The 116,020-nt window shown below is 39.0% G+C and overlaps 4 protein-coding genes across 9 annotated transcripts; 3 read left to right on the forward strand and 1 right to left on the reverse strand.

The window, feature by feature from the left end:
• The first annotated feature begins 13,535 nt into the window (after positions 1-13,535).
• si:ch211-245h14.1 (uncharacterized protein LOC563420 homolog) lies at positions 13,536-17,712 on the forward strand. 4 transcript variants are annotated; one of them, XM_044377086.1, is made up of 11 exons: positions 13,589-13,607; positions 13,699-13,773; positions 13,928-13,995; positions 14,223-14,344; positions 14,566-14,626; positions 14,757-14,906; positions 15,126-15,215; positions 15,344-15,370; positions 16,048-16,089; positions 16,274-16,486; positions 16,793-17,712. In XM_044377086.1, the coding sequence occupies exons 3-11, from the start codon at positions 13,935-13,937 to the stop codon at positions 17,113-17,115; spliced, it is 1,089 nt and encodes a 362-aa protein (XP_044233021.1). In that variant the 5' UTR covers positions 13,589-13,607; positions 13,699-13,773; positions 13,928-13,934; the 3' UTR covers positions 17,116-17,712. The 4 variants fall into 4 exon arrangements, with proteins under 4 accessions (XP_044233022.1, XP_044233021.1, XP_044233020.1 ...); XM_044377087.1 differs by lacking the exon at positions 13,699-13,773 and having other exon boundaries at positions 13,536-13,607; XM_044377085.1 differs by lacking the exon at positions 13,589-13,607 and having other exon boundaries at positions 13,614-13,773.
• Positions 17,713-18,145: 433 nt separating this feature from the next.
• On the forward strand, positions 18,146-62,157 carry LOC122999849 (A-kinase anchor protein 7-like). Of its 2 annotated transcripts, XM_044377160.1 has the most exons (11): positions 18,146-18,775; positions 18,896-19,163; positions 20,521-20,670; positions 20,950-21,104; positions 22,297-22,433; positions 24,397-24,557; positions 27,293-27,402; positions 28,632-28,678; positions 29,207-29,307; positions 53,989-54,021; positions 58,869-62,157. In XM_044377160.1, exons 1-11 carry the CDS (start codon positions 18,605-18,607, stop codon positions 59,081-59,083), a joined length of 1,548 nt encoding a protein of 515 aa, XP_044233095.1. In that variant the 5' UTR covers positions 18,146-18,604; the 3' UTR covers positions 59,084-62,157. The 2 variants fall into 2 exon arrangements, with proteins under 2 accessions (XP_044233095.1, XP_044233096.1); XM_044377161.1 differs by lacking the exon at positions 53,989-54,021 and having other exon boundaries at positions 18,147-18,775.
• Positions 62,158-76,142: 13,985 nt separating this feature from the next.
• On the reverse strand, positions 76,143-94,969 carry med23 (mediator complex subunit 23). 2 transcript variants are annotated; one of them, XM_044377414.1, is made up of 31 exons: positions 94,779-94,969; positions 94,022-94,053; positions 93,692-93,779; positions 93,453-93,577; positions 92,957-93,068; positions 92,515-92,613; positions 92,262-92,363; positions 92,090-92,159; positions 91,730-91,842; positions 91,543-91,638; positions 90,780-90,797; positions 86,034-86,240; positions 85,099-85,242; positions 84,711-84,856; positions 84,355-84,600; positions 84,076-84,218; positions 82,610-82,784; positions 81,238-81,401; positions 80,941-81,065; positions 80,630-80,835; positions 80,353-80,533; positions 80,080-80,250; positions 79,632-79,848; positions 79,388-79,497; positions 79,144-79,270; positions 78,634-78,799; positions 78,378-78,450; positions 78,049-78,263; positions 77,792-77,912; positions 77,558-77,689; positions 76,143-76,750 (listed from the first exon to the last, which is right to left on the reverse strand). In XM_044377414.1, exons 1-31 carry the CDS (start codon positions 94,827-94,829, stop codon positions 76,478-76,480), a joined length of 4,248 nt encoding a protein of 1,415 aa, XP_044233349.1. In that variant the 5' UTR covers positions 94,830-94,969; the 3' UTR covers positions 76,143-76,477. The 2 variants fall into 2 exon arrangements, with proteins under 2 accessions (XP_044233349.1, XP_044233350.1); XM_044377415.1 differs by lacking the exon at positions 90,780-90,797.
• A 3,226-nt stretch (positions 94,970-98,195) lies between these two features.
• On the forward strand, positions 98,196-105,973 carry il20ra (interleukin 20 receptor, alpha). Its single transcript, XM_044376201.1, has 7 exons — positions 98,196-98,575; positions 99,890-100,013; positions 100,364-100,569; positions 100,740-100,915; positions 101,049-101,193; positions 102,003-102,139; positions 103,025-105,973. The coding sequence occupies exons 1-7, from the start codon at positions 98,527-98,529 to the stop codon at positions 104,216-104,218; spliced, it is 2,031 nt and encodes a 676-aa protein (XP_044232136.1). The 5' UTR covers positions 98,196-98,526; the 3' UTR covers positions 104,219-105,973.
• The last annotated feature ends 10,047 nt before the right edge of the window (positions 105,974-116,020 follow it).

A 116,020-nucleotide genomic window follows, 5' to 3' on the forward strand; every position in this document is an offset into this window, starting at 1 on the left:
AACACATGCATGGTGTTTCATGTGTGGATTGATGGATTGATGCTGACTGGGGACGCCAGGAGGACTTCCTCAGCATCAGATACATCAGACTCGATGTAGATGGCCTCTCTATACACCACACAGAATAGACAAAAATTACAAGAAATTACAAACAGAAAAGGAACTGTTGTTGCATGTAAAGGGACATATTTCACTGTACATACAATAGCAGACATGAATTTACATCAGTGTAATATAATGTGCAGGGATGGCATTGAAATCTTTAAAGAGAAGGAGAGCTTTCACATATTCACACAAAGAAATGTTTATAAAACCTGGATTTTCCTGGAATTTCTAAAGCATTGTAAGAAAGGATGTCCAATAAAGGCAACCAGAGAACTTTTATCAAACTTGTTGATAATTACATAGAAACTCATGATGTGGAGCTATATGACTCGTCTTTCCTCTTGGGAAATTCATACAAATAAATAATAAAAAAATACATTTATCTTAATGTAAGGTATCAATTTGATCTGTCAAACTAATGTGACAATGACAGTGTGTTTAAGGTTTTGTATACAGTCTTTCAGAACAGTATCAGGTTATTCAAAATCCCAACAGTTTCAATTAAGTGTAAATTCCAAAGGCAGAGTTGAGAGATAAAGAATAAACATCACTTGCCTTATCACCTCAGGCTGCTGGACTACTTGCACGTCAGGATGGCTGTCTGCTTCTGGTCTCACCATTCCAGTAGGATTACTCCAGTACAAAAATGATGACTCTGTTTATAACAATATTCATGCTGCCAACAACAGAAATTGCCTCTAATACATCTGCTAGGTGTACAATCCAAATGTAGACTCAAGCATCTAAACTACTAGAATAAACACCACTTACTTTATCACCTCATGCTGCTGGATTTCTGGCTCATCTTGGTGGTTGGCTGCAGAAATGTAAAAGAAATACATGTCTATTATTAACAGTGGCTTGCAGAAGTTAAAGACTACATTTTGTAGAACCTTATTACCATTGTTTTATTGAATATCCTTCCTGATATTATAACTCACTCAGTGACCTTTAAACTAAATATATATTCAAGCATATTTTACAACTGTAATGTGTGTCCAGAATAACAATGTTGTGGTGCAGTATTATAGTATATTGTGATATATATGTCAGTCTTTATGTCTCTTTTTCCTAGTTTTTTTAAGATCTAAATAACTTTTTTCCATGTTTTCACATTTGGATGGTTTATTTTTTTTTTTGAAGTGGGGTTTTTGTGTGTAATACAGCATTATAGGAGTGGGCAACCGCATGACCTTATATCGTGATCAATCTAAAAGTTGTTCACAAATTCCTTTTCAGTTGAATTGTAGAGATCCTGCCATTTTGTGTCATCCTGCAACCTCCAGTTTACAAACTCACTCCTATGGGACTGTGTCACATATTTGCATACTTTTGGGTCTTGTTACAGCGCAGAGTGACATAAAGCATTTCAAGTATGAACGTCCCTTGGGCACTGCTCCTCCAGTGGTACAACAATTGGTTGTCCATTGACTCTACAGAGTTTAAATTCCTCTGGCAATTCAGGTATATTATCCTGAAGTGCCTGAAGAAATCCTTGGGCATTAAGGTACCAAAGGCACGACCACCCAACAGGCAGGAGTGGCATCTGTGAACAGATGTAAACAAAGATATGTTACGAGTAGTTTTACCATCATGATAGAGGTGTTATTAATAAAACAAGCAAGATGAAATGTCATGAACCACTACTATAAGGACAAACAATATTAATGTTAATAATAATAAGTCAAAACTCCATTTATCAAAGGATGATAAGCATTTTTCATAAGATTTAATGTTATCGGTGTGAAACATGGTGAAACAATAAATGAATTTTACAATAAGTCTTCCTATGATATTACTATACACAAAGATCTATCCCTGAAAATGAGCAAACAAATAAAAAGACAGATTACCCCTATTAGACCTGTAACATGTCACCAAGTTACTCCTCAGCACAGACACCTTAAACGTCATCTGGCAAGGCTTTTGTCTGCAAACTGGTCCGGCACCCTCTTCTTGTCTGAACATTTAAAATCTACATCAGAATATTAAGACAAATCAGAATTGGTTTCACTTGTATGGTAAAAAACACACCGATATTTGAAAATGTGATGAAAGATAACAATAGACAAACACCTAGACATTAAACATTTATTTATCATGTTGTCCTGGTGAGCTGTAGGCCTACTGTATTTCAGACTAAAGACTGACTGTGCCACAAGTACACTGTGGCACATCCAGTCTCAGTCCAGTGTAATGATAGCCAGTAGACTATATAATATCTACAAAAATAGCTCACCTTTGAAGAACTGAAGGCTCCTCTTCTGGCCCGCCGTCTGGCTTGTTGAATTGAGCATTCATCCGACATGACGGACATGATTGTCCAACTGAAAAGCTGCCAAAAGACTCAGCCTATATATACAAACACTGAAAATTCAAGATATGGCGGGAGAACGTGGCGGGTGCGCAATTATAAATTATTTGGATATATTAAATTCATGCTAAATGTGAATTTACGATGAGTGAATACATAAATAAAGTCAAAATTCAAAAACACATAAGTGAAGTCTTGCTTCCATGGTCACACTTGGAGTAGGAGTAGATTTGATTGCTCTTAACCTTTTCAAACTCTGCATGTTTCTTAGTTTCATATAAAGAAAATGCAATCCTTTAATATTCCAGTAATGTGTAATAACTGATGGGAGGTTGACCAACCAATCAGTGCCAAGTTTTCAATTTCAGCTTGGAATTAGGAAAAATAAGATCTCACAAGACAGCTATGGCATAAAGGCCTCACAGGAGGAAGAGGAAGTAACTTCATGTTTCAAATTTTGATCTTTGTAGGCCTCAAACTTTTAAATGAATATATCTCAACATTATAAACTGATAATATTTCAAATTATTTTTAAGATCTTCAACATTTGTTGAACACTGGATTTTTATAAAGCTTATTGTCCAGCTCTATGGACGTTAGGTCTAGAGCTGTAGGTCTGGCATAACTAGAAACCTCATAGAGTTAGCATTATTCTGTTAGGTTGTGAAAGTAAGTCATTTTATTAACAAAAAGATAATGCGCTACATCTGTAGTAGGCTAAGCTATAAAGCTATAAAAGACCACAGCTTTTTGGTACATGGAGAATTGTCTGACAATATTCACTTGCTGTGTGGTGAACAGAAACTGCTTCAAAGCAGCTCATAGAAAGAAGTCTATGATTATTATGCCAAGGTCTGTGCGGCTTTAGTTGGAGTCAATGATGTTGAGGCAATTTCAGTGCTAATATTGTGTCGGATGGCCGGGGCAGGAAATACTAAAAGCTCAGTCTTTGAAAGATTGAGCTGAAGGTGACGATCCTTCATCCAGACTGAAATTGGCTATCACTGAGGCAACGTTGTGTCTGTTTAGTTACTGTGCCTTATAGGGCTTTTCAAAATGCTGCAAAATATTGCATTGAATTGAATAGATCATCCCAATGTTCGACAGTCAAATATTTCTTGATAATGACTGCTGCCATTGGCATAGGATTTGTGCTTCAGATTTCACATCTTTCATGCAAAGTGCCATAGTCCATTTACTCATCTGGGAAGTCTCATTCTGTGCTCCATTCATATCGAACTGAGAAGTGTCTCGACAAGAGATGTATGGAGACATCGAATTCAACATCTCCTAAGATGTGACATTTATTCTATCAGTCTGCATCATTAATGGAAATATTCAACTTACTGTTAATAATTAAGTATTATCTGTTTCGGTTTTCACTCTGCCATCGAAGAACAAGTAAATCTCCTTAAAGGAAGCCAGACTCTTGCATGTCTTTAGTGGGGAGTTGGTTTAGCTGTCTGCATAGCTGCGCTGGGGAAGCAGTGAGAGCATAATATACAGACACAAAAAGGCATTCACTCACGCACACGCCACGTAGTCTACAAGGTTAATCTTTTTAATCTCATACTCTGTAATTGCTGTTACTATAAAAATTTGAAATATTTCCAGTTTATCAGTGTTCATCTTTAGAAAAAAGAGGCAGCAAAGCTTACAATATCTTGTCATTATATGTTATTTATTAACATTCCTCTTGTGCATATTTGTACTATTACTAAGCTACATTTTAAGAATGATATCCTCTTTAGAATAGTTCATAAAAAAAATCCAGTTAAGACATGAGTCACTGTAACTTTTTTTCTCCAGTATGATTTCTACATGGGAGAGGGGGAGAAATAAGATGGAAATATCCTGATAAACAGAAAACATGTGGCCTAAAGGGCTTAAAATTAATGATTTAAGAATGATTAAAGAATAAGGATAAAACTATTGGAAGCACTGGACAGTACACACGATAATATGCTTATATCATTACACTAATGGATATATCTTGTCAGTATAAATGTATCAGAAAATATGCTTTGGGGATTCACTACATAAACATTTTCAACCAAATATCTCTTTTCTCTTCCCTCTCTTTTATTACCAAAGAAGTACTGCATTTCAGTTAGTTCACAATGTGCAATGCAAAGCTGTACCAATAACAATGTAAGTTAAATTTATAATATTGTAAGCCTCATTCTGATGTGGTAATGTGATACCATCCCTCTACAATATGAAACTGAAATTTTTAATACCCCAGAGAAGGAGACTCAGCAATGAGTCAGCAATAGTAATCAATCAGGAAATCAAGACTTTATTCCTTCATCCGTGCACAGAGGGAAACAGTAGCTTCACAAAGTTTGATCTGCTCGTCTCTGACTAGTTCAGAGACAACAGAGCCTGATATAGTCAAACTAAAAGGTCATGCTGACCCAAGTCATGACCTAGGAAACAAGGACAGAAAACCCAAAAATGCCACGCAGAGAAGGAAAGTATAGAGACAACAAGTTGAGAAAGGAAATGTATAAGAGGTATTGTCATAGTTACAAGGCCTCTAACAGCCTGGTTCACAAGCAACAGAAATGAAAAAAAATATGAAAACCTTCCCTGCTCCAATATATAAGATTTCTGGCTAGAACAGAAGATTAAGAGGAACAGTGCATGCTGATCCAGAACGGAGCAGCAAGATAAAAGAAAAGTCTGCGGCTTGAGTTGTTCTCTTAATGCTGTACCGAGATCAACTCAGCTCAGGCAAATAACACAAGTTTTTCTGGCTGTTAAGTATGATGCACACATTACAGCGACAGAATATAATTTTTAATCCTCTCATATGTGATGAATTCCAGGGAGCCACATCAAGGTCACATATGAATGGATAGGACATAAAGCCACAAAGGATGTTAAAGCAGCGAGTCAACAGAAATCAATTCCATCAGGGTTGCTGTCAACACAAGCTTCTTAGAAAACTACATCACATTAAGAGAAACTGGATAAAATAAACATTGATATAATACAGTCACTGTGACAACAGAATTCAATTGATATGAAGGTGTAGTTACTTCAAATTTCATCTGACTGGTAATATTATGTTCATCTATGGACACATTAGCTGCCCTCTTGCCTATATCAAGGAAACACTGTGTGTGTCTCTTTGTTCTGATGGGTTTATAATCTGCAGGACAGTCTCTGACTTCATAAGTTGTAGGCTTTGTCATTAAGAGTTAGCTTTGGAAAACAAAAAGATCCAAGCTGTACACACATATGTAAAATCTGTGTGACTGCAATCAGTCATGACTATGAATTCAGTTTTTCAGGCTGTCGTGACAGAAATGTTGCTGTGATAAACATATGATGTATCATGACATCACAACATGCCAGGTCCTGACCTGGCAATGATCTCTTTGTCACAAATCAACATGGTCTTGTGGTTGATCACCTGTTGTGTGATTGGATAAAAGACACCTGTTTGTCTTTTTCAAGTGAAAAGAGACTGACACATCATTTTCTGTTACACTCCATTCAGTCTATTTTCTAATAAATTCCTTATTCACTCACATGTTTCATTATAGTTAAATATCTTGCTGTAAACTGCAGTAAACTTACTGTAAAATAAATTACAGTAAGTTTAGTGTATTTTACAGGAAGGGACCATTTACAAGTTGTGTCTTGTAAATGGGTTATTTATAAAAGAGGGAAAAGTGCACTGACAGGTAAGACTGGTCATTTTACTCTTCATCTTTTAATTCTGCCTCTCGTTACTTTCCTGGTGACTTTAATCAGAAGGAAAATCGAGTGTTTCTGCAGGGCGAGCAAGCACCAAAGAGAATCGCAAAAAGCATAAGAAGGAGAGAGATAATGAGAAAGATTGAGACAGTGGAGAGAATTAAAAAGGCAGACAGACTAAACAAACCGACTTTCTGTTCCATCAGTTAGGCGGACAAGCGGTTCATATGAAAGACAATAGACACGGTAAGAAAAATCAAACAACAGCAACGTCAAAGCGTGTTTTTACTGTCAGAAAAGCTTTGATTTTGAATTTTATACTCCATAAATCGATCAAAATTCAATTTCTCTGAGTTGCAAACGAAACAAATCTTTTATCTTATAAGAAGATAACTACTGGCATTGTCATTATCTATTGCTCAGATGATTATTTTCAATTAATCAATTAATCATGTAGTCTTGAATGATCAGTTAATAGCAACAAATTCCCATCACATTCTCCCAGAGCCATATTGCCTTTTTTGTCCAGCTATCAATCCAAAACCCAATGATTTTTAATCTAAAATGATATAAAACAGATAAAAGCAACAAATATTCACATTTGAGAAGCTGTAACTAGTAAATATTTGACATTTTTGCTTGATAAATTATCAAAGTTGTTGTTGATTAATTTTCTGTTAATTGTATCAGAACTTGAATCCATTTCTGTTCCATCTAGTTGGAGGTCAAACAGTATTTAGTATTTATAACAAGTATGTTAAGAGTGTAATATAAAAAACTATTCACTCTCAACAGTTTTCTCAATTTATTTGGATTATAGACAATCTGTGGTTTGGATTTATTGAAATGAAATCCATGTTCACTCTATAAACATAATTAAAAAGGATTGCTGTGCTGTGTATACCATGTGAAAGGATAACAACAGAAAAAAATAGAGCAAGAAAGAGCCACCTCTGTTTTTCCTGCTGTTTCCTAATTTACCTCCCCCTTCAGCGCTCAGTGAGGGAGGGGGGGACTGGGGGGGAATGGGGGGGGGATGCTATTTAATCAAAAAAAGTGTCACATTAATTCAGACAAATTCAAGCAATCTAGTTTTCTAATAAAGCTGTCATATTTGCATCCGGTGACTTACACTTACCATCGTTTTAGATTAATTCCTGTCACAACCTTTTGATTTATGAATGCATAATAACTGAGGGCAATGTCTGTGACTGTGAGCAAGTATGTGTGTGTGTGTGTGTGTGTGTGTGTGTGAGTGAATTTGTGTCTACAAAGCCTTGACTTTTAATCTAACATGTTGCCTATGCCTAGATGAGAGAAAAAATCACATTTTTCCATAATTGAGCGCGTTAAGAGGGAAAGATCAGTCTGCTGGTGTGACGGAGCATGAGTTGCATCATTGGTGCGCTTCTCTCACGTCTCTGCGTCTCATCTCTTATCTTGTTGCCATTCATATCAAATAAATGCATAAGAAATCCTTCTCTCCACTTGACATTGTCTTTACGTTTCCTTGCGTACAAACATCTGAAAGTCAACATCTGTTCTTTTCAGTATGCACAAGACATTTATCTGCAATTGTTGCTAAATAGTCATTTTTGGTAGATTTGCAGAGAAAGCTCCACTTTTCATGACTGTAGAGAATGGCAATGATATTATTCATTATTATTATTCATAACACAACTTTTGATTATCTTTTGGATTTCATTGACTGCTGCAGTGGAATCACAATGTTTTATTCCATTCATTTTCAAAATGGTATGGATATTATGCAATTAATAAAGTGTTTAAACTCGATTGACCTTTATGATTTACAGTATTATGAATTCCTACAGTATAGCAGCTGGTATGGTTTAATACCTAGTCCATTTTATCTTCTACTCTTTTCAGCTGCTGTTGTTTTTACCATCTTGCAACTCAATTCCACCTCTCAGGAGGAATTTTATAAGGTAGTTGTCTACTTGTCGTCTACTCCACTTTGTCATCTCAGTTGGTGTTGCCAAAAGACGGTAAAAAAATATGGTATTTCCAGTCACAGAAAACAAAACATGCACACCTGTTCCATTATTTGCCAAGACACTACAGTGGTTTTCCCTTCACTCCCGTTGATAAGTGAAGTAACTTAAGTGCACAGACACAAAGGGGGTTTCACAATGCATATAATCCTGTTATCGTGACTCAGTGCAAACTCAACTACAGCCTGATATTTCTGATCATACAGTCAAAATTCTAAGCCCATCAGCAAACGTCTCTGCCAGTGTCAATTTGCTTTGCATTCACCTTTGTGATCCAAAATCAACCCTTTCAGTAAAGCAGGCAGGTGGATAGAGTATCAGCTGAACAACAAATAAACTGTGATATCGAAGAAAGGCAACAGATCTGTGCTGTCAGATTTAAGCCTCTGTTTATATCACCTCACAGGAGTCATGCAAGATTTGACCTAGTTTGAGTTTTGACAATTTTATTCAGGCACTACAGGGAAGCTCCTGGGTACATTTCTGAATTGTTGTGCTCATTTAGTAACATAAAGATTCACTGGTTGGTCAACCAGTGTCTACTGGATGTTCCCAGAGCTTGGCTTACATGTAGGGAGATTGTACATTTATCTTGGTGTTTTGTTCGATACTCATTTAAGTTTTGAGCAGTTTACTACAAAGCTTGTTCATTTATGTTTTGATTATCCTTCAAAAATTCAATCTATTGTAACCTTTAAAGACACAAGGACTATTTTTAAACACTTTTATCTACTCAATTCTTGATTATTGCATCAGCCTTTTAAGTGGTCTTTATCAAAAATCAATGACAGACTGCTCAGCTGCTGGGCTTTTAACCAGAACCAAGAGATGCGACCACATCCCACTTGTTTTAGCCTCCTTACACTTCTATGTTTTGAAAATGTATTTAAGGATCTCATTAATTTCTTTTAAGGCTCTTCATGGCCTGGCTCCTTGCTATATGTCTGACCTTTTTGTAACATACAACATAGTTTGAGATCCTCGGGCAGAGGTCTTTTCATCTGTTCCAGAGGCCCAGCTTAATACTAGAGGGGAGAGGGTGTTTGCAGTCAGGCCCCGAGGCTCTGGAACAACCTGCCTGAGGAAATCAGGCTGGCTGAGTCAGTATAACATTTAAATCTCCTCCTTAAAAATACTTTTATTGGATAGCTTACTTGAGTTTTTTTTTAATTTTATTTTACCTGAGTTATCTTTTTATGTCTTCTTATTTTAATGTTAATTGGTTTTATCAGGTTTAATTAAAAAAATCATAATTTGCTGATTGTAATTTGCTGCCTTTAATGAAGCAGTTTGTAACTCTGGTTTTGAAAAGTGATCTATAATGCTCTATAAATAACGATTATTATAATCAACTCTCACTATTCCATCTGTTATGCGGAGCAGAGCAGGTGGACCCAAATGCATGAGACCGCAGGCAGAGCAAGGCTGAAGAATAACTTCTTTATTTCTGGCTTGTGCAGACAAAGCAAAGCAGCAGAACAGAGCAAACCAGAAACAGAATACACAGAACTAGACTGAACAAAGGAGCCAAGATAACTAAACTGAAAACTAGGACTTAAACACAAACTAAACTGATGAGGGGATGAGGTGCAGGTGGAACAGGAGAACAGGAGAGGAGCTGATAGGCTGGGGAAGACACGGGGAGCAGGGCTGGGCTAACGAGACTGACGCAGAGCAAATATGGAGGGTAAAGCAGGCTGGGGACACAGGAGGAAAAACATAGAGCAAACCAAAACCCCAGAAACAAAATCCTCTCTTCAATATGTCACACTAACGTATTAAAGTTTCAAACATCCAAATGAAACCAGCATAAAGAACAACAAAATCTGACAGACTGACACTGTCGAATCATTGCAGCATGTTAGATATTTACAGAAAATCCACCTCCTGTCCACCTACAGATTCCCCTTCAGTCTATCCATGAATATCGCTAGAGAACAGATCAATAAACACAAAGGGCATCTACGGCAATATGACAGCACAAGGCAGAATTAAACAGTCAGTTCATCTTAATATTCACTCAGTCCAGACTTAACATCACAGGGAGAAAAAGCTGAAGGTCTCTGGTGAACTGGTGGATAATGGCAGCTAATGAACATAGAGCCAGACTGGAACAGAACCTTAACACCATCATCCTCAATTGACATTCAGTTGACATTAAAAAAAAAAAAAAAAAAAAAAACTTGACAAGACTAAACTGTATTGCTGCACTCTTACGTTGCACACCAATGTTGTGCTCTTCTGTCTTTATTTGTTACAATCCTGCCTGTTTGGCATCGTGTGCTGGATGCTTTTATCGTAAAGAACTTTGTAATTTGCAGTGTTCAGCACAGAAATCTTTACTTACTCATAATCAAGCATGTTTGATACGATCTCGATAACTGTAAATGAGTCCAGCAAGTAAGTTCAGCGAGAGAGACATCTGTGTGTGTTAACTGTTGGCTCCAACCTAAAATATGCTGATGCAGTGCAGACTTGGCATGATCAAAAAGTTAGGCCGGAGGCCAAATCAGCCCATAAACTCTCTCTATTAGGATCCCTGCATTTGCTGAATCAAACCGATTCAGACTTCTGATGCCTGATTACCATCTTCTGGCCAAAGTTTGCCACTGCTTGTAAAAATAGTGAAGATCAGCTTGGCAACTGTATCCATGGTTAAGTAACCCCTCTTTATTTATGTATTCATATGCTTATTTATTCATTCATTTTCAGTGTGTTTCTTTGCACAACGGCAGATAAGCCCGAAAACACTGAAGATATCAAAAACACTTCAGTTGTGCACATTGCAACTAAAGCTTTAATCTCTCTATTGACATAATTAATGTTTGTGTTCTGTTCAAAGATGCCACTGAAGAGGCTTCAAAGCCTGAATCTACTATCAGAGCCATCCCAGGCACACTGTTAAGCTGTTGAAAGAGTAGTTTCCACTGTCTCAAACAGTCTTTGCATGTCATTACATAGAGAGCGCCACGTTACGCAGTCAGATCCTCACTGAACTGTCTTTTATTCCGCCATCATACATGAGGACGACTAAGCAGAGCCACCAGGAGCCGTCTCGCCCCCCGTGGAAACGCACAAGGCAGTCTGACGCAGGAGAGAAAAAAACACTTCACCTGCTGTCAGTTTCTGCCAAAAGGAGAAGAGGCTCAGCTTCCAGCACCTGTAGACACACTAGTGAATGACATTGGACACAACAGACAAACTCACAGCAACCTTTGTTTCAAGGCGCCTCTTAATTTTTTCTGCTCACTGCACTGAGTCTACAAAAGCTCTTCTGTAAAGGAAAGAACTTTCTCTAAAGCCAGACTGAACTACCTTGTTATTAGTGTCACTTGTTCTGAGAGGCCCAAAGCTTCTGGTAGGACTGTAGCTGTCCAAACCTGCAGACAAGCAAGTGAGAGAGTGAGATAAATAAAAAAGAAATGGAGCCTGTGGAGCAAAACAATGTGCTTAAATTGCATCTTTTAACCTTAGGCTTTATTTATTACGGGCATTTAATCTCATAGTTTGCTGTGCATCATGGTGTTCATGATTTTTATCTTGATCTTACTGCTACAGACAAAGAAATGTTAACATGTACTGAAAAAAATAATGTAATGTCATTGTAATCAGATGGTATCAAATGAAGAAGCACCTCAACCACATCAAATTTATGCCGGTAGCCTTGGAGCTCTTAACTAGTTGAAGGAGGAGGACTGCATGCCTTGTGATGTTTGGAAATGTATAAAAAGTATTCCTGTTTGGCCCCTGATGAAGGCACAAGTCGAAATGTTAGGCTTTGATTCAGCACGATGCTACTTAAATGAAGAAGTTGATGAAACGAACAAGTGTGTGTGCGGTCCTCCTCCTTCAGCGATGTAATCAGATGGCCCCAAAAAGTGTTTTGTTTTGTTTTGAAACATCTGAATTTTCTGTTTTAATGATAATGATATAGTGCGCATAATAATAGTTGTAGTTGTAGTGAGCTTCGATGATACCCAGTCATATCCTCTTATCCTTATCCTCACTTAAAAAGCAGCAGAGGAGAGTTTAATGAGTCGAGAAATCAGGCTGACCCTAGAGGAGACTGTCCTTTTCTCGGAGACAAAAACACATTCATATACAGCACTCCAAATTAATATCTTCGAAATACTAGACGCCTTTCTATTTTTTCTATTTGTTATGGCTATGCATGCAACACCAGAAATATTATTTGATTTTTGTCCTGGTTATTTCAGATGATGATATAGTTTTTAGGATTGTGTTGTGCTGTGTCCTATTGCTTCCAATACATACAGAACAGAGAATATAATCTTATCCATGGCTACAAATTACTGTATTACTGTATTGAGCAGGTTAAGGTGCTGCAACGTGGTAATAAAAAGCTGTCCAGTGCTGCCCCCTGTTGGCCTCACTGTATACACAGACATGCTTTCCCCATGCTGTTCCCTCATTATTCTGCTTCTTACTGAAGCATGATGCCACTTTAGTGACAAGGCACCACTACAGTGACAAAGCACTGTTCTAATTAACAGCAGCCTGGAGGACAGACGGACTGGACTGAACTAAGTGGGAACATTTTTTTTTTGCTCAATCTGACATGAGAAAACACTACAGTCCTTGTGTGATTGAGCAAGGCATTTACTTTACTTCATTCCCCACTCCCAGTTAAAATCCAGAGGTGATCATGAAGAAATGACTGGTCAACACTCAAAATTGACTATAAATAAATTGACTTGACTTGAATTGACTAAACTAAAGCTGCTGTGTAGCTCCTACATGTGAATGTCAATGATGCAGTCTGCCCTTTATCTGGGATAAATCAAATTGGACACAGATGATAAGCATCACATACTGCAACTCACTGTGAATCATTTGGATGTTGATCTAACGTTTATGGAACCAACACATGTAACATATGCTGATAAATATATTGTATACGTTACGATCAAAATTGCTATCCAACTTGTCGAGTCATTTGACATCCTTAGTTGAGCTCAGAGCTAATTACCATGACAACAGATGGCTTTAAAGGTTCCTCATACAAACTCTGCACTGGGGAAGACTGGTTTCCAGTACCATTTACACCTTAATACTGAAATGAACTGCAACACAGCTTAAAGTTAGAGTGACTTGTTCCTCTGAGGAACTTTAAATCTTATTGTCATCCTGACTGTGTATATGTAACCTGTTGTCAGGTCTGTCTTGCAAAAAAAAAGATTTGATCTCAATGCGATTTCCTGAATAAATAGAAATTATTAATAATTAAATACTTAACAATATATATCAATAGCTTTTTTCTTTTAGCATATAGGAATTACTGTAGTTTATTCAAATTATGGTAAATATATTAAATGAAAAACTGTGAATGTCAGTACCATTATAAATGGTTTATTGGGGGCGTAACGCCGTTACGTTACACCGTGTCGTCACGGCGTAACGGCGTAATGCCCTTTTTTTAGAGTTTCACTTTCTATTATCTGCAAACGGTGAGTGGTTTTACATTTGCGAACGTATAACCTAGCTGTAAAGTTTAAAATACGATCTGAAACAATCGTATTTTCCCTGTTTAATTAACAGCTGAGTCAATAAATGTACCTGCTGTGACGGCTGATAATCGTCAATAATCTATCAAGGCATTCGATCAGTTTAAAGGTCTGTCTTTCTCCTTCTTCTTTCTTGTTCTTTCAGGCCCAGCTTGTTTACACAACAGAGAACAATCATGCTTAGTACTGTGTGTAAAAGAGAAATATAGAAATTCATGCGATCCCATCTGCCTTTTTCTGTTTTTATGTGTGTTTTTCTTCAGGTCAATCATGTCAGTTTTATTGAAGGAAATAAAACGCATCAGTCGAGAAGCAGCCTCAGTATTGGAGGGTAAGTGTGATTGACGCACATTGTACACAAAACATGAACACCCCTTCCGTTGGGTCATTATACAAGCACAGACATGAGGGGTCTTTTCTGGACACAAACCAAGAAACTGTCTCACTGCTAGAAAATGATCCTGTGATGCACTGAATTTGCATTTTGCTGTATTATAATCAGCCAGGAAGTCCCAGGTGCTTGCTTTAACACAACACACACCTGTGCTGTACTTGCAGAGGCAGGTTTTCACACTGACTCAGAGATCCAGTCACTGACCAGAGAAGACCTGCATGAGCTGTTTCCTGGATATAAGAAACTCAAACTGAGAAAAAACATCTTTGAAATAATACACAAACAGGTGAGTTACAGAAGCTGACGTGTAAATCTCATTAGAGTGAGATTTAGATTAAGAGACCTAGAATGCATCAAGAAATAATGACATGAAAAGAGAACTGTATGTGTTTGCTCATTGTTGTTTGTGTGCTTGATAAACATGAAAAAACAGTAGAAAAATAAAGTTACTATGAATTATATGATGTAAAAATAAAGTGAGGTGATTCCATAAATGTTTTGTTTCAGAAGCGAACTGATGTCCTCCTAAAAGAACTGAAGGATTTCATCCCTCATGACTCTTTGAGAGGTACATACAGCCTCATAGCAGTCACTTTCACTTATTTGACCGCTTTCGCTTTCTTATTTTTTTTGCAGATGTGTAATTGTACTTTACTCAGTTGTCCAAATTCACACTCAACCTGATTTTCTCTCTCCAGCTGCTTTAAATAGTAATGGGGTCCTGGTTGATTACCTCCCTATCCTGAAGGAGATGAAGACCCAACTGGAAAATGTCCAGAACTTCCTAGAAGCTCATATTGGTCTACTGGAGGAATTCACCAAAAATCAAAACCAGAAACCAGACAATGGTTAAAATGATTAATTATTAAAATCATTTATAATTATTAACATGAGCAAATGGCAACTCGATCAGACAATTTTAGAGTTAGTAGTACTCAATCTTATTGATTAAAGCTGATTTGAAGCTTATGAATTTAGGAATATCCTACATATAGATCTGGTTTTCAAAAGGGTGATTTATTTAAGATTTGGGATCAATAAGTGCATTATTTTATCTTATGTGACAGGCTCTTTGGGGGATATAAGTACCTCAAGTAGCAGTGGTCCTGTGGTGCCCTTTTGTCGCCAAACTATGGGCCCTCCAACAGGAGCCCAAGGTAAGTCTTGCACTCTTTAAATCTCACTTTAAGAATGTATTATTACTCAAATTCCAGGTCTCATTTGCAGTTTTTATTATATACTATAGGGCACCAGTAATTGCATCATGTCATTTTATGTTTTGCAGGCACAGATACTTCACAAGGAGCACAAGGTAAATCTATTTTTCTTTCTTATAATGAAATATGAAATTTGTTCATGTATCACTGTGAAATTAGTTGTTAATGGTTCCAACAGCAGCCCCATTAATATGCTTCATTTAGTGGCTGAATTTGCTCTCATAATATAGTAGTAGTGAGAAGAACCCAGTTTTACTGAAATACCTTCCATCCTGTAAAGTGAAACATAGATAAAGAGATCACAGTATCATTTGGAGTATTGTATTTAAATAGAAATGATTCTGTCTCTGACTATTGAAACGGTAAACGGTAGAACATACTATTAATGGTAGAGATGCACTGATACTGATATTGAATATTGGTCCGATACTGACTCAGATAGCTGGATTGGGTATCAGTGACAATGGGCTGATCTGGTATCCGATACCATTATTTTAATAAATAACAATTCAGTGAATTTATATCTATGTATTTTATTTGTCACATTTTGTTTTACAAAGTTAGGAAATCAATGTTTAAGTCAAGTCTGCTATTGCCTTACACATAAAAGAAAGATCCCAGCTCTTCCACACAGTGAGGCATACAGCTTATTATTGGATGAGTACTCGGTATCAGCCGATACCCAAAGCCCAGGTATCGGTATCTGTATCAGGACTTAAAAAAACAGATTGGTGCCTCCCTAATTAACGGTAAATGCCGTCTTTCTCATTAGGAGAGTGCTTTACCTTGATTTCTCCACAGGACTATCAGGAAGGTGAGTGTATGATTATTAGACAGTCAGCAGTGCTCTTTTTTCTTTTTAAAACATTATTTAAAAAGCTATATTATTATTTTCTCAATTTATAGGAACTGCATAGCTTTTTTGAGATTCATTTTACTCAACTGTCAGGCACTCTGAATTCTTGTCAGTGTATAACTCTGTGTCATTTGCACAACAGATTTTCCTTCTGTAGCCAAAGTGATGTACCAGAAGATCGTCAGTGGGAAAAACTTTGATGCTGACGCACAGTTGCTGGACAAAGTGAAGGCTCAAGATCCATATGGGGTTCAGCTTGTTGAAAGCGATCAGGACAGCAAGATCATAATTGTCTTCTGTACAATCAGTTCACGAGTTGGAACAGATGTGGACACAGCCATGTCTAAGGTTAAAGGTAAGGGAACATTTTTTTGAAGTGGAGATTGCTTGTACTTATTTTCATTTTGTGTGCTTACAAGATTTTATCCGACTTTTAAAATCAGTTTTATCAACATGTTAATGTATCAGCAAAAGAGAATCTAATGGTATTTAAAATATAACAATGCATACATCTTTTGATTATCTTTTGTGGTCTCAACAGCAGGGTCAGACAATTTCACTCCAGTCTGAATCTTACAATTTTAAGTTAAAACATTCCCATCATTGAGTATCGTCTTCTGAACTCTCTCTCATACTTCTTCTTCTCTTTTGGTATCCATAGATAATAAACCTGTCATCCTGGTGTTGATGCACCACTCACATGAGGCCAAGAACATATCTCCTAGAACATCTCCTGAATATCCTCAAGTTGTGTTGAAGGTCAGCGTTTTCTTCCATGATACTGTGCATGGATTACTGAAGTGTCATCAGAACGATGACGCTGCCTCTCTGATACAAAACAAATTACTTAAGTACAGCATTCAGGGAAGGAAGGACACCCGTGGAAATGCTCTGGGTGGTGGTGGTCGTGACAGTGGTGCGACTGCTTCAGCAACTGATAGTGGTGGCAATTTTATATTCAGTTTTTTAACTGGCAGAAAGTAGAATTGGCAGTGTTGGTGGTTATGGTGTTATCATTACAGTTATCACAAGTAAAATAATCTGTAATGGGTTGTATAAACAGCAAGAATTTAAATATATATATATATATGTACAGCAACAAAATTGATTGATTTATAGGTAAGGCACGTGAACTTCATGTACAGCACATTTCACATTTGCTTAACAGATAGTTCTCTGCATGTTTACTGATGTTGAATTTGTAATGTTAACTTCATGTATTTTATGTGTGGCTTTTTACATGTAACCAGTCAGCACCTTGTATAAAACTGTGTAATAATATCAGTCAGCTTTTACTGTTTCTTAGTTTAAATTTCTATATAATAAGATTTGAATATACCGTAAGTGATTGAAGAGTTCAAAGGCTACAAAGCTTTGTGTATTGATCAGTAAATAAATATGGATGACTAATACATGACTTTCAGGTTGGCGAATAGCACATATATATTTTTTGTTGCTCTGAAGCATTTATGAGCATTTTTGCTTTAGCCACTTAGATTTTAAGTTATTGTCTCGGAATGTGTATAAGATGCGATGACTAATAAAAGGGATACTTTCAATAAACTTAATGTGTGAGTGTAATCACAGTGTCTGTGCTTATTTAGTCTTTCATATAATTTTTTAACTGAATTGCATCACATATCGTATATGACCGAAAGACATGAACCTTGCTCATGTATCTACATAAGAATGGGGTTGATCAAAATTCACTTTGATTCTATCATGAATCACTCAGAAATGAACTGTATTTTAGCACACCAGTGTTTAATATCTAGTACTTCAAGGGCCGACAATTCCTACACAACTTGGGTCTAAATATACACAGTAGTCTTTGACATACAATAAATGTTAAAAGTATGTAAATAATCCATTATAGCGGGGGACTCCAACATATTTATTACAATAGCATATTTAATTCATTAACATATAAAAGTTTTCAATATATAAAGTCAAGTGCCATGTACTTTTAATTTGAAAAAAGAGAGCCTTTGCGCTGAAAACCCAGGCCGGAAGTACGACATTGTTTACAAACAGACGCTACTTCCGGTCGGGCGATAATCCAAAGAAGAGCGTGAAAATAAGTGTTATTTTCCGCTATTTATTTGACTTTTTTACTGAATAAGAATACCACAAATGAGCTTTCTCCTCCAACAGAAAATGACAAGTTATCAAAATGTATATTTCCTCTAGTTTAGCGAATTAGCAGCCAGTTTGCTAACAGTTAGCTAACTTAGCTCAACAGATGTTCGGCAGCATGGCTGATTGATTCATTTCAACAGGTGTTATTAGCGACAAGGTAGCAGAGTCTACAAGTTTAACATAACTGTAACTGTTCTTACAGTAGTTGTAGGCTATTATTTTCTTGCTGTATGAGCTATAGTTAGCTGTAGTGCCCATTCGAGTAACATTAGCCAGCTTTTAACGTCAACTGTACGTTAGCAAAACTCTGTCACACTTGTGTTACTTGTGTGTCATGCTCCTCGGTCGCGTTCTGCTGAACCTCAGATCGACGTGTTCAAGAAGTATTTGTTTCCAGAAGTTTTTTGCCGGTTATGAACGATCAAATTGGCTGCATCAAATTCATTTTAGTTACTATCATAACGTCAACGCGTTTAATCCATCTGCACACCGCATCAGTCTGAAGGTAATAACTGAAATGTCTTGAAATGAAAACAAGAAACCCGTATGCCATCCTCACTGCAATTAACAAAAATATAATATAATGATGGTTGTGTCCTGGTTGTACAATTTCTCTCGTGTGTAGGCTACAGCACAGCCCTGTCTGCATCAAGTAACCGTGAGTGACATGCAGCCTGCCAGTATCTCCTATGACAAAGAGACCACTGCTGTTGCAACAGATGATGACGATGATGATGACGAGGGTGGTGGTGGTAATGAGGATGTGGTTGGACAGGAGAGGGGTGTAGAAGTTGAGGAGTTGAAGAGGGTAATCATGACCCCAGACCAGGTGGATGCAGTCAGCATGGAGGTCCAGCCAGAGGTGAAAGACCCTGGATCCTCCACGCTGTCAGGTGAGTTGGACTGACTGCCTGAGATAATAACTGGGTTTGTTGAAAATGTCATAAAGTACTCGCTGAACACGACTGATTGGGTACACTCGAAAAAAAACAATTGACATAGAAACACTCTGTGCTGGATGGATGGAGACACAATTTAAAATTTGCACATGAATTGGCACATGCCAAACAAAACTTCAGGTGTTCCAACATCACAATGAACAGTAGAGGATGATGAACGCACCTTTAACGTGGCTTGGCATGATGGAAAATCAAATGAAAACAGAATTGTACTCTCTTTGCCAATACTTACATGATGGCCAAAGACAACTTTAATAATGTATTCATGCACCTTAACAGATAGTGGTTTAAAATGTGTTGCTTTACCTAATTGGATTTGTATAAAATCCTCTACCGTGGTATATGTAAATGTAAATAAATAAACGCAGCCTGTATACAGTGTATTGATGCACATGTCAGTCCACTATTGGGTCTGTAATATTCATAGACAGCCTGAAATGTTCAACAATAACTCTTTTAATCAATTAGACACAAGCTACAGTAGAAATTCACCACATTTAAATTAATAACACAAAAGGTAAAAATCACTGCAGTCAGAGATTGTGTCTTCAACATTTTTGGGACAAAGTGGTGAAATTTTAAGTATTATAAGGTGTGATACTATAGATTAATGCCAAACAATAGGCCTTTTTCCACAGAGGACATTTTGACTTGTCATAGTAGGAAAAGCACATTAACGATCCTCTACCGTGGTATATGTAAATGTATATCATAACATTTATTTGTATTATAATATAGTACATTTTCTGGAAAATCATTTGAAACTATTAATGAATAAACAAGCAAACATGAATGTTTTTTTTTCTTATGCAGCATATTAAATATCTGAAAAAAGTCATCATAGTGATGAAAAAATAATTAAAAGTCCAATATGACCATAAAGCAGTCCTGTTCATTGATGTCAACATTCCCCACAATGGTGTAATACACTCACAGATATTAAAGTTCAACCATTTTCTGAAAGCATCATGTGGCGTGTCTTTCTCTAAATTCAATTAAATTCAGACTTTATTAAGGACACAGCTCATAGGGGGTTCATCGAATACTGCACTAAATATACAGAACACTGTGTTTGTAGTCGTCTACCTATTTGGTGAACGTGACATTCAGTATAATATGGGATTGTCCTCTGAGCTGTACAGAAGAAGTTTTACTGTGGTACTGGATAATGTCCATCTGCTGTGCATTTACCGCCACATGTGTAAGTGCTCTCCTTTTGTGAGTTTTTGTATTCATGTTCATGTGTGTCGGTTGTATCATGATTTAAAGTCTTATGTTCAAACTTCCACAGGATCAAGTGAGAAAAAGACAAAGAGGAAGACGAGGAAGGAGAAGAGGAAGCTGATGAAGAAAAACCTCAAGTCAACTGAAACTTCGGACGTTTTAATGTCAGAGCTTCCGTTTGCTCTAACCAGCCCCACTGCATGGAAGGAGCTAGGATGTATGTTCATTCTTACTACTCTTCTTTCATCAATTACAAGTTGTTGTTTTTTTTAACCTAGTGGCTGACAGACTGGCCAGCCGCCTGTAATATTTACTGTCATATGCTCAAGGAGTGTGCAGTAAATTTATCTCTCTGACTTACAGTTAACCAGCTTGAGGCTGAAAGTGCATTTTCAGAGAGACAGGGACAGTAATTTGAAGTATCAGGGTCAATTCAGTGAATCTCTCTTAGGTGGATTTGTCATTAATTTATTGTATGTTTGCCCTTTCTCTCTAGTCCCCAGCCAAGAATCAACCCAGAAGAAGAGAAAGAGGAAGAGAGGAGACAGTGGAGGGCCAGCGGACAGTGAGGAAGATGCAGAAAAGAAGAAAAAAAAGAAGAAGAGCCAGCGACCCAACTACTTTGTCTCCATCCCTATCACTAACACGCAGGTAAGGAATCATTGTTCTGTTCACTAATAGTGTACTTATAGGCTCATGCTGTTTTTTTTTCTTTTCTTTTGCACATTTTACCACATTTACTACAAATTGCAGATACTTTTATTGCTTACCATTTGCCAAAACCACCGATTTTTAGATTTTTTTGAAATTGTCAAACTGACATTTTGTCACCTCCCAAATTGCAACATTCTTGTCATAAGTTGCTACCAAGTTCACAATCACATTTATTTTCATGACATTCATGTTGGGTCATTATTTGATATTCCAACAACATAGCTTGTGAATGCAGCGATCTTTGGAAGTAATCCCCGATGTCTCAAAATGTCACAGTAACATCAGTCATACTTTATTACCTTGCAATGATGCAATTTTGAAAAAAAAGATACATAGCTGACTATATGTTCGCATTGTTCTACTGTAAATGAGTGTAAACCAATGGCTGCGCAAAAAGTTGGCAATATATGCCTTTGGATAGTATTTGGCTGCAAAGAAAATTGACTATTTGTAGTAAACTGGCTAAGCTATACAGAAATACTGGTATGATATTTAAATAAAAGGTGGGATCACTTCTGATAATTTCTTTTAATAAGAAGAGAATACTTATTCTTTTGTGATGTTAATAAAATAAATCCTTGTTTTTTTTATATTGCCACCACTTTCTGCTGTGTATGACCCAGAAACTGATGGATGTAGACCTTGTTGTCTCCTCTTGAGTTTAAAATAACAGAGAAGATGAGAGCACGCATTGGGACTTGAATATATCCTCTCCTGACTGTTGATGAGTCCAGTGTTTGACAGTTGGTCACAGTCAGTGAAGCACAATCTTCACTGGGAAAAAGTCTCCTAAGGAAAAAAAAGTTCAAGATTCAATTACCAGACAGCTGATGACACTGAAATCTTACAGCTTATTGACCAAAAAGCTCCTCTGAACGGGAATTGATTTACCACGGTCATCATCTATTGACGCTTTATCTGTTGAACTGCAGAAGCTGCCCCGATTGTCTCCTCCTTTTGATCTTTTCCCCTCCACCTCCTTTCCTCTTCTCATCCATACCGAGTTAGTTCTTGCAAGGAGAGGTGAAGGATGAGAGGGAACCAGCAGTTACCGCATGTGGACAGCTTCTCCCCTTGTTGTAATAACTCACTGCTGCTGATGATTGAAAGCAAATGTGTCCAATGACAGATCAGCTCAGCTGTGACTGAGGTCCAAGAGGCGGTGCTTCAGCAGGAACCCCAATTGGCCAAAGCCATGATCCCTGTTCCGACTCTCCACATCACGCTATTTGTCACTCATCTCGCCAATCAGGAGCAAGTTGACCTGTGAGTGGATGCACATGCCCACATACGCACAAACATACAAACAAACGCAGCCTGTTTACAGCGTATTGATGCACATGTCAGTCCACTATTGGTTCTGTAATATTCATAGACAGCCTGAAATGTTCAACAATAACTCTTTTAATCAATTAAACACAAGCTACAGTAGAAATTCACCACATTTAAATTAATAACACAAAAGGTAAAAATCACTGCAGTCAGAGATTGTGTCTTCAACATTTTTGGGACAAAGTGGTGAAATTTTAAGTATTACAAGGTGTGATACTATAGATTAATGCCAAACAATAGGCTTTTTTCCACAGAAGACATTTTGACTTGTCATAGTAGGAAAAGCACCGGTGTTATGAGTAACATTAACAATGACTCTGTTATGCACAATAACTGGACCCTGAAACTGGCTCACCTAAATGGAATGCAGATATCAGTAGTTTTATGATTTAAACAGGTGCTTTTCATGCTATCAAAAGTCAAAATGTCTAAAAATCACAAGCTAGGTCACAATATCATACTGTCACAATACTTTGTCCATCATAGCAGTAGCATTACAGCAGAGGTCATTCTGTGACAAGAGGAAAATGTATCCTGTATTTGGCCAAATTCTGCTTTTTTTTTTTTTTTTCTTTAAAAAGCAGTATTTGTGAAAAACTGAAAACTCATTGAGGACAGACAGCTGACAAGAAACAAGCTGAGATGAAAAAGCGTGTACCAAATTTCATAGAATTTGAGCCACGAAACACACGACGACAACATGAATACATTTCATTATTAATTGTCAAACAGCCCGTTACCTGGTTGAGCTGCCGGGAAGCAGAAAAGTTCAAATGTTCAAACAGAATGTATCGCGCTGTTTCTAGTGCATCAATAAAATTGGTTGCAAAAGACCATATTACAATATAAATTTAATGTAATATTGATTTTATCCCTCAAAGTAAAGTCATCCATTATGTGGATGCAGATGTATATTGATTAACACTCAGACCTGTACTGTACATTATTTTTCTCCAGTGTCTGCTGTGTAATCTGTGATTTAGGATAAAATAGAATAAAATCTCTCCTTTCTCCTGACTTTTCAATCACTCTCCCAGAATATAACACAGATGCTACATCTATAATACTGCACTTAAATCAAACGAAGCTCCACTCAAGTTTGTTTACGTCACAATAACATTTTTCTCACGTCGCCCCCTTCATTCTCATTGTCATGCTTTGTATTATTGCAACATCAGCAGTTAGATAGCTAATCAAAGTCTTGTTGCTTGTGTTTGTTGCAGTAGTGAATACACACTAAAGTTAGTGCTTGGAGACAGGGATGCTGTGTTTTGCAGTGACTAATTACCAGCTTCTGTCTTATCTCTTCCTCTCAGCGCTTCCAGGAAGACTGGGAGATGGGTCTATAAATTTTTTAGGTTTAGATTCCAATAATAAGCCTTAGAAACACAGTTGTTGTTTTTTCAGGGAGGCTGGATTTTTATAGAGAGTGCTTATTATATCCCCTAATAATCAGAATAAGAATGAAAATGCCTGATTTTGACAGGTCGATCAGAATAAACTTGCTCATTCTGAAATAAATCTCGTTGTTTAAACCTTTTGCAGTCTGCCAAATACTTCCAATTGATATTATTTTAGGTAAACTGTAAGAAAACATTGGGTGCTATAATGTAGTGCAAAAAAATCACATTTCAAAATTTGAAGTTATCACTCCAACATTTCATCAGAAAGTGGTAGAAATGACCAGGGCTTTCAGATTTCATTGACTTAACCCAATAAGACATACAGCTCTGGAATGTGCGAGCCATTTCATGTGATGATACTAATGCTTAATCTACACCCAAGTAGAAGATTGTGTCATAGTAATCACTAGATTCTGTCGTTATGTAACACGAGAGAGAGGATTAAGTTGTGAATTGGCGTATTTGTGCATATTCATGTGTATATTTCCTTTCAGGGCGGCAACCGTGCTCTCCCAGGTCGAGCCGTCATTGGCTGAGCTGCTGGGTGGGCGGGATCTGGTGCTGCCCTTCTCAGGGATCAGTCATTTCAGGAAGGAGGTGGTGTTTGTTGGGCTGGCCCCTGGACAACACAGACACACACTGGACAGCCTGGCAGGTCAGTAACAGCATTTAACTTTCCACACTCCTTGTCATCTTTTTTTTTTTCCCCCCTCTTATGTCCTCCTTTTGTCCATCTGTCACTGTATAGATTGACTTACAGTTTGTTTTTATGACGTTACTAGAGGATAAATGACATTACAGGATGTTAATGTGATACCTGTCTATCTGTGTCCATGTGGAGGGAGGTCTGAACTTGGTGGGGGGGGGGGGGGGAGACTTTTTTTTTTTTGAGGAGACTTGCATCTGGTTGGAGGATTTGCTGCCTTTCTTAAGGTCACTTTAACAGGGTGGAAGCTTGCTGTCGTGGGGGCTTTGCTGGAGGAGGTCACAGATTAGACAGCTTTAGGCGATCGCACGGTATATTGCAGGGGTTGTTATTGGTAAGCTAGCTCTCACACTCTCACATTTAAAGTTCATAGGTGGTCTAATCAGGATTTTTGTCCCCAAGTGATCCAAGGAGCAGGTTAAAACAGAGCAATTTTAGAAAAAAAACACGGTGGTGGTGGTGAAATTTGGCTAAACTAGGCTGGTTAATTGAAAATAAAACACAGTAAGTATGTTAAGTGTGCAAATGTATGTAAGCTGCAGCTGTTGAATAGTCAACCACCTGCAGTGATCTGGCATTCAGTGCAACCACATCCTATTTCTTCATCCAGCCTAAGTGGATTTGGTTAAATAATATGGTATTTGTGTTCTTTTCATTCTCTTTCTTTCATTTCTGTTCTACTCACCACAGCATGAGTGTTTATGCATCTGTGTATTTAGATGAGTGCGTGTGATATGTCTGTATTTGTTTTCTTAGATTTTTGTTCCTTTGTGTCTGTGTTCATGTGTATGCAGAAGCATTTGCGTGCATGTTTTTTTTTTTTTTTGTGTTGTGCCTTTGGCAGCAACATTAAGCCAACATTTCTAAGAGGATTCTAGCTCCATTGCTCTTGCAACACGCACACACGCACACAGAGTAAATGAGCTCACATTCACTTAATGAAGTCCATTTTCATTCTAAAATATCAGCTAAATCTGAAATACGCAGCAACGGTTTTGTGCTCACACGCAGGACACAACAGGAAATGTTTAATATGTAATTCACTCCAGTTGAAATGGATTGAGGTGTGTTTTGTTTTGTTTCTAGCTCTAATATATATTAAATTGTCTGAACATACAATATAGGAAGAATCATGTTTTAGATTCAGCTCAGCAAAATGCTTTATTTGGCAAATTAGTGATGATCAAGCTCAAACATTCCCCAGAAAGATTGATTTCTATTGATAGAGACAGTTTTGTTCAAGTTCTTATTTAATCTCGACAGTGATCTCTGACAGTAGTTAGACTTTAAAATGGCAAAAATGTAAATATATCAAACCAATCAAATCAAACAGCAGGATTTCTGAGCACCTCTCTGAGCTGTTAATGAAAGGCAACCAATCAAACTGTCAAACACCCTGGAAGGTCAGAGTGTGTTAGTTGGGTTCTTGTTATGTCCATGAAATAAATAAAACACACTTGTACATATATGATTCAAACTGGCTGTCAGTTGTCATAACAAAACAACATCATAATAGAGGCCTTAAAGGGAGAAATGTCTCTGCATAAAGACAACACTGGGAGCCTTCATTATGCTGTTATCTATGCCTAGATAATGACATTTTTAATTAAAGTGATAGTGCCTGTTAAAGTATCTCTTAAATATGTGTAGATGGCTTGCTATGACAAATCTATCCTATGTAATAAATAAATAAATAAAAATGAGGGGCCTCCCAAAATGAATTATTGATGATTCACATATGCACAACCATAGTTAACTTCAATATCATTGCTTCACTTTATGTAAATGTGTTGTTCTTTTAATGTATTACCTTACTTTATACAACAAATGCCAGTGTTATCATTTATTTGAGTGTTTTTTTAATCTGGAGTGTGTGTTTTTTGACAGGAAATGTTTTGAAAATAAGGAACAATAATAGCTTTGGGTGTAAAAATTCATTATTTTATATTAGTTCCACAACCAAAATGCTTCACCTTGTATGTAGATGTAGACTTGAGCTCCTGTAAGGCCTCGGATGGAACTGCTGTTGTTGCAGGAAGCGGACCATTTTCACAAGTTTTTATTTTTACAAAGAGCATTCAGAAGAATCGTACCAAGTCTCAATTTTTCGAACTCATATTTCTGACATGATAAATGAAACAGCGACAAGAAAGGACAACAGAGGAGACCGTCCATATTGTTGTTATTGTTAGAAGAGCAAAATAGGAAATAACAGGAAGTCAGACTCTCCTATCCTCTTGTCTGCTCTCTCCACCGCTGTTATTGATTATATACTAACCTTTCTCTCCCCGATGAGCTCCTCCTCTAAAAATACCGCTGTGGTTTCCCTCTAAACCTCATCAGTTCGTGTGTGTGTGTGTGTGTGTGTGTGTGTGTCTGCCCTTGCAGGTTGCCTATGTGTTTATGCCCTTGTATCTGAGTGGTCAAATGATTCATGGGCTAAAAAGCTTTTTTTTATTTCCATCCCCTGACACACATTCTCAGCCACAGCCATCTGCGTCTGCACTATTTATGTCCTTTGTTATGCTTTTTACAGAAATCTGTGAAGGAAAGTTGAGATGATTCAGCGGGAAGAAATTTATAGAGTACTTTTGTTTTGCTTTACAGTTTACAGTTAGCTCTGTGGTTGAGTCATGTGTTAACACTAAAATTAGACTAAAACTTTATGTGTGTGTGTGTTGCAGAGTTGTTGCGCAGCCGTTTTGTGGAGCAGGGTCTTCTGCAAGGAGACCATCGTGGGTTCGAACCCCACCTCACCATCATGAAGCTGTCCAGAGCAAAACTAAGATCTCAGGTGTGCAGATATACACGTATTACACACACACACACACACATTTTCAATAATGTACCATATGTATTGTGTATACTTATTATTTGTCCAATATATTTCTTACTGACAGTATTTAACTGATTTAATGAACGTGATGATTAAAAAAAAGTTCTAGTAGTATATATGAATTAGCAACAGAATTAAAGTCTTGCATTTTTAAGAAACATTTTATTAATTTAACGTAAGTAAGTCAGGAAATCCAAGCCCATTAAGCTCTTAAATTTGTACTAAAACAGAAGCTGTTGACTGTCAAGGTGCTGCAGAGAGCTCTAATGCTCCAGTACAAAAGAAACAGTGTGTGTTTGCACTTCTACACTGGGAAGTATATTAGAAATCAGAAGCATCACCCAGCTTGCACTGTACTTACATACATATGTGTCCAAACAGCTTAGTGGTTTTCACACTGTAGTGACCGTTTATATATTCAGTGATTCCTGTCGTTACATCAGGCTGCACTGACACAACATTTCAGTTTTATCAGACAAAGTCAGAACAGTTTCACTTTCACACCAATTACTGTATGTCAAAGGTATCAAATTATTATCCTTTGCCAAGACATTTTTTTTTTATGCAAAGCTTTCATTAGCCAGCTTTTACAGAACTACCAAACAGCTGCAGCGGTGTTCTTCGGTTTCCAGCTGTCCTTTTCATTCTCCTCATTTTCCTTTCAGTGGCTGCTAAATGTGTCATCCCAATAGTGAGATGCCAAATCATTTCACCAGCCAAAACTACTAGCAGGAATAACATACCAACACCACTACTGCTGTGATATTTTAAAAGACAATTAAATGAGTACTTAACTGTATAGTTCATGATATCAGGCTAAGAGATGGCCATTATATGGTGATGGATTGGGGGGGGGGGGGGAATGTATAAGGGAAAGAGATGAGGAGAAAGGAGACTGGTAGAGGGAGGGAATGGCTGTGAAAAGGATAAAGAAAGAAGTGTTCGGACGAGGGGGAAGGAGAGAAAGATAAGCACAGACGAGCAGTGGTCAGAAGGAGAGACAGGAAGGACAGCATCTTGTTTTCCTTTGACACCTGATGACATCTTATCCTGCCTGGCGCCTGCCGGACGGCACTCTTGTCCTTCTCCGGTCTGTGTGTGTTTATATTTCTGTTTGCTTGTGTCAGGAATGAACGAAAAGTGTATTAAACTTGATTTAAACAGTATTTGGCCTTTGTTTCTCTCAGGGTATAAAGCGTGTGGACCCGGCCCTTTACTCCAGCTATACAAACAGGTAGGTGCTCAGTTTTTCCATATAGAAAAAGATCAGTACTCTATAATTAGTGTAGCACAGCGCTGTATAATATCCTTTCTCCACGCTTCATTCTTAATTAAACTGTAGATGTTATCAAAGCTTCAGGCCAGTAAGTCATAAGATGTAAAGAACCACATCTGATTATAATTAATTTCCCTCTGATAGCAAATGCAGTTCTAACTCTTGGCAAAGAGTCTGACTCACCTCTGCCTTCAAATAGTTCAATAAAACAATCTCATCAATTGTTTGAATGTGTACAGTAACGCTACATTTTGTGATGGCTCTATTTTTGTAGTTTTTAGAGTGAAAATGTGCGCATGGGTCAATTACACAATGCAGCAAAAAGTGGCTAATTTAAACGCTCCTAGCTGTCAAGTGACTAACTACACGATGACTGACATCTGTCATCACTTGCTGCTAGAGGCACCATCACTCTCCTCTCTGACACTCCCTCACTGTCTCTTTTTTTTTCTTTTTTTTTTCTTTCTTTCTCACTGAAATACTTAGGTTTTTTGGAGACCAAAAGGTGGAGCGAGTGGATCTTTGTTCCATGCTGAAAAAGAAGCAACAAGACGGATATTACCACACAGAGACTTCACTACAGCTCGGTTAGTACGCACACACAAACAGAGACATACTTTGTGTGTGTGCGCTATGTATCTGGCTGTCAAGTGCAACATTGAACCACCTGAGGGGGCTGTTTGCTCACACACAGGAGAGTTAGTTTCTCCAGCTAGTTGCTGTCCATAGATGTAGCAGTTGGGCAACATTTGCTGGCACCAGATTATTTTTACGGGATAATAAATTGGTACATTTTTTATTTATTTACTTTATTTTTCATCTCTCGGGCACATGTGGTTGTGTCTCAGAGGTAGAGCGGGTTGTCCACTAATCAGAAGATCGGTGGTTCGACCCCCTGTCCGCATGTCGAAGTGTCCTTGGGCAAGACACTGAACCCCAAATTGCTCCTGGAAGCTGTGCATGTGAATGAGCATCAGAAACTCTTCCTGATGAGCAGGTTGGCACCTTGCATGGCAGCCTCTGCCACCAGTGTATGAATGTGTATGAATGGGTGAACGTTGGCATGAAGTGTAAAGCGCTTTGAGTGGTCGGAAGACTAGAGAGGCGCTATATGAATGTGCATTTCCAGTCCATTTACCATCAATTTGCCCTTTATCTCAGCTAATTAATCTGGGTGAGAGTTATTTGCTGTTGTGCTGGTGGTGAGACTTAGGGGTCCTTTTTTTTTTTTTTTTTTTACAATTTTATCTAAAACAATTAAACTTCCTGTGCTTAGCAGAATCTAAAAGAGAGCCAAACCGGCCTGATCAAACACCATGGGGATGCTGAAGAGCTCCTTTCTATTTCCATTACAGCCCAGTTTAGACATTATCACCCTGCCAGCTCTTTCAAAACTCGGCACTGTAGTGAAACAGCAACTGAATGAATGCAGTGCTGATGGGCCTCGAGACGTTGCAGTATGTGGTTAAAAGGTTTAGCAGTTGAGGTGCAGAGATGCAGCGGGACAAGAATCTCCTGATGTGTAGAAGTGGAGGATGGAGGAAATAGCTCACTTCTTTTTAAAATTTGATGAAGAGCATGTACATATATATTCAGTCTCTACTCTGAGACGCATAAAATGTGATCAGATCAGTATGTTGCAGCATGCATTGTGCTTGTAAATGGCTTTTTTCATTGTAGTTTATGTTACTGTGTAGCTCCACATGAACTTGAGATGGTGCTGTTGACCACAGCGGGACTTGGGATGCAGCCAGACGAGCAGCATCTTTTGGGCTTCTAGTGTCTAGAAAACGCTGGGAGCTTATAACAAACAGCCAACAGAGGATTTATCTCTACAAGAAAACAGGAGGATCATTTTCTGAATATAACGGTTTTGCGTGTCCACAGATAAAACAACTTGTCAGAATCAATTGTCACACAGCTTTTCATGCGGTGTGGCTTTAGCAGAAACAACGGAGCGCACGAGGATTTTAAACGCAACAAGTGGCGAGGCTTTGCGACCGTTGTGAGCCAAGATCGATTGGCAGCCATAATGGCAAATGCAGTGCTGCCTCCTGTTTCCTAATGACAGATGTCTGAAAGAGATTTAAAAATCAATGTTTGTAATATAATTTAATCATTGAAACAGCTTGGTTTTAAGAGGCACGCAGAGGAAAAAGACCTAGGTAGAGTTCTGGAGGAAAGAGGGATGTGTTGCTGATTTCACAGGGTGTTTAGATAAAAGTCGACCCATTTAGATTGGAGGCAGAAGTTGCGGCTTTTGCAGGGTCTGCTTTTGCAGGAGGTTTTCAAAAACACATTTGAAAACAGGAACTGTATGGTCCATATCAAATGAAGTGTAAAATCCTCGCTTTGAACTAATAGCTAGCGTGGCCTGTGGTCACATTCAAAACAGTACTCTGGTGATCAACAACCCTGTATGTCAACAGAAAAACCAAAACAGTCATTTATTTTTTTTCATGTGTATACATTTTAGGCATTTTAGGTAAAAAAATTTTTTTATTTTAAAACAGCTGTGTCAAAGGAAAATGTGAATCCTAATGCAATGAAAACACTGTGTGATCTGCAGTGATGTGCTGTTATATGAATGGTTTTAAAGTTTTATTCACAAAAACTGATGTATGCAAATTTGTCTCTCAGGCTCACCAGTAGCCAAATATACATGAATAGTTAGTTAGTTATTATGTCATGCACATACAAGTGCCCATCCCACACAGACTTACAAGACACCAAAATACAGTTGCAGTGGTGAAACATTTGTCAAACATAGACAAGAACAAAACTACTTACATTACATTGCGAAGAAAGAACTTTGTCCTCTGTACAAATAAATGCAGCTACGAAAAGGTTCCCTTCCTGAAACACAGCTCACGTTTCTTATAATCATCATCAAATTCATCATAAATTAAGGACATTTTACTAAATATTGTGGCCCTTAAATCATCATGTAATGAGCAATAAAACATAAAATGGACTTCGTCTTCAGTCTCACCTAAATCACATAGCAAACAAAATCTTTTCTCTTCAGGGAGAGCAGTAAACCTGCCTGTTTCTACAGCTAATGGTTACGTACCTGAACGTAACCCTGAACACAGAGATCATTGGGTAAATTCTGCTTCACATGAGGCTCCACACTGTAGTTGTTTTTCATCAGATAATATGTTCTCAATTTAGGTTTGTATCAACAGACCATCTTTCTGTGTACATCAGAAACTCAAGCATACAAAATGAGGATATTACCTCACTAATGATCGGTGTTACCATGGAGCCAGCAGTTTACATCCAAGTATAAGCACATGGAAACGCGCACACATGAATATATACAGTGTTACGGATAGACAGGGACTCCCCGAGTCCCACTGTGAAGTAGCTACACTAATTGCTCTGTGTGCTGGTGTCAGTGTGTGTGTGTGTGTGTGTGTGTGTGTGTGTGTGTGTGTGTTGTGGGCTGTCAGCGTGAGTGAAACTAGGCTGTCACAATGTTTTGTGGATCACTGGGCTGTCTGTGAGAGACAAAGAGCGACAGTGTGTGTGTGGGAGTGAGAGACAGAGCAAAGGGATGTTTACCTCACACTTCTCATCATCAAAAAGCCTGTGTTTTTTTGTCAAGTGTTTTTCCACAACAATACACATTTTAAAATGCGTCAAAGGTAAAGCTGAACACTCTGTCTGATATTATAGCGCAACATCTACACCAGAGTGTTGCAGTGTGGAAGGTTATAATGCTTGCTGTCTGTGAGTGAGAGTTAAGAGTCTGTCACCCTCAAGCTTAGAGCGTATATAATATTACAAGCAGTAAAAGAAGACTATGTAAATCTAAAAGAAGGAATAACACCTAAATATAGGGGCAATAAAAACACCCTTGCTCAAATCAATACACTCTGGTATAACCAGTAGTTTTTAGTGGCTAATATTTGCAGCTTTAGATGAACTTTAGCTAAATATACCTGTGTAACTGAGCTGCTTTTATTGTGCTACTACATTTTAACATGTTCCAGATAAACATTTCACGGTGTTATCACAAAATTAAAGAAGTAAACACACTGTGATCCCCTTTGACCTGCTGTAAGACAGGTTATGTAATGTTGTTGGTTTTAAAGCAACTGAATCAAATTAATCTTAGGAAATGAAGTGAAATTCAATCTGCCATTATCCTGTTAATGCCTCTTGCAGCCACTATTCAGTTACATAGTCTCAATGTAGATAAACTTCTCTTTTAGCCTTGAAGTCCAGCTGAAATCGCATTTCGTCATCTTTTTTTTAAATCAAAAATAACATCAATGTGTTTTTTAAATGTAATGTCAAAAGTTTTTTTCTTATTAAAACGAGAAAAAAAACAGGTCTTTGGTGAAATGTCAGTAATGCACCTTTTCATCCCAGCATCTTGAGGTGTGTGTCTGTGTTTGATTGACAGCAGCTGGCAGACTGAGCTGCAGCAGGGGATCTAGAGGCAAAGTAAACAATCTTGTGCTGTAGCTCGCATGCCATGGGCAGACAGCGTGTCGTTAGCAGTGGCATTAAAGAATAAAGATCATACCAGCATCTAAAAGGACCAAAGTGACATTTTCAGGTAAAACATGCTGTTTAATATGCAAGCCTATCTAGCCTGCAAACTTACTTTAGCAGGCACTTTTCCCCAAAGAGTGTTAGTTCAGTGGCTCGTTCAACAAGCTACAGCACAGGACAAGATGTGTGTTCATGTTTCTAAGTTAGATGAGAAGGAAACTTCAGCAGGATACTAATGTGGGTTGTTCAGAGTCTGCAAACATTGTTAAAGATGAGGTAATTTGATTGGCTGTATGGAGACAAGTTATCTATCCCCATATAAGGAGGACTAAGTGTATTCTGATAGATTAAGGCAAAGACGAGGATGCCACTATGAAACTATAAAATATAAAAATAATACTGAATTTCTTAATTTCTGAACAAAATGATCCTCAAAATCACCATCAAGACACACTACAAGAAATAAGTTTTGAAAAACAGGTAATTTCAATGAGAAGTTTAGATAGTCTTCATGGGGTTTTTCTTCGAGCCAGCACTCAGTATCTTTTAGAGGAGTGGCAGTTTAAGGCACACGGCCACCTGTGTTGAACTAAGACCTAAACATGTTTCATCAGTTAAATGAACTAGTATTTACAACACAAAAAAGACAGCATGACAAGAAACTTGTAGTGCCAGATGTTCTGCACAAGTCGCCTGCTATGGATGTGGATAAGTCGGGTGACAGTAACTGATCATTATTAAAGGAAAATTCTGCTTTATTCGAACCTAAAGGCATGTAGTTCCTGTGTTTACTTTCGTTCAGACTCACAAACAAACTTCATGCAGAAATCATGTTTATTTCTAAAGCAGTAGGAGGCTGACAGAGGTTTCCCTGATAACCGTCACTATGCACAAGGCCTCATTTGACCCAATCTGACCCTCTGGATTCTCGATAACGGAGCTGCAGAGAGAAAAGTTAGTAGGACATATAGAGTCACAACCGCCACTTTTATGGGAAATACATCAGGTTCAAATAAACCGGAATTTTCCTTTAATATCACGACTGAGTATACCAAGAAACTAGCATAGATTCTTTCCAAAGCATACATTAGTTCTTAGATTGATGAATGCTTTTTTCCCTATTTTTCCATAAAGCATTTAAACGCACCAATAAGAAAGAACTTTTAAAAGAGTCTCTTCTTTCAGGGACTCATGCAGCGATAGTAAAACTTTGACAAGAATGAGAGAAAAATTGTTGTGTGGTGAAGAAAACGTCAAGTCAATTTTTTTGCAGCGTGCCAGCATGAATGGAAAAAAGCAGCAGTGAAGGTAGGAAATTTATCAATCTAAAAACATATGGTTTAACTATGGCCGGCATCTGTACTACAGCTGTAAATCTCTATTATATAAAGCAATGAGAGATTGGGTGGAATCAGGCTCTTTGTAGGAAACTGAGCCAGCACAAAGCAGTCTCATTGCTCTGTGTAGACGGCGATGCAGTGGGGAATAAAGAATTCAGATTCAATTAAGAGAAAACTGCTAATAACATGAATAATTAAAATTACAATCGTTATTTCATTCTGTTTATTTTCAATAAAGTCTGGTAGCTAAATTGCTTATAAAATATTAAATAAGCATCATTGTTTTGCTTAGAATATATTTAAAGTGGTCGGTTGGTATATCTCTTCTACATAATACCACTGAGTTGAATACCGCTGCTTTACATGATATTATCCTATCAAGCTGTATTAAGAGAAAGCGATGGCAACTGTTTAAACGGATTCATGTCAGGTTTATCTCACTCTGCATCCCCGTTACTCACAGGGTGCCACCGAGACTCAGTGTGCTTTTTCTGTTAGTCCACCGAGGTCAGTTTCTGATTGTGTGTGTGTGCATATATATATATGTGTGTGTGTGTGTGTGTGTGTGTGTGTGTGTGTGTGTGTTAATCCCATAATCCACAGTACAACATAATCCACAACAGAGCCTGTGATACACAACCCAGTAGGATGTGTTTGTATGCGGGGAAGGGGGAGGTAGCCAGGATATACGGAACAAATGGGAATAGGATTATTTTCATTAGCGATTAGTTTGCCAATTATTTTCTAGATCAATCGGTTCATTGTTTAGTTAATGAAATGTCAAAAAATAGTGAAAAAATATCATCACAATTTCCCAAACGCAACACGTACAGTACCCTCATTCTGCACGGTGAAGCTCAAACATTTCACCGACAAATTGTTCGAGCTCATAAATTAGGATTATTTTATCACGTCATTCTCTGCCCTGCTTTAAAATCTTTCTTTTTTTCTGTCCTCTGGGCTAAATACTAAAGACGAAAGGCAACAATATTATGATGGCCTGTCCACTTCCCTTTGGACTGATGGCAAAAGTAGGTCGCTGGTAAACACACTCAAGTCTCATCTCATTCTCTCTCCACAGACTGCTCTGTTGGAAATGGAGATAATAATAGAAGTGTGTGTGAGAGATAGATAATGGGTCCATGCTGTGGTGACAAGTCTCCTCGTCACTCGTCACCTCACCTCAGAAGGTTCTTGTTGGGAAAATTTTGAAGGATGAAATTTATACTGGACCCCTTTCAGTTAGCCTTAAATGTTGTTTTCCAGTGAAGAGCGAGTTTGCAGCAAGTGTCGACAGACCAAAAGAGTTTAGAGTGAAGTTCCAAAATGTCAAGGCTTTAGAAACACATCCTTAACTGTTTGTGCTCTCACACACACAAACAAATTGTCAGTGTGACATTTCCAGTCGACCTGTAAAGTGGTGATAATACTCTCTCAGTAGACTGATAGGTAAAGCTCCTGTCATGCCCTGTTGGTATTTACAGTAGAACACAGTCAAACCCACAGATACACATACAGAATCACATGCAGGCATAAATACTTGAATACAGCAACTCACAGACATAAACATACGCCAACACAAATGCGCTCAAACGGTGTGCACACATGGACAGATGAAGACGGTTCGTTGCTCCATGACCTGTTGGCATTTTATTGAGATAAGGTTGCTCACTTTCGTACAGACTGTGCTGCTCTACTTTTTCCCATATATTGAGTCTTTGGCAGTGCTCGTTATCCAGTCGCCAGCCAATAGTGCCAGATGACGCGATTCGCTAATTTGCATCTAAGTGGGCTAATTTCTCTCTGGAGACATATTGAAACAGGAAACTGCAACACATTGAAGGATTATTGATGCTTGAATGGGAAATACTGTGTAAAAAAAGTGGCAGACACTATCAAGTTTTGTTGGAGATTTGCTCAAAATATATATATACAGTACACTAGAGCGTGGAAAATGCTGTCAGTTTCAACAGTGAAACAGCATTTTGAAAGCATCCTGTTTTCTTATTTGAACTATGAACATGGTTTGTTGTTTGGAGTGTTTTTATACACCTACAGTAGTACAAAAAAGAACATCCAAAGATAAATCTACTCTATTTTTTACTAAAAATACTGAAAAAAAATAACTGGTTTGCCTTTTATGCTGAATATGACAGACATTTCTTTCATTACAGGGGAAAATTGGATTTAAAAAATCAATTATACAAAAATCCAGGGGGAGAAATTGTTTTAAAAACACCATTTGCAGCACAAACACAATTTTTTTTTGAGACTCAGCAACCATTTGCATTTTCTTCCCATTCATCTCTTCACGGTACATAACCAGAGGTATTTTCTGAGCTGTCATCGTTACATGAGGAACTCTATTATTGCTAACAGTGCTGATCTGTGTCTTCTTGCAGCAGGAAACACAACAACATTTGGATCCAAAGGAGCATGAAAACAATAAAAACCAAAATCAGTGAGCCTCAAGTATTTTGAAGGCTCTATCTGGTATTGTTTTAAAGCGTCATCATGAAAAGATTGGCACATCACTACTGGCTTTTGTTCCTAATAATTAATTGTATTGAATAGACTCTGAAATCCCTCCAGCATCTGCCGCTCCCTCCCTCTCCCTTTCACTCTCTCTGCCTCTTCCCTCTAATCATCTAAATTTCTGATTCATTACAAAGACGGCAAGTATCTGAATAAGGCCTTTGTTGCAGCGTTGCATATATGCATCTCACCGCAGAAGCATTGCCAAAGTTTGTTTGGTCATATTAGCATGGCATTTTAACACACTTGAGGTTGAAGTAATTTCATAGCCTGAAAGGCATTTCAGAGCATAATTACACAAATGAATAAAGTGCTCTTTGATGGAAATATTAATGGTAATCCAACAGGAAGGGCAGCTATTCTTAGAAAAAAAATTAAAACCCTCGATTTAAATGTGAGTTGCAACAATAAGAACTCTCTACAGTAGCATTGGTGGGCCTGTTGTCGGGTGTTTTGCTGTCTAAAGCTCCCTTACATTTGAGTTTTTGAGACTTTGACCGCCTCGAGCAAGTTGTTTCACATTGTGCCAGAATCAGACTACATGATATAAGCATAATGACCTGACAGATGTGGGTCATTGAGAACAAAAATGAGCATGACAGTTGTTCATTTTATCTGAAGCAGTGTGTCATATTGGAAGACACAATTCGTTTGCCTTCTCTTGCCCGCTCTGACAACTTCTACAACGTGCTCTGTGACAAATGAGAGCGCAGAATGATCGTCTCTGCCCAACTGTAAAACATGGTGAAGCGAAAGAAGAATGATGTTGATGCAAATGGTGGCACCTCCCTCGTGATTACTTACATACCTGGCACAGGTCAAGAAAGACGACAAGTCTTAACCTGTATTTTTCAAAAGACGAAATTATTTTGTAGTCTGATCCTGGAATTATACTCTTTATGAAACTACTTGATTGAGGCAGTGTGAAGGATTTTTTGGACCATCTGTAGGGTCCTGAAGATGTAGCAAGAAGACCCTGCTGGGGCTTTAGTGACACAAGCACAGTGAAGCATAATAACTTGTTGTATAGATGTAGCACTGAGCTAGTATGTAATCTCATGCTCGTATCTAAATCTGCAATGAGCGCAGCAAAGAATAAGCACCTGAGAACTTAGTGCTTGCAGTAGTGAATGTTAAGAGGATAGAACAGGGGCTGGAGCGAGATTAAGCAGATGAGAAAAGAAAGGACAGAAGGATGGGCCAGAGACGAGAGTGAGAGGGAAAGGAAAACTAAAGCAACAGTGACTGAGCAGATACGAGGATGGAAGGATAAGTGAGGGAGAGATCGAAGAGGATAAAGCAAGGAGCGAGTGAGATTAAACAAGAATGATGAATGAGTATGGAGAGAGAGAGAAAGGAATAACAGAGAGGGACAAAGGAAAGGAGAACAGACTAACAGAAGCAATAGAATTAAATAGAGGAGATAGCAATGATGAGGAGAGCAGTAAGGGTGGCCAGACAGACCACGAGAGAAAATCGAGAGTCTGAATGAAGGTGACATTAAACAGAAGAGAGATTTGAAATCTGATATTAAAAGGAGGCCAAAGGAGGCCGACAAAGGTCAAGCAATGAAGGAGTCAGACGGCTATAGATGGAAAGAAAGAGAGAGGGAATAATAGTAGAGTACAACAACAGACAGAGGAAGATTGGACGGGGGTTTAGAAAGGGAGAATTGTCCCTCTGGTTTTCTGTGTCAGATGTGATGAGAATCAACCCAAACCACCACTACCACCAACCCCCCCTCCCTCAAAAAAATCCATCTGTTTCCATCTGTTTCTCTGTCTGACTTTGCTCTAAACATTTGGAACATTTATTTAGATCTGCTCTGTCAAACATTTTAAGAGAAAATAATTAGCCAGGAAATGTTGAGTTACTTTTGTTGTTAACAAATGAAAAATTAAACCTTGAATAGCAACCAATGGTATGAGGAAACATGATCTATTTGTGTAAATTGTAAGTCTTTATGTTATGTTATGTGCAAAGTAGAAGTTACAACTCAAAAGTGACCATAATTTACTCTTTTCTGATGCAAATGCCACAGTTAAGTTATTAAATAACACAATTAAGAAGGCTATGTAAATAATGCAAACAATCTCTAATGTCTAAGTATTAGAAATCCACAGCACTGAACTGAAACTGCAGTTACAAACTGAACCAGAGAAGCTTTAACAACTTGAACTGCCCGGATGAGCACATAAAAATAACACAGTGCAGTCACGTCCCACCCAGAAAGTAACTAAATGTCAGTTTGTTCATCCGGAGTGTGAGTGAACAATGACGGAGCATGAACACATGTGACAATGCAGTTTTACATTCAAAAAATTGATTTTATACAATAAACCAATGAATAGCATGAAGCTTATAGTGTTCACATTGTGTGTGTGAGACGACAAGCTTTTTAAACCACACATGTCCACACAAAGCTGCAGCAACAACACTTATAATACAAGTGTCATTCCTAGTCGCTATTTTACAAACACACCTGTTGCTGAGCTCCACAAAACTCCCAACAATGGAGCCACCTCACTGTGGACCACAAATCTTAGCCGAGTTAGCTTTGCAGTGAATCCTGCCCGAAATGTGTCATGCATATAAATAATGTTTTTCTTTGCCACTTGGATTAAGTGTGCTTGAATTTGTACGGTGAAAATCCAGCCAAATGGCAGGCTTATTCCCTTTTCAGGCGACAGCCAGAGAAGATCTATATGGAAAATTTACATCTCTGTGACAAACAATTGTCAACCGCACAGAAGTGAGTCCTTTTTCTGACTGAGAAAAAGAAAATAAAAGAAGAACAGGGGAGCATTGAGCAGTTGTTAACGACATTTCGAGGAGTTGATAGCAAGGCCACCAAAACAATGAACACCTATGTGCAGTGGTTTGATTGGGAGTGATTTGTTATACTAGCAATTAAAATGACTTTCATTGTGTATAGTGATGATGGACAGATATAATCCCTGGTTTCATTCGTGTAGATGTGGAGCTGAAACTGAAATACAGGTCATAAGTTTAACATAACTCATGCATGTGCTTGTTGTGCTTTTGCATAATAGTGTGTGCATTATGTGTATGTTAGTATATCCATAGTTAATTATTCATGAGAGTATTGTGATAAAGAGTCAGCCATATCTCTAAAGGAGACTGTAGCTCCTGTTATCTGCACCATGCAGTCATCTTTTTTCCTTTGTGTGCATAACCTGTCTTGTGACTAAGAACTGAGGCACCATGAGTTGACCTTCAGCTGAACAGAGTCAACACTGTTAGTGTTTTCTGTAGCTCTCTCTTTCTTTCTCTCTCTCTCTCTCTCTCTCTCTCTTTCTTTGTATTATGGTGCTTGAATGAAAGTGTATTTAATGTGGCCTTGAGAGGTGCTCACAACTTGCATGTTACAGCATATAATATAAATTTATTCCATGTTAAATAGTCCATAAAATAACAGATGTTTTATAGTTGAACCAGTAGAAAAGCAGTATGTACAGGAGAATTGTAGTATCCAGAAATTACAGTATGTTTATTAAAGCCTGGCCTTGATTTTTGCGTTTGAATGATGATGATAACCTGCTTTCTGTTTACCATTAAAATGAACAAATCACTTAGATTATGTCTGTGTGCATGCAAAGATGACATGTGTGTTCACGTGCACGTACAGGTTTTATACAGCATAACTGATACTCAATAGTAATTGGGCCTCATCAATAACAACACTTAAGCCCCTCCGATAGCAGTCATCACAGCTGCATGTCCGTGTGTATGTGTGAACGAGCAAAGCGTTTTGTGTGTGAAGTGGCAGCTGTGAGCTGAATGCTGCTGTTTGAGACAGGACAACAATCACACCACTGTGTACTCATGCAGCTGAGCTTAGTGCATAATGCAGCACAATGTATGTGGTTTAGTTGTGTGTGTGTGTGTGTGTGTTTGCTTTTACATTTCCCCTGCTATCCACGCGCACATCCCCTTACCCCTTGTTTATAATCCTTCATTAATCCTGCAGAGTAGAGTAGAGAGATGTGTTTTTAATTAGGCCTCCTCTCTGTAGGGTTGTACACATGCAGCTACCAAAAAAGCATCCTTGGTACTGGTAGAGACTCATTGTTTTACTCAAGGGCTCATCAGCAGAGCTGCTGAAGAGGACCGGGGAGAGGGCTTGAACCAAGGCCCTCTGGTTGAAAAGCAGTGCCTCTAATCACCTTCTTACCTGCATCCTCATCATTTCATGCAGCGCTACACGTTCACCCATGCAGTGGTGGCCTAAAGGTTAGAGAAGTGAGCTTGTAACCGGAGGGTCACCCGTTCAATTTCCCTGACTGACAGGATGATATGGGTGGGGAAAGTGAAGAAGCAGCGCTTGCCCCTCCCTCATTAGCAAGGTGCTTAACCTCAACTGCTTCAGTGGCCACTGAGCAGCTCCAGATTATCTTTTTAAATGTACAAACACAGCTTTTTTATGCCTTGAATATGGCCAAATGTGATTTCCTTTACAAAATGCGCTTGATAATTCATTCGAATGACGAATAGTGCTTGTACGTTTAACAAAGTCGACGATGTATTAGACCAGTCTTGACCTTGTGGTGACCAGCTTGCCCTCGGGAAATGCTAACAAGGTTGCTGGCAGTTGCAGAGCACAGGTTGAGGGATGTGCTTAAGTAACTTTTTAGAATAATTGGTACTTCTAAGTGTAGTTTTAATGCAGCATCCTTTTCACTCTTACTCAAGTACGTTTCCAAGAAAAATTCTGCTCCTTTCTCTTTTCTGTCCTGTAAAACTCAGCTACACTGCTTTTGTTGCTTTTTTAGTAATCTAATGGTCTGTTTTAGCTTTCTGTTGTCATACTGTGACTCAGTTTCGCCAATTGTAGAATCAATGCAACAGCAGGAGATGGAAAAAGCAAAACTTTTTTATGCCTCCGGATGGCCGGAAACCAAAAAGTCAAAGGTCAACTTCACTGTGACATCGTAATGTTCTGCAAAAACATTTTTCTGGCCATTATCCAGCATCATAACTCAGGAACAGGAGGACAGAAGGGGAGATTGTGACCATATTTCACATTTGGTCGGATACTGAATCGGTGACACTTATCTTGGGTTCCCACCTTGAAACTCTGGTGATTGTATTGATCTTCTGTGCTGCCGGGTTGAAGATGTGTGTGAAGCTTCCACGTTTTAGAATTTGTAGCCTCATTTGTAGCTTTGCAGCAACATCCATATCTGAATCATTGTCTACTGTCATGGCTGCAACTTTGTGTTCGATCAAAATCATCTTTATTGGCCAAACATGTGAACACATACGAGGAAAATACACTTAATACCTTTATTAAATTCCTTCAAAGTCTTCACTACAAATATTATGAGTCTGGACAGACATGGGTGTAAACTGCAACTTGACAGGTTGGCGGAGGCGTATAATTGCGAGGCTTTATTTCTAGTTTTGCCTTTTCTTTTGTCAGAATACAGTTTACAACCATCTTTTGCAAATCGTGCAGCCAGACGATACTGAACTCCGACTGTGAGCGCTTGTTTGGGGTCATTACATCTGAGTGTAGTGCTGATGCTGAGCTGAGAGAGCAAGAAAGTCTGGTCAGCTACTCATTATGCAAATACAGTATTCAGGTGATACTACCAACACTGCATCAATTGAGGCATGGTAATACATAAAAACAATGATGAAACTGAGAAAACCCAACCAGGAAACCAATGTGGTCACTTATGGGCTTATGTAGATGTTTACTCACTCATAACACTTTGCTGTTCCAGTGTTTTACGAAAGTGTCATGAGGCCTGTTGGTCAGGTGATGTAGCCCGACCAAATAAAGATCAACAAATGAATGATATCTGCCAGATAGATAGAAAGATGAAAGTCTGCACACTGTAGCTCCCTTCGATTCAGTTTAATAGACATCCACTAGACGTTTCTTTTTGTGCATTGTTTCTTTGGTCCAGCACCTGTTTGAAGTTCTAGCGTCTATTACAATTTTTGATATCTGCCAGGTATCAGCCCTGACTCTGATCCTGCTGTTCCACTTGGGAATTCCTCTATCAAAGGCAAGACTACATTTAGCAAAGGATGAGCTATCAACAGATAATAGAAACTATCAAATGAATAATTCTCTGAATACACTTACAATTATTTGCGTTCTAACTGCTAATTATTTTCATTAACGATTAACCATTTAGTCTGTAAAATGAACAAAAATGTGTGATGTCTTCAGTTGTATGTTTTGTCTGTCAAAAAGTTAAAATTGAAAAGATATATATGCACCGTAGTTTATTAGGATATAAAAACCTTACCTTGTTTGGCATTTTGGTTTGCTAAGTGATTTAAATGATTTTCAAAGTTAAATTTATTAAGTTATTTTCAGTTTGAATAATAAAAGTAATCAAATAATCATTTCGTCATTATAAATAACTTATACAACATACATTTTTAGGCATAATTACTTTTATTTCCAAGCTACAAACAATCAAAAACTACAGTCACATAGTTAGGAGAGTATTAGTCAGTTTCTATTATCCATTATATCTGCTGCATTTTCTTGAATGACTGTAACATTGAAGATAATGTGAAATACATTGAATATAAATGTTAAACTTCTCATAATCTCCTTATGTCTCCATAATTCCTCATCCTGAGATGTTCATCTTCACACCTGACCATCGCCTCTACCATAATCTTTGCTCAACCCTGTGTTTGACCTATTTGTACAAATGAATTTAATCAATTTTTTTCTTTTCTCTCGGGAATATTTTACCCCCCACAAAATACCATCACATGTCTCATAAATAACACAGATACATGCAGTAGCAGGCAGCAGCTCCCGGCTATTCAACAACCATTATTCAAGCTACAGTGACGAGGGGAGGTGGAGCTTGCAGCCCCCCTCCCCCTCCACACAAACACACACACACACTCACATACACACACACACACACACACACACTAGTGTCTGCGGTCTCCTTGTATACACCGCTCCCTTTTCCTCTTCCACACACTTTCCACACTCTTGAGCGTACTCGGTCTGTCTCTTTCGTAAATACACACTTAATCAAGCTTGCTCGCACAATACACCCCTCCTCCTCCTCCTCCTCCTCCTCCTCCTCCTCTGTCCCCTTTCAGTCACACTCATATAAACACACACGCTTTGTATCTTATGCACACACATACCCCTCCTCTGCTTTCCCCACTTCACACACTAATTTGTATTTTTATTAAAAACTACACTCTTTTTGCCTTTTTGTCTCCTACACACACACACACACCAGCTCTCCCGTTTCCTCTCTCTCTCTTGCTTTCTCTCTCTCTCTCTCCCTGATACACACACGCACACACCCCTCCTCCCTGTCAGTGCAAAGTAGAGCGAGAGCAAGGAGCCACTCGTTCATTTTTTTTCATCGTCTGCCGCCTTACCCCGGCTTCTTCGGGCTGCATGCAGGGAAAGGGAGGGTTTTATTTTTTTTTATTGCCTCCATCCTCGCCGATCCGCCTGTCCTTCTAGGGAGGAGAAAGAGTGACACAAACGGGGAGACAAGAGAAAGAGTGGGAGAGACAGAAGCAGGACTCTCTCGCTCCATCTGTCTGTCTTAGAACAAGGGGCAGAGAGGAAAAAAAGGGGGGAACAACAGGGAAGAGGGGGAACAGGAGGAGAGGGAAGGAGGCGCCATGGGTCAGCTGTGCTGCTTTCCTTTCTCCCAAGCCGAGGAGAAAATCAGTAAGTGTCTCCATGCGTGGGTGTGTGTTGTTGGAGAAGCGAATCGGATTGATGTACTCAGTGGTGCTGTCTGTCGGGAGGATCTGTATGCATGCAGTGTTCGATTATACGTGTGTGTGTGTGTGTGCCTTCTGTCAGTGTGTGTGCACAACTACATCCGTGACTGTGTGTCGCACTAGATGGACGATAAGTGTTTGTATGTGTGTGACAGTGTGATCAGTGAGTTGTCTTTGTGTGCAGCTCATTATTGTATATGTGGTTACATTTGTAGAGTATCAGTCGAGGTCAGCTGAATTCCAGCTGTGTAATTCAGCTCTCATTGCTTAACTGATCATCTTTGAGGTGATGCATAACGTCCGATTCTGAGTACTAAACTTAAAGTTATGTTCTCAACTTGTATTAATTATGTTTGATTGATATCTCACGACACCATACATTATGATTAACAGTTTGATAAAGTAGTAATTTCTTCATTTCGAGTATGTTTGGAGAACCACCTGAAGCGTCTGTCATTAGTTCTCGCTGTGTTGCCTCAGCATTTAAATTGAACAGCCTGAAAGTTAAAGAAGGGTAATGTGAGGCTGTACTTCAGCAAAACAGTTCTTTGTGCTAAATGCTAACATCAGCATGTTGATGTTTATCAGGTGTGATGTTTACCATGTTCACTATCTTAGTTAACATGTTAGCATGCTAACATTTGTTAATTAGCACTAAAAAAAAGTACACCTGAGGCTGAGGGGAGTGTCAGTAGTTTTGTAAATGTTTAGTCATCAACCAAACTATTGTCAGGGGATCACTAAAGTCTTTGGGATTCATCCTCTGGGCACCATGAATGTTTGTCCCAAATTCATTGGCAATCCAGCCAATAGTTGTCAAAGAATGTTACTTTAAAACAAACCTGCCGATGCCACTTGAGGAAAAGTCCGAGGATCACCAAAGTCAATAGGATTCATCCTCTGGGGACTATGAATCTCTGTGCAAAATTTCATGGCAATCCACCTTATAATTGTTTGAATACTTAAGTCCGGACCAAAGACTTACTGACAGACCAACATCGTCATCCTTTGAGCCACAACGCTAGAATGGCTCCACAAGGGCCATGACCATGTGGCACAGATTAGCCCGATACCTCGACCACAACCACAACAACTTTTTTTTTCTGGATGAGAGTTTTTCGAGCAACTGATGTTATCTAACACGTGTTGTTACACAACATCAGCGGTCAGTGAAAGGAACATTGAAACAGATCAATTAAAGACCGAAGGCCCCCAAATTTTCCACAAGATGACAACGATATGGAGTGGAAACTGGCTGCTATGCTTCAGTTCATATAAAATTAAAAGATCTCTGGCAGATAATTACCAATGCAGCTTGTGGTTTGATTACAGCTTTAAGCAGCTATTTGTCTCTCATTGTTCTGTAGCAGCTGTTGCGGGTTCATTTAGATTTTTGGGTGAATGTACAGCTCAGTTTTGATGCTACACTCGCACACACTGGAGTACAACTAATTGCACAACTGTGTTATTATTTGCTACTCTATTATTACAAAGATAAACACAATCTCTTCACCACAGACATGTTTTTTGGGGACAATATAACATTTTTTTAAACATTGTAACTGTATCAGGTTGGCAGGTTGATCCTGTACATGACGTCTGTTGTCTTTAACTGAGCTCAAACGGTTTTATTTAGAGTGTGATATGGATTAGCTGCAGTGAAAGGAAGTCTTCAATCAATAGAGGCAGAATTCAGACTTCTCCCTGTTGTGTTTTGTGGGGAGGAGTAAATTAGATTATTTACTTGTTTGTTCCAGTTTTCATTCTAGCACAAGAAACTGATTTTGATGTAATTTATTGTAGATTCTTAAACTAAGTTGGTTAGATTAATGATTAAACAGTGTTACTAAGTAATAAAATGATCTGATGAATTTGTGGCCTGTGCAGTGGGCGTGGGTGCATGTGTGTGTGTGTGTGTGTTAAAACAGAGATATTAAACCGCCTGCACACACATCACTGTGTGCACTATCTTCCTGCTTCTCTTCCTCCCTCCTGTGTTTTCCCCTATGTGTCCCTCTCTCTCTCTCTGTCTCTTTCTCTCTCTCACCGCTTGCAGCTGCATCGCATCACAGTCGAGCCACCGTGCCCTACTTCTGAGTGGAGAGAGATGGAGGGAGAAGGGGGGAAAGAGTGATGCAGCGAATGAAGACTAACGAGGGGGGGAATGGGCTTTAAAGAGAAACGGTGATATGGAGACAAAGACAAAGGCAAACAGAGGGAGGCGGACAAACAGGGAGAGTGTGTGTGTGTGCGTGTGTGTGTGTGTAGGTCAGATGCTACCCCGTGATGTCACCCTCATGACAGTCGCCCTCGTGAGCGCAGCAAGACCCGAGCGCGTACGTGTGTGTGTGTGTGTGTGTGTGTGTTTGTGTACGCGTGCGAGCAGTGTGTCTGTGTGTGAATTCAACCGTGACCGATACGACATGGTGTCACACAGTGGTGGTAGCAGTCGCTGCAGGTGAAAAACATACACTCACACACCTCTCACAAGAGATATACACAAACACGAACGCACACAGTTGAGCGAATTTCTTCGTATCAAAAGCATTAACTGGTATTTGAGTAAAGATTTTCATACCAGCAATCACAGTGTTTATTGTCCAGCTCAAGAAAAGCTGCTGCTTTCTCGAGGGCATCTTATTATCTTATCATATGATCGTTATTTCCTCCAGCCGTTTGCAACTGATACCTCCGTTAAGGCTGCATAATCCACTACATTTGCCAAATTGAAAATCTTTTAAATCTGCATCTGAGTTTCCGATTTGCCGTAAAATACCTAAACCCTGGGAATGTTCTGGTGGTGTTATGCAAAGATGAATTGTGCAATTCATTCAATTTTAAGTGAGTGCAACTTGACCCCCTGACTTACAGCCGTTCACATTTTTCAAGCTGCTGTTGCATCGCCTGTTTGGCAAAATGCCGTAAAACTTTGTGGGATCACTCGGATATATGTCGATATGTCATTTTAAATTTGGTAGCGATTGCACAATGTGGGCAGGAATTATCACAGTTTATGTCAAGTTGAGTTAACTGTTGATTGGATAGCAGCTGCAGGATTGGTGGAAAATAGTGTTGGCATATCTGTAGTGTAAAGTCATTGTGGCCTGGCCTTTTCAGTATAGTTTAACCTGTTGATTATTTTTAGATTTTTCAATCTATAAGTTCAGAGGGACCAAGGAGACATCTTCTAACAGTCTAACAGTCCAAAAACCCAATTAAATCATAGATAATAAAGAACCATGCAACAAATCTTTATATTTGAAAAGCTGGAACCAGAATAAATACACTGTTTGCTTGATTTAACTACAGTAACCATTAATCAGTTATCAAAATTGTGGCTGACTGATGGTTCATTGACTAATCAGATAATTCAGTTGTTTTAGCTCCATCGCTTTCACAGTTGAGGTGTGAAAAGTGCTTTTTAAATGGCCACACGGAGGTGCGATCTGCATCAAAAACTAACCAGCTCTTCCTCCTTTTTTCCCTCCTTTGCACCATATTTCATTGAAATATGTAGAGCAGTTTTTAAGATTTCCTAGTATGGGACAAATGTAACATTATAATCATTCAGTTTCGTCATAAAGCTACATAAAGTGACTAAATTGTGCTGTAATGAGCAGCTGTCTTTTCACTGCCTCACTGCTGCTCTTTAAGAGGTCTTAATTGTTTATTTCCACCTCTCTCTCTCTCTCTGCTTGTTAAGCACTCCTCATATTTCCTCACTCAGTAGGTTCACAGTCGACGGAACAAATTTAAAACATTTCACTCAGCGTGTCATGTTGTTGCTCTTTGGGATCTTTAAATGAATATACAACCACTGGTATAGTAATGACTTAACCTTTATTTACACTGTTCCATCTTCATTAATTCTCCTCGTCCGACAACAGTTACGTAGAAGCAGCTTCACCCCTCGCAGAGTGACACGGCTTCCTCAGGAACAAGTGATTGGAGGCAGCTCTGCCTCCAGTTGCAGCTGTTCACCTGCATTGATAGAGTAACAAAAGAGCAGAAATGACCTTAATCAGACAGGATGACTGTTTTCCTTTTAGCTGTCAAGGTTTGCACAACTGTGGTATTTGTGAGAGATTCACAAAAAAACACAGACAAAAGGGAGAGAGTGATGCACCATGGGAGAGAGAGAGAGAGAGAGAACGCTGGTGAAGAGACGAGGAGGGAGCAGAGAGAGAGGGGAAGAGATGCGTTCAGGGCTGCTTAATTCATCCTTTTTTTTTTCTTTCTCCCATTCAGCTCTCTCTGCCAAGTTTCCTTCTTTCATTCTGCTGCATCTGTGTGTCAACTCTTCCTGATTGCATTTCCATGCTATTTCAGTGTTAAGAAATGCAAAAACATTGAAATATTCCCTTTTTTTTTGTTTTGTTCACGCTCTAAAATCCCTGCCTTGCGTTTGAGTCTGTAAGTGTGAGTCTGACAGCCGATGACAGCTCTGCAAGCTGGGTCGGCGAGTTGATAAAAGCTGCCCCCCCCCTGAACACTGACTGACCGCTTCAACCCCAAATCAGGTCCTGACACAAAGGAGGGAGGCACAGCTGAGCTTAAATTACAACACACATGGCCCCTGAAGCTTATCCAGGGGGGAATAAAGGGACTTAAGGTTTGTTCTGCGAAAACAAATTGAAACTGTTCAGCGTCTGCTTTTTTTTTAAAGATACAATCAATACAAGATGTTCACTTCTTAAATGCTTTGTGTTCCCAGTGTTTGATTGTGCCAAGGTGTGTTGGGTTGAGAGTCTCTGTTGCTCTTCAAACATATTCTGAAAACCTGGCTGGACACTGTGTGAGCTAGACAAAGCCAGTGCTGGTTCTAAAGGTATCCAGCGTATACTAAAGCCGCAGTGGGTAAAATGAATGTATTTAAGTGATAAACGCCTCTCAGTTAGATGTCAAATACGAGGAGCGGACACAGGGGTGAAGCTAAGAGGGAGAGGCATTTTGATTTGCTTTGATTTCCTGAAGTGATTAAGAGATGAAAACAACACTCCATCACAGTTAGTCGCAGTGGGGCTGTGCCAAGCTGATACAGCCAAGTCACGGCTTGTTAAGTTATTGCGAGTTAGCTAACAGACTACTGTAGGCTGTGATCCCTTTGTGTTGTGACACCAGGCTAGAGGAGCAAAAAATATGTCACATCAAAGGGTAGTATGTTTTTACAGCGTGTTCATTCACACTAGAAAGGCCGGGCTTTTCATTTGATCTACGGTCAAGAGACGATCACAGACGACACACCTGTCCCACTCCACCGCTTTAATGTCCGTGTCTGCTCTCAGACCGCTAAGCTAAGTGTTAAAATACAAAGAAAAAAGTTGCAATAATATTTGTCCTACAATGTAAAAAAAAAAAATTGTTCTCGTCTGCACTCTTTTTCTGGACAAATGTTTTATCTTTTTTCCCAACATGGTGGGTGTTTGATGTTTGTCATCCCCCCCCTCCCCGTCTTCATCATCCTCATCATATCACTTCAAAGGCACAAGTGTGCTTTGATGGGTTTTATGCCCTTCACTGTCTCTATGGAGGAATTTGGCAGGGAAATTGTTGATCAGTGCACCGGTGGCAAAGAGGCTCCAACATCCTGTCAAAAAATAGAATTATTTTCATCTTTGTGGAATTTAAAAAATGCAGGACACGTTTTAGGACCTTTTGTCGGAAAGTGAGCTGCGGAATTTTAGCTCTTGATATTGTTTGTTTCGCACACATTAAATTCATTCAGTTATGGGTCTAATGCCTTTCTCAAAGGCAGTTTGAGGAGGACAGTTAGCTGTGCAGGTCTGTCAGACATCCTCCATTCTGAGGATCACAGCTTAAGTTTATTGATTTTTACTCTCCACCTCTAGTCTAATGTTTGATTAACTGGATTAAACTCCATTGACTTTATGGTGTCCTGATGTTATTCAGCATGTAATTAGGCAGCGTGTTTGCGGTTGCATCTAAACATTACATAAGCTCATTTGTCTACTTTAATAAGTCCAAAAGGCATTCATCCATGTAAATTATATACACGTTGGTTTTCCTTTTCTCCATGAGGTTGGTTCCTATAAGCTATCCTAATACAGTGTGAATATAAACGTGTCGAGCTAGACTGCAGTCAGTATCTCGTGTCTGAGAGTCTCTGGTATTTCCTCAGGAAACCGCCCCACCATCAGGGCTCTATACCCCCACCTACCCCGCAGTTCCGCAGCCCCTACATACCCCCACTTTCTTCGTCTTATGCTTCTTTTTTTGAGCCTCCCTCTCTGTCCTCAGATGCACCCTCTCCCTTTTTTTTTTCCCGTTTTTCCCCCCCGAACCTCCGTTACGGTGGTCTGCATGTTGCGCAAATAAATGTGCTCGCCCCTCTCTTCCTCACATCACGTACTGTACTGTACTGTAGTCTTCCTCCTCCTTTTAATCCCCCCCCCCCCCCCCCCCCCCCGCTTCTTCTCCTCTTCATCTGCCTTTTGCTTTTTCTTATGCTTTATCCTCTTACCAGAGATGGCTGCATTAATTTTCTGCCTAAACCCCTGATAGAGCTTCCAGGAAATCAGTTCATTTGGAGTAAAAGGAAATTAGTCATTGCAACAGATTATTAGGCTGTATCTAAGCATAATCAGTTGGCCGGCTATATCCAGTAAATTTGATTTAGATTCTTAAGGGATTATTATGAGTCCTTTTGATACTGCACATTGATGGATGCTTGTGTATGGGTCACATACCCATCAGAGAGCAAGTATTATAAGAGGCTGGCTGAAACATTTTGGCAGACTTCAGCAGAATGTCAGATCTGATCCAACCAGGAAGTGGACAACATTAGTTATCTGGAGGCAGGAATTGCTTAAGAACAAGTTAAATAAGTGTGTAAGGGAGTTTGAAGTAATAGTGTTAAAAGGTTTCTCACACAGCACAGAATAAATCAGAGCAGAGCAGCGGTCAGGAGAAGACAGCCGAGCCAAACCGAGCGGAGCGGAGCAGCGACGCCGGGAATGAAATAAAACTAAAGCAGACGCACAGTAGTTGTCACTTGATGTTTTACAGACTCACAGCTCGCTGACAGTATTCAGTCACAGTCATGAACACAGCATCTGCGCACCAACAACCGTTATGCCCTCCGAGTGACTATAAAACAGGACCGATTCAAGACAGAGGAAGAAAGGGTGTTAGAGAAGGGGAAGGAGAAAATAACAAGACCAAGAGAGGCACATGCTAAATGCAAACATCACATAACTCACAGTGACAATGCTAACATGGTGATGTTTAGCAGGTATTAGTCTTAGTTTTGCATGTTAGCCTGCTAACCTTTGCTAATTAACAGAAAGTACAGCTGACACTGATAGAAATGTGATTCATTTTTGTGACTTTTCTTTAATAGTTTCTGATGTTTTATAGACCGAAACTAATAGATAAATTGAGAAATCCGAAGATTAATCGGTAAGGAAAATAAACGCTAGTGGCAGCTCTAGTTGTCATTCCAACAGCCACACCGCTAGTGTGGCTAAATGTCTGGAGGGTCTTGATGAAGACGGAGGCACAAACAGAGCAAAGAAAACCTGGCATGCTATTGCTGTCAGACACAAGCAGCATATCCTTGACTAAGCTCATTTCCACTATTGGTTTAACTAGAATTAACTACTTGGCTTGGCTTGTACTATATCAGCTGAGAGGGTTAGTTTGGCTGTATATGAATTAAGGAGGCAGAGACGGGAGTTAAATGAGATGCATACTTAGAAAGAAATTCAGCTCATTTCTTTTTGTCATTCATCAAATTTTAATGTTGTAGGTTCTTGGATAACTCAAGCCAAAAACACAGTCAACAAATTAGGGCAGTTAATCATGAAAGAGAGACACGCAGCGAGGCAAAGCAGAAAACATAACAGATTCATAGAGAGAGAGGGAGAGAGACTAAAAGGTTGAGGGAGATGAAACAAGTCAAACAGATGTGCGAGAAGAGGCCACTTAAAGACAAGAGCGAGTGAAGCCTGCCAAAAAAAGATGGAAGTCAGTACAACCTCCCGTGTTGTTAAAAGTTGAAGTGCCTGTCTGGTTCTCATCCCGTCACCATGACAACAACAGCCAGCAAAAAAAAAAAAAAGGTGGAGTGGGAAAAAAGGTTGAGATAAAGAGAGAGAGATGTTTGGAAAGACAGAAAGATGGAGGGAGTATGACAGGGAGGAGGCAGAAAGATTAAGGGAGTAGAGGTGGAAGGATGCACAGTAAGCTGCAAGAATTTGTCAGTACACTGTGTGAGAAAGTGTGTGTGAGATACTGTTGGACGTGTGTGTGTGTGTGTGTGTGAGACAGATATTCTTGTGTCTGTCAGCCTCGTTGTTGTGGAATCTTCCTATCCACCATGTGAAAGGCTTATCAGTGACTCTCTTAAAGTGTATGTATGTGTGTGTGTATGTGGGTACATAGGGCAGCTTTATAGCCACCATAAAGACCTTTATTTTGTCAGGTCAGGATTGAATAGACTAATAGACAAACTATTTCTCACACACACACCTCTTTAAAAGATAACAACATAAAACAGACCTTTGACAAGCAAGCAGAAGTCCATTTTTTTGCAGTTTTCAAGCTAATATTTGCTGGGTAAATGTCCACGAAAGCGGGAACTCTTGTCACTAATCTTCCCACGTTACAGTCATCCAGCGAATTCATTTTCTTAAGTGCTGCCTCGTCTGAAACGCTCTCAGAAAATTGTTTGCTTTTCTACCGCACTCATTTTTTATTAAAAGCATTTTTACAATATGCAGTCTTGTGTAATAAATTATGCTCTGGTGTTGGGCTTCCTTGCCTTGCTCATAACCCCCCAAAAAAGTGCACACCTGCACCCTATTTTTACACCGAAGTGTCTCGCAGCTTTTGGCAGTATGACAGTCAGCCGCTCCGGATAACAAAATTTCCTCATAATTTTCCTGCATCCATTTTAGTCCTGTAGCCAAGGGGTCCAGACCTAATCTTTAAAATCACTGCTGCTTTTCGCCAAAAGTATCTCCCTTGTGTTAACAGACAAAGAGGCTTTTATGACTGCGCTGCTACGTGAGAGTATGAAATCCACGGGACATTATAAATCCCACTTTTTTTTTTTTTATATGTTTGTGTGTCTTTATTTAATATTTGCTGTTTGTGCTTGTGTTGCAGATTTGACTCCACTCCGTGCCAAACGTAAACCAAGTATGTGTCCTCCTCGTATCACGTGTTGACAATGAGACTCGGGAAGTTTAATTTAAAACCCAATCTATTCCTGATTACACGCTGAAATTGCATGAAATCTGATGTAATCGCTCAGAACAATCAAATCCATGCTGATCAATGATGTAATTACTTCCTACAACTTCTGAACTACCATTGATTGTATTGAAAGATTACATAATCTGAACGCCTTCTTCTTCGAGACCTTATCTGAGGTGTTACTCACCTCGAGCATTATGTAAGTCATTATCATTATTTTATTGCTTTGATTCCATTACAACTGATGCGATACAACAATCGGAGTCCTAACTGATAAAACGGTATCTACCCGTATTTCCTCTCAACTGAGGCTGTTTTCATCCCTCATCTGTTTAAATCTAGTTAACCAAAATGGAAAGGTCTCTGGTTTAGGGCATTAGGGCAGGAAGTGATTAAGTCGACTGTCCATCCACCGTGCAGTCTTGCCTTTATGGTCTCATGTGAGCGAGCACCCCCCCCCCCCCCCCCCCAGTGCCGTATTTTTCCTCGAGCAAAGCAGGCTTTAAGGGCGCTCTTCTGTAGCTGAGCCTGTTCTCTGACCTCTGATGTGGCACAAATACAAGAATTTACTTGGAGAAATCAATAGTGTCACATTATCATTTTTAGTTTTATAAGAAACTAAATCCAGGAGCCTGGGTCTGCAACCCGAAACATTTTGAATGCAGCACCAGTAATATTTGTTTATTAGGGACATTCTTCTCTTTGTGCTGTAAAAACTTCCTCCAATGAGTTATGTGTTAATAAAGTACTAAATCATACAAACAGCGTCGAACCCTTTAGTGACTGCTGGACTTGTGATGAGTTCAGCATACATACAGCTGAGTATAAAACCATGTAAAGCTGCAGATTTCTTTTACAATACCTAAAGTATCAACACTTCCTAAAGTCTTGCTTTTAATATCAAGGATTGATATTAAAAAAAATGTCTTCCGTCTCATGTTAGATCACGTTGTAGGCACATGACGCTGCACTCTTCTTCCTTCTCTGCTGCTGCTGCTGTTGTGTGCCTGCATGCAGCTATGATCTCGTGAGTTCAGAGAATACAAACAATAAAGATACAGTTATACACCACTGAAACTTTCCTGCGTAGGAACTTGAACACGATTAAGTAGTTAAGAGAGAATAGTAAAAAATAATGAAGTCAAAAGTCAAAGTAATGTTTGGCAAATCACTCAGCAGTAATGAAAAATGTGTTCAGAATACATTAACCTCCAAAATGATGCCAGCAGCGCACAAACTGCTCTTCTCTACATGATGCTACATTAGACACTCTTAATAGTAAAAAAGTATCAGTATCAATATCAGTGATTCTGGACCTGGTATTACTTGATTTTGCATGTGAGCCAAATTTTGTAGGATACACATTGTGGCAGCATCCCAAGAGATGGCACATTGAGACTGTTATTTGATGTTTGCTTCACATTTTTCTTCTATTGATCATTCAAATTGTCAAAAAAGCAGATAAAGTAATATCAAAATTATAATATAGTTCTGTGAGACCAACAGTTGTAATCAGCTGGCAGTCACACCGAACTGGACTCAATTATTAATAACAAGCTGCAAAGTCAGCATGACCACGATGTCTCACATGTGCTGGGTCCATTTGTGTAATTGTAGAGGTGAGGACTGGTGGAAAAAAATGAGCTCTGAACATGATCTGATCATTACTGCCAGTTCCAGTTACTCTAAAATCGCCAACATAAACACGGACTCCACATACTAGTGTCTACAGTTTACCGAGAAATAGAATAAATTGAGTCAGCCGCAGTCCTGAGGGTAAAAATATCTTATCAAACAGCGGTCAAAGGTGAGAGTCACTCAGACTGACAGGCAGGCCGCAGATAATCAAATAGCATCTCGGTATAACAGCAGCAGGGCTTCTCAGAAAACACAACTCAATAAACCGTGAGTTAGATGTACTACAACAGTACAACACGCTGGGTTTAAATCAGTTTAGCAAAAGATAAAGTGATGCTGATGTGAGCACATGGTGACCGCGATTGGATGAATGAAGAGTATACATATGCAGCCCGGTGTGACCAATCCTGGTTTCTGTGTGGCATGCTGTGAGCAGGCTGGATATTTGGCATGAATAACATGAATACATAATGCCTGTTGTCAACAGAACAATCTGGTAGCGGTGGTGAAACGTTGCGGTGATACATACTCGTGACAGGGACTGTCAACCCAGCAGAACGCCTAGACGATGAAAGGGGAATCAAGTCGACACAGATTGTAGCCGTACTGATGACATACTGTATGTCGCACATACTTTTTTTAAGTGGAAGGGGACTTAAAGAGTTCTTCTCCTGCGTCCACCCACACCTCCCTCAATCTGCATATATCAAGAGGAGGAGGACGAAGGAGAAGTGAATAACTATGACTCATGAGCTAACGGGCAAGTGCAGGTTGATATGAGCGGCGGGGTTAGCTAGTCGCCCCAAATCACATTTAATTGTAATAATTTATGTATACGCCCCCGATTTTCAATACGAGTCATCAAAAATACTATAACATGTAACAGAATGAGAAGAAAATCTAAAAATACTCAGATTTTTTTGTTAAAATGGATCTTGTAACAAGAGGTAACTGAACAAATAACACAGGGACACAGTATTAGAAATTAGAAAATGTATTTTTCACTGTTTTTTTAAGGAAAAAAGTTAATATGTAAAAAAAAAAAAAAACCCAAAAAAACTGATAAACAAAACCACAAAATAAAATGGAAAAACAGGAAGTGACACAGGGTTTGATTCTGACCACAGCAAAACCTTTATCATCCTCCCTCTCTGTCTCACTCCTACTGTATCTGCTGCCTCCCTGTATAATGAATAATAGAGCGCCACGTTACTTTCAGATGTAAACAAACCTATGAGCTCAGCAGGATGTTTGCGGTATGGAAGATGAGGGATTTTGTGCTCGGCCATGGTAATGAAATGTCGAGGTGGCTACAGTGTTTTTTTTTCCAACCGCTGCAGTAATCTTGTGTGTGTCAGACAGACTGGACGGTTGAGTGATTCTATATTACTCTCTCTCCCTCTCTCTGAATGGCTCAGTGTGGGCTGTCTATCTTACTGCCTGCACATCTAACTGTCTTTCTACATGAATTATTGACTTTCTGCCCTACTTTTTTTTTTTTTTTTCTAACTGGCTTTATGTCTGTGTGACTCCCCGTCTATGCCACTGCCATTTTGTCTGTAGCAAAAGTAAAAGAGCTTTGTGTGTCTCCCTCCAGGAGGTAGATTGAATTCAAAATTCATATATAGAGGAGTTGAGAGATGTTGTCTACCTCATCTGTTATTATCAACTAGATAACTGTCACATCTTGTCTATTGCCATCACATCTAATCTATTGTTGCTAGAGTCTGTGATCAGTGAATGAATATCTGCATTTATCAATGTCAGATTAATCATTATTTTCTGTTTTCATCTTGAATGTACTGGAATAAGAATGAAATCAGCCCTGCTATCATATAAAAAAAGACACCCAAACACCACAGGAAGAGGCTTAGAGCTGCAGTCAAATCCACACTGGTCTTTATGTCGTTAAAGGTCACTATAGTTAAGAATTTGAATGTGTCATCCCCGTCGCATACAGCAGAGCACAACCACCCAGGCTGCGCACGAACACAGTGAGAAATCATCGGTTGGATAATAGGGTTTGACTTCAAAATGTATGTATATTGTTGGAAATGGATTATTGTTCCTTTGAAGACAGACTGAAAATTGTACTCATATGTATCGTCTAAGCTCTTGAAAGGAAGTGAAAAGGGCATCAATTCACTGTAACACAACAAAGCTGTACTTTGATTTAAAGCTCCTAAAAGAACAAATTTCCAGCTCATTTTAAAAGACTGTGTCACTAAAGAAGATGTCACTAAAAGCCCCAAATGAATAAATGTACTCAAATGATTAATTAGGTATGATATTAAATGTAGATAATATCTCAGAGTGTTATTCTAGGCTCATATTACTTCATTTACTTTAAAGCTGCTAAAGCAGCTAATCGTTTTCCCTGTGAACAATGGGTCAAATGGTCATGTGTAATGTGAAAGAGGTCACTTGTAATAACAAGCACAGAATTGTCAACAATCCCGCTGTTTCCTGCAGTTTAGCTTGTTTTTTTTGGCTTTATGGCCCATAACTTGACTGCCGCAGCAGGCAGCTGTTTTTCAGCAAAAAGCTCAGATAAACTGACTGTACACTGACCAACATCAAACAGAAGACAAAGTTACTGACTAGCTGGTGAACATTGTGGCGCATTTAACAGCAAAAGAGTCAGATATTTCCCTCGGGAGTCGGTGATGACCAAAACAAAGCTAAAAGGAGATTTGATATTGGGCATGTATTCATCATGTGGTCGGAAACACGACTCCAAATGAATGCTAACGTTTCTCAGTGTTTGCTGAATGTATAAATAAGTTACTGTTTGCTAAAACATTTTATAATGTCAGTGTTGTGTTTACAACTTGTTGCGTTGCCCCCAAGTGGCCAAAAAGTGAATTAATGCAAGTTTAAAGAAGAGATATTGAGAACGTCTAGGCTACTAATCGTGCTAGATCTGATCTCTTGGGTCTCTGGTTGTTTTTGGAAGGTTTTTGTTTTGTTTTGTTACATAAACTAACTAGAGGGATTCAAGAAGACTGTGTAGTTCTTTATAATGAAAATATAATAAGAAATTTTCACAGAGTTTTCGGTGTGTTGTATTCGTGAGTGATGATGTACAGATGTATCGATGTGTTGAATATGATAATGTATACAATATTTGCTTTTGTGCTTCTTCTACTCAGGTGGGCGTCGCCGGTCTGAGCCCGATGAGGCAGAGCTACTGAGGGTCAGCAAGCGATTGGTCGAAGACGCTGTCAATCGCGCCTTGCAACAATACAAACAGGAAACACTTCAAAATGGGGGCGGGCCTAACGCCACAGCAATGCAGCCCCCCGGAAACACTGAAGCAACAAATACAGACACTACAGCTAATTCCACCACAGACAACAGGAAGTGACATCATCGGACTGAGGCACTGAAGACTGACAAACCAGCCGCCCAGAAAACATCAGCCAGGCCTGGCTAAACCATGAGAAGAGTCAGTAAGCCCTGGGCTCAAAGCCTGAACCAGCCAACCAGTCAGCCCAGTATGCTGACTAGCTAGCCAGTCATGCTAGCTATCTGCCCACCTAACCTAGCTTGACACAGTGCTAGTTAAATAAAAAAAAATGTAGCTTGAGATCAACGCTAGGCGACCATCCCAAATAAGGCCAGCTAGCTAAGCCTGCTAGTTAACCCACAAACTCTGGTATTCGAGGATCCCAGGACACGTCCCTCGGTCCTCACTCAGCTGTGGGTCTGTGTTTGCACGTCAAACCCAGAAAACATATGTGAAGCACTCCTCTAGAGACACACATAGGGTTCACTGTGACCTGTCACTTACAAACTGCCCTTTTAGAGTAACTGATATATAATGTTTTGTAGAGAATTTGATTTACTGTTTGGTTTATCCTCGAGGTAAAAAAACAAAAAAAAGAAAAATGTCCTTTCTCCTTGACTTAGTTGTTTCAGGTGAAGAAAATTCGTACTTCTCTTTGAGCATATGTTTTATTTGGGCAAACCAGCGCTGTCATCATCCACAAAAGATTACTCATCAGATGAAAAGAGCTGGTTTAAATGCCCGAGTCTGAGTCGTGACTGGTTGGATTCTTCAGACTTCAGTATGAACTACAGTGTGTTGGACTCGGTCTGTGTGAATTTTCGTTCTACCGGTTGTTATTTGCAGCGAGTTTGGGTTCAAAGCACTTTCAGTTCATCCACTTCAGGTAACTTCCAGGATTTTATTTAACTTTTTTCATAAGATGTCTGTCTGCATGCCAAACTGCAGTTCTGCCTGTTTTCTACATTTATAGAAAGTGATCTGGCCCCAGCCACGCTTTAAGTATCGTATATTACTGTTGTATTAACCAAGTGTGTCCTATAGAGGCAGCACTGAGACAATCATCAAATTAAGATAAATTCAATTATAAGCTCTGAATTAATTTTTTTGAAATAGATACTAAGTGATACCAGCTTTTTGTTTGGGTCCACAAACACTCACTGGGAGACACCCTGCACATACTGACTGTGCATAAGTTTGGTTTCCCTTTATCACATGACTTTATCTCCACTAATAACACTAACTTTACAAGAGATGTCAGACACTAAATTGGGGATACTAAAAGTATAATAACACTGCTACAATACACTATGAGCTGCCAAGAACGCAGTTTTACTCCATTAATGCCGAAAACTCCATTAACGTCTCATTGAAAACAGATTTTTTCATGACTGGCTGTTTTTGCTGTAAGACACAGGCATTAAATTAATCACTAAGCTTCCTGTCTGATCATGCATAAATGTACTTTAATAATTATTAAGTTTTCCACATAATGTCACTTTTCTTCTGTGAATTGAATTTAAAGCAGCAGCAGCAGCAGACCGCACAGATGATCCATTCATTAATTCTGTGGGTTTTCTGTACAGTCGTCTTAAAGTCTGCAACAGCCTCAGTGTTTATTGGGAGTATTTATGCTGACTAGTTGTACTGTACATGTAAGAGCAGTTAAAGCCAAGCCGACGGCGGACGCTGTCATTCGGATGGTGATGCTGATGTCGGGGAGGTTAACTTAAGACAATCGCTGCTGTCGGCTGAAAACCCTCCGGCTCTTAATTTCAGTGTCTTCCATCTTTTTTTTTTTCTTCTTCTTCCTCTTTTTTTTTTTTTTTTTGTCAAACTTGAAAATGAAATTGGCCTTTTGTGCACTGGGTTTGACCCCACAGCTCATACATCTATTCAAGCCATTCACTAAACACACGGGCATCATTGTGAAATTAAGGGAGATTGTCTGGATTTGTTAAAAAAAAAAAAGTGACTTCCTGAAGATGAGGTTTTCAACTGACAGCAAGATGATGATACAACTGATGAAGGTGATTGGTTTACGCTGAAATTAAATGTTATTTTATCCTTTTTTTTTTTCTTTTTTTTTAAAAACTATTTATTTGCTTTGCTGTTGCAGCAGAATGGCTTCCCTGTTCGAGAAATGAATTTTATGTGAAAAAAAAGTAAACATTAATTTGAAGTAAGAGTAAGAACACTCATTCTGCATTTGAAGGTGAAAAAAAAAGCACAAAATTCTGAATTTCTGTTTTTATTTGTCTTTTTGTTTCGATTTTCAGAGAGCAGGTTAAATATATACAAGCTGTTAAAATCCAATCACCTCTGTACAAAGTGGCCTTCAGTCACTAAGAAACAGTTTGATGTGATTTTTGTTTTCCTGTAAGTGCTCATGGTGACAATGCATAGGTGACATTTTTTTAGCCAACGTGGCTGATTTGAGTGATGATGGCTCATTGTCCTGTGAGATTTTGCCAAAGTCTCTTAAATGTTATCCTGCGGCTAAAGAGTTGGATTCTTGAGTTAAATGTAGAAAAAAAAAAACATCCACCATAAAACAGAATTTATGTTATTTGTGATATAAGTTAAATGAGTTTCTGTGTACATGAACAGAGACACAGAGACTCAGATTTTCAGCCTCATGAGGTTTGTTTCCCTCTAGTGCGAACAGATGTGCTCTCATCCTTGTGAAACCCACTTAAGTGCTGCCACTGTGGGCTCATTGAAATGTCAATAACAAAGGTGAATTCTGTTTTAAGGTGGACTTTGAACATTTTCGTTTTGATCTTTTACTGTCACCGGATCCTTAATCTCCTTAAAATCCCCTTTAATACACAAGTTGTCCTGTTGGCCTGTATGGTTAGTGTGTTCATCTGTCTGTGAGAGAGTGTGTGTATGTGTATGTGTGTGTGAGTGTGAGTTCACACAGTGTGTCTGTGGGATGTTTGATCAGTGGTTCCCCAGAGAAATTCTTGTCTCTATCAATCATGACGACTAGGAGCTGTGTGTGCGTGTGTGTGTGTGTGTCTTTTCTGTTTGTCTTTCCATTGGTCCGTATGTATGTCGGAACGTGTGGCTGCGTTGTTTGTACCGTGTTGTATATCTTGTTCTGCCATGTTTGAACAATAAAACCAGGATATGAGATTCAAAACCAATATCCTTCTCTGTCTCCTGATTCCAGTGCGAGTGTACATGTATGTGCAGATTGTGTGTGTTTATGTGTAGTATATCTATGTTTATATCAAGAAGGACATTATTTTAAGGTTGCTATACATTGCAAAAGATCTTCAACTCAATATTATAAGGCTCATGAAGAAATGTTATTGAACAGTGTCCAACAGGACTGCATTATTATTTGTTATTATGTTTCTCTAAACGTGAAACCTAAATGCCAAACACCAATTATTATGGAAAAGTTTCTTTCTAAAATGTCATATCCATTTTGTGGGGGGAAAGGCAAGACTTTAAATTCATCAGGCGTTATTTAAAAAAGAACTGTTTTATAAGCCTTAACTTCATTGTACAGTATTTGAATGCTGGCAGTGTGAATAATAGCAGTTCAAATTATACATTTCAACATGTTCATCAAGAATTTAAAACCCACTGCTTCTAAAAAAAATCAATAGATGTTAAATTTTTTTAAAAGTCTGATAATATTATATATTTTTTCTTATTTAGATGCAAAAATCCCATGAAAAGACAAAAAACAGCAATGAATTGATCCTACTAACAAGTATTGCCTGTGGTAAAATCCTCTTAACTCCACTATGCCACACCATCATTGTCAATAAACTATGATAAACATATCAGTAACCATAGCGTTGCACTGGGTGACATGTTGCTTTATTACTATGAACATGGGTGTTGTAGTTTATTTGAGTCAATCCCACACACACCTTCCTACTGCCATAAATACTCACCGTTGCACCAAATCTGTGGCTGAAATAGTCCCCCAACAAACGCACTATTTACACCTGTTTGCTAAAAACGACAGTGTGCAGCTGTTAAAGAGAAATATTCATCCCTTTTTTCAACATTAAAATACATTTGTGATGTGTTTTTAAAGAATTACATCTTCAGTAGGAATGAACAGGCTTGACCAGCAAGTTGAAAAAGTACCGAGAGACGAATTAATACCTTGTTGGTTTTTGGGGCTTTTTATGGCACTTGCAACATAGAAACTATATAAAAAATGCCAGCTGGAGTCTTTAAGAGTTGAACCTTTGGTGCTCTTTTGTTAACCTTTGCAAAGCTATGAAGCCCTTCCCACACACGTGCCTGATTAGGCCTCTTAAAGACTGTGTGGTCCACCCACACAGTCACAGACTGCTTGGGTGACATAATTTTTACTCTTCTATTACCCCACACACTATTAATTTTTATTGTATATGGACTTTGTTGACACACAGTAATTCTGCTCAACTTCAATCAGAGCAGAGGTCTGAATGTACAAAGGCCCCTTCATAAACAGATGATTCACTTTACCTGATTAGACCTCGTCTCAGGACAGACTGTGCATGATTGTCGCTGTTGCATTACACCTTATCATTCTTGCCGGCACGTGGAGTCCGTACTGTATCAGCCAGAAAAGACTAAAAGCATCTGTAAGCAAAGTCATGACTCCTAACGAACAGCAGGAGGCAAATGGGTGGACAGTGAGTTAATGCAGAAATGATTTCAATTCAGCATAATAATGAGACATTTGACAAACGATAATGACCTTCCTCTTCCCTCTGCTGACATTCAGGAGGTTTAAAGCAGACGCAGTGAAGGAAGCCTCACATCTGTCTCAATGGCAGCAGAGAGACTGAACTGATGCTCTGCTGTTTTTTTTTTTTTGGTATTTTAGCTTTCCAACATCAACATTACCTTTAAATATATGAAGTCAGTTTGAGCTCTCGTGAAACGAGGTCACCAGGGTGTGAGACCCTGCCAGCTCTGTTGTTTCACAGCTTCCCTCCTAATGTGAGAATCTGTTGAACTGCACTGAGTAACGCCGCATAGCTGATACTGTGATTAGTCATCAGCTGATCTGTACAGTGTGATATAGTGCTGTGATGGTGCAGATTCAACGTGATTCATAACTACTCGCCGAGCATTAACAGCTTGCCAAGAAGAGACAGGGCTGATGGGTGGATGGATGGGTGAAGGGCACATTTGTAATCACCTGTCCAACATGATTGACTCATTTTACACTCGTCCTCTTGGAGTTTAATCTTCAGCTGTCCCTGAGTCACACCTTTATCTGCTGAATTAACGTCATACGGAGGAATTGGCAGCAAAATTACAACAGATTTCATGTGGCAGGAGCACTCTCCACTTGGAAAATGTCTTCATTTGAACATCAAGAATTGTATATCTCAATAACTTTCATTTAATTTAGTGGGCTGATTGAGCCTGAGGCCACAAAACTGTTTACTACCGTAGATACTGAATTGGTTCCCCTAATCTGGAAATGTACACCAGTATACTAATTTAATTAATATGAGACTAATGGATGTAGGGAGCTGCTATCCCAACTCTAATTAGCTCGTCTCATGCAAGTTGTCAGTCTCTCATACCTGCTGTGTCTCATCATGAACGGAAATCATCCATAATGCTAGTGCTGAATATTTATAGGACCTGTGACAGGAGGATGATATCTTCTTCTTGAGAGCAAAAACTGTCTGAGTATATACTTAAGTACTTGGGGGAATATTTCAAGTCCTTCACTGTCAATTTAAGCTTGAACAACATACCATCTTCTTGTTTTCTGCACAGTACGAACAGCAGACAAGTTCTCCTTTACACCTCTTTCCCACGGTTGTGTATCATCATTCCCCTCCAATATATCTATCATGTCAACAAGCTGAGTCTGGGATCAATAAGCCAGTTAGGTTCAGTCAAGCAGGAAAAATGAGGAAGTCCAAGCACAAAAAAGGGGGCATTTAACCGATTTTGCACATGCAGGTCAGTTTGTTGTTTACTACAATATGAGGAGTAATTCTCAGCCTGTGAGAACAGTTGTATAATGTCTTCTGTGGCTCTGGAAGGACATTTCTAAAGTCTGAGATAATAATATGGATGTGTTAAGAGAGCTGGATACGTCATCCCAGTGTAAAGTCTGTGGGCCGAGCAGGAACTAAGGGGCGAGGCCAGCGGGAGAAACACTACTGCCCATATCCAGTGGGCCGCAAAACACAGAAGCTAGAAAACTTTTTGGGCTTACAATGAATTTTCACTCAAGTGAACAGGCGCCATCTTTGAGTCCGGTATCCAGTTCCTGTAATACATCCATGGAAAATAAGCCTGATGATGTTTTTTAGCTTGAGACTTCACGTTTTTAACAGAAAGCCTGTGTTGCAGTACAAACATGCCCCAATACAGAGCTGCATTATGGGAAATGTAGGATCCACAGTTTTGGTGGATCCCTTTAATTTTCACACAATCTGACATTCAGACATTTGCATATAATGCATACTAGTCATACTAAGTTTTATAGTTTTTATAGTTAGTAGTATGATTTTAGTTAGTATTTCTGGTTTTCTTTCTGTTTTATTGGTATTTTTGTATGTAGCCACTGAGATGACCCACTATTGTGATTGTTATTGAGCTTTGGGGAGATTTTTAGAATAAAACAACAAAACAAAACAAAAAAGCAGCTAAACTTGGCCAGTGTCCACATACAGCCCTGTGCTCCTGGTGTGTGCTCTGTGTGTGTGTGTGTGTACGTGTGTGCATGTGCGTGTGTGTGTTTGTGAACTCTCTGAAGCCCAAAGGGTTGTTCTCTGCTTTTGCTCTGAAGAACAAATATCCTCTTCTTCTTTTTTTCCCTTTTTTTACCCTCTTTTCTCTTTCTATTTCCATCTCAGTTCATGCCACCATCTGCCTTACCGAGTACACATATCTGGGTGTGTGTGTGTGTGTGTGTTTGTTATTTCTGGCCAGCTCACTATACTCATCACCTCACGGATCTCACTTTTTCCTCCTATTTCAATCGACAGCAGCATACAGTAAGTGCCAAATCCGCACACACATGCATCTTAATAATAATAGAATTTGAAAATAGAGACCATCTCACCGAGGCCGTGGGCTGAGAGCTGGCAATTATCACAATAATAATTTTAAGAAATTGAAGGGCATGCAGAGGGAGGGGGAGGTAGAGGGAGCAATTATTTGCGGTGAAGAGCCTGTGCTGCAAGGTGACTCAAGCATGACTAGAATATGAACAAGCTAAACCCCCCGCCTCCCTCCGCTCATCCACATACAGATACACAGAATCTATTAGGAAAAACGATGCTCGCTCTCTGTCATACAGCAAGGAAAGCAGAAATTACGGCCTTCTTTTAACGCTTGTAGGAGTGCACATGACTTGCATTTGTTTAGCTACTGAGCTGAATAATTACAGCCAGAGTGACATTGGAATTTTTTTTTATATACAACATTTAAAACAGTTTATCCAAGCTATCACTGTTTCTCTCTTCAGGAATGATAATTTAAAATCACATTTGAACACTGAAGTAAACACAAAGAAAAACTAATGGAGTGCAAAGTGAGAAAATCTGTCAAATAAACAATGTATTAAGAAACTGAAGTCTTAGTCTTAGACTTAACATATAGAACATGTGATCGTCTTACAGGATGCATCGTTATAATCAAACTATCCCAATTAGTAACAATTAAGTGCAACTTCCTCAACATAAAAATGCTGCTTACACATTTTTTTACATGTATATTTCTTTAAAGGTTTGACATTAACTTTCCCGAATACTTCTGTGCGTAGACACGTCCCTCCTATTCACTCACATTTCACTACATTTTACAATTCTACAAATTTACAACAATTTGCTGCCTGCTGCTGTGATAAACTGTCACCTCACACACTACACAGTATAATAAACAATGTGCTTGACAAACTGAAATACCACTTTCCAAATTACCTCAAGCACCATTTTCTGTTAATTTGCTGAGATAAACACCTGCTGTCAGGTGGGTTTAAAACACAAGCACCAATTCATGGTGTGCAAAATCACGCTTGAGTGCGGAGAGTGCGACATGAAAAGAGTGGTAGTTATAGAAATGTGAACTGTATCATGAGAGAAACAAAAAGAGTAAAACACTGGAGAGAAATTAAAAAGACTATTAAAGTAAAGCAGCGTGTAAATGTAGATAAATGATCCCGATTCTGAGCTGAGCAGACATCAATGATGTTTCCTCTGTGGAAGCAACCTGGAGATTCAATCAGCTTTAGTGATGACACAGACACAGTTGGTGCCGTCTGCTCTTCGCGCAGCCTGGTAATCAGCTCATTTTTCTTCACAGACTCAGTGGACCAACACTAACACACAATACACATCAGCAGTCCTTTATAAATAAACACACAACAAATTAAGTGTGAAAAAGGCTCACCAGTGGGCCAAAGTACAAATGTGAGTATTGACGGGCAGCCTTCATTTTTAATGAGTTGAATTTCCAGACAGTAAAAGGCTGTTTTTGAACTATGTTGTGTGAGTGGGCAGCAGGCTACATTGTAGTCTGGTAGAGGAGTAAATAAAGGAGTGAGCGAGGTGACAGAGGGGTCAGGAGTTTGTCTTTTTGTCTGAGCTGTTGTTCTAAACTGTTACGGAGGACGTGAAGATGCTCTCACTGTTAAACACTGGAGGAGGAGGTTCTGACTGAGTGTGTGAAGGAAGTCAACTTTGGTTGAATTGTTTTTATGTGTGCCAAGAAATGTCAGTGATGGTTGTTTGTTTCCTGTGGATGAATAAAAAAGGGTTTTGCACACACTGACTTATGTCACTTTAAAGCACTTTAAAGCAGTTACATACAGTCGATTCTTTTATGCAGCCAGATGGACAGACACACATTTTCTCTGTTTGACATGATGGATGGACTGCACTTAAATAGAGACTTTCTACCTTAATGGACAAAGCGATTTACAATTTTTGCCTCTTATTCACCCGCTCACATACAAATGGTGGCAAAGCTGCCATGCAAGGTGCTGTCCTGACCATCAGGAGCAACTTGGGGTTCGGTGTCTTGCTCAGGGACACTTTGACACATGGTTAGGAAGAGCTGGGGATCGAACTGCCGATCCTGAGCCACAGCCTAATTAGCTTCCCCAACTTCAGGATATGTCCAGTGATATTCTATATTTTGCTTATATCAACAAATCCCATGAAAAAGACCAAAAGTCAACAATGAATTGACCCTGCTTTTTTTTTTCAGTAATAGCAATTCAAGATGTTTGCATTCTGTAATTAAATTATATACAGTAGTTTATCTTTGTTACCGGCTACGTCGCCTTTCCTGCACGAGATTCAAATTGCCATGTACAATACAGCAGGAAACAATGCATGTATATAGCGGATGAAGACATTATTCGTAAGTTTTATAACTCCCTGCTAAACTTGTTTTTCCTTTTTTGCGTGTACAGATTAAACAAGTTAATTAGTGAGCTTTAGAGGTGCCAGTAGGCAGATTTTAGTGTCTATCTAGATTCATTCAAGACCTGTGACGTCAGAAAATCAAACCTACTGAATGAAACACACTACAAGCAAACGCTGTGAGGAGAATCACGTGATGTGAATCTGGCAGTTTCTTGCGTCGAAAAAAAAGCCGCAGGTCAGCGGACAGCTCTTGAGTGTCGGAGTTTCCTACAAGCACTGAATCCACCGACAAGGTTGAGTTTTGAAACGTTCCCTGTGGCTGCATCACGAAAACACGATAACACTGAAAGAATAATTAAAAGGATTATATTTACACTGTCAGCGATATCTTATTTAGTCATTTTCATGGCATTGTCTGGAGGGCAGAAAATATCAGGTTTATAATAAATTGGTGAAAAAGTTTGATTTTGCTTGTGTGTGTTTGTCATTAAAGGAAAATGGTGACAAACAAAGAGGAAGCTGAGGATTTATTGATGGTTCATTTTCACTTCTCATTGTCTGTCAAAGATGTATCTGACAGCCTCTTATCTGTCTTTCCAGCCTCAAATAGAGATTTATGTTGACTCTGTGTTAATATCCGCTGCAATTTACACTGCAGGGAAATGTCACCACACATTGTGTGTGTTGTTATTGACCGGGCATGTCTGTGGGTGTGAATGAGAAGCAGAAACACCACAAATTAAAAACACACATTGTTGTCAGTCCCTCACGAAACACAAAACTGATTTCTGAGGAAATATTTTTGATGTTGTTTGATCCTGTTTTTATGCAAATGGAGTGCCTCAATCAGGGAAAAAAAAGTCCCTGAAGTCAGCAAATCTTCTAGATCCATAAAAGCTGCTCAAATATTTTGTCCTTATTAGTGAGACACACACAATTGCAAATGTACCCAAACATTCCCACCCACGCAGCACACAGACATACTAAGTATTACTGTAGCAAATATCAGCTCCTATCTAACTGTTGACACTGTAGAAGAAACTTCCAAAGCCGCAAATGAGCAGAGGGCACGCACAAAGAAATGTTTACCAGAGTCCAGGCTGCTACACACACACACCAGCTGCACTGAGGCTCCAACAGACCCAAAAACTCTTCTGAAAAGACAAATACACCCCACTCAGCCTGTGAAATACTGTAACTTCAGGCTTTGTTTGTGGCTAAAAGACAGTAAGACTCTCCACACAGAGGAGATGCAGATTTTGTTTTGTTTTGTGTCGTAGATATTTCATGTCACACTGATTTATTCTGTCTAATCTTCTCTGAGCAATTTCCATTGTTCAAAATGTTCATTTTGTCCTTGAGCAGCAGCTGTATTAACCTAGAACTTCACCTAGCAACAGAACCTTAATCATCACTGATGAAGATTTCACTGTTTGCTACCGTCTTGCCACACACACACACATGCTGCTGAGCAGGTGGGACGACTTCAATGTGAATTTAAAGCTTTACTATGTTGTATCAAAGATGTGGCGCTACTGTTGTAAGTTATGAGGCCAAATATCATGCTGTGGAAAGGGTTAGAAAGCGACCACTGGAGCTGTGTTACAGCCGCAGCCAGAGAGGTTTTGCAGCATCACTCGATGACCGGTGAGGATCAGCGGAAAGAACGGAGACAGAACTGAAAACTTTAGTAAACCTGACTCTGTTTTCTCACAGAATATTATATCAGACTTTGCCAACGCTGAATACAGAACAGCACATCAGCGACTGTGTGTTATCTGTAACTTATGCAGCTGCATCCAGCTTGAACAAAATTAGCTCTCAGTTCCTTGTCGTCCATGGCGATAAAAGAAAGAGCATTTGGTTGCAGTTTTACACCCCTCCGTCCACATTTGTCTCCCAAACCGAGTTGAATTTGAGACTGCAGACTGAGGTTATTTGACTGTCCGCTGGCAGCATTCTGGCTTGTGTGCAGCTCTCGGTAAATTTCCAATGATCCGCATAACTAGCTCCAGTGTGCCGTTATGATTCTTGCACACCGGTACGATATAACTTGACTTGACGAGGAAAAACATTTTGTAAATGAAAATAAGCCTCAGTAAAGAGATATAATGCTGCTCATGCTAACTTGTCTCTACTAACCAGCCGCTCTGCTGGGAAACGTCTTCACTGCAAACACACCATCGGTAGATTTGGATGGGATTGCGTGCAATGCATTTTGGTTGTTGTAGGATTTGCCCTTTAGAGTGATATGGAGAATCTACAGCCTTTTTCTCAGTTTTATCCTGTCATAGGGCATCAATTTAAAAAAAAATAATTGCACATTTCTACTATATAGGTGACCTAGTTTTAAGAAATCATCATATTCACAGTGGTGAAGTTCCTCTTTAAAGAAAGTAAAATGTCACTTACTGTTTATAGATCTACCTGAAAAATAATTTATTCTGCCAGTGTAAAGTGTATGGACAGACAGACAAGTTTAGGCCTTCTCTGGTTTTCCTTCAGATTTGATTTAATGTACAGTTTTTCCAGCAGCAACCCGGGACTGAAAACTGCAGAAAGGTATTCTCTATGTAATGATTTTGACGTTTCGGAAAGCAGCAGCAGCTCTAATCAGCTTGAGACACGCTGGTGGCAATCAGTGATCCGCAGAGCAGAAAACGGTTTAAACTAGCGAACAGCTGCAAAGTGCATTTGTCACAAATGACAGATTTCTGTCGCTGCTTTGCATATTCAGTGTTTCCACAGTGAAAAATAGTCTAATGGAATCTGTAATAGTCCAGTTAGAAAAAGAATATTTAATATTTTCATGTGACTGGACCGAGTTATAAAGACATTACACAGTGTTCCTTTGCCGTTCAGTGCAATATGTAACAAACAAGACTACTGTAAGCTGAGGTTGTTATTAGGTAAAGTCTATTTTTTTCTGCAATTACTTAAAATCTTCATTGCTTGATTTTGTTTTATATATATTAGGATCAGCATCTGGTAACATGACTGCTGTAAGATAAAGAGTCTTTATTCTCCCCAGAATAAAAGGATCAAAATCCCTTTTATATTCATTTATAATCCATAAATATTTGGGAGCCTTACAGGTAACATGAACCATTTAAATAAGATTAAATTAAATTACTTGATTTAATTCAAATGAATGTATTTGATCATTTCATTTCAGTTAATTTATTTAATTTTATTTAATTAAATTAATTCAATTATTGTATTGTATTCAAATAATTTCATCTAATTAATTTGATTTAATTCTTAAAAATGTAATTTTAAAAAAAATGTAACTTACTTTAAATTATATAATAGTTATGTGTCATCTAATTAACATTTCTTGAATTATTTAATTTGATTAGATGTAATCATTTAATTCAACTACTTCAATTACTTAATTAATGCATTTAATTTAATTTTTACTTAATCATTTATTATCATATGGCTTGATCAATCAATCAATTCGATTTTTAAAATTGTAATAATTCAGGGTTATTGATTTGGCCCGTTCACACACAAAATCAGAACAATCACAATTCACTGTTACATATTTCATGTGAGTTTAGTGAAACTTGTTGAACAACTTGATGTTCTTTTTGTCCTGTGTCTGTCCTCCACAGTGAGATACTGTGTTGTTAATGTTAATTATGTCAGTAATTGCTTCCTCTCTGGTATCATTAGACTCCATCCGGCATTCTACAAATAAACAAACACATATACTTATGTGCTTAATTTGAAGATGAATCCCTGCATCTTAATCTGATTTCTTCTCAGATTTAAGTGCATTTCCAACATGGAACACCCAACACCTTCTTCTTTCACTTCTGTCAATCTATCACTCTCCTCTCTGCTCCTCTTCCCTTCACTTCTCACCTCTGTTCTTCCCTTCATCACTCCTCTCTGCTCCTTGTCAAAGAAATAAGATCGTCAGACAAGATTCAGAATGATAAGGTTAAAAGATCTTCTCACACACACACACACACACACACACATTTCAAATCAGAGAAGCAGGCAAACACCAGGGACACACTCACTTCCCCCCAAATGCACCCGGTCACCATGGCAACCGCAGATGATGAAATGGAGTGCTCTGTGTCTGTGTTTGTGCATGTGTGTTTAGCTCAGACCTTCCCATTTAGCAGTAACTGAATGTGAAAGAAGGACGGAGGAAAGACTGTTTGTGACTACGGCACTGAGTTTACAAGGCGGCGTGGCTTATTGTGTTTGTGTTTGTGTGTGTGAGAGAGAGAGAGAGAGAGACAGAGAGAAACAAAAAAGGGCAAAGAAACAATCTCTGTTTACAAGGAAACATTTCACCACTAAGTGTAACTGAGGCTTTTGAACTGCCACTTTTAAAACTGTACCTCTGTGAATGCAACACAAAGTACAGCTGAGGGGGATGTCATATGTTTTGCAGGTATATGGCCATAAATCAAAGTATTGGATCAAAATGAAATGTTTACTTGATTAAAAGTCAGGAAATTACAATACATTTTTTCCTCTAGGGGCCTTGAATACCTTTGGCAAATTTCACAGCCGATCCACCCAATATTGTTAAGATATTTCAGTCTGAACCACAAATGTCAACCTCATGATTGGTGCTTGAGGAAAAAGACATTAGGATTAATCGTGTGGAGACGATGAACATCTGCACAAAATTTCATGACAATCCATCCAATAGTGTTTGAGATATTTCAGTCTGGACCAAAGTGGTGGAGTGACACTGCCATGCTGCTAGTGCAACTAAAAAATACATAAATGCCAAGTATGATGTTATCCTGATTGCACAACTTTCAATCCTGCATGTTTGGCTTGATGTGATATGGCAAATTACTATATTTTTCCTTACTAGACTATATCTAATGTACAAACAATAAATACACTTTATTTATTCAGGGAAGTTTCACTGTGAACTCTGCTCTGACTACACTGATACACAGATACACATATTATCACCTGGCAGCTGCTCAGTACAACTGCAGTCTGACCTGCTAGTCACCGAGCAGCTCCACTGAAGCAGACGGAGCTGATGCTTTTAAATTTTTTATGACGGTTAGCTGGGATGATGGGTGTGGACTTTTATGTACTGTATATGTTCCTGACATGTATTTAGTTGTTTCTAAATAAAATCGAAAGTGGAAAACACAGATAACAATTAAATTAAGAATGTATCTGTTGCTGAAATTTGAACCACAACTCTAAATGAGGAGGTTCAAGTTATAGGAGCGGAGCAGAAGTGATTTGTGAATCTGAAATCGATCCAAGATGACGCACTGACGCTGCATACTGGTCCGTGTACAGCTCATGAGCCTATATGCCGCCGTGCTAAATTTAAACCGGGGCTTCCCACGCAACGCCAGCAGAGCTGAAACAGCAACACACATATGTAAGGAAAGCTTTACTCAACCAGGCTGCGATATGAAACTCCCTGTGAATCCACAGGGCTACATGTTGCCACATTTAATTTAGGGCCACAGAGTTTAATGGGTAAGTCACAGGCCCAACAGCACACACTCTGACCTACATCTCACAGGCCTTGCGAGGTCATGTGATGACTCATACATACACAAACGCATACACACATAAAGAATAATTAAACGCCCTAAGTAGTCCTACATGACATTAGTTGTGATGTGATTAAGTCACGGATGACCTGGTATAAATTAAACTTTAATGAAGAGGAATAATGATGTGTCATGTCTGGAAAACTAAAATCAATATATCTCAACGTGCTCTCCCCTCAAGACACAAGGAAGGACAACTAAGACCTGAATTTGCACCGTCGTCACGATGGAAATCACAAGAGATGCTCAGGTCTCTAATGTAATTAGTTAACAGCTTGCATAATGTTCATGTAATTCAATTACAGCTGACCTGATGAAGATGTAATGTAATTGGGAGTGGGTAAAACAGGACTGATTGATTACTGGTCATAACCTTATTGTTTTCTTCCTCTATGTGAGTTAAGCATTTCATCAGGATTCAAATGTTGAGGAGAATAAGAGCAACCTTCAGCAGAGTTAGACTTCAGCCTCACTAAGGATTTTTCCAAGGTGAGGTGTGATAAGGAAAGGAGGCGTGAAGACATTTGCTTGAACGAAACCGGAAAATGAGTCATCCTGGCTCTGAGATGCTGTGAAACAAACCTAATCTTTCCACGTGAGAAAACATTGTAAACATGATTTATGATTGTTGGAAGAACTTACAGAGCAACTTAACATCAGCCACAAATCATATTTTTTACCGACCTCCAGGGGTTGAACTTCTCGCCTTGCTTCAGTGAGGTAAAAGTGTACTCTGAGGAGGGGACGGGGGGGGGGTCAGTACACTGTGACATCACTGCTGCTCCATTTGGCCGTGACAGTGCACTGTTTCTTGTGTAACAGCAAGGCATAAAGAGGCAGGGGGTATGATGTTCAATCTATATCAGCTGATAACTACTCCTCCCTCACTGAAAAATCCAGAATCTATGAATATGAATATATCATTTTTCATTTCAAAAGTTTAACTGTTGGACAAAAGTTGTCTCCTACTTCGCTGTAAAGTCCATTCTCAGTGTTTGTGCACTGGTGGCTTCAAGTTTCCACATCGCTCTTGGGTAAGTTGCATACTGGACCTGGACCAAATTGTTATTATGTCACAAATCTTGCTCATGGCTACACAACTCTTCAACTCAGATCTAAGGTGAGCACAGAAAAACTTTCCACTTTTAGCAGACGGATGTGAAAACAGCCTTCTAGGCAAGTCTGAATACTGACTGAGTCACTATTACACCAAACCATCATCAATGCTTCAATTCTCCAGCTCGCTATAAGGACCCAAAGGCACCACTTTAATTATTTGATTCACTGACCCAACAAATATACCACTCGGATTTGGAGTAAAGTCCTTCTCTCACCATTAGTTTCATTGCCAATTGTCAAATGGCAAAAATCTCAGATTCAACTGCCAAATTCTAAAGTGTTCTTGGCTCAAAGCTGGGCTTTCTACCAAATTGAATGGATATCTGTTCAGATGTTTTTCAGATATCCTCATGGCAGAGACAGGGAAACAATCTGATAGGGCTTACAGGATGTCTACTGTGTCTCTTTCTCTCTATGACTCAATAATAAAAAGGTACATCTGTGAGGAGTCGTCTGACTGGAAGGCAACCATAAATGTTGGACTCCCCCTACTGGTGTCAGGCTACAATGTAAGATTGTTTTATGACAAAGTAGATTATAAACTGGGTTGTCTGGGTCATGCTGACTCAACTGAAGAAAAGTGGTTTCACCAGAGTGTGACAGATGACAGCTAACTGGCCGGGCAGAGCCATTGTGATGTTCACACCCAGTCCGACAGCAGGCTAAAGTTATCATGAGTCCAGGGCAAAAAAAAAATAAAGACATTACAGGCCAAGAAAAGACAAACTTCATTTGGAAACAATGAAGACAAAAATGTGCCGGGATAAACTGTGAAACCACACAAAATCATTAAACTTGAAACATGATCCTAGGACTTATTTTCTGTAATTTCCTGTTGCTTACTCGTGCTTAGTACGGAAGAACCATCAATAAAAAAGCTGAACCCGGGATACCAAAATCTTTTTTTTAATGAAGTAATAATAATAATATACAATATAAAAAATTGACTACAAACAGAAAAATAAAAATGTCATGACAATAACAGAAATAAGCTACATTATGGGATTCTCCTTAAGACACCTGACTGCTGACAGAGCTGCTGTCTGATAGATACCAGACCTGATAATTCACTAGACTTTTTGCTGAAGACGCTTCATATATTGGTACCTCTGTGTCAGGTCGAAGTAATTCATTTTAATATTCTCTGACAACAAAATCAGCCTGGATTTATTATTTTGTGAGTTGAGATTCTGGGAAAAAGGATGTTTATATGCACTTATGAACAAGACTCATGCTCAGGGAACACAATCGGCCCTCCAGGGTTCTAGTTTGTGAAAGTACAATCAACATTTATATTTCGAGCAAAATCCAAGTCAAGAAAACAACTAATCACAAAAATGTTTCTGAAAGTACGTCTGGTTTTGTGTGTGTGTGTGTGTGAACCGTCCACTGTCATGATTGCACCTCCGTCTGTTTGCGTTTACCGCCTACATAGGTGTGTGTGTGTGCTGCGTGGAGGAGGGCGAGGCAGCGGCGGCGGAGGACGAGAGTGAAGAGGAGGAGGACGAGGAGGGCTGAGGGGTGGAGGAGGAGGCTGTGGGGGCGGAGGAGGAGGAGGAGGAGGAGGAGGAAGCGGCGGCAGCGGCGGCGGCGGCGGCAGCAGCGGCAGCTGATGATGAAGTCTCTATCTTGCTGGTGTGCGTGATGAAGCGCAGGCGCAGCTTCATGGCTGGACGCAAAGTCATGATGATTTTCTCCACCTAGAGAGAAAAAGAGGAAGAGAAAATGAACACACAGATGTAGACGGATGGATGGATTGGCAAGATAGGGAAGAATAATATATCAATAATCATATGAGGGTTGAGTTAGGGAGAGAGATTGTACTGGAACAGTTTAGGAAAAACAACAAAATGATTCTGTTTGAGGTTGTTCGGGTTTAAACTGATTCTCTGACTCACTAAATCAAATTAAGGTACAGTGTAATTACCAGTTCAGCACGTACCATATTCATTTATGTTACATACTCGATTGTTGCGAATCACAGCACTCAAAAAACAACAACACGTATAACTAGAGCCTCGTTCTATAAGGCCAATAGCAGCTTTGTCCATAAAAAATCAATGACATTCCCATTAAAGTACACTCATCTTGGCCTCGAGCACAAAGTGCAGCTAGTTTCATCTCCTCTAATTAACTCTGCTGTCAGGTCTGGACACCGGTGGTGAGTCGTCTTGCAGCACAGAAGGTGACAGACTCAAACTAAATACGGAAAATGGAAATAAAAACTGTCTCCTGAAGAGCAGCGAGTTCACGGATGTAACCTTACGTGATGTTTGGATGATGAAGGTCTCCAGTTTTAGTATTTTTAATCAGTTCCCTCTTTTTTATTTTTTATTTTGTGTGCTTCTCTTACCTTTATGACTGTCTACTGTTCTTTTGAAACAGGTTGTCTATAATGACAACCTATCAAAGTAATAAAACTGGTTATGTGCTTTCAAGTTGATGATTAATTTTCTATTTAAAACACACACACACACACACACACACACACACACAGAAAGGCTCACCTGCTCCTTCACACTATCTCCAGTGTACATGTATTTGATGTGGTAGAGGAAGTCACAGATTGGGTCCATGTAGCTAAGATGTTGGCAGTGTTGGTCCACCGCCTGGAGCATCTCGTAGAAGGCCACGCCGATCTGAAATACACACAAAGAGGAATACAATATGTATTTAATAACCACAGACAAAATGACAAAAAGTTTTTCAAAACTATTGAAATTGCAAACTTGTATCTTTACCTCCAACATGCATCGTGTCCTCTCCTGCTGGAAGCGCTGCAGGAACGGCCCGACCAGGTGATACACGTAGAGTAACTGGAACTCTGTCTGGACGATGGGCTTCAGTGTTTCTGACAGAAATCTACACACACACACACACACACACACAGTTTCATAAACAAATGTGGGTGGACTAGTGACATAAAAACAGAAGTAAAAGAGAAACATGAAGACAGAGAGAAGAGCAAGAAGACAGAGAATGAGAAAGACTTCCTCACTTGGGAATCAGAGACAGCTGTCCGATGGATGAGTGATGCCAGACAGCGTGTGCTAACGCTAGCACATAACTGCAGTTCATTTCGCTGTAGCTCTGGTGGCAGGCTGTGAAGTCCAGCAAGGCAAACGGATAGCCGGCCCACTCCGTCTCTGACGTCAGCGCCGGAGATCCAATCACAGACACGATGCGGTCGTGGAGAACGATCCAGTAGGGTTCCTAGAAGAGGAGAGCGGAGGTGGCCATATTGAGCAAATGTTCAAAGAAGATGTGAATTCATCATAAAATGAAGGACTGGGATGATCTTTTGTGAGTGTGTGGCATTTCTCTTACAGGCAGTGCAGTGATGACAAGTCCAATGGCGTTCATCCAGGCTGTGATATTCTCTCTGGGAACAAGAGGTTGGCTAAAAGGTAAAGGGAGAACAGTGATTCATACTTTAATGGACTGCAACCCACACACATCATCAGAGCGCACAATCAAAGTGCTCAAAATAATCTGTATCATTACAAAAAGCATAGTTTCACTGCCATTCTTCTCAAAAAAATCAGAGCTTTAAACTCTTTAAAAGATGTTTTTTCTATCATACCTCTTTAGCACCACATTGAGCAGAGCGTTGCCGACATCTTTTCCCGGCACGGCCAAAGCCATCAGCTCCACGCAGGTGACGTGTAGGGCATGCGCTGCGGGGTTGGGGAACTCGTTGAACCTCCAGTCACAGTTGGGGAACGGGCCAGGTGACTTTCCCGCCATGGGTGAGAGAGGGTTAAGGAGGGTGAAAGTCACGGCACAAGGAAGTGATTAGATGCTTATATTCTGTATGGTTGTCAGTCCATGAGCCACTAGAACAGATTCCACCTTCTCTATTGTGAGAGCTACATTGGCTGCAATAAATGAACCGGGACTGACTTTACTGCAGAAGTTAAAGTAATTAGCATCGGCCTTTAAAGTTAAGAAGCATTGGGGGAGGCTAGTAGTATCAGCAGTATATTGTTTAAGTACCCCAAAGGCCCATTATCCTTTATTTGCCACCAGGAGAGTCAGTTAGAGAGCAGTGATGGATCCATCTACAAAGAGAGAAAGATAAATAAAAGGATATTGTCCACCAGACGTCCAATCAGCTTGCAGTAGTAGGTGTCGTCAGGGATCCACACGTTGTCTTCTCTGGGGTTCATGCCAAACTTCAGATATGTTTCACTAAGGCACCAACCTGGGGTTCGGTTGTCCTGTTCAATAAAGAAAAATAAATCCATTTCAAACTACGAACTGGTGCCAGTTTAAAAAAAATAATAAAAAAATGGGTGTTTGTTTTTTCCTTTCTTCCTTCATCTCGCTCTGCCTACCTTCAACGAAGACATGATGGCATGCACCAGTTTTCTCTTCAGGTTGGTTCTGTCTCTCAGGTGTCGCTCGTAGTAGTGAAGGGTGTTGTAGAGGTAGGTCACTGGACGGTCTGCACACAAACACAACAGTAAATACAAAACAATGGCTTATAAACTGCATTCACATCCCTGGAGATGAACCCTTAATTTACAAACATGTGCAGTATTCTTGTCTGTATTCCTTACATTTTCAGACATTACTCACCATGGAATTTGTACAGCCCTCCCAGATGATCCAGCAGCGTTTCCAATGACTTGGAGACAGGAAGGAGCTCCAGGAAGCGGTGGATGACGATGTCAAAGACAGGAAGGAAGCGCAGACACACGTTGCCGAAGTAAATGGGCAGGTACTGATGCTGGAGCTGCATGGGAGGGTTGACTTGGTCTGCAAGACCCTCAAAGTACAACTTCTCTGGGTATTTCTGGTAGGGGAACGACAAGTAAATATTTAATTTTTAAACATAAGAACATAGATTTATTATCTCCAAACCTGCGGTGTGTCCCTTAAAAATTAGCTTGACACTACTCTTAGCAGCTATATGTATCTAAACACAGATAAAATAGAACATAACTTTTAAATTTGTCCGCGGTGTAACTTTTTTAACATCTGAAGACAACAAAACATCACTTGTGTGTTTGTGTTAAATGTGTACCTTGTGGTAGCTCATGTGCTTGTTGTGCCAGTCACTCTGCAGCCAGTGCTCAGGAGCATTCTCCTTGACAAAATCGTTGACTCGGTTCCTGAAGTCGTTGGGCTTCAGCAGCAGCAGCTGGATTATGAAGTAACACACCTGTGCCTCATTGCCCTCATGGCTACGCATCGCCTGGAGGTAGGAGAGAGGAGCAACATGCCACATTGTCATATTTACAGGAGAAGTTACACACTAAATAACCGTCTATTTCTCTGTATGTATATCTGTCCTCACCAGACACAGGATGAGTCTGTCCAGGGTGACGATGTTGTATTTCCAGACCATGTCGTTGAGTATTTCGATGCACTTGTTGAGCTGCTGTCCACCGGCTGAAGTCGAGAACTCATAGACGAGGAAGTCGGCAAATGTGCGCACGTGAGCCACCAGTGCGCGAGCCCCGATACGCTCCAAGACCCTGAGGGATGCAAAATCAGTTTATGGTGAGCTCATCAATTAGCAGCAGTTAGCAGTTGGTTCTAAGTTAGACATAATTTAAATGGTGGCACCAGACCTGAAGCCTATCTGGTTAATGTGGTCCGTCTCTAGCAGCATCTTCCACAGCAGACAGAGGAAGAGAGGGGGTGAGCCCTGCATGGAGAAGTGGGTAATGATGTCGTTCTCATTGGCCATGGACTTCCACTTCCTGTACTCTTCTTCCACGTTCTTCTTCAGGTTGAAACGGGACTCCTGAGGAACGTTGTTCTGTTTGAAGAACGCCTGAGAGAAAGAGGTAGAGAGGTGGAAAGAATGTGGATTGAGTGAGAATAAAATAAGTTTTCATTTTCCCCATTTTCTTCCATGCAAAAGTGACCCTTTGTGCACCTGTAGTGGAGCAGGGAAGCAGGACAGAGTGTGTGAAGCCCAGTTATGAGGTGTGAAGGCCATGATGGTCTGGAGAATGTCTTTACACCAAGTCCCATGGATGGAGTCGGACCCTGTGAAAAAATCTGCACACAGAGACAAAACAGGTGACCATAACAACTTAAAAAATATATTTAAGAGAATATAGGAACAGAAAAGTGAGAGATCAGGAAGACACCAGATGAAGCATGAAAGAAAAAGACCTTTAGAAGCATCTAGGACCTTAAGAGAAGAGAAAACTAAGGTAAATCCATTTACCAGTGACATGTGTGGCTCTGGCCAGGGTGAGGATCAGGGCTCGGTTCAGCTCTTCAGACTCGGCCGACAGAACCGTCTTCGGGTCGTTGAGGAAGCGGGTGAACTGAGGCTGCACCTCCGAACTACCCAACGCTGTGATCAAACGCAAAGCTGTGCTCTCGACACTGAAGAAAGAGACGCAAAGACATGGAGATAAGTTTATAATGTGTTAGCAAGGAGTTGATCCTTTTCTGAATCTGTAGTTTGTGGTGTTTTGATGTTATTACTGGACCTCATTTGACATTTTTCAATACTAGAGCGGATTAAAGCTGCAATGATTAGTCTATTAATAGATTAGTTGATTGATAGAAACTCAAGTTTTGACATACATGTTTTCTAAAAGGCAAACGTTAGACCTTCCAAATTTTTACAATAGTCACTATTGATGGAACCTGTATTGAGCGAGTCCACAGATATAAGTACTTGGGCATCTGGTTAGACGACAAACTCACCTTAAAAGCTCATATTTCAGTTTTAATTGATAAACTGAGGATGAAATTGAGCTTTTTGTATAGGAATACGGGCTGTTTTCCTACATTCTGAAAGCAGAGAGGGGTGGAGGCAATTCTTCTGTCGGTCCTTGACTATGGTGATGTCATCTATACGCATACATCAGCCACTAAATGCCATCTATTTCGGCAACTATTTTCATAATCGAATAAACAATTTAGTCATCAATATTTGCTGGTTAGAGCTTCTCAGATTTGAGGATTAGCTACCTTTATGTGTCTTACACGACAGGAAACTGACTATCTTTGGAATTTTGACTGTTGATCAGACAAAACAAGACATATAAAGACATCACCATAAGCTCTACGGAATTATTTTTCACTATTTTCTGACATTTTATAGACAAAACGATTAATTGAGAAAATAATCAGCAGATTAATTGATAATAAAAATAATTGTTATCGTTGCAGCCCTAGTGCAGATACGACAACTGAGTTTCGGTCACTTTTATTAATAGCTTAGAGAAATATAAAACATATCTTTTTTGGAACATGTTTCTTATTTAACAAAAGAAGACAACTTTGTCAATTAAATAATGTATTAAATAATGTCTAGATACAAAAAACCGTACAAGAACAACTTATCTGATTAATGAAACAGGATTATAAATAATGAGTCACCCTGTTGTTACTGTACACAGCTCAATCAAGTTCACTTCAAAGCGCTGGTGATTAATTCAAATCGAAGTCCACTACAAACAAAGAGTAGCTGTTTGTTTTATATAAATTGCATTAGGCAACAACCTTTTTACTTGAACAATCTAATCTTATCTTGGTTTAAACTGATGTGTGTTGGGATATATGTGAGTGTGTGTCTACATTACCATAGATGCAGCTGGTTCTGGTTGGTCTGGGGCACGGCAGCCAGATTGTGTAGATGACTCAGTAGCTGGACTCTGTAGTGCGGCTGGATGTGATGCATCCTGTAGCTGAACATCTCCAGTAACGTGTGAAGGATTCCCCAAGCGTGAGACTTAAACACGTTGGGCAACAACTGGCCTAAACAGATAAGAAGCGTTCACATTAATCAGCATGTGTCTGCTGGAAAATTATGACAAATTCTGTCTGAGACAAATTAATGTTAAACACAAATGTTCAGAGCCAGTCTGCTCAACCCAGAGGACGAGCAGTGATGACTGAATACAAATTATTTTTAGAGAGACAGATATTTCTTTTTTTTTTGTAACGATGTTCATGCTTCGAGATTAAGAATGTTAATTATTTAAAAAACTTAATGGCATAGCTGTGATTAACTTGCTGCTTCCTTAAATTTCACTGAAATAATGACCTCTGAGTTAATTAATATGTATAAAATATGCACATTAATCTATGTCCACTGCACTCTGGGACCAAATGTCATCATCAAGGCAAACTAACTTCAATTTAAATTAACAAGACTCTAAATACAGTGTTTCCCCGATATTCATTCATTCATTCATTCTTTCATTCATTCTCACTCTCTTCGTTCTTCAAAGAACATCTACGTGTTTTTGCAAGAGTAGCGTTGCTCCGTTAAGGAATAAGGCAGCGCGCGCGTGCGCGTGTGTGTGTGTATGTGTGTGTAAATGTGCGCGTGTAGTTGCGCGAGCGCAGAGGGCGAGCGGCAGAAACATGATGTGGACGCGAGCGGAGCAGAGGAAAAGTTTAGCAGTAAGTTGTCAATCCGGCAGTAAATGTACAGTACAGGCTGTGTGTCAGTTAATAAATGCTGCAGCTCCTCAAGAAAATACTCATCTATCGAAGGGGGTTAGCCCCGAAGTTAGCAACAACGCGTTAGCTTAACTTGACCAGGCTCACTGAAGGTGGACTGACTTTTAAGGTGGACCAGCAATTCTCATTTTAGTGTCAATTTCCCCTAGGGGAAACACTGAAATGGGTAGAAAATATTATATGTAAAGCTTTTCATAAATAATTCATCTGCTGTTTGACTATTTTGTTGCTGAAGCTTTGATGCCTCATTAAATATGTCTTTGTATTTAATTCAGTCTATTTGATCTTATAAGCGTGTCTGTTAGCCTGCTTTACCCTGATTAAAGCTGTGAAACTGTATACAACACACTGAGGTTGATCAAATCTTTTTCCTGCTTTCTTCCTCCTCACCCTGCTTGTTAATCTGTGCTTCTTGCGTGCGAGACGACTATTATCCTCTGAGGAACATAATGATCTGATTCTGAAATGAGGAATTAAAAAGAAAAGAAAAAAAACACACACACACTTTTTCCCTTTTGTATCTGACTACTTTTCAACACAGCAGATATTTTCAGTGAAATAAAATATTTTTGTGACTCACTGATGAATCCTTTGATGCCCAAGGACTCGATCTCCATGTAGACCAACAGTCTGCTGTATGTTTCGACCAGCGCAGGGGCCAGGGCGATGCTGGATTTAGCATGGGCCAACTTTATGACCCGCGTGGCGATACTATGGATCAAACTGGACAGACAGAAAGAAGCAAAAGAAGGCAGGAACAACTGATTTAAGAAATTATGTGTCTGATGCATCATATATCCTTCTAACATTATAAAGCATCTGATTTTTTATCTTCCATCTATAAATCTGTTCCTCACACCTCATCTTCGCATGTACAGTGAGTGAGTCCAGCAGGTTCATGGGTAGCGGGGTGACAGATCCTGATGCCATACAGTTGGTGCCGGGCAGGTTGATCCTCATATTTCCGTTTCCGTAGATGGTCTCTACCAGGACGCCCATCGGCAGCGTGAAGCACTCAGAGTTGGTGCTGTAGGCATTACAGAGCAGGGCGATCTTATAGTCGGACATGCCCAGGGTCTTGTTACGCAACGACTGCTGGAGAAACCTAAGAGAGAAGAGGAAGGGAAGAAGGTACAGTTATGGAGGTGTAGAGATTTGAGGAATTTATTGAAGTAAATACATATTTCAGGACACAATGTTTTAAAAGATACATACTCGTGGTGTAGTTTCAGAGAGTGCGGTATGGGTATTTGTAGTTTAGAGTTGTCGTTCTGAGCTTTGCGGTTCAGGTGGATCCAGATGCACGTCATGGCGAAGGAATGAGTCGACTGGGGCTTGTTAATGTCAGGAACTGGAATGCACTGAAGTGGAAGAGGAAACACAGATAAATCTGATGATGTTACCTACAGAGCTTTAATTGACCACCAACAGCCCAATAATAATACTACTAGTACTGCAACTGCTGAAAGAAGCACAATTTCAACTAATATAGGAAACATTTACAGAAACGAAATGAAACTATGTTGATATCACTGCCATTGATAAAAAATAACCATAATAAACATTTTGAATACACCAAAATAATGTCTTGGCTGTCGTGTACCTCTTTTTCTGGGTACAGCAGGTCAAAGAGCTTCATGACAGGCAAGAAGTCGGCTAAGGCGTTCTTCTGAATGCTTCCTGATATGAACTGCAGCAAGACCCACATCAGGTGGTCTCTCCCTTTAATAAGACCTCTACCTGCAAGCTAGAAATAGAGAGAGAGAGAGAGAGATTCAAATTCCCTACCTACACATGAGGGATTCACAGGAAACAATGCATGTTTGTAATCCAATGTTACAGTTAGTAGTCTTATCTCATTGTTATCAGCCTCACTGTTGACTCTTCACGCTCTTCGAATCCAAGCTGTATTAAGTTAATGCTAATGCAAACAAAACTTTTCCTGTTGCTGATAGTTCACAATAAAAAAGGTAGGTACACGTTTTTTCCAAGTCTGTCATAAAACAAAACTCTCATGCATATACATATACTGAAAGAGTTTTTGCTCTCCTGTTCATACTGGCCCCCAAAAAAGATCCCCGCAGTTCGACTTAGTCAAATCAAATGGTTACATTTCAAAGTTACAAGTCTTTTTAGTACCAGCTTCCTACTTTATGTTACTATTGCTCTGCAGCAGGACCATTTACAGTTGAAAAACCAACCTGTCTCCGCTCTCTGGTGAACAAACTAAGTAACAGGTGCACCGTTTCTAAATTACCTCACATCTAGTTTGGCAATTTCTACTTACTTATCAACTGACATATACACCAACATTATCTGATTTATCGGTCTAGCTGTTTGATTTGCGTGTGGTTTGTTTCATTTTTTATACATCCATTTAATTTATGTTTTAGCAGGGACAAAGATATCAAAAGACCATCTCTTCAAGTGGCGTGGTAGATACATATTTTCTTGTGTTTTCGATCTGCATCACTGCACTTCAATCCATTAGCGGGATTATCAGCTCTCCCTTACACCTCTTATCACTTTCCCCCTTACCTTCTGATGCAACGACAGCACCATGTGTGGGAAGCTGGCAAACTGAAACAACACAAAGAAGATGAGCTGGGAGGAGAGGTGCTGCCACAGCAACTGGCTAGTTCCTCCAATGTCTGCGTCAAAGTGTTCCTCGGTCTCCGAGCGCTCCATGGCGTAGACCACCAGGTCCACCAGCTGCTCCTCCAACACTGGGCAGCGCTGCTTATGCTGGCAGGGTAGGAGGGAAGTGTTAAAGGATAAAGAAAATAGTGGGCAGGAGAGAGAGGAATAGAAAAAAAAGGGGGGGGGGGGTATCCAGGGACAGAAAGAGACAGATTGAGACAGAAAAGAAAAGTAGGGAAGGAAACGTGGAAAGACAGAGGGAAAGGAGGGGAGACAAGAGAAAGACAGAGGGAGGGAGAGAATAAGATCATCATTTAATTACTTCACATGCAAAGTTTTGTTAATAGATGCTCCAACAATTGTTTGAAATGAACTTTAAAAAAAAACAAAAAAAAAAACCTTTTCCCTTTGCTTGCAGGACATCTCCTTCCTGCCTCTGTCGACTGGATGCAACTGACTGTCGGCCCATTCCCACATTGATCTCTTAGCCCTTAATGTTCCAGTAATTTATCACGTTTGTAACTTGATCTCAAGTGTCAGTGCAAAAAGCTTAGATAATTTGCCAATTCAGGACTTTGTAAGAGTATCATAAATTTTTAGCCACAGTGCCAGAGAAAATAAAAGCGATAAAAATTTCCCCGGGGGAGGCATGAAAAATGTCACAGCTTTCTTACAGAAACTAAGGTGGATTTAAAAAGAAAAAGAGTTCATGCCTTTGTGGGTCGTTACGACATCCAAGAACATTAACGCGTGAAGTGGACATCGTGAAAAGGTAATGTAAAAATTGTAAATGTGTGCGTTAAAATTACCTGGGGCAATCAAATCACGCTGCGCTTTCAACTGCGTTACCACGCAAAGATCGCAGAAATAAAACTGAGCATAGCAAAAAGTCATATGCAAGCAGTTTATATGCAATGATCGTGTCATGCAGGGACAAAATACAGAGGAATTACAAACTCTACAACCTCACTGGCGTATATAAACCCTATAAGGTTGTCAGTTTCATGTGTAAAAAGGGGCTTATGATGAAAAAGAAAGGGAAGGAAGGAAGAAAAATGGATGAGAGGGAGAATGAAAAGAGGGGGAGACAAAGGAGGTTGGTTAATGGGATCATAAAGCCCCAGTCAGTGATTGGTTTACTGCAGTTTCTGCCTGATTAGAAGTGTGAATCCTAACTTTAGGCCATATAATGGTTTAATGTTCATGGATTGAAGCGTTATCTACAGACCTCACTTTTTAAATTTCATTAAAAAGTTTAATTGTATGTTGTGACACCTATTTGCAGACATATCACCATAGTTATAATGTCATGCAATAAGATTCTGGTCTTTCCATTTGTTTAATAAGAAAAATGTTAGATATTTTGTAATTACCCAGGGTGGGAAACTTAATTTTACCAGTGAGTGACAGAGCGGAAGGAGCGAGGATCTCTGCATTGGCTACCACTGTTAGGACTTAACTGAGCCCTTTTCACAGATCGGGGGGGGGCACGGACACAGCACAGCAAGGAATCAAACAGCACAGCAAGGAATCAAACAGCACAGCACAGCACAGAGCAGTACAACATGGTGCAGAACAGCACGGCATAGCACTGAACACCAAACCCAACCAAACAGAGCAGCAACACAATTAGGCATGCACGCTAACAGGTTCCAAGGTGGGAGGGGGGGAGGAGGTGGTGTGATTGGGAGGAAGAAGAGGAGCTGTGAGGCTGACTCGCCTTCAGTACAACTTCTCTTCCCCTGCACCCGAACACACACACACACACTCACACATACACACACACACACACGCACGCACGCATGCTCGCACAAAGAGAGCAAGAGAAAGACGGAGAAAAAGAAAGAGGAAAAAGAGAAAGCACAAGCACATCTTCTGTCTGAAAAGAAATGGCCCTGTTGCTTATAGAGTTCACAAACTGGTGTGTTAACAACAGTAAAACCACATCTGTGGCTGGTTTATAATCCAAACTCACACACCAACAAACCTGACTACTGACAACCAAACCGACTGCAACTGAGCATGTCGTCTACCTGTAACTGACAGCTCATTTCTTGAATTTATCATTGAGTTTAATTTCAAATCTCAACTGTTGAAAATAACTAAAAGCTTTACAAACCAAAAGAGTCTTACTGTTTGCTAAAGACATGGAAGACCATCATGGCTTGAGCTACATTCTGCCAAGATTTTATCTTCATTTTCTCTGAGCTAAATTATATAAACACGATTATTCCAGGAGCTCAGAACAACATGACTGTTTGTCCCCCATAATCACTGCATAATTTAGACTTTTTGAGGAAATAGCCGTGGTAATTAAACTGGACATTAAGCACATTTCAGCAGCAATCATGTCATCTCAACATTTCAATTCATTCGGTACCTTCAGAGGATAGCTTTCAATATATGCCTTATTTATTTGGATCATTTAACGGTCAGCATAAGAAGCTTATTAAAAAAAAAATCAAATCTCCCTTATATTTTCAGTCACAGTGGACTCATATCGTAGTTCGTTAAGCGCCAAAGCTCAGTAAATTTCATCAAAGAAGTAAAACTGAATAACAAACTGAAACAAACCAACAAAAAGCCTCAAACACATGTTGGCCTTTGTTAATTGCGCATTATCAATAAAAAAAAACATCACGCAACACAGGTCAAAGGTCACTCATCCAATCAGGCAGCCAATCAGAATCACTCAACAGCCGACCTGGGCAAAACTCCGACGCCTGAGAAGCATTTGGCTTTATGTACCACACTTTGTCATGTCTTCTACTTTTGAGGCTGCCTGTGCACATTTAAATTCATATCCTGCTATTCAAGCAACAACTAATATATCACTCCATCTCTAACCTGGAGAGACAAGAGGTACTCTTTGGAGAGTAGATACATTTATAAGCGAATGCAAAGTGATGTTAGCAAAACATGAGCGTTGCAAATAATAAACTATGCAAATGCAGTTAATTTACTGGACGGCACCAGTTGCATAGAAATCAAGGTAACTAATGTACTGCAGCATCAAAGCATCAGAAGTTAGTTTAGATTGGAAGTAGAAGACCTGACAGTGAGAGAAAGTCATTTAAAGAACTTTGATATATGTCATATTAGCTAAAAAAAACCTGACAAGCCTATTTTAGGCCTACATAAAAACCCTCTGATAGATTTACATCTAGACTTTTTTCACAATTATACAACAAAGTAGTGCACGAGCTTCCTGCTATAGGGCTGCAAGTAACAATTATTTTCATCGATTAATCTGTCGATTATTTTCTCAATTAACCGTTAAGTCATGTAAGAAAATTATGAAAAATGTCAATAGCTGTTTCTCAAAGCCCAAGGTGACGTCCTCAAATGTCTTCTTTGTCCCAACCAACAGTCCATAACCCAAAGATGTTTAGTTTACTATCACAGAAGACTAAAACTAGAAAACATTCACATTTGAGAAGGTGGAATCTGACAACTTGGGACGTTTTTTCTTTAAAAAAAAAAAAAAAAAAAAGACTCAAATGATTAATAAACTGTCAAAATAGTTGATTAATTCTCTGTCGATCAACTAATCGTTGAAACACTATTTCCTGCTATTACACTGTACTTAAATGTTGTTTATGGCAGCCTGACAAGTTCTTTGACACTTATCGAGTAGTCGCTTGAATTGGAAGGCAGCTGGTTGATAGTAAAGAATACTGCTGCAATATTTGCTATGAATAAAAGAGTAGTTTTGCCCAGGTCAGCACAACACAAAGCAGCAGCATAAGGTCAGACACAAGAGGACCTCGCTAACAACAGGCAACAGGACCAGACTACATCCATACATGCAGTGCGGCAGGACTTGAAATGTCAACAGCAGGGTTCAAAGGTAGAGATACTTCATGTCAGTTACTTCGCTGGAACTAAATACGTTTTCTCATAACAAAAACTGCAATCCAGAGAACCTAATGAAGGAATGTCTCAGTGTTAATGAGCTTAGCTGACACTTGCAAGATACAATAAGATGAAAAATGTATGGACGCTGGGCGTTAGGGATACAACGAGGCTAATTTATGTAATTAAGAAAATAGCTAATAGGATTAAACAAGCAAAACCAATGTTGCAAAAACATTATGAAATTTCATAGTTCAAATAGGCCCTGAAAACTTAACAAGTTACACAAGCTATTCCCTTGAACTGAAAGACAGTGGCGGATAATATTGGCTTTGATTAATATATTTCATTGCAGATATTGTAGCATGAGAAGCAAACTGAAGAAGAAGAGGAGAGGATTACACCCACGTTGGGAAACTGAGCAGAGTACAAATGTTGCTAAAAGTGTATTTGAAAAATATCATCCGTGATAAATGACTCTATCAGCTACAGTAAACAGCCTGTCTGCCCATTGATCCGCCTGCAGCTGCCTGCCTGCAGCCCGCCATTCATCCCCTTTATTTGGACGTATCTGTCTCTCTACTCAGTGTATCTCTATAAAGCCCTGCTGTGACCATCTCAAGCTCTGTGGCATTTCCTTTTACTCCATTTCAAGTTTTCCTTTTTTTTTTTTTTTTCCAAGTTTCCCCCATTTCTAGGACAGTGATGGCATCATCTGCGTGCCTAAAAAGCTAAGCGTCCAGTGGGCTGGTTAGTTGGTAGGTCAGGAAGACCGGGAAGAGGACATACCTGGGCAATGTTCAGAGTCTAGAGAGCGCATGTCAGAGAGACAGACAAACACAACACACAACCAGAGGACAAGAGAGAGAGAGAGAAGAAAGAGAGAGAAACAAAGAAAGAAGGAGAAAGAAACAGAGAGGGGAAAAAAAAGAGAGACAGACAGAAACAGAAAGTGGTGACTAAAAGGAGCTAGGCTGTTCACTGTCCGTTCAGCACAGTTAGCATCAACTCAGCCGATTCAAAACATGCAAACTGGATTCTGTGACATTTATTTATATTTGAATTATGAAGAAAATCAAAATCAGAGCCGCAACCGGTGCTGATTAATGCTTTCTTTTAGCAACAGATGGCTGCACTCGGTGAGCTGGGCTGAGTTGAAAACTGTGTGAACCCAACAGGGCAAACTACTACTGGTGCATTATGGGTCAAGCTCACAGCATTGGCTTGCTTTACATATGGTCTTATATAGGTGTGTTATCAGGGCAACAAAGGGAGGAGAGGGTTTCCAAAGGAAGAGGAAGAGGTGGGGAGGGGAGGGAAAGAAGACGAGGAAAGAAAACTTGAAGGAAATGAAGAAAGAACTGAGGGCAGGAGGAAGAGGAGAAAGAGGAATTGAAAAGGGTGAAGAAGAGGAGAAAAGAAGTAAGAAAAAAAAAAAAGAGATGGCAAAAATTTTAAACAATGAGGGGGTATGAAAGGGATAGGAGGAGCGAGGGTAGGAGGGGGCCCTGTTAAAGAAGCAAAGAAGCGGGACGAGAAGAAGGTGACTTACCTGCTTGTTGAGTCCTAACATGTTGCAGACCATCTCTCTAGAGTACGGCTGTTCTAACACGTAGCGCAGCAAACCCGTCTGTGGCTCAAACAGGTCCTAGACACACAAAACGGACGCATAATTACTGCATATGTGCGTGCGTGTGTGTGCGCATAAGCGTGTGTAGTGTTTATGTACGTTGGTTTACCTTGTCAAATGGCAGCATGCCTCTCAGAGGGAAGCGGAGGGTAGTGGGGTCTAATTTCCAGGAGTTACAGATGGCCCCGCTGTTATTCACGACCGGTAACAGGCTGCACCGACCTAAGCACACACACATTCACGCACGAAATACGGTACATGAGCTGCATTATGTATTTTAGCCAACTACTAAAAATCACAAGTCTGCGTTTCCCCCTTTAAACCAGTTGATTTTAAACACTGCAAGGGATGTTCAGACTTCATTAAAAGTGAAAAAAGCAACAATCTGATTGCCAAAACAAGAAAAAACTTGATATATTTTGGTTGGTATTTTGTAAGCTTTCAGTGTGTGCGTTCATGTGTCTCTTACCACAGATAGAGTTGATTCTGGCTGTGGGTCTGAAGCTGTCCACAAAATCTGATATCAAACTGCCTAGCAGCTAGAAAATGAGAGAGGGACACAGAGGAATGCGACAAAGTCTTAGATACACACCGACACAGCTGCAAACATACATACACACACACAAGTAACACACACTTACCCAGTGTGACAGTTGTCCCTCTGGATACAGTTTTCTGATTTCTGTGACGGCGAAGTAGGCTGGAAGCAGGCAGGCGTTTCTGTCCAGTATATACTCTACCACCTGGAGTACACACACACACACACACACACACACATTATTGAAACAAGGTATCAGAGAAAAACATAGAAATGAAAACAAATTAAATTTGAATAATAAGGGACAAATAGTACAAATGTGTGTGTGTGGTGAGAAAGATGAAAAAGGCAGACACCTCTCTGCCAGCCAGCAGCTGTTGTACTACAGCTGAGCTGATAGTGGTAGGAATGGTCTGAATTTTATCCAGTACAGCTTTCAACAGGTCTCGAACGCCCTGAAACACACACACAAGAACACTTTAGATGGAAATATATCTGGTGGTGGAATTCTCACACACAAAAAAATACATATTACAATATTTTATGATTCCTAATAAGAATGAAGAGAGTGTCTTAAGAAAAAAATACATTAAAAAATACATTTTTAAAATAATTTGTAACAACTTAAAATACTTCCAAATGTTTTAACATCTTTTGTAATTTCTTGGCAAGAGTCAATTCACTGTTCTATTCTACAATAATGTGTAGACCCCAAGAGGAAATGTTTGTTCATCGAGCTTGTTGAGGAACTGTCTCAGCTGTGCATGTGTAAGTGTGAGCGTGTTTGCAATCAGAGACCTTGTAGTCCACCCCTCCGATGATCTTTCGAATCAGTTTGAAAGTTAAGGCCCACAACTGAGTCCTCTCCCACTCCAAATTGTCTGAGCTTATCAGGGCGACACACACCATCCTACACACAAGACAGATTCATTAGAGGCATAATTAGGACAATTAACAGGCGGATAACAGATACGAGTGCCAGTACGTACAGTAAACACATATTTTATGTCACAGCCAACACAGATTTAATTACAGATACATTTTAATGATTGATGCTTGGATGCCATGATGAGTGAATCATTTACATACTTCATGTATCATAAAATGAACATTAATACTATAAATGATGGAATAATCATCAACTATAAGCATCATTCCTCTATTCTTATTATCTAATATCTTTTGGCGAGAGCTGGCTGCGATATTAGGGTAAAAAAAATCTCTATAAATCTTTTTTGACTCTTGATATCTGTGTGCCTTTGTACAGCAAGTGTGTATGAGTGTGCGTGTGTACCTGGGCGGCAACAGACTGGTCTCCACAGCCATCGCGAGACAGTCGTAGAGGAAGGAGATTCTTTTGGGGCTGTGCTGGCTGTGTATAAACCGCACGATCCACTGCACACACTGTTCATGGGACTCCTGAAGAAAGACAGGGAGGTAATTAAGTCTAGCCAATCATTCGTAACACTGTGTGTGTGTGTGTGAGTGTGTGTGTGAGTGTGTGTCTGTGTGTGTGTGTGTGTGTGTAGAGACCTGTGGTAGCGTTCCCCAGTATTGTCTGAAGGCTCCAAGACAACTGATCAGTTTCGTCCTCTCATCCTCTGGAGTGTCCATAAACATCCTAAAAACACAACATAGCTGTTACTTTTTAGCCAGTACCTTTTTCTGTTTTATAGCCATGCAAAGAAAATAAAAGGCATTATATATTTATAGATTAACATTTAATTGGTCTTTGTGTTAAGAAATGAAAAAGAAGTACCAGCATATCACAAGTTAATATTATGCCTATTTCAACTTGACAAAATCTGCTTGTAACAACATGATAACAACACAGCAGGAGGGCTGTGTTTGGAGTCATCTTACCCAGCAAAGGCCTCTTCTATTATCTCAGTTTTCTGAGGAGAGGAGAGGGGAGAAAAATACAATTTAGAAATGTTATGTGGGGAACCTCAAACCCCTCACCTTTCTTCTGTTATTTATTAAACAGCATACTACTTTTTTCTAACAATAACGGCATTTTCATCCCAGTTGCCTCTTCTGCTGATGTGAGAACTGGCAAACAGAAAAGTTGGTAGAGATTTAAGAGTCGGGGACACTTCAGTGGAAGTTAAAAGATGTACAGTAAGTACATACACGCTTCATTTACACTTTGCAAAGATGTCATAGGGATGAGCTCAAATCACCTTTTCCAATTAAGATGGCATCACTGTGAGGTAAACTGAGTATTTGTGAATATGCATTTGCATTAAAAAGAAAACAATATTATTAAGCAGTTAGACAACTTCAATGACTTGCAGACACAATGCAGAAAAGTAGCCACATTTCTGTGTCTGCGTTGCTGTCAGTTGTTTCTAAATAACAGTGCAACGTTATTAATAGAAACAGTACAAGTACAGATATTCATATGTATTTCAAAGCAGTCGCTGTTAGCTAATAGGATAACGTAGCGTTAACTGTATAAACTGTACAAATTGATTAATTTTGATTGTTGATTGATTAATTATTTGTTTGTAAAACCACAGCAGGTTCACCGACAGGACACTGACGTTACTGAAACTAATGTTATCTGAAATGCTAACTAATGTTAGCTTAAAAACAAGTAAATAAAGATGCAAGTTACCACAACATCCTCAAAGATGCTCTGGAGCTGCGTTTCCATCGAAAGCGCCATGGTTGCAGCAAAAAAAGGGCCAATTTTCAGCGAATCATCACACAAATCTACCAGGTTGCTCCTTTCAGTGAGCGCAGGTGATGCTACCAACAAGCTAAATGCTAACAGACACCGGAATGAATGCGCCGTGAGACGTGCAACCGCAAAAACAGCCCGGAGACGCATCAGAGACAACAGCTGCAATAGTTCCGCTTTATTTTGCCATCATAACGTGTAGCACTTATGTCTCTGTAAATGTGATAATTATAATATACGATTGATAGTGTGGTGGAAAATCATAATATATTCTTCTAATCTATTGCCTTATTCATGTCTTTTAAGTCTCACATAGCCTTTGCATGAATTGAATATCATGTAACCACTTGTTACTGCCAGACGAGACTACAATCTGATCTTTCTCAGGTCATGAACACCCGGTAAATTCAGAGCAGGACAAAAAAATCAGTAACCTGTCAAGCATAAATAAATAGTGGCTGCTCACGTAGCCACTATCTAAATTTGGTCTCAGGTCTTTGCCACTTTGTTAATTCAATAAAGACCTAATATTCCTCTGAGGACTTCGCCTCTGAAAGTTTATTTCCACAACAATAGCTTTCTCAAATATCTGTATTTAACCCTTGTGCGTTTAACGTTTTATTTTTTCGATTATTTTGGCGATTAAATTTTTTTTTTATCCAATTTTGAAAATGCAACCACAGATCCCATATTAAGTCTATGATACACTGTGTAGAATAATACTAACTTTCAGCATGTTAGGGCCCTTTTAGGTCCCACTGAAACCCATTAAAACCACATTTTTTGATCCCGTGGTTGCTCCTGCATTAATTCATGCATTCTGTTTTAAAAGACTTTCAAACTGAAGCCCTGGCTTCAAAATTTTAGTTTTTACTATTTTCCAGCTGACTGAGCCATTTTCTCTTTTTTAATCCTTTGTGCAAAATGCATGCTATTTTCCTGGTTCCACTAGGGGCATTAATCCTCTATTATGAGTACTGCAGCTAAGTATATTACAACTTCAAGAGTTACGAGTACAATGAGTATGTGTGGGTAGGGATACTGAAGTGTGGTGTATGTGTGTATATGGAGTGTGCGTGCGTGCGTGTGTGTGTGTGTGTGTGTGTGTGTGTGTGTGTGTGTATGTGTGTGTGTGTGTGTGTGAAATAAGAGGGCAAGTGATTCCCATGGCATTTTTTTTCATTTGCTCTGATTTATGTGTCTTTTCAATACTGATTCATATGTGTTTGAAGAGAAAGTTCAAAGCCCTCTGATTACATAGTCGCCTACACACACCCATACATGTACTCCTTCCAGACATATGGAAACCTGCAACGCTGCAAAGGTGCAGCGAGGCAAAAACCAAACAAGGCACCATAAACCATTACTTTGTTTATGTAGCTGCAGTCGTAGCTGAACTTATAAATACAGCCAGCTCTTGAGCTATTCATTTCTTACCTGTGACACACATGCACAGACACAGGCCCACTCACTCACTCACTCACTCACTCACTCATTCATTTCTGTTCTAAATTTTTGAATGTTAAATGTTGAATTTTGTTAAATTTTGTAAAATAAATGTAGTTCGAAGTGATGTGGTATTTATGCTATATTTCTAGAGCAAAATAAAGTAATATGCCATAAATTTTGAAGGGTAATAGGACACTTTACATGCACTCTAAGTTACAGGTAACAGGTCAGATTCTATACCTTAATCTTATACTGCACAAAGAATAATAATGCATAAATTTGCTAATCATTGACATATCAGACTGTGATCTTTTTTTTTTAAATCCCCCTTGCCTTTAGTATATAGAAAATATCAAAATTTTTGTTTTGTTTTGTTTTTTTAAATAAAAATTAGTGGTATCACAAAAACTGTCATTTAAAGGGTTAAAATTCTGAAAATTAATGAATATTGGGTAGTTTTGATCAGGACTGATGATGGTTAAAAATATATCTCAGTGGGAGTGGAAATCAATATTAATATATAATATATATATGGTAGTTTTTGATGGGGACCTTTTAGGTCCCTAATTTTTTTTTTTTTTTTGAAAAAAAATCTGACATTGCACCAAAAAAAGGCATAAATTTCAATGTTGTTGCTAATCATTGACATATCCCATATTTCTTTTATAAAACTTAGGGGTATCATCACAAAAACTGGCATTTAAAGGGTTAAAATTATGAAAATGAATGAATATTTGGAAGTTATGATCAGGGCTGAAGTTGGTTTAATAAATTAACTCAGTGAAAGTGGAAAAATATATTGATATATAATATTTTTATAGCAGTTTTTGATGGGGACCTTTTAGGTCCCTAATATGCTCCACTGATACTATTTTAAAGCAAGGCCCAAGGGTTAAAAATCTGCACTATAATGAAGTGGACACAATGACAGTGGAGCATGTCGTCCACCAGATGTCACTAATGGAGGGTGTTAATGAAAACACATGTTCTGTTCTAAGTTGTTTCTGTTTCCTAATTGGTCTTGTCTTGTTTTGTTTATTGTATTTTTGTGTATTAAGACGTGGTAAAGATATGACTTTTCTGTGTAACTCTGAACCCTGACAACTGTGGGCTGCAGAGGCAAACCCAGTGCTGAAGGTTTTACTCTCAGTTATGTGATCCGGAGAACTCAGTAAACTTGCCTCATGAAACAGGCCTGAGAAGAATTAACCTGGCACTTAACAAAGCAATGTTGATGTTCCTCCAGGACTCATGTCTTAGCTAGGCTATTTAATGTTCATTTAAGATGTTAAAAGTTAAAAAAAAAAAAAAAAAAAAAAAAAAGAATCCAGCCCCTTAAGCCTTGTAGCAGTGCTGGAAAGTGGATAAATTTACCCATCAAATTTTAATGGACTTGTACTTAACTTGAGTATTTCCAATTGATGTCACTACTTTATACATGGATTACACACCACTACATTTCAGAGAAAATTATTGAACTTTTTACTGCACTATTTATCTGACAGTTGTTTGCAGATTAAGATTTTACATACCAAACATATAATGCACTTCAAAAAATTATGTTGTAACTGCTCAAACTATTGAGCTATAAAGTATAAACAAAATATATAAAATTAGCACCATCTCAACCAGCAACAAATAATGCTTACATGCTAATTCATCAATAGTAATCTAATAATAATGATAATAATCCATTTGTACTTTTTATTCATTTACGCTGCTGATGTGTTTTTACTTGAGTACAATTATCAATGCTTTGCTTGCATTTTAGTATTTTTACACAATGGTAGTGGTAGTTTTACTTCCCAAAGTACTCCTTCCACTGCTTAATAATAAGCTAGTAGTTAAACAATACTGTGTATTGTTGCTCCCCTTATTCTTCCCCTTCCCCGCGCGCACGCACATGGGCACACCTGTAATGTGCACAAACAAGTAAGGTCGCATTCCTTCCTCATTCACGGAAATCTTCGCAAGGTGTTCTTTAACTTTCATTATGAATCATAGCGGGTTTACCGGCTGGCTGTCACCTATACCCCTCCTTTCGGACTAAAATCTCCACTTTTGAATTTCCTCCTTGAATATTTGTTTTTGTGTCTGATTTTTTATTCTCGTGTGGAGAATCAGATCAGCGTTGTGCCGTGTGACAAGTGTGTAGTCGGAGTGGAGGAGCTGAGAAGCCGTCGAAGGTCGAATATGTTGGTCTTTCTTGTGAAAACGTGAAACCGTCCATGAAATGTGGACAGTTTTCATTTTTCTGATTCTCGAGGCTCTGTACTGTAAAGGTAAGGTTCCATTAAATTAACATTAAGAGTATAATTGCTGTTTTTTTCTTATTTGTTAGGCCTGTTCTCATGACTTCAAAGCACAATTACAACTAAGCTTAATTTTAATGGCCCTGAACCACTGTGTGTGTCTGTGAGGTAGAAATAAAGGGATTAATCAGAAATTGGCAAGGGCAATGTGCTTCAGATTCATGAAATCAATAATTGATATGAATCTCACTGTGGATCTCTGTTTGCCTAGTTTTATGAAGTGGATGCAAAAAAATCAGGGCTGTAATCAGGGCTGCAAATAACGATTATTTTCATTATTGAATAATCTGACAATTATTATCTTGATTAATCGATTAGTTGTTTTGTCCATAAAATATCAGAAAAAGATGAAAAATGTCAATCACTGTTTCCCAAAGCCCAAGGTGAAGTCCTCAAATATCTTGTTTTGTCCACAGCCCAAAAATATTCAGTTTACTATCATAGAAGACTAATTACACCAGAAAATATTCAAATTTGAGAAGCTGGAATAAGAGAATTTGGGGGGAAAAGACTCAAAACAATTAATTCATTATCAAAATAGTTGGCAATTAATCGACCAGTGGTTGCAGCTCTACTTGTAATACAAACTGCCACCTGATTACAACTTGCATTAGAAGCATTATGTAAGTTGTTCCTGAACACTTATTGATCCAGACTTCTTACTTAGCTCTCCATATTGCTTATGCGCAATGGTGTGTCATGGCTTGTGTAAGGTAGGCCTCAGAATTTGTTCACAGGCCTGTCATTTGGGACTGAAAATTAGCATGTGTGGAGCTCTACTTCGAGTTCAAATTAAATTTGTCACAGGTTCAAGTTCAGAGGTTTGTAAGCTGAAACCTGCAGCACAGGATGAAACTCACTTTCATCAATCAGTCCATTCAGAAATAATTTAATATGCTCTGATATTCCTTATTACACTGTATTGTGTGATGTTTACAGATTGTGTCAAATAGTTTAGTCATTGCCTGATGTACTGGAGGCTTTTCTACAAATTAACATATTTTTTTATGAACAGCAAATAATAGTAATGCAACATAATAATTGTCTAAAATCCCCGACACTGTGGGTTGGGCCAAAGTTTGAGAAACAGTTGATAACAGCAGCAACTCTCAGTTTACATGTGAAATATTACAGGAAGTTCAAAGTTCGGCCACCTTGCTACCTAGACTCCCAGACCAAGAAATGAACATGTTACAGTTAGTCTAAATAGTTAGTCTAATGACAAGCATGAGGCCTTATAGATGCTACGTTTTTCAATCTCAAACTTTCCATCTTCTTCCTCAGTCTCCTCATCTCCTCCCAGCCCCATCAATGTCACCTTCTCTTCTGTGAATCTGTGGAACGTGGTGCATTGGTTCCCAGGACATGGTACACCGGATGACACACACTTCACGGTGCAGTATGCCATGTAAGCAGAGATTTTAGAGTTAAAATGAAAATGAATGAATAATAATTAATTTCCTTATTGGTACATTAGTCATACTGTAACTACATTGGACTTCACCCGGTTAATGTTGAAATTCATCTATTTACATAGGTTATAGGTCACTAGTCTCAAAGGAATTTAAAAAGTAGCACAGAAAGAAGATAGGAAAACAAACAAAAGACAACCGAAACTAGTAACAAACAGTCTATAGAACCTGGAGTTTCATGCCTGAGGGGGAAATGAACAAGAAGTTGTTTTGAGATTACACCTTCCACTCTTATTGTCCCATAAGTCATCCTCCGATCTGTGTGTGTTTACTCTGTCTTTCTCAGCTACGGGGACAGAGTTGAGGGAAGCAAAGGAAGACGGGTGAACTGGAGGGCCGTGCAGCACTGTACAGAAATAGTGCGGAGCTGGTGTGATCTGTCCAATGAGACGTCGGACCTGGAGCAGGGGTACCATGCCAAGGTTCGTGCTGTGGTCAGGAGAGCATCGTCCAAATGGGTTATCACACGGAGATTCGATCCAAAGTCAGACAGTAAGTTAAAGTGACATTTTGTCTAAAGATGTGAGCTGAGATCTACTTACCTTTAATCTTTAAGTAAATACACCACTTATTTGGCTTAAGTAGATGGTTAAATTAAATAAATTTTACCTACATTTTTTAAAATATCAACCAAAATAAAATATTTTTGTGTATCTCTATAGCTACTTTTGGGCCTCCGTTCCTTTCTGTGGAAATAGAGAACAACAGTGCCATCATAAGTCTGAAGGGACCAATGAAATATCTGCCCACCAACCAAACCCCGGGGATTTCCATGGCAACACTCTACCCCCATATGACCTACTACCTCTCCATCCACAATACACGTCGTGACCAGATGGTGAGTGGACATAAGTGGCTTGTCCCACCCGCCTTGGCATGGACAGGGTGTTAAATCAAGCACACCTGAGGCTCTGTTACAAATTTGCAACAGTTTGACTAATAACGGTCGACTCTGTTATATGTGTTTGCAGCACGATATCCCAGTGATCTCCAGTCCATATAAATATCACCTGATGGAGTACGATACCAAGTACTGCTTCTCTGCAAAATCAAGATTCCTCTCCATGCCTGTCGAGTGCCAATCCTCAGCGTGGCACTGCATAACTATGCCTCGAGGTACAACCTTTGTTGCCTTTGTGTGTTTGTGAAAGAGATTATTGTTGTTATTATTGTATTGACCGGTAGAAAGGAATGTGATGGAACACAATATGGGAGCAAAAGATAGATTTAATTACTGAGATGATGTTTGTGCCCTGAAACATATTGTTTGTGTATTACTTTTATTTCCCAAGTGTCAATCAAGCAAAATAGTTTTTTTGTAGCTTAATTACAATACATTGTAGACATTATACAATGCCCCAGATAGCAAAATTACTTTGACCCAGATATGACCAACACCTGGCACTTTTGGCACTTTCTTCCGACCTACATACTGCGTGGAATGATGGTACTCCTGTTTCCCAAATCTGGGCCACAAGCAAGTTGTATGTCAACCAAGAACAAACCAGATAAACCAGAACTGGCCCACATCCAGAATACACATACCTGAGAGCACCGCATCTTTACCAGAGAAGGCCCACATTTGATTTGGGATATTTGGACCATATTTGCTAATTTACATGTGGGCCATTTCAGGCTCACATCCATTTTGTCCAGGCCAGCAGAAGGCCAGCAGTGCCACATCATTGCCTGAAGTGGCCCACTTCCGTATGCTACCTGGGTAGTTTGACTTCATAAGTCCAGGAGCTTCAAGAATTTTTTTAACCTGATCCTTCACCTCAGGCCAAAACATAATAATCAGAAGTGGATTTGGAGCACTAATAAAATAAAAAACTGCAACATTTGTGCACTATATAGTATGTGTTTATCTTAAAACGTATGCATGTATGTGTCTGTGTGACACTCTCTCTCCTGTCTCCCTCCAGATCCTGTGATTGGACAGCTGCAGAGGGTGGTTGTCGGTATTGTTGTATCATCTGCGTGCATGTGTATGCTTTTGGTGGTTGGCTACCTTCTCTATCATTACCTGACGGGAAAAGGACAGAAGAGCCCATATATCTTGGTAATGCGAACACACACACACACACACACAAACACAGTGGAAAATTGTTCCGCCTTTTTTGTTCCTCAAAATGATGAGAACAGGATTTGTTCTGATGGTTCTGTGGTTTTGTTTGTTTTGTATGAATGGTGTGAGGTATGTATGTATATAAGTGAGTATGTTTAGGAGATACATATTTCGTGAAGCAATTAACGCTAAGTCCAAGAAGAATTTCCCTGAGGGGACAATAAAGTATATCTTAGCTTATCTTACAAATTATCATACAAATTGCATCATCTCGCCCAAGTTTTGTCTAAGTAAGACCAATGACATTGATAAAATAAAAACAACAAACAAACAAAAGAAAAACAGCTTATAAAACCAGGAAAAGAACATTGCACCAGTATTGCACATTGCAGTAGGATAGTACTATAAAAAGTTACATATAAATGAACATGTTATGTATTTATAGATTCATAAGACAGTGTATAAGTGAAACCTCAAAGAACACAGTGATGCAAGGGGGGTGTTAAAGAGGATATTAAGCATTTACAAAATTACATTGATTAATTTATTTGTATAATTATCTTTATTTAATTTCATGCTTTCCATCATGAGGTTTTGCTTACAATCTCTTACTACCAAGATAAATAATAATACGGTGATATATAAGATATAAGTTAGGATGGTGTCAGGTTAATATGTAATGTAGATACATTCACATTCACAAGACATAAGACATGAGGTACATTGATTTAATTTTTGTGTCTAATTGTATGTTTTAAATGAACTATGTGTTTTGTAATCATTATATTGTATTTCAGACATTTAATGTCAGTATCAAACCTGTTTCAAAAGCTAAAGATCCATCTTTTCATACCACACTCGTTCCCCTGTGACCTCCAGGACACACCTTCATTCCACTCTGCCCCTCTGACCTTCCCCCCTGAGAAACCTAACCTCATCCTCATCACTGTCATGAAAGATGAGCTATCATCAGTCACCGACAGCATCATCTCAAAGCCTGCATGCCCCAATAAGCTGCAGTTACACATCGCAGATCCCCCGCCAATTTACACCCCCCAGAGGTCTGAAACACCCCTAGAGCCTGAGGACCTCTTGGATGATTTGTCTGTTGACTACGGAGTTGTTGGCATAGCTGAGACCACTGATGGAGGAGAAGGGAAAGGAGGATATTGGAGGCAAGACGGAGAAAAAGATGGGAATAATCTGAGAGGTGAACGCCAGAAATGTGTAGCACGAGACCGCAACGACAAGAAAGAGTGGAGGATTGAGGATGATTGCCCCGCTGGAGGTTATGCTTCTCAGACAGCGTTCCCAAAGAAGTCAACCCACGCACACGTACACCTGCAGACACACACACAGACAGAGAGGAGCACACTTGTGCAAGCGCATGCATGGTCCGAGGTAAATCCAGTGTTACTGACCCAAACTCAGGCATCATTACAGTCTTTTCAGGGAACAAGCAAGAGTGAGGTGGACAGAGAGAGGGAGGATAGAGAGCGTTCAGGTTTATTTGTGAACATAAACCCACAAACTGGCTTCTTCCACATCCCTTTAAATCTGTCAACAAAGTGGGAGGGAGGGATGGAAGGAAGAACAGACAGGAAAATAGATGAAGGTGTGGGAGAAGGAAGTGAGAGTGAGAACGTACCCCTCCTTTGTGCTTATGCCTCTCAAAACATCAAACCCATGCCCACCCCCTACACTGGCCAATCACATTTCTTATCAGATGACCACAATGATCTGAGACTGACATCAGCACAGGAGGAGGAGGAGGAGGAGGAAGGAGCTATTTGTGTTAACTGGGATCCTGAAACTAGGAAATTAGTGTTGCCAAAGATGGAGATCAACAAGGAGGGAGGTTTAAATGGGTTACTGCAGGGAGAGAGAGTAAGAGAGGACAGGATGGGAGGTGAGGAAGAGGTGAAGACGATGAAGGGCGACTTGAGGTTGGAGAGTGTGTTTGTCAGACAAGCATCTGAGGAGGAGGCAGAGGCACAGAGAGGGATGGAAACAGCATGGGAGGCGGACGATATTATGACTAAATGGAACTTAGTGATCTCAATGGATCAGTAGATGATATTGATCAAGACGTTTAACACATTATGACAAAAAAATTGCTTTTTGTCTGCACTTATCCACAAAAATCATGAAAATAACAATACAAAATCATGACTGATCATGAATCAGTCTCTTCAGAATACACATATTATGAAATTGAAGTCTTAGGAGCACTTAGTACTGTCGTAGGTTTACTTTTATACCTCTGAATGTTGCTTACTGTGAATTATCCGATCATCAAATTACAATCAATGTGAATCACACACATACACAATCACACATTGTCATCCTTTGGGATGTAGTGCATTAATCAGCATATTCTGCATTTATTTGTGCTTGATATGAAATTAAAGTTCCTCTGAGTGATTAGTTTCATTTTATAGCAGAATATTTCCTATTTCTCATCATGAGGGTGCAGTCTGCCAGGATGTTAGCACTACACCTTAAGTTTGTTTAATGACAATGAAAACAATGGTAATGTAATGTCCTGTACGTCATAGTCACCACCATATCACATCATAGAGATTAACCCAACAAAGCACTAACAAACTATTCAGGACTTGTGTCTGGCACATGTTTTTTTCAAAACTATAATCAAAATACCAAATTTTGATTTTTTCTTCTTTTTTTTTGTGGACACATTGGAATTTTTTTGTGATTTGAAGCTGTTCCGGTGGCACATAAGCACAATCAATTATTTTGATGTTTTCTTTTACTTTATGACTACAATGTCAACATAGTGTTCATAGATATGACCACATATCTGTGTTTGCTTGACACCTTTGTCCAATAGTAGCAGTTGTGGGTAGTTTTGGTTTTGTTTTAACATCACTTTGGATAAAACACTGTATATTACATGTTATATGTTGAAGAACTGCAGTTCAATCAATACATTCAAGGCCAAATTAAAAAATCTGCTAAAGACCAATCAACTGTGTGACCACTGAGTCTAAACTTAATCTAAGGTCTTCTCGTTAGTGCAGGTAGTCTTGCTTTTAATTTGACAAGTTTACATTATTAATTTCTAATTGATATTGTGGGTGTATGTGATGTGCTGTCGTGTGTAGCTTTGTATTTTGTATTTTGTATGGTGTGGTCTGTGTGTTTTTTGCTTTGTGCTGTTTGTTGTTGTGCTGTTGTATGTTTTGATTGTGGGGGACTGCGGATGTTAATTAGCTTTGAGCTAACTCCGGTGCAGTGCATCTTTTATGTTAAAAACTGCACACTGTCCTATTAAATAAATACAATCAATCAATTATATGAATATTATTGTTAAATTGGGCCAAATTATATTTAATTTTCTCAGTGATTACAGCATCCATTCTATGCAGATCCCCCTTTGCTGAATATACTACATGAAGGAAATGGTTTTTGCTTGTGATTAATGTATTGATGTATAGACAAATATTACTTTTCTCTATTCTTTTTTACCCAATATGGAGGTTTTATTAATAATAAAGTTGCCTAACCTACAGAATGTATCAATATTATCTGTGCCTTTGCACAGAAAATTAACCTGTGAAAAAAGGGTCTGCAGTACAGAATTAACTGCAATAGATTAATTTTGTTTCTTCAAATGATCAGACTTCATTCTTTGCTGCTGTCACTTCTGCATTCCACAACCACCAACATAAGCTTAAAGTAATAATTTAAAATATGTAATTAAGTACAGTGGACACTTCCAGTTGCATGTTTGTACCCTTGTTTGTTATTCAGAAGAATGCTACATAAATGATGTCCTATTATGTAATAAAAAAGGAGATCAATAAACGTTGTTCCTCTTTCTAATTCTATTTGTTGTCCTTCCTGTGTAAAGGACGCTGTTATGATATATTATATGTTACTTCAAGATAATAACTTTGTTCCACCCAGCAGTTATCAGTATTGTGCTCGCTCATGGTCTCATTTGGGGAATTTCTGTGAGTAATTTCTCTTCCTGTAGACTGGTGACCTGAGTGTGTTGTAACCCACTGTAAAAGGGAATTGTAAATCAGTCTCCAGGGGTTTCACGTACATTTAGTTTCAGATTCATGTTTACCTAAGATGATCTTAATGATAAGTTTGGCTCTGTGCATGAAGTCGTATCCATTTTGTTGAAATCTTTTGGAAATAATAATAATAATATTGTGATATTTTTGTCATATTTTTGTATGTTGCAAGACAGAATTATTGTATATTCAAAATAAATAATAAAGTAAATGTGTTAAATCTATTCTACTCATATATATAATGTAATGGTTACAGATTTTTTTCATCCAGGAAACACTTTTATTTCAGTTTTTAGTGTCTTTTACATAACTTGTGTCCACATACTTGAGTACATGTCTTGTACCTTTATTTATTTATTTATTTATTTTTTAAACATCTCTTTATTGTATTTTACAAAACAAAACAAACAAAAACCCCAAACCAAACCAAAAAAAGACAATAAGATGAATGAAACTATTAAACAAACATAATCTGAACAATTACAACGCAGAGCGTTGCGATTAACACACACATATAAAATTTAAAACACACACACACACACACACACACACACACACACACACACACACACACACACACACACAGCCCTATTAACAGTCAAATTAGTTTATCATTCCAACCGTCATTTTGTATGTTATTATGTTCCAGAAAATTGTAAAAAAAAAAAAAAAAAAAAACATTCAAAATTTTCCAGACCTTTTCAGAAAGTTTGTTTTTGGCGACATATCTTATCTTTTCAGGAGCAAAGTGAAAAGTCTTTCCTTTCAGTCACTGGGAAATTCCACAGGTTGTTTGTTTCTTCCATGTGCAGGCAATGTACTGTTTAGCTTCCAAACATTGAGCAGGGACCTTACACTGTTTGAAGTTACAAAATCATCTGGATAAGTATTCAAAATACATATTTTAGGATTAAGAGGCACTTCTTTACCAATAATCTGACTGATCAGATCCAGCACTTTTTCCCCAAAAGCAGATCATCCGCGGGCACTTCCACATACAATGAAACAGAGACCCCTTCTGGTGGTGACATTTAATGCATGTGTCAGGAATATTAGAGTCAAAGAAATGCAACCTAGCCGGAGTGATGTACTGTCTGCTTAGCCATTTATATTGTAATAATTTGGAGTGTGTGTTTACTGTGTGGGTTTGAACTAAGGAGCAAGCTTCTGACCATTCCTCCTCTGTTACATTTTCTTTCAAATCTATTTTTCCATGCTTGTAGAATATTGTTTGAAGATTCTTTGCACTTGTCCACAAACAGATTGTATGGTAAAGTCACATGCCCCCTGACTCCTAGACGCTTTAAAGTGATGTCTTCTAAGGTAGACGAGCGGGGAAAACTCCAAACTGTTGCGCTGCCTGGACATGATAAAACTTTGAAGAGGAAGATATTTGAAGAAGTGCTTTGTAGGAATTCCATATGTGGTTTTAAGTTCTTCAAATGACATACATTTATTTCCATTATAAAGGCCAGATACATTAGCTATACCTTGCAGGTCTTATAAGCCTGGGTCTGCCTGACCAAAAGTCATCATTACCAAACATGAGCGAAAACTGGGATAACTGTGTCTCGTCCAAATATGTGAGAGGACTGTGCCAAACCATTATTGTGTTTTTCAGGAAGGGTTTTTTTTGTCTGTTTAATTAACTTTTTATCTACTGAGTGCATATACAAGTTTATAGGGACTAAAGCTGACTGGGATTCAATTGTGACCCATGCTGAGGGATGGGCAGAAATACCATTAAAGATTTGGTAATTGTAGTCCACCTCTGTCATATGGTAAATATAACAAGGAAAGCCTAAGTCTCGGAGGTTTATTGTTCCAAATGAAGTTTGAAAAGGTTTTCTTTAACACTTGAGAAAGGGACGGTGGTGCGGAAATTGGAATTGATTTGGCTCTCAGTTTACGGAGCTCCACTATTAGCTGATGGCAGGGATTTTGGGAAATTTGAGTTTCATTTTTTTTTCTTTAAAGCTTGTAAAGCTTATCATCTGGCCTCTTAAAAAGGCTTTAAAGGCTCCCCACCTCACAGCTACAGATGTCTGGTCAATATTATTTTCAAAAAACTAAGTCTATTTGTGCTCCAATAAACTCTATGAATTCTGGATCCCTAAGCCAAGTTGTCTGGAGACGCCATCTTGGGGAATGGTGCAAAAAGTCGGGGAATTTAAAAAGAAATGAAACAGAAGCATGGTCTGAGATTATTATGTTATCATACCGACAACTTAAAATTTTAAATATTAAATTGGCTATATCGGAAAATATTGTATACTATACAATATATTATTATATATAGCACTGATATTTTCTTAATGTTGAGCTATTCATTTATTAATTTATTGATTTAAATAAAGTTTAAACTGAAAATTTGACTAAATGTAGACTTCAGGACATATAATCAAGGAAAAATCTGAATTAATTTAAATATTGTGTCATAAAACATGGTCAGGATATACCGGCATCTTAGTGCAGAAATGACAGAGATTGTTCTGAATGTGTCAAAGACAATCAGTGACCTGGATAATGTTAGAATCATACAGGGATGAATAACCAGGTTATGTTTCATGTCATATTCTTATCATGATTAAAACAGAATAAGACACAACAGGGACTAGTGTGCATGTAAATTTAGGCCTACTGATTGACAGATAATGTTGATAGCATGACACAGAACAAGAGCTCATTGAATTTTGAATAATGTTACATTCAATTTCAGATAATAAAGCATTATAAAACTTATTGAAATTGTCATAAAATATTGTAGTTGAAAGATCAACTCCCTCAGGGATGTCAGTGGACTTCTCTCCAGCAAAATGGATAGATATGTTATTCATATTGTCTCAACAAAGCCATCAACACAACTGATACAGTAAGTCCTGCTAATTTATGAGTCTCATCTCTTAGCTCTTTCTATCAGTTATCATTAATCTAGTCACCAAAAACAGCTCATTTTTACCTCGGCTCCCCGAGGAGGGTTACAGCTCTGGTTGGGATAAAGAAACGAGGAAATATTTGTAATTCAATACAAAGGTGGTGCAGGGAAAGAATAATGTGAGATAATTTTGGGAAACTGATATGAATGACCTGTTTCATCGAGGGAGTTGGTAGGTGTTTTGAAGAAATAAAAATATAAACTGGAGGTGGCTGCTGGGAAAGAAAACAGTAGTTAGTATAACATTCAAATGTTTTAACAGTTTAAAACATTTCTTTTTGAGTATAGAACAGTTTTAACAAACCAGCTCCACTAAAGCAAAAGAAAAGGAGGAAACACAACAAAAGTCACCTTTTTTTTTACATTTTATATTTTTCAACCAACATGTGTCAGGACTCGAGTGAAGAGTAAAATGTAACTGCTGTTTTTCAAACGTTGATTCCTGCTTGTTTCAACAGGGGTTCGCCAATTATTTCAAGTATTTTTCCTACTTAAATCATATGAAAATATAAATACATTCAATGTGATTGAAGAAATCCAAATGTGTCCTGTCCAAAGTTTTACTATAATAATGTATTCTCTTTAAACAAATAAGAACTTTGGTGTTTGAGTTACACCATACTGACCTCAATCCACCTTAAAAGGAACGCAGCCTAAATAAAACTTCTTTACATTTTTGAGCATCAAGTGTGAAATGTTTCAGTAACTGAGTGGCCACAGGCTGGCAGCAGAGACATGCGGAGATGAGAGGATGAGAGGAGTGGTGTGGAGAGAGATATACTCTTTGCTGTTTCTATTCTTTCTGTTTATTCCATTCACAGTTAATTGACATTCTTTGTGTCTTAGCATTATTTGTGTTTGTGTATCTGTATTTGTGATGTTTGTAGATGGATGGATCAAACAGGGAGTCCACTGTGATTTCTTCATAGATTGGAAATGGGATATAAAATCAAAGAGTGAGCCAGTTAGAGAAAAATAGTAAGCATTTTTTTTTTTATTGGATTATCATATTCAAAAGTGTTGTCATTCATGTCTATGCTGTGCTTTTATTACTAGCTTGTTTATATATTTAAGCTTTGTGTTTTCTGAGAATACATCCTGTCTGTCTGTTAAAGAGGAAAATGTTTAACAAACAATATGCAACGCCTCTCTCTCCACATCCTCTCCTCATCCTGGCTCTTGACCAGTTCAGATAACAGACGCTCATTCGTCAAGTGATACAGTGTTCTCACTGTTGTATTGAGGGTTTCAGCTCTCCGGGATGACGACCCTGCCTGCAAGAAAAAATGCTTAACTGTTAAACAAACAGACCACAAAACAAATTAAGACAATTATAGCATAACGTGCATATATCAGACTATACATGTCTCACTAAAAGGAGAGTTACATCACAAGTGGAGCGGGAATTGATGGTGGGAAGTGATTCTGAATTCAAGAAAACAGGAAAAACTGTAACATGTTACATAGAGAAAAATATTTGAATAAATTGAATGAACGAAAATAGCTACAAGTAATATTTCAGAATAACTTCAGGGTTAAGTTTATTCCATATTTTTGCACATCACTAACATGTAAAACACAGTAAAACACAAACAAACACAATTACGTGGTAATATAGCATCTCATATGGGGAATTGTAAATAACCGCAAGTCTCCTACTTACACAGAATTACAGAATGTACCTTTTTTTTAGAAGCAATTCAGCTCTTTACAGACAATCTGACCTCAGTCACAAACAATAATTAAAAAACTGGACAATATGGCCTCCCAAAACTACTAATTTGCAGCTTAAAGATAGACTGAAACTAATTCTATCTGTTCTCTAAAGGCCCAAACATTTCTGCTACAGGCTAATGTAAGATAGAAGTGACAAAAATGTACTAGTAAAAACCTTTTGGCATCAGAATACAGCATTAGAAAACTTGCCAAATAAAGAAAATGATGTGGACGAGCCCCCATTTTGTCACAACCTCGCTCAAAAGTGTGTGACAAAGGAGGAAGGCCATATATGGTCCTCAAATTAACGCAAAATGTTTTCAAAAAATAAAATATTTAAAGTGTTACATGAAACTAACTGTACTGGTAGTAATCAATTACAGTCAGCAAGAATAATAGTGATAACTGTCCACGTCTGACTAAATGAGATCTGCTGTCTAGTTGTGTCAGTCGGGTGCCTACTCTCCCTAAAAAACATACAGTTCCTTGATAACGTATCGGAGAATTTCTCATTCAGACAACTGTTACATAATAGTGATGAAAACGTTGTTTCCTGAATGTCATGCATGCACACTTCCACACACATGTATGCACACACGTGAAATGCATAGGAAGATAACCAAATTTAGCATAACTGGAAGAGAAGACTGTATTATAGAAATATGTTATATATTTAGCACAAGAATAACTTTATTTTTACGGTCACAGCACAGCACAGCAGGATGTCCTAGGTGTGCCGTGACTTGTCAAAGAATCAAGAAGAAATTAATCAGTCTTTCATGTGGGAAACACAACATATACAGGAAATATCAGATCACAATAGTGAGATATGATGTGTTATCAAACTGTATAACAAGAATGTGAAATATTGTTTCTTTCTCAGCGATATCTCCAAACCGGCTGTTACGTAGCTGATACCTCTGATTGAAACTCATGTGAACAACTACAAAGGGTCATGGGTGTTGTTTTGAGACAATGAGGATTATTTTACGAAAAAATTTCTTAATTTAAAGACATGCTTTTTACAATATATAAAAATACTCTGCTTTGAATAATAATCTTCTGTCTGATATGGTTCTTCCACCAAAAAAAAGTTAAAATACCTAACTGCTGGACACAAGATCTTCACTCTCAGTGTTAGTTACATACTGGATAGAGAAACTTTCCCCCTTCAGCAGACAAATGTGAGAACATTCGTCTAGTGTCATGCTTTGTACAACGCAGGTCAAACATCCAAGTGACGTAGCAAACAGAAAAACTGATTTTCAAGTGGAGGGGGACTTTAATATAACATTTATGATTTAACTTTTGAAAGTTTGAAATAACTTCATAACAGTGTTAGCATTTCAGTTAAATCAATTCTTGGTCAAAAAGTGATGTATATCTGATGTTTTCCTGGTCTCCAAACAATAATTCTTGTCTTTCTAAAGGTCAAAGGTCAGGCTTGTGTGGCAAGGGTCAGGGAAGCCACAGCGGGATAGTTGACAACTTGAGGTAAACATATATATGTAGAATTCAGAAAAATGGGCTGGTTAGCGCAGTGTGCGTGCTTTTCTTTGTGTTTTTTTTTTTTTACAGGATGTTCACCTCATCCATGGCCTCTGTTTCAGTCAGGAAGAGGTTCAAGGTATGACCAACAGGATTCGGACTTACACTCCTTGAGTCACAGGATGCAAACATGACAGAGACAGTTGACCTGACATGCGAAATGTCATTCATTGTCTTTTTCTAGGAGTTTTTATCAGGATCTAAGTCACCTACACGGCACTACAACACTGCCTGGAGCACATTTTTCGGTTTCCTATTTTCAATTATGATAATCACACTTGCAGGTAGTGTTTATATAACTCTGCAATCACTGCAAGATGTCTACTTTTGATATAATAACATCTGGATAAATTGAGAGGTATTTTCAACGACCCATGGTGGATACAGTAGGAACAATGTCATTGTTGAAAAGTGAGAAAAGTCACCAGTGTTGATTGAAATGTGATGAATCAAATCTTATCCTGTCCTGTTAGATGATGTAAAGCACCATCAGTAACAATAACTCTTTAAGTAAGACCTTTGATTATCCTTTAGATTTGTATTTTGTTTTGTTATCAGGCTCTCACTTGTCTCCATAGGAACAAACACACGGCAATTAACAGCACGGTGTCACCACTCAACCGACCTTGTGACTACTCCACCCTCAGGCACAGGCACAGGCACACACACACACACACACACACACACACACACACACACACACACTCATCCGTATTGAGTTGTGACTCATGAGTCACATGTAAATGTGTCACTGCTTCAGCCAGGTGCAATCCCCCAGCAGAGAGACCTCGGGTTGGGTCGTCAGTTCCAGCAAAACAAAACAGGCGGTGTTTACTGGTGTGAAGCTGGTGAGAGATTACATCCTTGTCGCTGCACGAGCTACTCTCATTGGTCGGTCAGGGCTCTGGCAGAGTGGGAAGGGGTCTGTTACATCCTCCTGGTGAAGCTCATCGTTGGCAGGTGAAACGAAGCAGCTGACAACAATAACTGTCACAAAGGTTGCACAGGTCAGTCTGCAGCCCCCCTCAGGTCAACCGTGGGGTTACAAAGAGCAGTGCTTTAGAAAAGAACAGTACTGGAGTTACAAAAGTGAGGAAAAGTGGAAAAAACACAGCTTATAATTATTGTTGACTCACCTCTACCTGACACATCATGACAAACATTTATATTTGACCAAGTTTGGTTGAGACTTTTGTTTTAAAACAAAAAATGAACATCTGCTGGAGACTGGCATCTATATTATAACGTTACAAGTTAGAATTCAAGAAATTAGAGAACATATCAATGAAAAGTCAATTTACACTCTATCATCTGATGTGCATGTGGCATATTGCAGAGGTCAACAACAAAGCCTACTGCACAATCTGTACTATATTGCCCTAAGAAGCTATATTGCAGAGTATGATAATATACTCACAATCACATAGCAATAAATAAAGAAAAAGAAACGCCAATGATCATTTACCTATTTCTTATCACTTTATTAAAGATTAATGCCTTCTGAGATAAGTATTTCTTTATTCCTTTGCTTTATTTAATATACTTTATGTTGTATCATGATGTTCTTTCTTTTAATGAGCTGGACCAAAGACCTGTAAATGTGTATAATCAATATATTATTTAAGGTGTTTATTAACTTTCTCTTCTTCTCTCCTACATGACATGAAAACTCCTTCTGCTGATGATGACACTGAGATGTGGCTGAAATCTCTCAGAAAAGCTGCTAAATGGACCTTAACCGTTAATATATACTTGAATTATGACAATATTTGTCAAACTTTATTTTTATTTATGGTTTTTTTTTCCCTAACCTGCAGTTGCAGGATGGCGTTAATGTATGTGTCGTGTGTTGGTATGTGTGTGCGTGAGTGAGTGCATCATCTCCACCCAGTGTTCTGAAATACCAGTTCCTTTGGGTGTGTGGGTGTACACGGTTAATCCTGATGTATAGCTTCCTCATGCGTACTTCTCCACCAGACAAACACACACATCCATCACACAGATTCACAGCACGCACACACACACACACACACACACGTTCATACATCACCGTTGACAGACATCTAACATTTACAACCACTGACAAACCAGTTCAAGATATACCATGTTTCCTCCTGGAAAGATAAGATAACAGCCGAAACCAGCATTTCAGCTGTCTCTGAGTTTGTTTTTTTTTCTCTGACTCTCTCTCACTCTCGCTGTCTGTCTGTCTGCCTCTCGCTAGCCTATTTCCCGTCTCTCTCCATCGTACCGTCTCATTTTTCCTCAACTTCCAGGAAAGACGAAAATACAATACTTAAAATAATTGCCCCCTCTCACCCTAAAATTAATGATTTACGTTACAGGGACTTTATCCCCCTAAGAGTTGAGTCCCCACAACGTTAGGAATACGTGGACCAAACACACACACACAAAGGCACACACAATCCTAACCCTATTTACATATACAATATATGATAGGATGTGTGTGTGTTGGTGTGTGTCGATGTGTGTGAGGGTCAAGGTAGGACAGACAGGAAATGGCAGACAAGAACAGAACTTCCTGTGCGAGAAGAGAGAGTGCTGCATCTTCCTTGCATATGGTGTGTGTGTATGTGTGTATTTAAGGGGTCTTTGAGTCACAGTCCAAGGGGATGCTTTGACTTCCTGCCACACACACACACACACACACACACACACACACACACACACACATATATACATACAGAACTCCCTAGATAATACAGTAATGTCAGTGGTCCCAAACTTATGTCTCATGCAATGTTTCCTGTCATTCGTAGCTTGTGTCACATTACGGTCAATGTTACTGGAGAAATCTGATTCTTGATGACAATGTGGCGACTGCACTCACACATTCATACTGTTGTTAACGGTTATGGACCTCCTTGAACTAAGCACAAGATAAGGAAGAACGTCTTGAGAAATAACATGTGGGAATTCATTTTTCCTCATCACACTTCCACCCTATGTTTCATTAGTTGAAGCTAAAAACGTGTTTTCTATAGTTTGGAGAATCTCTTGGGTTTATCTCATTATCGCTTTTTCTGAAAATGTAATCTCCATTCTTTACATATGTTGGGATTTATTTGCTCCCTACATTTCAGTTAAGTTGTCCAATTTGAATCTCATGACTTGCACATTAGAGAAATGACTTCAAATTGTTCAAGCTGCCAGAGTGAGTTCAGTATAATTTAATAATTTACTCTAAATTACATTTCAAATCTTTCCTTCATTATTGAGTTAGTTTTGTCATACAAGATATCATCTTATTAGAGTGAAAGCCTACAGTCTATGTACTATATACACAACATCTATATCAGATTTTTCCTCTACATCCAGACAAATATGGGACAGCATCTCCATTAAACAGTGAGATTACTCCTAACACAAACCAAACAAAGTCAGTAAGTCGAGTAAATTCATCTTTATTATACTTTTGGACTGTTGTTTATGTTGACAGAAAAGCTGTGAAATACAGATTTAGCAAAGCATCTTAAAACAGACAAAATAACATAACGCCAGTGTTTCCACTAAAGTGTACTGTGTTTCGCAGTAGACAGGAATTCATGTGGCCATCCATCAGGGTATGAAAACAACTTTTGGAGGACTCTGTTTTGCAGTGAGGAAGCA

The sequence above is a fragment of the Thunnus albacares genome, chromosome 16 (genome assembly GCF_914725855.1).
Source record: "Thunnus albacares chromosome 16, fThuAlb1.1, whole genome shotgun sequence".
Classification (NCBI taxonomy): domain Eukaryota; kingdom Metazoa; phylum Chordata; class Actinopteri; order Scombriformes; family Scombridae; genus Thunnus; species Thunnus albacares.

Bases quoted from the DNA above. Each gene is read 5' to 3' on its own strand.
- si:ch211-245h14.1 (XM_044377087.1), top strand. From the start codon at position 13,935: ATGTCAGTTTTATTGAAGGAAATAAAACGCATCAGTCGAGAAGCAGCC. The intron at 14,627-14,756 runs GTACATACAGCC...TTCTCTCTCCAG, and splicing joins CCCTCATGACTCTTTGAGAG to CTGCTTTAAATAGTAATGGG. The intron at 16,090-16,273 runs GTGAGTGTATGA...TTTGCACAACAG, and splicing joins TCCACAGGACTATCAGGAAG to ATTTTCCTTCTGTAGCCAAA.
- LOC122999849 (XM_044377160.1), top strand. From the start codon at position 18,605: ATGCTCCTCGGTCGCGTTCTGCTGAACCTCAGATCGACGTGTTCAAGA. The intron at 18,776-18,895 runs GTAATAACTGAA...TCTCGTGTGTAG, and splicing joins CACACCGCATCAGTCTGAAG to GCTACAGCACAGCCCTGTCT. The intron at 27,403-28,631 runs GTGTGCAGATAT...TGTTTCTCTCAG, and splicing joins GAGCAAAACTAAGATCTCAG to GGTATAAAGCGTGTGGACCC.
- med23 (XM_044377414.1), bottom strand. From the start codon at position 94,829: ATGGCGCTTTCGATGGAAACGCAGCTCCAGAGCATCTTTGAGGATGTT. The intron at 93,578-93,691 runs GTCTCTACACAC...GTCTTTCTTCAG, and splicing joins ACTGGGGAACGCTACCACAG to GAGTCCCATGAACAGTGTGT. The intron at 81,066-81,237 runs GTAAATGGATTT...CTCTGTGTGCAG, and splicing joins CAGAGCCACACATGTCACTG to ATTTTTTCACAGGGTCCGAC.
- il20ra (XM_044376201.1), top strand. From the start codon at position 98,527: ATGTGGACAGTTTTCATTTTTCTGATTCTCGAGGCTCTGTACTGTAAA. The intron at 100,014-100,363 runs GTAAGCAGAGAT...TGTCTTTCTCAG, and splicing joins TTCACGGTGCAGTATGCCAT to CTACGGGGACAGAGTTGAGG. The intron at 101,194-102,002 runs GTACAACCTTTG...GTCTCCCTCCAG, and splicing joins CTGCATAACTATGCCTCGAG to ATCCTGTGATTGGACAGCTG.